Here is a 113,460-nt window from a genome sequence, read left to right as displayed (position 1 = left end):
GAAAGTCTTACTGTCATATTTGCCCTAACAATGAAACTGGGAGAATGGAATTGAGTCGATACAGTATTTAAGGTGGGAGAATGTATAGAAGAGAGATCTGTAGGGATTTGTGTGCTTATTATATTGGAGGATTGTTGGATGACAATCCAGAAAGAGGAGGCAAGAGTCAGATGGACCATGTGAAGGTTGAGCCTTGTTAACCACCCTATCAAACTGTGTAGTCACTTACTGGGAATTAGGAACTTCGACTCCAAGATCCCTCTGCTCATCAACACTGTTAAGGGTTTACTGTCTCTACATATGACCTACGAAGGTGCAACACTTCACATTTGTCTTGGTTAAAGTCATTCTTTCATTTCTGTGCCCATATCTGCAACTAATCTATATCCTGTTGTATTATTTGCCAGTCATCTATGCTATCCACAACACCACCAATCTTCATATCATCTGCAAATTTACTAACCCATCCATCTCAGTACATTTTAATCCAGGTCATTTATATGCATAACAAACAGCAGAGGTCCCAGTGCAGATCTCTGCAGAACATCACTAATCACAACCTTCCATAGAATAAGACCCTTAGACCACTTACCGTCTGTCTTCCATGGCAAGACAGTTCTAAATTTTGCTGTGGAATCCCATGCATCTTGATCTTCTGGATGAGCCTCCCATGAGGGACCTTGTCAAATGTCTTAATAAAATCCATGTAGACAACACCCATAGCTCTACCTTCATCACAAAACTCTTATCAATTTACAAAGATAAGACTTGCCCTGGACAAAGTCATGCTAGCTCTTCCAAATTAGGTAATGGTTAATATTAAAGAGGATACAAAAGCTTCTTCAAATATAAAAAGTGAAAGAGGTGAAAGTGGATATCGGACTGCTGAAAAATGATGCTGGAGAGGTAGTAACGAGTGACAAAGAAATGGTGAATGAACGGAATAAAGATAAATAAAGACCTTAGCAGTATGTCACTCATCCAAGAGGATCAGGGGCAGAAATGAGTGAAGCTGCTGTTACTAGGGAGAAGGTCCTTGGGAAACTGAAAGATCTGAGGATAGACAAATCACCTGAACCTAGAGTTCTGAAAGAGGTGACTGAAGAGATTGTGGAGGCATTAGTAATATTTCAACAATCGATAAATTCTGACATGATTCCAAAGGACTAGAAAATTGCAAATTTCACTCCACTCTACAAGAAGTGAAAGGCAAAAAAAAAGGAAATTGTAGGCCGGCTGGTTAGGAAGATGTTGGAGTCGATTGTTAAGGATATGGTTTTGGAGCACTTGGTGGCTCATGATAAAATTGGCCGAAGTCGGCATGGTTTCCTTAAGGGTAAATCTTGCCTGACAAATCTGTTGGAATTCTTTGAAGAAATAACAAGCAGAATAGACAAAGGAAAATCAGTGGACGTTGTGCACTTGGATTTTTAGAAGGCCTTTGACAAAGTGCCACACATAATCTGCTGAACAAGTTAAGAACCCACAGTATTACAGGAAAGATACGAACATGGAGAGATCATTGGCTAATTGGCAGGAGGCAAAGACTGGGAACAAAGGGAGCCTTTTCTGGTTGGCTGCCAGTGGTTTGTGGTCCACAGGGGTTTATGTTGGGTCACTTCTTTTTACATCATATGTCAATGATTGGGGGGAGGGGTATTCTTCGTGGCCATGTTTGCTGATGATAGGTGGAGGGGCAGGTAGTATTGAGGGAGTCCTTGTGCAGAATTCCCTAAAGATTAATTTGCAGGTTGAGTCTGAGGTGAGGAAGGCAAATGCAATGTTAGCATTATTTTTCAAGCAGACTAGAATATAAAAGGAAGGATGTAATTTTGAGGCTTTATAAGGCAATGGTGAGGCCTCATTTTGAGTATTGTGAACAGTTTTGGGCCCCTTATCCAAGAAAAAGTGTGCTGGCATCGGAGAAGGTTCAAAGGAAGTTGACAAAAATTTCAGGATTGAAAAGCTTATGTGAGGAGTGTTTGATGGCTCAAGGCCAGTACCCACTGGAGTCCAGAAGAATGAGGGATGATCTAATTGAAATCTATTGAAACTTGAAAAGCCTTGACAGAGTGGATGTGGAGGGGATGTTTCCACAGGTGTGGGAGTTCAAGACCAGAGGACACAACCTCAGAAAAGTCCATTTGGAACAGAGTTGAGGAATTTCTGTAGCCAGAGAGCAGTGAATCTGTGGAATTTGTTGTCACGGGCAGCTGTGGAAGCTCAGTCACTGAGTATATTTAAAGCAGAGGTTGACAGATTCTTGATTAGTCAGGACAGGAAGGGTTATGAAGATAAGGCAGGAGATTTGGGCAGAGAGGGAAATGGATCAGCCATGATGAAATGCTATGTTGGCGCCGGAATGTGTGGTGACGCTTGTAGGCTGCCCCCACACATCTCTGGGTGTGCTGGTTGTTAATGCAAACAAGTCATTTCACTGTATCATTCATTGTACATGTGGCCAATAAATGTGAAATTAAATGATTTAGTTAAAAGAAACTGGATAAACTGAGTTTGCTTTCCTTGGAGCAGAGGTGGTGTGTGTGTGTGAAGACAACCAACTAAGTGGTGTTTAAAACTGAAGAATAGATTAAAATAGAGACAAGAAAAGATTTGTATTTTTTTCCACAGGTTGTTGGAATCGAACATACTGCTTGGGAAAGCAGTGAAGTTGGGTTTACACATCATTTAATATTCTGGATGACTATTTGAATCCCTAAACAGGCTATGGACTAAATGTTGGTAAATGGGATTATTATAGATCGATAGATACCCAACGGTCAGCTGGAGGGCTTGAACGTTTAGGTTTGTGAATCAGGTGCAAATCAAAATCCGTTTTGTCTTGGATAATGGTGAGCTTCTAAGGCAAGATGAGGGTGTAATTACGTGAACAGCCTATTGGTGAAAAAGTGTAGCTCGACACACAGTTAACAAAACTGTCCATCACTTTGCTATAGCTGAAGACTGATGGTGTGCTAATTAGCTGGATTAGATTTATTTTGCTTTTGAGGGCAGAACTAATCAATGTTACACATTTATGAATGAAAACTATTAACATTAGGGCTAGAGACAAGGCAAGTTTTGAAGTATGTCTCCAGTACTGCAATTTAAGGTAAATGACAGCAGAATTATTGACCTAACATTGGTCCCTCCTTAATCATGTCTGATTTCAAAGGTCATTGCTGTTTTGACATCTCATCATAAACTGATATTTCTTTGCCTCTAATCTGCTCCAGACCTGAAACAGTTGGAAATACCTGTGCTTCTCAGATTCTCCCTATCCCTAGATTTAATTGCTCCATAACTGGTAGTCACGGTAATCAGATGTCAAGTCCCTAAGTTCTGGAATTTCCTGCTAAACGTCTGCATTTTTATCTTTACTCCCTTTGGGTGCTCCTGAAAAGTCATTCCTCTGGAACAATACTATAACATCTTTGTGTTTCTTGAATAGCACCTGGTAATAATTTTCTGTTAAATTCAATGAAAGATGTTTTATGCATTTTTATCCCCCACTCCCCACCTTCTTACACTGACTTCTCATCTTTTTCCCCCCAGTTTTGATAGTCTCAGCCCAAAACATCAACTGATAACTCTTTTCTATAGATGCCCCCGGCCTGAAGAGTGGCTCCAGCAGTCTGTCTTATGTTTTATGCACTTAAGTGTCTAAGGAACTGTCTGAGAAAGACTTGCATTAATACAATTGATCTTGCGCTGAGTGTCCGTTACGGTTGATTCTGAAGTTGACGTGAAATGACTTATTTTTCACATTTCCTTCAAAATAAAATTGAATTATGGATTAAGTAGTATTGTGGTTTAAACAGATGGTTTGCTTAAATTTAACATGGATCTCAGATTTTGGACCTTAGTTCCTCTGGTCTTTTGTCATTACAGCCCAGGGAAATAGCCAAATTCCTGCAGGAAAATTGTACGGTATGTGGATTTTCCATACCTAGCGCTCAATAATGTGAACTGTAACAAGGGTCTTGTAACTATAACAATGGCCCGATGTTCTTCTTTACCCTCAGTATTGTGTACCTGTCTATTTCCTTCATCATGATTGAATAAGCTTCAAGATTGTGGCATCAGTACCTCCTAGTACAACTGGATCTTCAAGTTTCTCATTTAAAGACCATAGTCAGTTTGGATTGGCAACATCTCCTTCATGATATCCATTAGCACAGCTTCAATGCCATATTCAACTTTGCTGATGGCACCTTTGACGTAGGCTGATTCAAAAGTGGTGACAAATCAGCATATACAGTAGTAGGGAGATTGAAAATCTAGCTTAGTGCCCTAATAACAATAACCTCTTAGTCATCAAGACCAAGGAGCTAATTATTGACCTCAGGAGGAGGAAACCAGAGGTTCATGAGCCAGTTCTCATCAGAGGATCAGAAGTGGAGAGGGTTACCAACTTTAAATTCCTCAGTGTTATTATTTCAGAGAGCCTGTCCTGGTACCAGCACGTAAGTACAATTATGAAGAATTATTCTCTCACCATTCAAAGTAGTTCTAAAACACATAGCTAGTTTTAACATCTCATTGAAAAGGTGTTACTATCAACAATGCAGTTCTCCTTCAATCCTACATTGGGATTTTGAACTAGATTTTACAAATCTCTACTGGTTCTTCAATTCATATCCTCTGATACTTGACCCTTAAAAGGTTGAAAAAAATCATCCTACGAGTTAAGGCTAGAATTAACTAAAAAGGGGGACCATGTGACACTTGACTCTTCATTGTTAGATAACACTAAAATTGGCCTAAGAAAATCTACCAGGGTGTACCAAAACTACCCTGGTCTACTTTGGTACTTTCTGGTAAAGGACTGGCTCCATGCGTCAAGATCATTGAGGATCTAACAGCCCCAGCACATCAATGCAGGTATAAATGTAAAGAGGGTTTCTTCTTTTTGTTAACTAGCAGGAATGCTAATTTACTGATAACGAGAATGGTATTCCTTTGTAAACCAAATGGGGATTAATGTTCTTTCTTCTGAGTCTGTAAGCTTTTGTTGACGGGCTTTTGGGCAGATCGGCGCGAGGGGGTTGAGAGAGAGGACGCAATGCTCTAAGCTGGGCGAGGATCGGACCCCAAAGGGGGGTCCGAGGCCGGGAGATTCTCCGAGGAGGGGGGGGGATGAAGCTAGATGTGCTTGGTTGACCACTCGGAGGGTCCTGAGCTGTTTGGAGAGTCGAGGAGTTCGGAGGGTCCTGAGCTGTTTGGAGAGTCGAGGAGTTTGGAGGGTCCTGAGCTGCGAGTCGAGGAGTTCGGAGGGGATCGAATGGTGGCCAGAAGACTTCAGAAATTGAGCTCCAACGGTTGTGCACGAAGTGGTTTGGACTTTGATAAGTTTGGCGCCTTTTCTTTAATTTTCTCTTCATATATACTGTATCGTTATTAATCACTTAGTTATAGTAACCTTTATAAATTGTACTCATTTAATCGCATATGGTGTACTGTCTGTTTTTGGGCGAGGCGGGGACATCACACAGCATCCACACCAGCTGATTACCCAGTTTGGCGGGGCCGAAGGCTGCTCCCCCTAGACGAAACGAGCTGAGCGGGCCTGAGGCGACCCAGGGGGTTACATTGTGGGGTGCTCGTCCGGGATTGATTTCTGTGGAAGCTGTGTGATCACCCTCTTTAAATTGTGTCTGCGGCGAAGAGCTGGTGTGCCTTTGTGGGTGTGCGATTGCTGGTTATCGCTGCGTGTGTGTTGGGTGGGGTGGCTGCTGTTGGCTGACGAAATGGTGGTGGGACCATGGGCTGTCCGTACTGTTTGGAGAATGAGGAGTGACAGGTTGGGATGTTTCAGCAGTGGTGAGCTCCGCCCAGTAATTGGAATAATGTCCAGCCCTAAAGGGGCGGAGCGGACCCCTCAGTTGTTGGGTGAGTGGCAGTGCTTGGCTGAGGGAAAGCGACAGGGACGGGTTGAAAGTTTGAGTAGGCGGGCTGGTGACTTTGTTAGAACTGTCAGGCGCAATTACCTCGAAGTGACCGCTACCAGTTCTGGGAAAGTGTGGGAAGATGCGTGTGGTTCGACTGGAAGTCAAATGCCGCAGCTGGGGGGCTTATCATATCCGTGGCAGGAGATTGGTGGGAAGTTTTTAGGGTATCCCTTTTTGCCTAGGGGGGCAGATAAATTGCTTGTGGTGCCAAGGGGATCTGTCAAGGGGATCGGTTGTTCCGTTGATTCGAGAGGTGTCGGGAAACTTAGAGGAGGCCCAGTGGGGGAACGGCTTGGGGTCTCTGGGGGAGCACGTTCCCAGCAATGTACCAACGAACTCCCAAAAGGAGCAGACCCTATTCCTGAAGGATTAGAGGGGCCACGCGCACAGGTGTTGTTACGGATGGATGGAAGTCAAGTTAAAGCCATCCTCGGCACTGGGGCGCCGGTGAAGTTGCTGTACAGTTTGTTTCATAACCGTTATTGGAAGCATTTACCCTTGACAACATTGAGGACACTGGAGATTCGGGGTACCAGTGCCGGTGATTATCCAGACGACGGTTGTTGGTCAGTGAAAATGGAGTTCTTAGAGGCAAATGTGGAGGAGACTGAGGTTCAGGAATCGTTAATGCTGATGTGTCCGGACCCTGTTGAGACGGGCAGCGTTTCTGTTCTAGAGAGAACCAATATCCTGTTGATGCGCTTGGGAGCCTGCCCGGAGGAGGCGGGTGAGCGCTGTTTGGAGGCATTGTCGATGCACCCAGGGTTTCGAGCTGCTTGTGTGGACGTGTGTAGCAGCATTGGGCTGATACCGAATTCAAACAAGAGCCAGTGGTGGTACGGCCTGGGGGAAGTATCTGATGGTGAGACCCTCTTCGTGGACGCTGTGAAATACCACAAGGGAGGGGAGTTGACTGCTGAAGACACCTCGGAGAGAGAGAGAGGTTGCGGCGACTGGCCCCTACAGCCGTGGAAGATGTAGGCAGCGTGTGTATGGATTATATTGCGTTGAAGAGGCGCACTGTCAGTGACCAGAATATGACCCTGAGGGCCAGAGAGGCGATGGCCTGTCTGAGTGGTGTGAAGTGGTTTAAGGTGCTGGATCTGAGGAGTGGATGTTGCCAGATCCCGATGAGTGGGGCCAACAAGGAGAAGACGGCCGTTATAAATTCCCTAGGAGTCTTCAGGTCCGAAAAGATGCCACAGGGCATATCTGGAGCCCTTGCAACCTTCCTGTGGGGCAGGTGGAAGACCATAGGGGATGTGGAGGCGTTTGGAGTTTTGGTGTATGTGGATGATCTATTGGTATTTGGATTTGCCTCAGGAGAATATGAAGTGAGGTCGTTGCAGGAGCAGCTGAGAACTACCGAGTTAAAGTGTTTTCGGGACACGTGCCAGGGCTGACGAAGGTCGCAGCTGGTGAGAGACTGTCTCTACGGAATCCAGTTTGAAATGAAGACGGAGAGACTGGAGAAAGTGATCTGGAACCATTCGGAAGACTTACAAGTTGGAGAGAATGAAGAAAGTTGTCTGACTGAGGGTAATAGCAAACTGAGAACCAGGAGAGGGGAGTTTGCGGAGGTGAAGAAATTACAGATGAATCTCAGAAGAGAGAAGCGGAAGCTTGAAGGGAACCTGAAGATGACCATTGACAGTTCAAATGAAGTGCAAAACCTGAAAGTTGATCTGGAAGAAGTCATGAGGAAGAAAAAGCTGGAGAGAAGTGCAGTGAATACTGAACAGGAGGCTGAAGAGACTGAGGGAGCAGTGCAGGCCACATGTTTCCGTTTGGAGAAGATCAAACAGCAGCTACCGATCACAGGAATGAGGAAGAATACAGATTCGATGGATGATGTGCTGGATGTGTGGTACATGCTGCCTTTTGCTGACTTTCCCTCGATTGAGGAAGAGACCTTTGGCCCTTCTCCCATTGAGTCAGGTGTAGCGGGGAGGGTTAGCTGTGTGCAGTGTGGGGCATGAGTGAGAGGTTGAGAGAGGAGTTGGTAGTGGGCCCAAGGTATCCCCAGTTGTGTCCGAGCCTGAAGGGTTTAGGTGAGGGGGTATGGAGGCCTCAGAAGGGTTAGGGAACTCCCAGATAGTTGGCCTAAGTAGCGCCTGAAAAACAGGGCGTGAGGGTTACTGTGTGGGGAGGAGATGTCACTGTTTGTGCTTGGGTTACGGTGTGTTGGCAGGAAAGGTGGCGAGTTATTTAGTAGTCATGAGGACATGACTTTTATTTGGTGGAGGGAGAGTGTAAAGAGGGTTTCTTCTTTTTGTTAACTAGCAGGAATGCTAATTTACTGATAACGAGAATGGTATTCCTTTGTAAACCAAATGGGGATTAATGTTCTTTCTTCTGAGTCTGTAAGCTTTTGTTGACGGGCTTTTGGGCAGATCGGCGCGAGGGGGTCGAGAGAGAGGACGCAATGCTCTAAGCTGGGCGAGGATCGGACCCCAAAGGGGGGTCCGAGGCCGGGAGATTCTCCGAGGAGGGGGGGGGGATGAAGCTAGATGTGCTTGGTTGACCACTCGGAGGGTCCTGAGCTGTTTGGAGAGTCGAAGAGTTTGGAGGGTCCTGAGCTGCGAGTCGAGGAGTTCGGAGGGGATCGAATGGTGGCCAGAAGACTTCAGAAATTGAGCTCCAACGGCTGTGCACGAAGTGGTTTGGACTTTGATAAGTTTGGCGCCTTTTCTTTAATTTTCTCTTCATATATACTGTATCGTTATTAATCACTTAGTTATAGTAACCTTTATAAATTGTACTCATTTAATCGCATATGGTGTACTGTCTGTTTTTGGGCGAGGCGGGGACATCACACAGCATCCACACCAGCTGATTACCCAGTTTGGTGGGGCCGAAGGCTGTTCCCCCTAGACGAAACGAGCTGAGCGAGCCTGAGGTGACCGAGGGGGTTACATAAAGAAGGCAAGAATGCAGCTATATTTCATTTGGAGTTTGAGGAGACCTGATTTGTCACCCAAGACACTCAAAAACTTCTGCAGATGTACTGTGGAGAGCATTCTAACAGCCTGCATCACTGTCTCCTATGGACGGGGGAGGGGGGGGGGCTGCTACTGCACAAGATTGAAAGAAGCTACAGGAAGTTGCAAAATTAGTCAGCTCCTACTTGGGCACTAGCTTCCATAGTATTCAAAACATCTTCAAGGAGCAGTGCCTCAGAAAGGCAGCATCCATCATTAAGGATCCCCTTAGCCCAAACATGCCCTCTTCTCATTATCAGGAAGGATGTACAGAAGAATGAAGGCACACACTCAGTGATTCAGGAACAGTTTTTTCTCCTCTGCCATTCGATTCCTAAATGGATATTGAACCCATGAACACTACCTTATATTATTTGTTTTTGCACCATTTTTAATTTAACTATTTAATATACATATATACTCACTGTAATTGATTTATTTTTTACATGGTCATGTATTGCATTTTTGTGCTGCTGCCAACAAATTTCACTACATATGTCAGTGATATTAAACATAATTCTGAAGAAAACCGGAACAAGTATAGACAGGGACAGAACCTTTCTGGAGAGAACCTTGATACAATATCAATTTTGGTACATTTTAAAAAAAAAATCTGAATTTTTACTACCATACTTAAGTGAACACCTAGTCCTTCCTTTATTAGCTAAAGAACTGAATTCATTTTCAAATCTGTATATATTAGATCCTTTAAGAAAAAATATCTAATAAACAAATAATCTCTCTCTAAAATAGTACTTAAATATAACTGAATTATTTCAATATGGCCAGTACAAAGGCTTTTCAAACTCTGTCTCAAAGGGTAGAGGTATTGACCTTACAAGATCTGAAATTCAGGGTGCAGAAGTCCGCCATCATCAATTAGAAGAAACTTATTTTAGAGCTAGAGTTCTCAAGGCTCATCTTGAAGCCCATCTATAGATTTTAATTGTGTTATGGAGCACTAAAAATAGAGCACAAGTTTAGCACTGGTTCTCTTCTACAGGATGAACGAATACATTTGGATTGGCTTAGACAACAAGGATCATATAAGGAAATGGAATAAAGTTTAGTCCACAGCAAGTTTAAGTTTAATTTACAAACATCAAGAATTCAGGAGTTATTTGTTGTAACAGTATAAATACCATTTTTATTTCTTACAAATAAATGCTAAATTACAATTGGCAAAAACCATGCTCTGTAGTAAAAATAAAACAATAAACATATTTAAAATAGTCATAAAATTACTATCCTGAAGATACTTTAGGGATAACATTTTCAAATATCAAATAAGAGATTTTTCCTCAAAGAAAAGGGCACAATCATCATTCATGTTAGTTGATAATGACATTAAACAGATGTACCAGATCTGAAGCAATCAAGGTATTATGGTATATCAAGTTACACTGGAATATCAAATTTGTAACAGAGAAAAAAAAATCCCTTTAAAATATTCAAACTACCAGTGACACCCACTTAAATCATTTAATTCAACAATGATTTTTATGGTACATGGACTTAATCAAGCAAATTTATGCTCATGAATTAGTCTGCGGAATTCACTGTTAACTTTCCACAAATTTATGCTGATTTATTAGTTATATATAGCCTCCTGTGCCTTAATTAAAAGCTGAAAATCTCTTTCACTATTATTACATGAGTAAAGAACTTGTAATGGCAAAACTGGTTTTACATTGACAAAGCAAAGATAGTTATTAATAAAAAGGCAACTTGCCCACTGGTAGCAAAAAGTTGATTTAGTTGCTGTGAGGAGATTTTTCAATAAATAAATTACTGGAAACACTGAAAACCTAATTCAGTATAAAAATATCTTTACAAATAAAAATTTCTTCAGCCATTCACAATAGAATACAGATATTTACAGTACAGTATGGGCACATCAGCTCTGAAAATCACAGTAGCCCATTTTAAACGAACAATTAAGTACTTGGCACCATTTTCAGATTATACAATTTGAATCTCCAGTTTAAAAGGGAATGTTCTTATTTTCCTTGAGTTTCTTTCTTGCATCTTTAGCAAAGCAAAAACCTTTGGTAATGTGGTTCACTTGTCACTCTAGTATACTCTATTTGATCCATTAAATTTAGCTTTATGGATAAATAATATTTAAAAAAATTAATATATTATTATAATGCTTTAATTATGGCAATGTTTTGAAAGATCATACAATCTTTTTTTTGTTTTTGAGCCATGTAATAATATACAGGTATGGAGTGTAAAAACTCTACTTTATAAAATATAGAAAGGCAAGCCAGAGTACTGAGTGATATTTTTTGAAATATTGGAGAAATGCTGACCTTTTTAATAAACTAAAACAGCAACATTGACAAATGTGTTGTGTGGAATGTTAGATCAGCCAATTAATTAATTTACAATAGCCCATACAATCTAATACAGAATTGTTTCCTGAAATTAAGTTTACTTTATTTCAAAGTTACACAAAAATTGATGAAATAAATATTGTAAAAGATTAGGCGTGCAACTTCTGAAAAATTCCTTTGGAGAGACCTGTAGCTCCATTTGTGAAATATTCAACTGTTCTGCTTGAAGTCTACTCCTTTAAATAAACTAAAACTGGGAAGAGAAGCAAAGTACTTATTATTAATAATACTAATTTTAAATTAAGAATGAGCCAATTATTTTATTTAACATCAAATCTGCTTGTGTTAGAAAAGGTATAATATTAGCTATTATGTTTAATTGCTTTAATTCTCTGAATAAAAACCCTTCTTTGGATTTTCAATTAACATATTCCCCTAACTGTATCGCCCCATTCTCCAATTCAGTTTCTTTTTAAAGCTGGAACTGGTGATCAGAAAGACAATCTTCTGCATAGGTTGAACTTAAAACAATATTAATAACCAAAAAACTGCAGATGCTGGAAATATGAAATAAAAACATAAAATAGGGAAATTTTTTGGACAGCATCTGTAGAAAGGGAAACAATTAATCTTTCAGTTTGAAGATTCTTGGTCTTATTTCTAAAACAAAGTATGGAAGACATCTGAAAAACTGCTGGCCAGAAAAAGGCTAATAGAACAAAGTTATCTTGTCCTATCTGCACAACCTCAAAGATCTGAGCTAAGGAGTAAATGAGCAACCTGAGCATCACTGAATGACACAGAAATGTGAGCACTTCTTTCAAGTACACTTATTGTCATACTGGAATCCTCAAGATTGAAACTGATAGATCTAAGCATATGGAGCAAAGGAATCAGATTTTACCAAAATGGGTGACAAAGTGGGCATAGGGTTTTGAAATAAAGCTTCATTTTATTTTGACTGGATCTGTCCTCAATTCTTTAGGTAGTAATCTTTGTACTGGATGGGGAGTAAAACCGTGCTGGGCGTGAACATTGTGAACTACATCCAGAGAGAGAGATTGTAGAAGTTAATGTGAAAGTAAAAGAGACAGACTATTGTTACACAAGTTTCCCCAAGATCAAGAGGTAAGATTTAACATGTAAATTCAAGGAGTGGAGATCCCTGGAGGACCAGGTAGCATGTTCACAGGATTATAATTGAATTGAATGAGTATGGTCAGAAAATGAATGCCTTCCCTTAATGTGGGGAAGCATCATTATTCAAAATTGTGGCAAAACTTATGTTGATACTGTTCATATATAAACATTTAGGCTAAATTGGAACATGTGTTTTAAAGAAAAGGGACATTTAAACATTTCATTCCTTCAGATTTTATTAAGTACCGTAAGTTACTCACTTGCAATTAATAGTCTGCAGAACATTCTGATACTCATTTAGGGGAGCATGCATCACGGGAATGACAAAGAGGGCTCCCTGATGTTCTAAGCGGGGACAAAGAACTGACAGTGGTAGAAAGGCCATGGTGACGCATTTCCTGAATTGCACGTTCTCTGTACAATCAACAATTAAAAAGAGAGCATTTTTGTCTGGAAACATGAGACTACCAATGACTTTTGATGTATAATCAAAACTATAAGCTCAATGAATAATTACATTAAAAATGTTTTTTCAACATGACATAAACAGTTAAATATTTCTAGTCACTCAAACCAAACTATATTCCAAATATTAAGTATTATAGAAAGGCAGATTTCACCAAACAATTAAGGTAAGCTAAAAGGTTTAAATCATGAATGGCCTCAAAATTTTAAATATAAAGAATGCATACATTTTTCACACTATACTAGAAGAGATGTTACCTTTCAAAACGTTCTGTTGTGATTTGCCGTTTCATAAGATCAAGCTCAGTTTGAAGTTGTGAAGATTTAGAACGAAGCTGAACTAAATCATGATTCTGACTTGATCTGTAAAGAATTAACATTTGAGATGAGAAACAGCAGAACATCAAAATGTAAGTTACTGTTTTAAGGGAAGTAGATACCAATAGGAAACATGTGAGGTACCAACAACACAGAATACTTTAAATGTTGAAAGTCTGAAATGAAGGAATTAACTAGTAGACCAAGAGAAAAAAAAACTAAATATTCTTCCATTAGAACTTAGTTCTGACACAATAATGTAAGGCCAAACATCTGAAATTGCTGAAATGAAGCCCGAGTCAGCTACTTGTCATTTTAATTCTCCATCCACTCCTACTTTGACCTCTTACACTGTTGACATTTCAGATAGAGGAACAGGAATTTATTTTAATAGCCATATGTAAACTGAATAAATAGTAAATATATCACTTTCTTGGTGTCTGTTATTTGTATTATTTATCCCCCAATGGGTACCATTTCTCATATAAAAGACTGTGTTACTCATCCAATTAAAAAGTTTGCATATTTGCAGGCAGTTTTGATCAAAATACATTTGTTGTTATTTAGAATAAGTTTTTAAAGAACTTGCAATTACTGTTCTTAGAATGTAAAATTAACAACTATAAGCAGAAACTAGCTTCTTTGGAAGCAGAACAACAATTTTCTGTTGAACAAACTGCACTAATTGAGAGTACAAGAATGTATACTTGTGCTTCAGATCATTCTCTCTGGCGACACATCTTGTATCCAAACAGCAAAACTGAGATTAATAAATCACTATTCTCGCACTTGATATACGTGGAATGTTACAGTGACATCATTAATTGGCTCTAATGTAGCTTTAGTAATGAAAGGTACAGCCATTCAAGTTTTCCATCCTCTACCTAAAATTAAGATGCCACAAAAGGGTTATGAAGTTACAAGGAAATCACCATGGGTTCAGAAGATCAGTACAGGTTTATAACAATTAAACTCAATCTTTCCATTACTCGCAAAGAGAAAATCTGCAGATACTGGAAATCAAAGCAATATACACAGAATGTATTCATTTGTATTTATGTATTTTGATGATTGTATTTTTTGAAATGGATACAATCCATTGTAAATTATAGCATGTCTATAGAAAAAAAACTGAGATACTTAAACATACATTTGTCAGTAGACCTGCAACTTCTCTCCTACCTGCCGATAAAAAACTTCCACTAACAAGTAAAGAGTGGCCTCTCTTGTGAAGAGAGGTCAAGAATTAACAGAAAAAATCCAAATGAATTTTGTTAGTTTGGAAAAATAGTATATGACAAGTGTTTTTCTGAGTTTTCTCATAATTCTGCTCTCCTTTTAGGAACTTTGTATTATTGATGAGGCTAGATTTTCTGAATTATGGCTTGCCACTCAAATCTAGGTCCTTCCAAGGCGCGAACTTGCCTTTCTTCAGCAGCCTAAGTTCAAGAGGATTCCTGACACTCAGCAGTCAAGCTGGATGAAGAGTCAATTACTTTGAGAATTCTTACAGACAGCACGCTAACCAATTGTTCTGGCTATTGTTTTCAGTATTCCACATTGTGCTAAATAAAGGAAGACATGCACATAAGATTAAGGCACAAGTTGAAAGATTAAAAGAAAATTAAACCTAATAGCCCAACTCTGCTGTCACTGGCAAGGTGCCCATGCTCTTTGAAAGCAAACAAAAAAAAGTTTATGCCTCTCCGGTGGAAATTTGAAGAGAACCTGTCAACAATGTCTCCCACAATGCAAGCAACTCATGATAGGAGGCCAGAGCACAATGAACGTAAAATCTTTACAGCTAGCCGCATCCTTTGGCTTAGCCAGTTGTCAAAAATTCTCAAAAGTTCCTGTTCTTCAAAATTTTTCACAAGTTATTAAAAATTAAAATATTTTGAAAACCTACAAAGTAAAAAAAAACAAACTGATTAGAAATACTTTATTGTAGTTCCTTGTAGCTGTTTATTTCACTTTTGGAAAAAAGTGCTGACCTTGGAGATGTATATAAAATCATGAGGGGCAAAGTTAAGGCTGGAAGCATCTAAAAGGAGAAAGCATTCATTCAGATGAAAGGGGAATGATTTAAAGAGGACTGAGGCGCAACTTTTTTTTTTAAACAGAAGGTGGTGAGTGTATTGGAAAAAGCTGCCAGTGAAAGTGGAGATAACAATGTCTTAAAAGACAGTTGAACAGGTACATTGATGGGGATGACTTAGAGGGATTTCAGCAAAATGCACCAAAAAGGACTAGCACAGCACAGACAGGCAGCTTGTTTAGTATGAAGAGTTGGGCTAAAGGACTTTCAACAAACGCTCAGGCCAATGTGTTCACTAGATTCACTACTTTCATCAGCAGCCTACTTTCTCCTGGTATGACAAAAGAAGTTTGTTTAATAAAGGCTCTAAGAATAAACCAGGAAATTACAGACCAGTGTCAGTGATAGGTAAAGTCTTCCAAGGAACAAGATATATAGATATTTGAACAGACAGGGCCCAAATAGGGATAGTCAACATAGGTTTGTGCATGGTATGGCCCCCCCACCACCAAAGGAGATTACCAAGTTGATTGATAAAGACATGGCAATAAACATAGTCTACATTGACATTCTCAGAGTCATTCATAAAGTTGGGTATGTGAGACTGGTCAGCCGGCTTGGCATTCAGGACGAAGTATTCAATTGCATTCAATGTTGGCTTAGTGAGAAAAGAGTGTTAGTAGATAGATAGTTGTCTCTCTGATTGGAGGTCTGTGACAAATGGTGTATCACAAGGACCTGCGCTAGTTTCATTGTTATTTACTTCTTTATTAATGATTTCAATCTTAATGTTTGAAATCCAGATCAGAAAATTTGTAAACACCAAGATTGCAGTGAGGCAGTGGACAGTGAGGAAGGTTTGCAGCTGAATCTTAATCAACTGTGAAAATAGGCTAAGAAATGGCAGATGGAATTAAATGGAAACACGGGTGAGGTATGCTTTGGGAGGACAAACCAGAGCAAGACTTACACAGAGAATGGTAGGGCTTTGAAATGCGAGGTAGATTCTTAATTCATAAAGTTAACAAATTTCACATAAACCTCATTCTGATCCCTACAAAGTCCTTAAAGGGAGCTTTTGGCACGTTGGCCCTCATAAATCAAGGCATTGAGTAAAGGAGTGGGATGTTATGTTGACGATACAGTATACATGACATTGGAGAGTCTGAATTTGGTGTATTGTGTGCAGTTCTGGTCACCTAACTGCAGGAAAGATGTCAATGAGCTTGATATCAAGATATCAATGATATCAAGGAATTGAGGACTTGAGTTATGGGGAAAACTTGAATAGGTTAGGACTTTATTCCCTGGAGTGCAAGAGATAGAGGGGATGAGAGTATACAAAATCATGAGGGGTACAGATAGGGTTAATGTATGCAAGCTTACCCCCTCAGGTTGAGGGAAACTAGATAGAACAAGAGGTTAAGGTGAAATATTTAAGAGACATCTGAGGGAAAACTTCACTTAGAGGGTGGTGCAAGTGTGGAATGAATCTGTAAGTGGACGTAGCAGATGCAGGTTCAATTGTAATATTAAAGAAAAGCTTGGTTAGGCACATGGATGGAGGGTTTTGAAGGATAAAGTTGTGGTGCAGGTAGATGGGACTAGGTAGATGAGATTGACAAGATGGATCAGAGGTCCTATTTCTGTGTTGTAGTGCTCAATGACAAGAATAAGTTCTATTTTTAAATGACATTTTAAACTTTTATGTGTTTTAATAGTCAGAGCATCTAATGTTTTCCAAACAATGAAATTCGACTGAACCATTAAGTAAGAATCACTCACACTTTGCTTTCTGCGAGAGAAAGCTTGTCTGCAAGAAGCTGTATCTCTGACTCTTTTTCATGCATTATGAGGTGACACTGAAGCTCCTTTTCACGTGTTGATGTTAACAATGTCTCAAGGTTCTTTATGGTGACCCTTTCACTACTCAGTTGTTTCTTTATAAGTTCATTTTCAGCCTTTACATCTTCTAGTTCACTTACAGCCTGTAAAGATGTTAAGATGTATTGAGAGAACAAAAAATACATAACCCAGCAGTTTAATCAGAACAAGGGAAGATAAAGAAAATTAATCAAGATCTTCACTAAATTATCTAGTAAATTTTAAATAGCAGTGAAACTCAGAAGGTACAGAAAATGCTAGGAAGTTTAATGTTATACTTGGGTAACTCAAGGATATGATTAACTTGATTAGAAGATCTCAAACCTAATCAGAAATCAGGAATCCAATGCCAATTTAGCTTGTAATTTGCTTGGGCTATTGGTTAAAATTATAGTAAGTACTATAGGGTGTGAAAATATTATTGTGAAAGATACCATTATATAGCAAATGCTAACTGAATTTGCCTCAAAGTTGGAGGAACAGTTTACTTCAGCAAATGGTGTTTCAGTTTCTTTACCCAGTTGGATGTATGGTATAGGCAGAATATGTGAGAAGGGAAGAGGAAAAATGAGCAATAATATTCTGTAAGCCATCTATTTAGCTGATGTACATTTTTGTTATAAAGGCAGCCCCCCCCCCCCCCCAAAGTTATAACCACTCAGGTAACGAAAATTCACCCTCAGAGAATTCACAACTAAAAACTGAGATACAGAATAGAATTTCCTCTCAGAATTTATGTGAAAAAAGTAAATAAATGAACAACTTTTTTTTCAACTCATGCTTCTTTACATATAATACTCAGTGGCCATTTTATTAGGTACACTTGCTAATTAGTCGATTTGTAGCAGCAACACAATGCATAAAGACATGCAGGCATAGTTATGAGGTTCAGACCAAACATTAGAATGGGGAAGAAATGTGATCTAAGTGACTCTGACCATGCAGTGATTGTTGATGCCAGATGGGGTAGTTTGAATATCTCAGAAACTCCTGATCTCCTGGGATTTTCAGACACACCAGTCTCTGGAGTTTACACAGATTGGTGCGAAAAACAATTCAGAAAAACCCAATGGGCAATTGTCCAATTCTGTAGGTGAAAACACATTTTTATGAGAGAGGTCAGAGGAGAATGGCCAGTATGGTTCAAGTTGACAGGAAGGCAACAGTAATGCATTGCAATGGTGGTGTGCAGAAGAGCATCTCTGAATCCACAAAAACAGCAAACTTTGAAGAAGATGAGCTGCAACAGCAGAACACCACACCGGGTTCCACTCGTGTACCTAACAAAGTGTCCACTGCGTGTATGTCCAAATATATATATTGAGAAGGAGGGTCACTTGCATTCTATTTGATCAAAATGAAAACAAATTAAAACAAGGACATGTCCTAATTCTTAACATTTCCCATTTTGTAAGCTGCTTTGACTTTGAACCATCTGGACTAAAATTACAGAAGGAACTCTAATGGGAGATAAAATATGACATCTAAAGACACATCTGTAATATTACTGTTAATATTATCAAACCATACCCTTTCATGTTCCATGTTTTTAGAAGTAAGCTGCCGTGACAGGGTGTCCTTATTAGAATCCAGTTGGGCACAAAGATCCCTGATTGCAGACAAATCTCCTAACACACGAGACTTTTCAGCTTGTGTCTGTCGTAGCTCTTCCTCCAATTTGGACATGCTTTTAGCAGAATTTGTTACCTCTTTCTCATAAGCTTGTTGGGCAGACATGTGCTAGTTTAAAGAATTTGCAGTTACATACACAAAACAAGCATATAGTTAACATGTTAATCTTGAAACAGAAATAACCTTTACAATGTAGGTTAAGAATCAGCAAATTAAAGTAAAAATAAAGCATTTTATAAACTATTTTCAGTACAGCCTTCCACTGAGTAGCTCCTGGAACAGCATTTGATTTCAAAGTGCAGACATTTTACATGCCAGAAAACAATAGAGAAATGTAGCCAAGAACAGAAGAAATGTATTGCATGAACAAATAATGAGAACAGATAATAGGAAGAAAAAACATCAGGACAATACAAACTTAAAAGGAAGCGTGCTTGAAAACATATACTACTGAAGCTAGAGAACACGACTAGTTGAATCAACATGTAAGTGAACACCCACTGCAATAAGGCACAATAAAAAAAGTTTTTCAATAAACATCAGTTAACTAATAGCAATTCTTAAAGTTTAAGTCAGAACATGATTTGTTTTATCAAGTCAATCAGATTTCATGACCATGCTCTACTCTGTAAGTCAAGTCTTGTTAAAGCAATGTTTATGAACTTTCTGCTTGACTTTGCAGTAATGATTTAAGAAGAAAGATGCTGGTTTTAAAAAGTTCACAGCATGAAATATATGCTAGCTTGTGGATACCTTCTTGAGGATTCTGTCAATACCCATTTCTAAATCACAGGCAGGAATCCTAAATTTAATTATTTTTTAAAATTTAGAGATACAGCACGGTGACAGGCCCTTTCCAGCCCAATGTGCCTGTGCAACCCAATTACACCCATGTGACCAATTAACCTACTAACCCGTACATCTTTTGGAATACCTCTTGTATTTCCCTTTCGAGTCTGACCACTTTCTCCTCAAGATGTCGTCTTTCAGTATCTACAGACAGGAGCTCCAAACGAATTGAACTGCTCTCTCCCTCTGCCTGATGGGCCTTATGCTCCCAGTTTTCAGCCTGGTTAGTCGCCAGTCGGAACTGCTCCAGCATGTGATGAAGCTCTTGTTCCTATTATTTAAAAAAAACTTAAGCATAGACATCTCAAGATTGAACATAAAACATAGAACAGTACAGCCCATGATGTTGTGCTTATCTACATAAGCCTACTGACAATCAATCTAACCCTTCCCTCCTACACAGTCCATAACCCTGCATTCTTCTTATAACCATCTACCTATCTAAGAGGCTCTTCAATGCAAATATTGTATAAACCTTTTTCATCACTCCTGGCAGTGCATTCCAATCACAGACCACTGTCTGTAAAAACCTGCCTCTGATATCTCATGTAAACTGGATATCCTTTGGTATTTGTCAACATTGGTTGTCCACTTTGTCTGCGCCTCTTATAATCTTATAAACCTCTATTAAATCACCTCTCATCCTCCTTCACTCCAAAGAGAGACGACCTAGCTTGCTCAGAATTTCTCATAAGGCATGTTCTCTAATCCAGGTAACATCCTGGTAAATCTCCTCTGCACTTTCTCTAAAGCTTCCACATCTTTCCTATAATGAAGCAACCAGGACTGAACACAACACTCCAAGTATGGCTTGACCAAAATTTTACAGAGTTGCAATATTACCTTGCAGCTCATGAAAACAATCCTGTCTAATGAAGGCCACCATACCACTGGCCTTCTTCACCACCCTATAAACTTCTGTGGAAGCTCTGAGGGTTTTATGGACTTAGACCCCTAGACACCTTTGCTCCTTCACTCTGCTAAACATCCTGCCATTAGCCTTGTACTTCTCCTTCCAGTTTGACCTTACAAAGTGTATCACCACTTTTCCAGATTAAACTACATCTGCTATCTCTCTACCCAGCTCTGCATCCTGTCTATAATCTCGTTGTAGCCTATGTCATTCGTCCATACTATGCACAAAGTCACCAGTCAATTCTTGTCATCTGCAAAATAAGTATAGACTAATCTTAATTCATATTCATTTTTTAACAATTTGACAGATCTACTTTTTTCCACTCATAACAATCACTGGCCAATTCAGTGGTTTCCAATTTCCAATTTAAAAATATAGAAAATATTGATAAAACTTCCATAAACATTTTTTTCTTAATAAAGGAGTAATTTTTTTAAAAAATGGAACGCCACGAATTTGCGTGTCATCCTTGCGCAGGGGCCATGCTAATCTTCTCTGTTTCGTTCCAATTTTAGTATATGTGCTGCTGAAGCGAGCACAATAAAGGAGTAATTTAAGAGAAAACAAAGAATTATCCCTCCTCTTCAAGAGCTGTCTGTCAACAATTGTTCAAGGCTACATTGTGAGGCTCAGGAACTGAATACCTATGATCTATCATTTCAATTTGGATGGAACTACATGAAGAGGAACAACTTTTATATAGTCAGATATAAAGTGGTATCCTCAATAAGGGCACCAATATATTAGAAAGCACAGAAAATGAAACACAAATTCCTAATTTCTGGAACAACACACTTTCAGTATTATATGTGTGTGAGCTCTGTAATAAATTTACTTTAATAAAAAGATTCATTGTTATAGTTTCTGTATTAAAACAAAACTTCTGTGCTGCTGAGCCTATAGTGGGATTGAGTAGCTGTTCACTGAGTTGGGACTTAAGTAACAATGAAGCAGAGTTTGAATTGTGGCCAGTGAATGGGATTCAATAGCAAGAAGAAAGCTCCGAGTGGAGTCATCGTGACACCGTCTTTTTTTTAAGCAGACTTTGTTTTTATGAGGCCAAGTTGCTAGCTCGACACTCAACCCAGCATGGATGGAAAGCGTGCAAGGGAGCCGGCTGAACTCGAGAGCCTTCGCTCCGAAGACCAGCGCTGATGCCACTATGCCACCAGATGGCCATTAAATAGTAAGGTAGAATAAAATTAAGGCAGCAAAAAGCATAGCTGGCCATTGTGTGAAAGGTCCAATGTTAGAGTGGGGAGGTTTTGGCTTCGGCTCATCAGGCAAGCGAGGAAGTATCTGGCAAGCATGTTTTTTTTTACTCTTCATTCCCCATCTGGTAGGGCATAGTTAGAGTAGAGAGAATGACACCAAGGACAGTATTATGTTCTTTGTATAAGATATGGGCATTCTGGAAGAGCTACAGCCTCCCAGGTAACTACATTTGTACCAGGAGCACCAAGCTGCAGCTCAATGTAGACTGAGAAAATGATAGACAGGAGTCACCCGCAAGTTGCAGGAGACAATTAGCTGGTGGCTGTCAGGAAAAGGAAGAGGAATGGGCAGGCAGGACAGAGTACCCCTGTGGCCGATCCCCTGAAAAATAAGTATAGTGCTTTGGAAATCATTACGAGGGATGGCCAACCAGGAGGAGCCGCAGCAACTGTGTCTCTGGCACTGTGGCTCAGAAGAGAAGTGCAGAGGACTGCAGTAGTGATAGGAGATTCCATAGTTAGAGGAATTGAGGTGAGATTCTGTGGATTTGAAAGAGACTCCCAGATGGTATGTTGCCTCCCAGGTGCCAGGTAGTTTGGTGCCTTGAGCAGTGGCCAATCACCATTTGGGATTGATTGAGGCTTGAGCTCTTCAAGACTTCAGAGAAGAGAGGCTTGAGTGAGAGAAGGAAAAAGAGCTATAGGTTGTTTTTTTTCCTTGCCCTTCCAGTTTATTTTTTTCTTATAGTTGCTCAGTTATGAACAGTAGAGATGCCAGGCAGGATACTGAATGCTCCTCTTGCAAGATGTGGGAATGCAGGGAGACCTCCAGCGTCCCTGACAACTACACCTGCGAGAAGTGCATCCAACTGCAGCTGCTAACACTCTGTGATAAGGAGTTGAAGCCGGAACTGGATGAACTCCAGATCATATGGGAGGTGATATGTAAGACCTTAAGACATAGGCGCAGAACTAGGCCATTCAGCCCCCTGAATCTCCTCCGCCATTCCAACATGGCCGATCGCAGATCCCACTCAACCCCATACACCTGCCCTCATGCCATACCCTTTTGATATCTTGATCGATCAGCTTCCGCCTTAAATATACCCACAGACTTGGCCTCCACCACAGTCTGTGGCAGAGCATTCCACAGATTCACTACTTCCTGGCTACAAAAATTCCTCCGTGGCTCTTTTCTGAAACAACGGCCTTCAATTTCTAGATACCCTCACCACAGGAAACATTCTCTCCACATCCACCTTAACTAGTCCTTTCAACATTCAGTAGGTTTCAGTAAGATCCCCACGCATACTCCTAAATTCCAGTTGAGTACAAGCCTAAAGGTGCCAAACGCTCCTCATATGTTAACCCCTTCATTCCCAGAATTATCCTCATGAACCTCCTCTGGACTGTCTCCAATGACAACATATCCTTTCTGAGATATGGGGCCCAAAACTGTTGAAAATACTTCAAGTGCTGACTAAGATCTTATAAAGCCTCAGCATTATTTCCTTGTGTAGGGTTCTCAGATTATTAATTATAACATTAACTGTTAACTGCTTATATAAAATGGCTTCTCTGTACAGTTATAATGAAATGGCTTCTTTGTGGGTAACTGATGAGGTAATGCTGTTTAGTTGGAATGTCTGGGTTATAATTATTAATAACGGAGGAACTAACCAATGGTAGCAATGTTGTTCTATCTGTACGTGTGGGAGCCTGGAGTAGTGTGCGGGATTTCCGGGAGGAGAACTGAAGAGGAAGGACGTGCTAGATGCGCTCTGGTCGATCACCGAGGTTGGTCCCAGGTGGTGAGTTGAGGAGGTCGGAGAAGATCAGATGGTGAACAGACAGCTTCGCAAATTGAGCTCCAATGGGTGTGCACGAATTGATTGAACTCTTATAAGTTTTGGCGCCTTTTTTTCTTTTCTTTTTATATTGTATCGCTACTAACTACCTAGTTCCAGTAAGATTTATAAAGTATACTCTGTAAACGTACATTGTGTGCTGTCTGGTATTGTGTGTGCAAGTTTGTATCAGTGTGTATTTCATAGCATCCAGGCAAATGGGAGACACGGCTTGGTGGGTGGATGGATTTTTCCCTAGACAAACACAAGCCGATAGCCCTGGTCGTTACACTTGTTTTTATATTCTATTCCAATTGAAATAAATGTCAACATTATATTTGTCTTCCTTACCACAGACTCAACGTGTAAATTAATCTTCAGTCTTGCACAAGGACACTTAAGTCCCTCTGCACCTCTGATGTTTGAACCTTCTCTCCATTTAGATGACATTCCACACTGTTCCTTATAGCAAAATGCATTATCATACATTTCCCAGTACTGTATTCCATCTGCCACTTTTTACCCATTCTTCCAGTTTGTCCAAGTCCTGCTGCAATTGCATTGCTTCTTCAGCACTACCTACCCCTCCCTCCCTATCTTTGTATCATCCACAAACTTTGTCACAGAGCCATCAATTCCATTATCTAAATCACTGACAAACAACGTGAAAATTAGCGGTCCCAATACTGACCCCTGAGGAACACCACTAGTCACTGGCAGCCAACCAGGAAAAGTCCCCTTTCATTCCCACTCGCTGCCTCCTGCCTGTCAGCCATTCTTCTAACCTTGCCAGTATCTTTCCTGCAACACCATAGGATTTTATCCTGTTAAGCAACCTCAGGTGGCACCTTATCAAATGCCTTCTGAAAATCCAAGTAAATGACATCCACTACCTCTCCTTTGTCCACCCTCCTTGTTAGTTTTTTTGAAGAAAAACAGATTTGTTGGGCAAGATTTCCTTTCACAGAAACCATGCTGACTTTGACTTATTTTATCACTAGTTTCCAGGTACCCCAAAACCTCATCCTTAATAATGGACTCCATCATTTTCCCAACCACTGAGGTTAGGCTAACTGGCCTATGATTTCCTTCATTTTGCCTTCCTCCTTTCTTAAACCGTGGAGTGATATTTGCAATCATACAGTCCTCTGGGCCCATGCCAGAATCAAGTGATTCATGAAAGATCATGACAATGCAACCGCTTTCTCTTCAGCAACCTCTCTCAGGATTTTGGGATGCAGTCCATCTGGTCCAGGTGACTTATCCACCTTAAGATCTTTGAGTTTGTCTAGCACTTTTTCCTTTGTTATAGCAATGCCATTCACTCCTGCTCCTTGACACTCACGGGCCTCTGGTACACTGCTAGTGTCTTCCACAGTGAAGTACCCATCAAGTTCATCTGCCATTTCTTTGTCCTTCATTACTACCTCATCAGCATCATTTTCCACTGGTCCACTATCAGCTCCCCCCCTTTTACTCTTCATGCAATTGATAAAACTTTTGGTATCTTGTTTTATATTATTGGCTAGTTTGCCCCCATATTTCATCTTATCCCTTTTCATAGCCCTTTTTAGTTGCCTTTTCTTTTAGTTTAAAAAGCTTCCTAATTATCCAAGTTCCCACTCACTTTTGCTACCTTATATGCCCAGTCCTCAGCTTTTATGCAGTCCTCAACTTCCCTTGTCAGCCACGGTTGCCTACCCCTGCCATTTTGATCACTGCCTCCTAAGGGTTCCTTTACATTAAACTCCCTAATAAGATCTGGGTTATTACACAACATCCAATCTAAGGTAGCCTTTCCCTAAATAGGCTCAAGTTCAAGCTGCTCTAAAAAGCCATCTCGTAGACATTAAACAAATTCCTTCTCTTGCGATCCTACACCAACCTGACTTTCCCAATCCCCTTGCACACTGAAGTGCCCCATTACAATTGTGAAATTGCCCTTATTACATTCCTTTTCCAGCTCCCTTTGCAATCTCAACTCCACATCTTGGCTACTATTTAGAGGCCTATGTATGATTCCTATATATCTTTTTCTTACCCTTGCAGTTTCTTAACTCAATCCACAAAGATTCAACGTTCTCTGAACCTATGTCACCTCTTTCGAAAGACGTAATTCTATCTCTTACTAGCAGAGCCACACCATCGCCTATGCCTTCCTGCCTGTCCTTTCAATACAAAGTATATAGTTTGATGTTAAGCTCCCAACTATGGCCTTTCAGCCACAACTCAGTGATACCACAATGTCATACCGACCCATCTCTAATTGCGCTTGAGATCATCCTTCTTCCGAATACTATGCATATTTAAATACAGCACCTTCAGTCCTGCATTCTCCGCCCTTTTGAAGTTTGCTTGTGGTGCAAAGTAACTCATTGCTCTGTCTGCATTTGTACCAGTCATTGGCTTGCCCTTTCATACATTCATGGTACATCCATCATCTACTTGTAAACCTGCTGCCTCATCCTCAGTTCTATCATACATGGAGAGAGCTAGTTACACAGGAAACTGGATGACACTCAGGAAAGGGAAAGGGGTTAAACAGCCAGTGCAGAGTGCCCTTGTGCCCCCTCCCCAAAAACAGGTATACCACTTTGGATACTGTTTGTGGGGACGAGTGACCTAGCAGAGGAAATTCACAGCAGTCAGGTCAATGACACTGAGTCTGGCTCTGTGACTCAGAAGAGAAAGGGCTGGACTATGGTGATAGGGGTACATTAGTTAGGAGACTGGAAAGGAGGTTCTGTGCATGAGAACAAGATTCCCAGATCGTATGTTGCCTCCTGGGTGCCAGGATCCAGGACATCTCAGTTTGAGTCCTCAGCATTCTTAAGAGAGAGCGTAAACAGCCAGAGGTTGTGGGCTATGTAGGTACCAGTGGCATAGGTAGGAAGGGTGCCTAGGTTCTGCAAAGTGAGTTCAGGGAGTTAGATACTGTTAAATACAGGGTGATGATTGCAGAATTGATAACTGTGCCATGTGTTAGTGAGGCCAGAAATAGTAAGATTATACAGCTTAACATGTGACTAAGGAGTTGGTATAGGAGGGAGGGCATAAGATTTTTAGATCATTGGGCTCTATTCCAGGGAAGGTGGGGGTAGAAAATAAGGACGCAGGGGGATCAGAACCAGAGTGCCAGAACAGATAGTAGAGAGAGGTTGTGAAGACAGAGGTTGATAAGACCACATACGTCAGGAATCACAAGGCTGAGCATGGTGTGACTAATGTCCTGAGCTGCATATATTTCAATGCAAGAAGTATCAAAGGAAAGGCAGGTGAGTCCAGATGATCAACACAACAATTATGATATTGTAGCCATTAATGAAACTTGGCAACACAGTATTCTGGTGTTCTGTTGTTTTAGATGCAATAGAACAAGAGAGATTAAAGGAGGCACTACCAGTCAAGAAAAATGTCATGGCAGTGCTCAGTCAGGCAGACTGGAGAACTTGCCTAGTGAGGTATTATGGGTGGAAATGAGTAATAAGAAAGATAGACCACATTAATGGGGCTAGTTACAGACCACCAACAGTCTAAGGGACAGAGGAACAAACTTGTAAAGAGATCACAGACTGTGGCTAGAAACACAAGGTTGTTATAGGAGGTGATTTTAACTTTCCACATATTAACTGGGACTCCCATACTGTAAAAGGTCTAGGATATGATTAAGCATTTTTCAAATATGTTTAGGAAAGTTTTCCAAATGAGTACGTAAAAGTCCCAATTAGAGTGTGCGATACTTGATCTGCTATTAGGGAATAAAATAGGGTAGGCGGGAGAAGTTTGTGGAGGTGAACACTTTGCATCTAGTGATCACAATGCCATTAGTTTCAAAGTAAATATACAGAAAGATAGGTCAGGTGCATGGGTTGAGATTCTGATTTGGAGAAAGACCTATTTTGATAGTATCAGAAAGGATCCGGCAAGTGTGAATCGGTACAGGCTGTTTTCTTGCAAATGTGTACTTAGAAAGTGGGAGGCCTTCAAAAGTGAAATTTTGGAGAGAACAAAGCTTGGATGTGCCTGTCAGAATAAAAGGTAAAGATAGGTGTAGACAACCTTGGTTTTCAAAAGATATTGTGGCCCCAGTTAAGGAAAAAAAGGAGGTGCATTGTAGGTTTTGGCAGGTAGGTGCTTATGGAGTGCAAGAGAACACTTAGGGGGCTAAAAGGCTGTCATAACAGACAAGGTGAAGGAGAATCCTTAGGGATCTACAGATATGTTAAGACCAAAAGGATAGCAAGGTACAAAATTAGTCCTCTGTGAGATCAGAATGGTAACCTATGCATGGAGCCAAAAGAGATTGAGGGAAATCTTAAATATAATCTTTGCAACTTTATTTACTTGGGCGATAGACTCAAGAGTCTATTGAGATAAGGCAAAGCAGCAGCAAGATCATGGATCTGATATGGATTACTGAGGAGGTGGTGGTTGCTGTCTTAAGGCAACTTAGAGTGAACTAATTCCCTGGGCCTTATAAGGTGTTCCCTCAGACCCTGTGGGTGGCAAGTGCAGAAATTACAGGGGCCCTGGCAGAGATATTTAAATCATACTTAGTGACAGGTGGGGTACCGGAGAATTGGAGGACAGCTAATTTTGTTCTGCTGCTTAAGAAAAGCTCTAAAAATAAACCAGGAAAGTGAGGCCTGTATAGGCCAGTGAGCCTGACATGAGGCACGGAGAAGTTACTGGAAGGTATTCTAAGGGACCATATATACAGTACGAGTATTTGGATAGATATGAACTGATTAAGGATAGTCAGCATGGTTTGTGTGTGGTAGGTCATGTTATAGAGTTTTTCAAGGAAGTTACCAGGAAAGTTGATGAAGGCAAAGCAGTGGATGTTGTCCACATGGTCTTTAGCATGGCATTTGACAAAGTCCTGAATGAAAGGTTGGTCAAGAATGTTCAGTTGCTCGGCATTCAAGTTGAGGTAGTAAATTGGATTAGGCATTGGCTTTGAGGTAAAAGCCAGAGAGTGGTAGTAGATGGTAACCTCTCTGACTGGAGGCCCGTGACCAGTGGTGTGCTGCAAGAATCGGTGCTGGGTCCATTGGTTTATCATCTATATCAACTATCTAGATGAAAATATGATTAACGGGATCAGCAAATCTGCAGATGACACCAAGACTGTGGGTGTAGTGGACGGTGAGGAAGACTATCATGGCTTGCAACGGGATCCGCACCAGCTGGAAAAATGGCAGATGGAAATTGATGGAGAAACGTAATGAAGCTTTTGGCAGACTGGCCTTCATAAATCAAAGTACCGAGTACAGGAGAGGGGATGTTATGTTGAAGTGGCATAAGATATTGGTGAGACCTAATTGGGAGTATTCTGTGCAGTTTTGGTCACCTACCTAGAGGAAAGATGTAAACAAGGTTGACAGAGTACACAGAAAACTTACAAGGATATTATTGGGTCTGGAGGAGCTGAGTCATATGGGATGAGTGAATAGGTTAGGACGTTATTCCTCGGAATGTAGACAATTGAGGGATTTGAAAGTGGTATACAAAATTATGAGGGGTATAGATAGGGTAAATGCAAGTAGGCTTTTTCCACGGACATTGGGTAGAACTACAACTCGAGGTCATGGGTTAAGATCGAAAGTTAAAACATTTAGGCGAACACAAGGGGAAACTTCTTCACTCAGAGGGTCGTGAGACTGAGCTGCCAGCACAATGTGCGAGTTCAATTTCAACATTTAAGAAAATTTTGGATTAGGTACGTGGATAGCAGCGGTATGGAAGGGTATTGTCCCAGTGCAGGTTAATGGGAGTAGGCAGATTAAATAGTTTGGCACAGACTAGATGGGCTAAAGAGCCTCTTTCTGTGCTGTATTTTTCTATGATTCTATGACCAGAGGGCACAGTCTCAGAATAGAGGGGCATCCATTTAGAATGGAGATAGCAAGGAATTTCTTTAGTCAGAGAGTGGTGAATCTGTGGAATTCATTGCCACAGGCAGCTGTGAAGGCCAATTCATTAGGTATATTTAAGACAGAGTTTCTTCATTACTCAGGGGATGAAGGATTAAGGGGAGAGGTTGGTGTAGAGAGGAAAATGGATCAGCCATGATGAAGCAGACTCAATGGGACAAATGGCATAATTCTGCTCCTATACCTTGTGGTCTTCGAGAAGTCTACATCAGACAGAGCGGTTTAAAAAGTCATATTAGGTGAAAGAACAGAAAAAGTGTGAGTTAGAAAGTACAGAAACCTAAGGTGGCTGCTGGTTGGAATTTTAAATTAATAACTGACCTAGCAATAAATGCTACCTACAGAAAAGCATTCCAAACTTTTATCACCCTACGTCTTAAAGTCTCTTCTAGAAAGACCTGATTCGACCATAAGACATAGGAGCAGTATTAGGGTATTCAGCCCATCAAGTCTGCTACATTATTCAATCACAGCTGATGTATTATCCCTCTGGTGTAACATTTGATGCCTTTACTAATAATGAACTTATCAACTTTTGCTTTAAATATACAAAATGAGTTGGGCTCTAGTCATCTGTGGCAATGAATTTCACAGATTCATCAAGTTTAGACTAAGAAATGTCTCCTGAACTCTGTCTTAATGGGATGTTCCTGTATTCTGAGGCTGTGTCCTTTGGTTCTAGACTCTCCCATTATTGAAAATATCCTCTCAACTGCCTTTCAATATTCAGTCAGTTTCTATGAGATCAGCCCTCTTTCTTCTAAACTTGAGAAAATACAGGCCCAGAACCATCAAATGCTCCTCGTACATTACGTTTATATTCCCAGCACTATCATGAACCTCCTCCAGACCAGACAGACAGACATACTTTATTGATCCCGAGGGAAATTGGGTTTCATTACAGCCATGCCAACCAAGAATAGTGTAGAAATATAGCAATATAAAACCATAAATAATTAAATAATAATAAGTTAATCATTCCAAGTGGAAATAAGTCCAGGACCAGCCTATTGGCTCAGGGTGTCTGACACTCCGAGGGAGGAGTTGTAAAGTTTGATGGCCACAAGCAGGAATGACTTCCTATGACGCTCAGTGTTACATCTCGGTAGAATGAGTCTCTGGCTGAACATATTCCCGTGCCTAACCAGTACATTATGGAGTGGATGGGAGTCATTGTCCAAGATGGCATGCAACTTGGACAGCATCCTCTTTTCAGACACCAGCGTCAGAGAGTCCAGTTCCACCCCCCATCACTGGCCTTACGAATGAGTTTGTTGATTCTGTTGGTGTCTGCTACCCTCAGCCTGCTACCCCAGCACACAACAGCAAACATGATAGCACTGGCCACCACAGCCTTCCCAATGCTAACGAATTCTAACTTAAATGAGGTCATCATGCTCCAAATGTGGTCTGACCAATGACTTCCAAAGCCTCAGCACTTCATCCTTGCTTTTATCTTCTAGTCCTCTCAAAATAAAGGTTAACCTTGTACTTGCCTTCCTTACGTCCAACTCAACCTGAAAAATTCCTTTCCACCTCAAATTTCTGAAGTCACTTCCTGCTTGGAAAATAGACTACACCTTTATTCATTCTACTAAAGTGCATGACCATACACTTCCTTTTACAGTGTTTCCTCCGTCACTTCTTGCCCATTCGCCTAATCTGTCCAAGTCCTTCTGCAGTCTCCCTGCTTCCTCAATGCTGCCTGCCCTCTAATCTTAAGAGTCCTTACACTGGAAATATTTTCTCTTATTACATGAAAAACTTCAATGAAAATACTCATTAACCTTCTAAATTTCACTGATTACAGCTCTGGAAGAAATTTAGCTGCACAAATTTCACCTGGGTAAATCTATGCCGAATATAGGACTTTCCCCCATTTCTTTGTATTTCTTACCTTGGCAACCATTAAGCTTTCTATTCTCGCCACTTCATTGATGTAGTTATGTACTCTTGATTTGAAATCATCCTTTTCATGCAAAGCTTGTTCGAGTTCACTGCTGATTGCCTAAGATGAAGGTGAAGATTATTAACGAGATATAAACTGTTCAATGCAGAGACAAATTGTGCAAAACTACCAGTTATTCACTATTCCTAAAATCAGAACAAATATGTTTGAAGTATTTTGAGAAACCTAGTTACCAGCTGTTTCAAGTTTGAAGTTGCACCGATTAAAATATTGCTTCCAACAAGACATTTCAAATGAAATTTTGAGTACCCTGGATCTGTGCAAGTGCAAATACAAAACCAGTTGCTGCTATTGTATTTAAATTGTCAGTGAAAATCCAAAAAGCTCAGCATTGCAATGGCACCTCCCAGGCCTTGTGTTTGTGAGTGATCTCCAATATGGTACATTACCCAGGCTGGACTGCAATGAAACAGCATACATTCTGATGGGTCAAATTTAGCACACTCCGTTTCCTCTCACTCACGAACACAATCCAATGTGCTGCTGAGTATAATGACAGCATCACCACACTAAAGTCCACTTATTTATTTTATTACTATAGTTTCCTGTTTCCACCCCACTATCCAGACATTGATAGCCTCCATCATAACAGGTTACTAAAAGGATGCTATTTTGATTTGAAGTTAAAAGCAGCACAAATGCTTTGCACGTAACTGTGCTGAGTTAGGAGAAAGTTTCAAAAAAATATTGGAGAGGAAATTAGAAGTTCAACACACCACTTCCCTCTAGAGAGACCAGTTTATTTCAACATCTCAAGCTGGGGAAGGGGGCATTTCGGACTTTAAAGGTAACTTGAAGCTAACACAATCAACTCATCATACAGTACTGTGCAAAGGTCTTTGGCACCTGATATTTTATAATATAAATTTTGTTTTAGATATTTATATTTTGACTTTTGTATTAGTATGTCAGTAGAAAAGCACAAGCTTTTGATTTCCAAACATTAACTTTCTGAAATATTAAATGTTACAGAGAAATGTTTGTATTCATTAAAGAAAGTAACATTATTAAGTAATAGCCCTGTGCATGATTAAACTAAGATACCAAATAGAATGCTAATGACCAATAACATGAGCTGAATGATCTAAACTGATTAACTGATACAGAAATGGACAAAGAAGGAATCAAACTGGGCAAAGGACAACCGAACTAAACGGTGACCATGTGGAAGATGTGAGTTTAACCTTCAAATCATAGAGCTTTGACCAACGACCATCAGCATTTGGGATTAATTATTAAGAGCAAATTAAAGGAAGGTGGGGCAAATGCAGTGGCTATTGACTGAGTTGACATAGAGTGGTGATCAATGGTGATCTATGGCTTTAGCTCTTTAAGCTTCATCAAAATAGTGCTTCACTCAGAGAAAGCAAAGGAAAGAAAAGCTCAGCTTTTTTCTTTCTCTGTTATCTGCTCAGTTAGAGATAACAGGCAGGATAGTGCAATGTTCCCCTTGTGGGATGTGGGAAGACAGGGAGACCTCCAGTAACCCTGACCACAACTGCAAGAAATGCATCCAGCTGCAGCTTCTAACAAACAGTATTAAGGAATTAAGAGTTGGAACTGGATGAACTTTGGATCATTCAGAGGCTGAAGGGGTGACAGACAGGAAGGGAAAAGGGGTTAAGAAGCCAATGCAGAGCATCCCTGAGGCCATCCCCCAGAACAAAAGTTCTATCACTTTGGATACTGTAGGGGAGGAATGACCTAACAGAGGAAATTCATAGTGGTCTGGTCTCTGGTACTGTCTGCATCTGTGACTCAAGACAGGAAGGAGGAAGAAAAGGCACACTGTGGTGGTAGGGAATTCATTAGTGAGGGGAACAGAGAGGAAGTTCCGTGGGTGAGAACAAAATTCCTAGATGTATGTACCCTCCCAACTGCCAGGGTCCGAGATACCTTGGATCAAGTCCTCAGCATTTTTAAGTGGGAGGGTGAACAGCCAGAAATTGTAGTCCACGTCGATACCAATGATATGGGAAGGCTGAGTGATGAGATTTTGCACAGGGAGTTCAGGGAGCTAGGTGCTAAGTTGAAGGGCAGGATCTGCAGGTGGTTGTGATCTCAGGATTGTTACTGTGCCATCTGCTAGTGAAGCTAGAACTAGGAAGACTATAGAGTTTAATACGTGGCTAAGGAGTTGCTGTAGCAGGGACAGCATAAGACTTTTGGATCATTGGTCTCTGTTCCAAGGAAGGTGGAACCTGTACAGAAGGGTTGGTTTGCACCTCAACTGGAGGGGTAACTAATATCCCAGTGGGAAGGTTTGTTAATGCTGCACAGTGGGGTTTAAACTACAGTTGCAGAAGGATGGGAACCAGAGTGCCAGAACAGTTGGTGGAGAGATTGTGGAGGCAGATGCTGGTAAGACTTCAGACAATTAGGAATCAAAAGGTTGAATGAACATGGTGTGACAAAATTGATAAGGGTGAATACAGGACTGAAGGTGTTGTAGCTGAATATGCACAGTATACGGAATAAGATAGATGAATTTGCCGCACAGTTGCAGCTTTGATGTTGAAGGCATCACAAAGTCATGGCTGAAAGATACAGCTGGGAGCTTAACGCCTAAGGATGCACACAGTATTGAAAGGGCAGGCAGGAAGGCAGGGGGCGGCGTTGTTCTGTTGGTAAAATAATGAAATCAAATCATTAGAAAGAGGTGACATAGGGTCGGATGGTGTTGAATCATTGTGGATACAGCTAAGGAACTGCAATGGTAAAAAGATCCTGATGGACGTTGTATACAGACCCCAAAACTGTAGGGAGGATGTGGTCTACAAGTTACAAAGGGAGATAGAAAATGCATGTCAAAAGGGCAATGTTACAATAGTCATAGAGGTTTTCAATATGCAGGTAGATTGGGAAAACCAGGTTGGTGTTGGATTACAACAGGGGCACTGAGAACTGTTCTAGGTGTCAGGGGACATGAAGTGTGTGAAGGTACTATAATCAGAGAGGAGGTTCTTGGGAAACTGAAAGGTCTGAAGGTAGATAAGTCATCTGGACCAGATGGTGTACACTCCAGAATTCTGAAAGAGGTGACTGAAGAGATCATGGAGGCATTAGTGATTATCCTTCAAGAATCGCTAGATTCTGGAATGGTTTCGGAAGACTGGAAAATTGCAAATGTCACTCCAATCTTCAAGAAGGGAGAGAGGCAGAGGAAAGTAAACTATAGGTCAGTTAGTCTGACCTCAGTGGTTGGGAAGGAGTCGACTATTAAGGATGAGGTCTCAGGGTACTTGGAGACCCAAGATAAAATAGACTTTAGTCAACATGGTTTCCTCAAGGGAAAACCTTGCCTGACAAATCTGCTGGAATTCTTTGAAGTAGTAACAAGCAAGACAAAGAAAAATCGGTGGATATTGTGTACTTGAATTTTCAGAAATCCTTTGACAAGGTGCCACATGAGGCTGCTTAACAAGCTATGAACCCAAGGTATTGCAGGAAAGATTCTAGCATAGATAAAGCAGTGGAAGATTGAGAATAAAAGGGAGCCTTTGCTGACTGGCTGACGGAGGCTAGTGGTGTTCCACAGGGGTCTGTATTGGGACCATTCCTTTTACGTTACATGTCAACAACTTAGATGATGGAATTGATGGCTTTGTTGTAAGTTTGCCAACAATATGAAGATAGGTGGAAGGGCAGACACTTTTGAGGATGTAGAGGCTACAGGAGGACTACCAATTAGAACGGGCAAAGAAATGGCAGATGGAATACACTGTCAGCAAATGTAAGGTCATGCACTTTGATAAATGAAAGGGTTGCCTACTATCTAACTGGAGAGAAAATACAGAACACTGAGACACAAAAGGGACCTGGGAGTACTTGTGCAGGATTCCCTAAAGGTTAATTTGTAGGTTGAGTCTGCAGTGAGCAAGGCAAATGCAAAGTTAGCATTCATTTCAAGAGGACTAGAATATAAAAGCAAGGATATAATATTAAAACTTTACAAAATTTCTGGTGAGTTGTCACTTTGGAGTACTGTGAGCAGGCTTAGCCCAATATCTTAGATGTTTCAAAGCAGGTTCACGAAAATGATTCCAGGATTGAATAGCTTGTCATATAAATAGTGTCTGATGGATCTAGGCTTGTATTAACTAGAATTCAGAAGAATGACGGGTGACCTCATTGAAACCTATCGAATGGTGAAAGGCCTTGATAGAGTGGATGTTGAGAGGATGTTTCATTTGGTGGGAGAGTCTAAGAAGAGAGGACAATGCCTCAAAATAGAGAGGTGTCCGTTAGAATGGAGATGAAAAGGAACTTCTTTAGCTAAAGGGTGGTGAATCTATGGAATTCTTTGAAACAGGCAGCTGTGGAGGCCAAGTCTTTATGTATACCGTCGTCCCTCCTTATCCGCGAGTTCCGCCTGCAAATTCAACCAACCGCGAATCGAGAAAATCTTGGAAGTGCTCTTCCAGCACTTGTTGTTTGAGTATTGTTCGCCTCGCATCTCGTTCGTTCGCTACCTTGTTCCTGTGAAAAAATGGTTCCTAAAAAGCAATTACGTGGTCAAAGCAATTGCTCAAAGGCTAAGAGGGAGCATAAAGTACTATCTCTTGCTGAGAAAGTAGAAATATTAGATCTTTTGAAAAGTGGCATGTCACCTTCCGAAGTGGGCCATAAGGTTGGCAAGAACGAATCGGGCATTCGCACAAAAAAGCAGAAAGAAGCTGAAATTCATGTTAAGTGTTAGTACTGCCTCTTCAACGGCAAAAATGGTCTCTCTGGTTCGTGATAAAGTGCTTGCAAAGACTGCGAAAGCATTAAGTGTGTGGTTAGTGGACACATCACAGAAGAATATCCCTGTCGAGAGCCAAATTATATGTGAAAAAGCACTTAGTCTCTATGAGCACTACTATGACGGGGTTGATGAGAGCAAGAGAAAAGAGTTTAAGGCTAGTAAGGGATGGCTGGCTGGCGATGTAAAGCGCTACAGCCTCAAGAATGTAAAGATCACGGGAGAATCAGCATTGGCTAATGCTGAAGCCGCTGCAGCATTCCCAGAGCTCAAGAAACTCATAGAAGAGAAAGCTACTTTCCAGAGCAAATTCAACTGTGATGAAACGGGCTTGTTCTGGAAGAAGATGCCCAATCGTACCTACATCCATAAGAATGCCCAGCAGGCCCTGGGGTTCAAAGCCTGGAAAGATCGCCTTACTCTGGTGCTGTGCGGCAACGCAGCTGGTCACATGATCAAGCCAGGACTCATCTACCGAGCAAACAATCCCTGGGGCCCTTAAGAGCAAAAACAAAAATTCCCTACCCGTGTTCTGGCAACACAACAAAAAGGCTTGGGTGACAGTGATCTTGTTCTTGGAACAGTTCCACCAGCGCTTCATTCCTGAAGTCAAGAAATACCTCAAAGAGAAGGGGCCGCCATTCAAGGCCCTCATAATTGACAATGCTCCCGGCCATCCCTAATCTCTGCTTCACCATTGATAATGTGGAAGTGATGTTCCTGCCTCCTAACACTACGTCACTGTTGTAGCCACTTGATCAAGGCATCATCAAGTGCACTAAGGCGACTTATACCTGCTTCACCTTTGGGAGGATTTGTGCTGTCTTTGATGCTAATCCTGACTGCAGCATCATGGATTTATGGAAGCAGATGCAATTGTGCTTATTGTAGAGCCTGTAGACACTGTAAAACCCGAGACAGTCAATGCATGTTGGAACCCACTGTGGAGTGAGACAATGATTTCAGGGGCTTCCCCACTATTGGTGCAGATGTCAGGGATATCGTGAATGTTACAAGGGAAGTTGGTGGGAAGGCTTCTCTGACATGATCAAGGATGACGTCGAGGGACAAATAGAAGAGCACAGAGAAACTCTTACCAATGAGGAACTCGAAGATCTGCTGAAATCCTCTGCAGAAAATGATGATGCAGAAGATTTAGAGGCAGAGCCATCAATTTGGACACTTGAAAAATTTTCAGCAGTTTTTCAACAGGCGCAAGTGTTGAAGGATATGATCTTTCAATGGAACGAAGCCTCCGTGTCACTCGAGGGATAACAACATGCCCACAACCACTGCAAGATTTGTTTGATGATGCAAAAAAAAGGGACAGCTTCCTATAACAATGTTTCTAACTGAAGCATCTGTAATTCTGTAGTCTCGATATTCAACGCTTGAAGATCCTCAGCTCGCAACCTCCACAGTTCGACTTTAGTATTATTGAGCCTCCTCCAAAGCATCCTTATTCCCTAAATAAAACAGTGTAACGATTACTGTACTTTACTCCTTTTACTTGTTATTTTACTCATTGTTTGATCATTGTTCGCCTTGCATCTTTCATTCGCTCCTTGTGTTGTGAGCGAGAGGAACATGTACAAATCTTACACCATGGCAAGAGTGCCCATAGCAACAAGACACAAGGTGGTCATCCTACATCAGCAAGTTCTCTCCCAAGCAGAAACTTTGCGGCAAATAGAAATTTTAACATGTACTATCCAAGCTCTGCTGAAGAAGCACAAAGAAATGGGCAAAGTTGAGGACCAGAAATACAGTGATCAGACATGGAAATATAGTGCAGCAGACAAGAGATACATCAAACTGATATCCCTTCTAAATTGGAAGAAATCCAGCACTGCTGTCAGCTCTGAACTCACAGAAACCAGTGGAACCCAAGTACAACCTTCTACAGTCCAGAGAAATCTTGTCAGAAGTGATCTTCGTGGAATAGTTGCTCCCAAAAGCGATGCCTCTGAAGCGGAAACAAAGTCTAGAGACTCACCTATGCAGAAAATAACAAGGACTGGGGGTGCTCAACAATGGCAGCAAGTGCCCTGAACTGATAAGTCAAAAATGTGAATTTTTGGCTGAACCAGGAGATAGTTTCTCTGTAGAAGAGCTGGAGAGCACTCTGGATGAGTGCAGCCAGCTGTGAAGCACAGCAGAGGTTCCCTGCAGATTTAGGGCTGTATTTCTGCAAATGGAGTTGGTGATCTGGTCAGAATTAATGGACTCCTCAATGCTGAGAAGAACAAGCAGATTCTCATCCATCACACAATACCATCAGTGAAGCATCTGATCGGTTCCAAATTCATTCTGAAGCAGGACAATGACCTCAAACACACGGCCAAGGTCATAAAGAAATATCTTCAGTGAAAAGAACAAGGAATTCTGCAACAGATGATATGGCCTCCACAGAAATCACAACATCCTCGAGGCTGTGTGGGATTACCTGGAGAGACAGAAGCAAGCGAGACAGCCAAAGTTTGTAGAAAAACTGTGGCAAGTTCTCCAAGATACTTGGAACAACCCACCTGCTGATTTTCTTAGAAAACTGCATGACAGTTTACCTCACAGAATTGATGCAGTTTTGAAAGTAAAGGGTGGTCACATCAAATATTGATTTGATTTAGTATTCTTTTACTGTTCACTGCTCTTTATAGTAATTCATTTGATATTTATAAACCTTTCATTATTTTTGGAAGTATTTTCACTTTACACTTTTTTTACATGCACCCAAGACCTTTGCATAGTACTATACATATGTGAACAAACTTTTGGTATCTTCTTTTATATTTTTGGCTATTTAATCTCACCACCCTTATTGCTTTTTTAGTTGCATTCTTGCATGAGCCCCAGCTTTCCTTGCCCTTCACGATCTCATGAAACAATCCATGTTCTATGCTTACAATGATAATGCTCCCCAACTCTTTCTTTGCTACACTGACATCTCTCATAAGGGCACCAGGCTTTCTTGCATTTTTGTTGGCTATGTTCAAGGCTAAGCTTTCCAATTCTTTCTGTGCTACAATGAACTGAATTGGTGTTGCTTCTTGCACAAGCTGAGGCTGCCAATTTTGCCTCCAACTTCCACCCTGTCTGCAAAATTATTTGATCCATCTGTTGCACTTTTGTTCTCCCTCTCTTTTCTCCTTCTCCCCTGCCCCTCACCTCCCTCCCTTTCTTCCATGGTGCCCCATCTCTCCTATTAGATTTCTTTTTCTTCAATCCTTTATCCCTTCCACCGATCACATTTCAGCTTTTTACACCATTCCCCCTCTCCTCCCATCTAGCCTCTCCCATCCCCCGCCAGCTTGTACTCTCGAACCTTATTCTGGCTACTGCACCCTTCATTTCGAGTCCTGATGAAGGGTCTTGGCCAAAATGTCGACTGTTTATTTCCCTCCATAGATGCTGCCAAGTCTGCTGAGTTCCTCCAGCATTCCATGCTTTAGTTGACTTGTCGATTTTTAAAAGCTCCCACCCGTCTAGCCTCCCACTAAATTCTGCAAAATTGTCTGCCCCCTCTTTTCCTTTTATGCTGTTGCTGACCTTGAATCTAGAACAACAAATCTAGAATTGCCTTCTCCTTTGACCACAAGCTGCTCTAAAAAAATCTGTTCTGTATTCTACAAATTTCTTAGGTTCCAGCACCAACCTGATATTTCCGGTCTACCAGCATACTAAAGTCCCATATGACTACTATTATATTGCCATTCTTACATGACACTTTTAAATCTCAGTTGTAGTTTGTACCCCATATCTATTTAGTTCTCCAAATATGCTGCTAAATCTATTGAGTGTTTTCAATTTCAATTCAGTTTACCTGATTTTCTCTTGTCATTTGAGCCAAGTCATCTTGTAAGCAACGATTCTCTTTGAAAGCATTATCTCGAGATTGTTCAACTTGCTCTAGTTCCTTACGAGTGGAATCAAGTTGACGACGTAAGGAATTTATTTCCCGATCTCGGTTACTCAGAGTGTTGTTCAAAAGACTATTAAAAAATGAAGATTTTTTTTGGAAAGGAAATACATTGTATACAGAGGAAGAAGAACAAGTCTATGTAGCAATTCTATTGTTTTAATTGTTGCACTTACTCTAGTGCAGATTCTAGTTCAGTGACAGTAATCTTCATATTAGTTAAGGCCTTTTCCTGTAAAAGAGAAAAAAGTAGATATATGATTTCCATAGCAATGGAAGCCAAGATGACCTATTACTATATCAGTACTGTTCAAATTCACTTGACCTTTGGACTGCATAAAAGCACAAAATTTTGTTTCTTTATTCAATTCTTATAACTTCACTATTGGGGTTATTAATGGATTATATATAACTTCACTATTAGCTTTTACTTCTCTTATAGCTAGGAGGACGCTCTTGCTTAAATGGAAGGATGCTGTTCCACCTACTCATGCTCAATTGTTAAAGGATGTTATGTCATGCTTAAATTTAGAGAAGATCCGATGTTCAGTTCTTTAATCTAGCCAAGACTTTTATACATTGTGGGGATCATTTTTGAGTTATTTTCAAAACCTATATTTCAATATTACATAGAAACACAGAAAACCAAAAGCACAATACAGGCCCTTGGGCCGACAAAGTTGTGTACCTTAGAAATTACTAGGCTTACCTATAGCCCTCTATTTTACTAAGCTCCAAGTACTTATCCAAAAGCCTCTTAAAAGACCCTATCGTATCCGCCTCCACCACCGTTGCCGGCAGCCCATTCCACGCACTCACCAATCTCGAGTAAAAAACTTACCCCTGACATCTCCTTTGTACCTACTCCCCAGTACCTTAAATCTGTGTCCTCTTGTGGCAACTACTTCAGCCCTGGGAAAAAGCCTCTGATTATCCACACGATCAATACATCTCATCATCTTGGACACCTCTATCAGATCACCTCTCATCCTCTGTCGCTCCAAGGAGAAAAGGCCGAGTTCACTCAACCTATTCTCATAAGGCATGCTCCTCAATCCAGGCAACATCCTTGTAAATCTCCTCTGCACCCTTTCTATGGCTTCCACATCTTTCCTGTAGTGAGGCGACCAGAACTGAGCACAGTACTCCAAGAGGGGTCTGACCAGGGCCCTATATAGCTGCAACATTACCTCTCGGCTCCAAAATTTAATTCCACGATTGATGAAGGCCGATACACCATATGCCTTCTTAACCACAGAGTCAACCTTTGCAGCTGCTTTGAGCATCCTAAATACAATTTAATTTAATTTTTATGAATACAGGGTTTTGTGATTGTAACTGTATTTTTAATACAATGTATTTGGTACTATTTTATTTTTTTCTTTTGACTTGTATATCTTCTTGTACTCTGTATTCCTCTATGCAGAAACTAATAAAAATATTGAAAGAAAAAAATATATTATTAAAACACATATGGATTTACCAAAGCAGTATTAATGATTATTTCAATTTACTTTCCCTTGAGAATTGTCTAAAGTGGCAATAGATTATGTACTTTTGGGAGTGGCAGTATAGGGAAAATAGATTTGTAAATTAGAACACTGAGGTATGATTGGAGTTGTGGATGTGCACATAACTCTTGTTTTAATCATTTCTGTAAGTACACAGCTCAGGAAATTCTACAAAGTTACAAGCAGGAATGGGCAAGTTTCAGATTTCTGGAGCCTATTGGCAAACCTATCACACCACCATTCACCTGAATGGTTGAGTAACTGCTCAGATCACATCTCTCCTCTACTTCACTAATTACTTGACCAGAATTTTTATTTCATCTACTAATATGGTTTTATAGTAACAGCATGGAAGGGGACATTGTACTCTAATAAAGATTAAACTCCCTTGTTACACACACAAAATGCTGGAGGAACTCAGCAGCATCTACGGAAAAGAGTAAACAGTCGAATTTTTGGGCTGTTTACTCTTTTTCACAGATGCTGCCTGGCTGGCTGATTTTCTCCAGCATTTTTGTGTATTGCTTGGATTTCCAGCCACCTGCAGATTTCCTCTTGTTTGTGATTAAACTCTCTTGTTCAGAAATACTTCACTTTGTTTTATCAGATATCTGCAACTTTCTCTTCCAATGGGTCGTTATTCATCAGAGACTAAGAATGCATTTGTAAGCGACAAAGGAGGACATCATGGATATTTTCAAAATGTCTTCAAGGAAAGACAGATGTAGAATCCTGTACCACTGTTCATAGATGTGTGTTGCCCAGGAACATCTTACAGTAAATGATGTAATCTTAAAGTTTAGTCATAATTGTAATGTGGAAAAATGTGACAACCAATATGTATTCAGCAGACTTCCAAATATATATATATGATAATGAACTGAATGAACTTTTTTCTTTAAATGTTGCTAATCCAGAGATAAATTTTCAGGGTGCTATTAATAGCTCGCCCTTCTTTAAAATAGTACGAGGAAAAATTTTATAGGGCAGTATGGATCTCAGAATAACATTGTTTTCAAAAAATAGTGCTGTGAATAGAGTATTCTCTCAATTTTCCAATGGGAACATTGACTGAGACTTTTGTGTTCTATACAACTTGAGCAAAAGTGTTATCACCAACTCTGAAGTTTCAGTCACAAAATCATTGCCCACATCAAGGAAGAGGGATACCACAGGGGATGTGTGACCACGAACATTTTTCAAGGAAGGAGAGAATTCTGACTGGCACCTATAAACGGGTCATGACTCAAGTAATGCTGGGTCAGGATTGTGTTCAACCATGGCCACCCAGTGGCCAAAGATGGCCAAAATTCTATTCATCTAGAGGCAGAGTGAACAAGACTGTCACTTCATGGCAACTCCAAGAAAAATGGAGAAAAAAGCTCTGCCCTCCATAAATAGCCTTTGACTTTATAACTCAGAGAGACTGTGGAATACCCTTAAATTCAATAGCTTATTTCAAGAGCCATCTCTTGGCACAGGCAGACACTGATGATGAAATTCACCAGTGCCTTCGCACACCAGCATAGCCTCTGGTTAACTGAAGAAAACAGGATCTGAAGATCAAGATCTCATTACAAAACTTATGCCTTACAGGTCTGCATCCTTTGAGACATGATATCCCTACAACAGGCATCTCAAAATACAGGAAAAATATCACCCATGCTGGCTCGCTTATCCTTCCAGAGACAATGTCAATGTCCTCTGCCAGGCCAAAATTCCCAGCAGTAATTCCTGTTATTCTCAGCTGGCTACAGCTAAGACGCATTGGTTGTATGCTTGATATCAGCCACCTGAAACATACACTATTTCAGGCTCTATCATGGGAGATTAACAGATGATCAGTGGAAAAGATTGAAAGATGTATTCAGAACTTTTTGAAGTGCAACAATCCCATTGATTCCTGGAAATCCCTGGACAACAATCATTCAAAGTGGAGAGGGAACATTTGGAGTGGTACTGAGGGCCTCAAGGCTATGCATCTGGAGGATACAGAGCCCTGCATAAGTGGCAGAAAGAGCTCACCACCTCACAAATTACCCAGCTGCCCACCCCATCAGCCAAGTCACGCTCCACCAGAGCAAGAGTTTGTTGTTCCAACACTGGCCTAATTAGGCACTTTGGAAGCCACAGCACCTAAGTGGAAGCAAGGCATCCTCAATCCCAAAGGATTGCCTAAAATGACCAAAGCACTGCTGGCCACTAAACCAGTTAGGTGAAGGGACAGCTTATTTTGCAAATGAGATTTTTATGAAAGTTTCAGCAGTAAGTTGCAATTCTGCTAGTTATTATGTTTAATTAATATCCAACAGAATCCTGTTCCAAATGAAGACTCACATAAAAATAAAATGTACATTTACCCTGTTAGCAAGATTATCTTCTAAAGTTGCTATTTTCTCAGTTTTGTCATCCACAGCTTCCTGCAGGCAATCTTTTTCTTGATCCAGAGCAGATACCGTACTTTTTAATGCACTGACTTCTTCTCGTTGAGCAGTAGTTTGCCTACTGAATTCGCCTACACAATAAAATGCAGAAATTATCAAAGATCCTTATGTGACTGTTGAATGAAAACAGAAAAATCCTGCGAATACCCAGCAGGTCCTGCAACATCTATGAAGAGAGAAATGTAATGCCATACATCCTGGTTGAAACATTTGCCAAAGCTGTTAAATTGCTTGTGAGTATCCCTGATGTATGGTTTTTTAAGGAAGTCTCAGAAATACTCAGATGATTAAAAATGTAAAATTTATAAGAAAATTAGAAGCACGCAAATAGCATTAAACACATGTAATGACCTGGGAAAGGTTTCCCTGTTGATGTAATGGCTTCTCTGTAGCACAGTGTTTGGGTTATGACTAGAGATAATGGGGACTTTGGAATGTGCGCTGGGCAACGAGGAGAGATGTTTTTCTTTCTTGTGGGCCCGAAAGAAGTTTTCACGGTCTCTTCTTTGGCAGAAGATGGAAAGAGAAGATGTCAGAATGGGGAAGTTGCAGACTGCAGGATGGAGTGGACTTGGAATAGGGTTGGGAGTCGATGCCCAGGGCAAAAATCGTTGGAGAACGAACAGACAGGAAAACATTGAACTCCAACATTGCACATTAGACTGTTTTATGAGAATGGCCCTTTTTCTTTTCTGCTTTCTTTACTAAACCTATAGTCAAATTAAGAATTATAAAGCTCAATCGTTTAATTGCATATGTGTACTGTTTGTTATTTGTGGTATCAATGCTGCATAAAATTTTCCTGGACAAAATGACAAGATAATAGCCTGGATTTCCTTGAGAAAGTCAAACTTTTCTGTCCTTATTCTCTAAGAACAACTGGGACTACTAAGGAAACATGTTCAAAAGTGGTAGAGCGTACCACCATAACATTGAGAAACCTAATTTGGACAGGAGGCCTGAATATTTCATTAATATGATTCATAACATATTATTTTTATCACTTTTACCTAGTCTTTCCTCATGTCTGGCAACCCGATCTTGAAAGGCCTGGAGCTCCTTGGTTTTCATTGACAATCGATGCTGCGCATCTGTAAGCGATTTCTCCAGGTGTTCATTCTGTAACCTAAGCATTAATACAAAGTAACATTCATTAGCGAGGATCATTATTGATTACAGGTAGTGCCCGAGTTACGAACGTCCGACTTACAGACAACTCTTACTTATGAACCGAGGAAGGAGAATGCCGTCTGCCATTTTAATCGTTGCCGTTGACACTGTGTTGAGTGTGTAACTTTGTATTTGGCTTAAATTTTTCTTAGCAAGATTCACCCTGACACCCCCCCCCCCCCCCCCCGTTCCGGTCAGCTGGTGGCGCAGTCAGATCAGCGCCGGGCTCGAGAACGGAGGTTCCCGAGGTCAATCCACCGATAGACTGCTCTCGTGCCGGGTTGATGTTGAGCTCGCAACTCGACCTCGTAAAAAAAATACACTGCCACCTCCAGTTTAGATTCCCACGTGGAATATTGTGGAGGATCAAATATCCAAACGCAGCACAGCCCCCTCTTGTCCTATTTAACCTGTCTCAGTGTTCTGGACTTTAGGACCTGGGGAATTCAGTGCGGTGGTCCTTAGGACCCAGTGAACCTTGGGAGCCGGCGGAGGTCAGGACCCACCGCCCGCAGTGTTTCTGTTCCGTTGATATGAAGCGATCGCGATTGAAAATAAAGTGGAAATAATAAAGCGTTTGGAAAGAGGTGAAATGCCATCGGTCATTGGAAAAGCGTTAGGCTACAGTTGGTCAACGATCAGAACAATTTTAAAGGATAAAGTGAGAATAATGGAGCATGAGAAAGGCCCTGCCGCGATGAAAGCTACAATTAATACTAAGCAACGCAGTGGTTTAATTAATGGAATACATATGTTTCTTAAGTGCTTTATATGCATAGAAAGGTAAAATATATACTATATAGTAGGACAAACGTTTGACTAACTGACACTAAATAATACCGGATGTACTTGTTCTGACTTACATACAAATCCGACTTAAAGTCGGACTCAAGAACGGATCTCGTTCGTAACCTGGGAACTGCCTGTACTCATACATTTTGTCTCTGAACTTGGGAAACATCCTATACAGTAGTAACATCTTCTGACTAAATGATTAACTTTTCACGTTCTTTAGATCAATGTAACATTTTGCATACAGATAGTATCTTTAACAAAGTGAAATACTATGGCATTTCATCAGTGTTTGATAAAGACAAGAAAAAAATAGAGAAAATGATTAAAGTGAAAACCTTAAAGGCAAAAGGAGAAGGTTTAAAGAGGGAGTTCTAGTCATTTCTAGAACTACTTACATTTAAGGAGCATTTTGGGAATGGAAGAGATTACAGAGAAAGGCAGGATTAAGGACATGATCAGCAAACTGATCGTTAAGATTTGTTTCAGTTCATCATATAAACAACAGCATTCAAGGAGCATAGAAGAAAGGAACCACCTAGGAACATATTGAAATAGTAAAGTCTTGAAGTAACAAAAAAGTATAAATGAAGATTTCATTAAATGAGCCAGGGCAAAGCAGCAGGCGTTGCTCAAACCTTGGTTTTCTTTCCATCCTTCCTCTCTTTGTCCCATCAACAGCCATCTAGACCCTACTCTCTATACTGTAAAGCTAATCCCTTTAGATCTATCCTCATTCTAAAGCTGTGACCACCATTGTTTTACAGCATTAAATTTTCTGACTTTATGGCAATGTATTTTGAGCTGTTTCACTAAGTTGAATAAACAGCAAAAACAGAATTTAAATTGACTTCATTCTTACATCCTTCACATACACACAAGGAGCAAAAATCTTTACGTTACGTCTCCTTCTAAATGTGCAGTTTATAGTACTTCGTAATAAATAGTATATATAACAGGACAGTCAATTTCAAGTCTAGTTAATTCAAGCATATTTCATATTTATTTATACAACAGTCCAAATCTTTCATTCAATTGATTCAGATTATTTTAGTAACCTAGTATCATGCTATTACTATGTTATTTTAGTAACCTAATAAATTATGTATTACAAAATGACACTAACTCTGAACTTATGCACAGATACAGATTAATGTAGATATCCTAAAGTTGCTGCTGACAATTTGTTGGGCGCTCATAGACGGCTGTTTGCAAGCTTCTCCAGGGCAAATAAATGCAAAGAAGTGACTTACATTTAAGCTACATGTAAAAGAAAATCTTGCTTATATTTAAGAACACTTTGAAAATCTTACACTTTTTTACACAATATTCAAGCATTTATACTCAAATCAAGCCAAAAAAATCAGCATAACACAATATGAGGCCCTAAAACATACTGCTGCATATTTAACTACTTCTTTGAAAACTGTTTAATAACATTTTGGCTTTTCTAACTTCATGTGTACTGTATATTCCAATACTCATTTAGCAATGGATAAAATATTTCTTGCTTCCTAATAAATGGAGATTTCCTTAAACCGACTGGATGCCCAGTCAATGTGCTGAACCTCTCAAAATAATGACCTGACACAAGCAAGCATCAAAAAGAGTTCTTCACAAAAATGTCTAGATCCATCATTTTCTTCAAAGTTAGCACTGTTTTGGATTCAGCAACAATAAATATAAGTGAGGCAGGGTTTTTTTTTTATAACAAATAAAACATTTATTAAACACTGAAAAACAAACCCCCAAAAGTAAACAAACAACTAACGTAACTGGAAATCAGCTGCTGTGCGGCAGCTTAAACAGTTTTTAAAGGAATAAAGCGAAAACAGTTCTTAAAGCGATGTTGCAAAAACTTCTTTAGAGTAGTACTGCAAAAATTCAAAATGCTTACAGTGTAGCACACCGTGTCTCCGCAACCTGGGCGGCCGCTGTGTCCTGGTTGAGGGAGCTCACCACGTAGTAGTAACGGGTGTCCTCTGAGGTTATCTGCCGAACGTGGAATTGGGCTTCTGCTTGCTGGAACCATAGGTGAGGTCGTAGCATCCAGAAGCTTGGCAGTTTCAATGAAATCGCATAAATAGATGCAGCGTTGGTCATCTCCGGTCCAAAATTGTTTGGACCGTCAGAATCACCAATTGTAGCGGTGTGCTACACGCAGCGCTAAAATAACGACACGGAGTCGGTAAACTGCAGTCAAAAGATAATTTTATTCGAACTTCACAGCCTTGCTTTAAAGCCTCCCTCATCCCGCCCTTCCCAGGTGCAAATGCTCCAAGAGACACGTACTCACAAACCCCCGCAGGCTTTTCTCCCTTTGTTGCGGACCTTGCCTTTGTGCCTGCACGCTGGCTATTTGTGAGCCGGTTCGAGTGTGCTAGGAAGTGGGTCGCCACAACAGTCCATTAAAGGAGAGACTTTTTAAGACGATTTAAATTCTTTCACGTCATGTTGTTGCAGTTCCCAGTCGAACTATACTTTTCCTGGAGAATTTACGAAGATGAAACTGAAACGACTTAAAGGCACTGACCTTTCCTTTACAGAACTGTACCCAACCCTTTCTGCTATTATTTGCAGGGGTTAACACGAGCATAGCCAATGAATTCCTTCCAAATAAGGATCAAACAAAGTCGAACCTGTTACACCGTCGAAATCGACTTTCCTCAATCTTTTAGCTCCCGAACTCCGATCTTCACTCTCCACTGATTTTTAACTGGCAGTATTATAAAGAAACTGCCAGCAATGACCTTTTAAACTTTAGGCATTAAATAAAACTCCACCTTTCAACCAAACTGCATCATAATATTGGACCATGTAGAGGCATGGAGTCAAAATGGCAAATCCAGCCATGAACTGCCCCTCCTCACAGGGAGGGGTCCTCCTTTTATACCCTGTAAAAAAAAACCTGTCACATGACCTCTACTGGCAGGAAAATGACATCACTCCACCATCACAAGACCACTACCTTAGGTCCAGCATCTCTTCAACACCACTGTCACGTGACAAGTACAAGGTACCCACGGGTACATAACAGCACACTCTTCTTTTGCAACTTATTCTCATTTCTAGGGCAAGGTTGCATGCTTAGCTACCATCTTTTTTCCCTCATTGATTCCAAAGTCCTTAGTCATCATGGCAGCAAGAATTTAATGATTTATTGAGAATAAATAGAAACATAAAAACACAACACAATAGAGGACCTCTGACCCACAAAGCTGTGTTGAACATGTCCTTACCTTAGAAATTACCTAGGTTTACCCATAGCCCTCTATTTTTCTGAGCTCCATGTACCTGTCCAGGAGTCTCTAAAAAAGACCCTATCGTACCCGCCTCCATCACCATCGCTGGCAACCCATTCCACACACTCACCACTCTCAGCGTAAAAACATATGCCGGACATCTCCTCTGTACCTACTTCCAAGCTCCTTAAAACTGTGTCTTCCTGTGCTTGCCAGTTCAGCCATGGGGAAAAGTCTCTGACTATCCACATGATCAATGTCTCTCATCATCTGTATCAATGTCTCTCATCATCTGTCAGGTCACCTCTCATCCTCTGTCACTCCAAGGAGAAAAGGCCAAGTTCACTCAACCTATTCTCATAAGGCATGCTCCCCAAACCAGGCAACATCCTTGTAAATCTGCCCTGCACCCTTTCTATGGTTTTCACGTCCTTCCTGTAGTGAGGCGACCAGAAATACTCAAGTGGGGTCTGACCAGGGTCCTATATAGCTGGAACATTACCCCTCGACCCCTAAACACAATCCCACAACTGATGAAGGCTAATGGATTGTATGCTTTCTTAACCACAGTTAACCTGTGCAGCAGCTTTGAGCGTCCTATGGACTCGGACCCCAAGATCCCTCTGATCCTCCACACTGCCAAGAGTCTTACCATTAATACTATATTCTGCCATCATATTTGACCTACCAAAATGAACCACTTCACACTTAACTGGGTTGAAATCCACCTGCCACTTTCAGCCCAGTTTTGCATCCTATCAATGCCCCGTTGTAACCTCTGACAGCCCTCCACACACTATCCACAACATCTCCAACCTTTGTGTCATCAGCAAACTTACTAACCCATCCCTCCACTTCCTCATTTAGGTCATTTAAAAAAAAATCATGAAGAGTAGGAGTCCCAGAACAGATGCCTGATGCACACCACTGGTCACCGACCTTCAAACAGAATATGACCCATCTACAACCACTCTTTGCCTTCTGTGGGCAAGCCAGTTCTGAATCCACAAAGCAATGTCCCCTTGGATCCCATGGCTCCTTACTTTCTCAATAAGCCTCGCATGTGGTACCTTTATCAAATGCCTCGCTGAAATCCATATAAACTATGTCTACTGCTCTACCTTCATCAATGTGTTTAGTCACATCCTCAAAAAATTCAATCAGGCTCATAAGACACAACCTGCCTTTGACAAAGCCACGCTGACTATTCCTAATCATATTATGCCTCTCTAAATGTTCATAAACCCTGCCTCTCAGGATCTTCTCCATCAACCATTGAAGTAAGACACACTGGTCTATAATTTCCTGGGCTATCTCTACTCCCCTTCTTGAATACTGGAACAACATCCGCAACCCTCCAATCCTCCGGAACCTCTTCTGTCCCTATTGATGATGCAAGGATCATTGCTAGAGGCTCAGCAATCTCCTCCCTCACCTCCCACAGTAGCCTGAGGTACATCTTGTCCGGTCCCAGTGACTTATCCAATAATGCTTTCCAAAAGCTCCAACACCTACTCTTTCATAATATCTACATGCTCAAGCTTTTCAGTCTGCTGTAAGCCATCTCTACAATTGCCAAGATCCTTTTGTGTAGTGAATACTAAAGCAAAGGACTCATTAAATACCTCTGCTATCTCTTTCGGTTCCATACACACTTTTCCACTGTCACACTTGATTGGTCCTATTCCTTCACGTCTTATCCTCTTGCTCTTCACATACTTATGCACAAATCCTATCACAGCACCTCTACTCTAATAAAATCTGTTAAAATACTGAACAACATTACACGTTGTCATTTCAATCATCATGACATTTTCTACTTATTTGTTTTTCATCACATTTACAGGTCCACCAATCACATAAAATTTCAGTATCCACCATCATCAGTTCTGCACAAACAGTATACACACCTAAAGTGCGAAATATACATAAGGTTTTCTCATACTGTCTAGCGCTCGTCAATCATTGAGTCCAGCCAGCAGAATGACAAGAGATTTGTTCCACTTCATGTTATGAAATTTTGGATTTTAATTTTTCTTCATAGATATTTATAGCTTGCCAGTATTGTAGTTAATATAAATTATTAATAACATTATAGCAAGTATCTGATGAAGCACACAAATATGGACTAGGGCTTCTGCCATATATGTCCCAAATTTATAGAGACAGCTTTATTTTCAAATCCGATGTCATTAATTGCATTGAGAATTTGACTGTGCTTGGATCTAGAAAATGGATGTTCCCTCACCTCACCTGGTTTATTGACATGATACACAAATAATGGACCATTAAGTCATGAACTTCACATTTAAGTTTTTCAAAATGAATTCTGATGTCTTACCAAGAATTAAGCTATTTTGCACAGTTTAAGTACTGAAAGGTCTAAGTAACCTTAAACTATTTTTTGATTCTGATATTAAGAGCGCAAAACTGCTATGGAATTGTACAAAACTACATTTACTAAATAGTAGCTCATAAGATGCCATTGATGATATCGTATTATCTAAAATCCATCATAAACAAAATCCAAATCAGAAGTGTTACTTCTTGTGCAAGATAGATTGTAGTTTTTAAAAACAAGAAATACAAGTTCAAGTAAAATACAGACCTGCTTGACCTTGTTTTAATTTTAAATATTATTGTGGATCAAAGGTAGCACTTTTGCCTAAATCAGATGCTAGCATGTTAGAAGCTGCGCACCAGCAAAGAAGATACTTCAATGCACTACAATGTCTTCCAGAACTTTCTAGGTGAATAAAGGAGATTCTACAACTATATTCAATGATGAACAGGAGGTATCTTCCTTTTTGATATACACAAAAAAAAAATCAAAGTAAATAAGTTTGCTAATTACGATAAAAAAAACCATGGGAAAATATAAGTATTAGTCTCGGTAAAAAAGCAAAGACAGAAGGAAAATCAAATATGGAAAATCAATAAGTAAAACAACATATACTCGCTTGTGCAAAAAAAAGAGTAAAGAAACAAATAGAAGATAATTAAAAAGGGAAGCGGTTTAGATAGCTTCCTACATAACACAGAGAATATAACGTATTGTTTAAAAAGAGCTGCGAAAAGCAGCCAAAGAGAAAATGGATGCTGTCTGCCTGCATATTTTGAAAGATAAAAAGGCACAGGTTACTTAGTCAAACAAATGATTAAGGCTTCATAAAACCAAGAAACCTTGTTATCAACAAAACGCCAATTACTTGATTGAACACCTGAAATTAAAACATTTAACATAAAACAACTCAAAGTTGAATATAAGGATGGAGACTTTGTAAAAGTTTCTTAGCTTCTTCAGGCTTCGTAAACCAAGAGACCTTATTATCAGAAGTAGTAACCTTGAGTTTACACGGATTTCTGAGAGAAAGGCGACAGCCAAGCTTAAAAAGATCAGACATAACCTCTTTAAAAGCCTGTTCAGCTCTTAGAACTTCCGGTGGATAATCTTGAACGATCTGAAACTGTTGCTTCACGAAGGATCTGTTCTTTAATCTGATAGTCATAAAAGCGAATGATAATAGAGCGAGGTTTGGCAGGGTCCCAATTAGGGGGGTAACTCGGTAAATGTGCTCAAATTTTGGTAGTTCCGATAATATATCAGGGAATAAATCTTTCAGTATTTGAGCACAAAAATCGATAGGTTAATTACCCTCCAGTTTTTCAGGAAGTCCAAGAATTCTGATATTGCACCTTCGGTTCCTGGTCTCCAAGTCTGTAAGTTTCTTCAGTAACGCGTCGTATTTTTAAAGTTTTTCCTTACAAATTCTCTTGAAACCTTCTGTCACACCAGCAGAGAATCTTCTTGTAGCTTAATACGAATTTTGTGGTCATTCACAGTCTGCTGTATACTTCCAAGTTTCCGATTAAGCATTTTCAGTTCAGATTTAACCAGGTCGAAGGAATTCTGTAACAAATCAAACTTGGATTCCAAGTCATCCAGTTTATCCAATTTTTCGAGTTTCTCTGACATTTGTTGAATCATTTCAGTCAAAGTCTCTAAAGTAGTCTCTTTTCTTGACAGCTTTCTACTCATGGTGCTCTCACCGAGATAGGTTTAAACAGCAAAGTAAGCAAATAATTTCGGAGCAAGTAGCTAGTGCAACCTACTCCATTACAGCCACCAGAAGTCTCCCATTCCTGGGTGTCAAGATCTCTGAGGATCTAACCTGGTCCCAACATATTGATGTAGTTATAAAGAAGGCAGTACTTTATTAGGAGTTTCAAGAGATTTGGCATGTCAACAAATACTCAAAAACTTCTATAGATGTATCATGGAGAGCATTCTGACAGGCTGCTTCACTGTCTGGTATGGAGGGGCTACTGCACAGAACCGAAAGAAGCTGCAGGGGGGTTGTAAATCTAGTCAGCTGCATCTTGGGTATTAGCCCACAAAGTACCCAAGACATCTTCAGGGAGGCAGCGCCCAGAGCATGCCCTTTTCTCACTGTTATCATCAGGTAGGAGGTACAGAAGCCTGAAGGCACACTCTCAGCGATTCAGGTACAGCTTCTTTCCCTCTACCATCCAATTCTTAAATGGACATTGAACCCTTGGACACTACCTCACTTTTTAAAAACATACAATATCTCTGGTTTTTTTGCGTGTTTTTATTCAGTATATTTACACTGTAATTGATTGATATGTTTATTTATTGTTACTATTTTAATTTTATTTATTTATTTTTACCCTTCTATATTATCTATTGCATTGAACTACTGCTGCTAAGTTAACAAATTTCACGTCACATGCTGGTAATAATAAACCTGATTCTGATTCAATTGGTTTGAGATTTGGTAAATCACTACAGACACTGACATATCTCTACAGGTGAACCATGGAGAGCACTGGGATTAGTTGCATTACAGTCTAGTACAAGGGACCAATGCATAGGATCAATAAAAGCTGCATAGGGTCCCCAACACTGAGGACATCTTCAAAAGACAATGCCTTATGAGGACAGCAGCCATCATGAAGGGACTCTCATCCAGGACATGCCCTGTTCTCATTATCACCATCAATGAGGAGGTACAGGACAGGAGCCTGAAGATGCACACACAATGTTTTAGGAACAGCTTCTTCCTCTCCATCATCAGATTTCCCAACAACATGAATAATGCTCATTATTTTGCTCTCTTTTTGCACTAGTTTTTTCCCATATATTCTTCTTGAAATTTATAGCAATTTTCATGCATTTATAATTATGTCAGTGATTATAAACATGATTCTGATTCAATCATAGAGCAGAAACTAGATCAAGAAACTAGGACTAGCAATTTCAAACCAAAATATGAACGCTACATCACAAAAATAACACTCACCTAACTGAATTCAGCTCTGCCTTTAGGTAAGAGGTATCATCACTTGTCTGCAAGAGTTTTTGTGATTGAAGCTTGTTTTTTTCTTCAAGTGCTGCTATATCTTCCATTTGTGATGCAACCTTCTTCTTGAAACTGAAGCATTCATTATCAAGCTGTAAAAAAAAACACTATAATGACTATCTGTATTTATAGACCATTCAACATTTAAAAGTAAAATAAGGTATCACAGAAAGTACAAAGAACTTTGACCCAAAGGAAAGGTTGGGTTAATTTTCCTGACAAGTTTAGTTGCTCCATCAGGAATAGCTGCATTTCTCCCCAAAACTCTCAGGAAGCTAAGGACTACTACAAAGCATAGGAAAAATCAGCTAAGTGAAGCTAAAGGTTAAAAAAAAAGAGAAAATAATTAATATCTCAAATACTGATCATCAATGCACCATAAGCATGTATCCAAGGACAATGCCTAGAAATTTTTTCATAATTAATCCTACATAGCAAACAAACAAAAACACTTGATGAAGCTCTTAAAATTAAGAATTGATCTTATCTACATAATTCAATGCAACTGTATTTGCAACTTCCACAAAAATGCAAATGTGTTTACATAATGAGGCAGCTTTAACAGTAAAAGAACAGCCAATGCATTGCACGTTAAATAACATTTGGATCCACACCATGGACAATTACCGAACTGACAGCATTTTGAAAATGCTATTTAAAGTTCAAGAGACCTGAAGTTCTTTAAGCTTCCTCCAGCACACCTGCTTTTGAAAACACTCCACATGGCTTGATTGCTTGAGAAACACTTGTCTGCTTTTAAATACAGTACTGGATACAATTGTACCTGTGGCAGGTGGTTTATTGACATCAATGGGAAGAAACAGCTTTGGACAGAAGTCATAGTAAAAGATAATTTCTTTTTAATATAAGTTAAATTGAGTTACTGAAATGTGCTCAACTGAATGGACACTGAAAGTCTAAGTCAGGTACCCCATAGAATACAGATTCATTACGCCTCCGGAGTGTGAATCTCCTCGAATGTGGAAAACAAAAGACAACCAAGAACAGCAGCACTGAAAACACATCATCACATGGCTTTGTATGAAATGAACCATTAAGGGAATGTGCAGATACTGCTTGTGAGGCAGGGGTGGAGATTCAATAGTGCAGCTGCTCAGCAATGTACCTGAGCAGGCTGACATGTTTGCAGGTTCTTGTTGGGGACTAGCTAGCTCCTACTCTGGTAATAGATCATCCAGATTTTAGGGCCTCCTTCATTGTCTCCTGCTGCATATGATGGAAATTAGTATCTTCCCATTTCTTAGCTTAGTTTCATAGCTCTCTCTTATCTAAAGACCCTTAATGACAGTGGCAACTGCGCATATGATCCTCATGATAAGGCTGAATTATACCTCTAAACAGAGAAGGAAAGAAGCAACTTAAATCACATCTGACAGATCATGACGAGAGTCTAAAACCCCAGCAATACATCAACTCAAGGAGCAGGTGCTGCCAGCCTCTGGCACTGGCAGCAACAACCATGCTGGTTAGCATACAGACCCTAGCCTTTAATATCTGCGTTGAAACTACACCACTTGCCCCAGACCACCAAGCACCAGCAGTCTTAAGAAGCCATTGTGCATTGCCTTAGTGGCTCACTCCACTGTGCAGGAATGAGATTACTTTAACCACTTCATTGTTGCAGGAGTACACAAGTTTACCACAAGTTAACCGTGATGGCAGTGTGTAACAGTAGAAGGTAATATTAAATGTAATTTATGTCATTCCAAAGTTAAGCATTCAGGATATGTTTTCAGAAATAAAAAGGGATCATTATTGTAATGAATGTAGAGATTTGTTGACAGAGCTGGAACATTCCAGAATATCAACTGTTGCATTCCAAATCAGTTTCATTTGTCATTCTCAGCCACTCACGACTTCATATACAACAGATGATCTTTTAAGGGGTATTACAGTGTAAATTCTGTGCTTAAGTAGTTCGGCTATAAAATGTATTTTAGTTCATAAAACTACCATTAACATTGTTTGCCTTAGGATACTTACTTCATACACTTTATTTCCCAGCTGTAATATTTGCTGCTCCATCTGCTGTGTGTTAAAATCAGATGTTTCAAGGATACCCTAATACAAAAAAGATATGTACAATTCAAACTGAGCCTTTAGTTTTTCATTTTTGAATAAAATTTATGTTATTTAAGTATATATAGATTTATTTTGCTTCAAAACTTACATATCTTACCAGATTTTCCAAGTACTTGCAGCCTTTAAAGGTAGCATATAAAATTAAGCCCCTTGATTACAATATAAACTGATACCTAGAAATTCTGCTATGTAGGACTGCAAGGCAAAACTCCCTCATGCATTGCCCCAACTTAATTAATTTGTATGTTTTTTTTTACTGGTAATCCTCTTGTTATGGTCTTTACTAATACAAATATTCACCCTTATGGAATCACAATTCACCATCCAAAATAGGGATTATACAAAATTTGCTCTAATGGAATTTCTTATGTGAAAATAAGAAGTAAAGAAAAATAAACACAAAATGCAAAATATAAAAATGCTGTATTATATGTTTTCCAAATTGCAGTTCTTGAAGTGTGCGGATAAAGTGGCTTTTTCTTCCCACTGCAGTGGGTTCATTTTGCTGACTAGCAGCAGCCCCTGATAGTTTCTATACAACTTACCCAAAACATTTAAATGCAATTTGTAAATTTAATTAACCACAAAAAGAAATTTCACTAAATAGAAAAACTGATATTTTTGTAGGGCTTTTGAGGTACAAAGCCCCTCTGTAACATGGGGGTCTTCATTCACAGGATTAAAATTTAATTCCCATCCTTAATCATGGAGATTTTTTTATAACAATTCAGCAGTTTTATAGTCATCATTGCTGACAGCAGCAATTTTTTTTATTATGCAAAATTTATTCATATTACTGGAATTAAATTCCCCGTTTGTCCAGCAATGATAGAAACTTGTGTCTCTGGATCCGTATGCCAGTTTCACAAAGCTATTATTAGATTTACTTCATTTAATACCTTCATTCTCTCTCTCAGATCATCTCTCTCAGCTGTTATTCTCTTCAATTCTGCTTTAGCTTCAACTTTTTCTTCTTCAATACGCATTTTACATATTGGTGATATTAGCATCTCCTTTTTCAATTTGTTCAATTCATCTTGATTCTGGAACCAATTCCAATTTAAGGAAATTCTTTAATCAGTAATTTTCAACAAATTAGTTATATTGATAATTTCTGCACAAGTTAAAATTGCCAGCATCTTAGCATGCAAAATGGTAGAAAGTATTGCTGAAGTACAATGGATACACTAAGGAGTTGAGGCATGAGGCATATATTACACCCACTATGTACTGCAGTCATTTGAAGTGTTGAATGTATTGATATCTGCACAACAGACATGGCTGGATTTATTAAGAAATTCAACACTTAAAAAATTATGACACGTCCCCACTGCCAAAATTCCTTACAAATGATGTGCTGTGCTCCTGAAATTATGACGGTTTAACCAAAAAGCATCCATGTTATAGCTTATTCACAGAAAGTAAGCAGTGTGTCAAACACAAAAACGAATCTACCATTCTCTCTACATCCTCCCACTGAGCCATTTTGGATTTTATTAGTCATATGCCTTTAAATTTCATGGCATTTAACTTTCATAACTAAACCTAGGGCATGATATCTACTCAATAACTATCTGTGGATGAACACATTTATGAGATCTGCAGTGTACTACTTGGTGCTTTGTTAAAGATATCACATTCCTCAGGACCATCCCTGTAGTGTCCAGAAAATCCAAAATTCTCCATGCATTGGCAAACACTCATTAGTTGATTCATAGCCAGGGTCATGGGGGTGACACAGGGGATGGGGGGGTTAACAGCTCATGGGAATGGAAGAGGAGTGCACTGAGAGGAATTTCCAGGCCAAGTGATTGTACACTGTTTTACCATTCATGACATTACTTCAGTCATTAATGTAATGGTAAATTGAGAAATTGTCTTGCTGCAAGTCTATGGCCCATTGATAAGATAACATCTAGTCTACTGTGTACTGCTTTGATCTCTGTACATTTCTAAGAAGACAGTGGCCAGAGTAAAATATGACTCTTTACAACTGAACAGTAATATCGTTATGGACCCCAAAAAAAAGCCAAAAATTACCATAAGAGTTTGATGGCTAATCAAAAGCTTTTCACAAAGACCTTAATTTCCTTAACCATGACGTCTAATCAGCCTCATGAACAAGTTCCAAGCATCTATCAGCTATTCTGCATTGAGTGTTGTGCAATGAACCAGAATTGATTAGAGAACTTCAGGAAAAGGAGTCCTTAAAGGCCAGTGATGACAATATGATAGACTTCACCCTGAAATTTGAAAAGGAGAAGCTAAAGTCAATAGACAATAGGTGCAGGAGTAGGCCATTTGGCCCTTCTAGCCAGCACCGCCATTCATTGTGATCATGGCTGATCATACACAATCAGTACCCCGTTCTTGCCCTCTCCCCATATCCCCTGACACTGCTATCTATAAGAGCTCTATCTAACTCTCTCTTGAATGCATCCAGAGACTTGGCCTCCACTGCCTTCTGTGGCAGAGCATTCCACATATCCACCACCCTCTGGGTGAAAAAGTTTTTCCACATCTCAGTTCTAAATGGCCTACCCCTTATTCTTAAACTGTGGCCTCTAGTTCTGGACTCACCCATCAGCAGGAACATGCTTCCTGCCTCCAACGTGTCCTATCCCTTAATAATCTATGTCTCAATCAGATCCCCTCTCATCCTTCTAAATTCCAGTGTATACAAGCCCAGTCGCTCCAATCTTTCAACATATGACAGTCCCGCCATTCCAGGAATTAACCTTGTGAACCTACGCTGCACTCCCTCAATAGCAAGAATGTCCTTCCTCAAATTTGGAGACCAAAACTGCACACAATACTCCAAGTGGGGTCTCACCAGGGCCCTGTACAGCTGCAGAAGGACCAATACTCAATTCCTCTTGTTATAAAGGTCAGCATGCCATTAGCTTCCTTCACTGCCTGCTGTACCTGCATGCTTGCTTTCATTGACTGATGTACAAAAACACCTAGATCTCGATGTACTTCCCCCCCTTTTCCTAACTTGACTCCATTTAGATAGTAATCTGCCTTTCTGTTCTTGCCACCAAAGTGGATAACCTCACATCTATCCACATTAAACTGCATCTGCCCACTCACCCAACTTGTCCAAGTCACCCTGCAGTCTCCTAACATTCTCCTCACATTTCACACTGCCACCCAGCTTTGTGTCATCAGCAAATTTGCTAATGTTACTTTTAATCCCTTCATCTAAATCATTACTGTATATTGTAAACAGCTGCGGTCCCAGCACCGAACCTTGCGGTTCCCCACTGGTCACAGCCTGCCATTCCGAAAGGGACCCGTTAATCACTACTCTTTGTTTCCTGTCAGCCAGCCAATTTTCAATCCATGTCAGTACTCTGCCCCCAATACCATGTGCCCTAATTTTGCCCACTAGTCTCCTATGTGGGACTTTATCAAAAGCTTTCTGGAAGTCCAAGTACACTACATCCACTGGCTCTCCCTTGTCCATTTTCATAGTTACATCCTCAAAAAACTCCAGAAGAATAATCAAGCATGCTTTTCCCTTCATAAATCCATGCTGACTCGGACTGATCCTTCTACACCTATCCAAATGGGTCATAATTTCATCTTTTATAATTGACTCCAGCATCTTTCCTGACATCAGGCTAACCGGTCTATAATGTCCCTTACTGACATCAGGCTAACCGGTCTATAATTCCCTGTTTTCTCTCTCCCTCCTTTCTTGAAAAGTGGGACAACATTAGCCACCCTCCAGTCAGCAGGAACTGTTCCTGAATCTATAGAACATTGGAAAATGATTACCGATGCGTCCACGATTTCTAGAGCCACCTCTTTAAGTACCCTGGGATGCAGACCATCAGGTCCCGGGGACTTATCAGCCTTCAGACTCAACAGTCTATCCAACACCTTTTCTTGCCTAATATAAATTTCCTTCATTTCATCCTTTACCCTAGTTCCTTTGACCACTATTACATCTGGGAGATTGTTTGTGTCTTCCCTAGTGAAGACAGATCCAAAGTACTTGTTCAACTCATCTGCCATTTCCTTGTTTCCCATAATAAATTCACCCTTTTCCATCTTCAATGGTCCAATTTTGGTCTTAACTATTTTTTTGCTATTCACATACCTAAAAAAGCATTTACTATCTTCCTTTATATTCTTGGCTAGTTTACCTTCGTACCTCATTTTTTCTTGGCTTATAGCCTTTTTTGTTATCTTCTGTTGCTCTTTAAAAGCTTTTCAGTCCTCCAGTTTCCTGGTCATCTTTGCTATGTTATGCTTCTCTTTTATTTTTATACTGCCCTTTACTTCCCTCGTCAGCCACGGCCGCCTTTTACTCCCCTTAGGATCTTTCTTCCTCTTTGGAATGAACCGATCCTGCACCTTCTGTATTATTCCCAGAAATACCTGCCATTGTTGTTCCACTGTCTTCCCTGCTAGGGTATTGTTCCATTGAACTTTGGCCAGCTCCTCCCTCATAGCTCCATAGTTCCCTTTGTTCAATTGTAATACTGACACATCTGATTTTCCATTCTCCTTCTCAAATTGTAGGTTAAAACATATCATATTATGGTCACTATCTCCTAATGGTTCCTTTACCTCGAGGTCCCTGATAAACTCTGGTTCATTGCACAACACTAAATCTAGAATTGCCCTCTTCCTGGTAGGCTCCAGTAGAAGCTGTTCTAAGAATCCATCTCGGAGGCACTCCACAAACTCCCTTTCTTGGGGTCTAGTACCATTCTGATTCTCCCAGTCTACCTGCATGTTGAAATCCCCCATGACAACCGTATCATTACCTTTGCCACATGCCAATTTTAACTCTTCATTCAACTTACACCCTACATCCAGACTGCTGTTTGGGGGCCTGTAGATAACTCCCATTAAGGTCTTTCTACCTTTAGAATTTCTCAGTTCTATTCATACTGACTCTATATCCCCTGATTCTATGTTCCCCCTCGCAAGGGACTGAATATCATTTCTCACCAACAGAGCCACCCCACCCCCTCTGCCAGTCAGTCTGTCCTTTTGATAAGATGTATATCCTTGAACATTCATTTCCCAGGCCCTGTCCACTTGAAGCCATGTCTCTGTTATTCCCACACCATCATACTTGCCAATTTCCAACTGAGCCTCAAGCTCATCTACTTTATTCCTTATACTTCATGCATTCATATATAATACTTTTAATTCGTTACTCCCCTCTCCTTTCATATCAATTCCTATTTCACTTGGCCACACTGTATGATCTCTTCTTGAGCTTTCTACTCCATTGATTCTGTTGTCCTTTTTAACATTTCTTATTTTCACTTTCCCTTTAACTCCATCCTTATATTTCCAGTTCATCCCCTCCCCCCCACTACTTAGTTTAAACACATCCATGTTGCAGTGGCAAACCTGTCTGCCACAATGTTGGTCCCCTGCCTATTAAGGTCCAACCCGTCCCTTTTGTAAAATTCATCCCTACCCCAAAACAGATCCCAGTGGTCCAAGAATGTAAATCCTTGCTTTCTGCACCAGTTCCTCAGCCACACATTCAGATCCATTATCTCCCTGTTCCTGCCCTCTCCAGCATGAGGAACTGGAAGCAAACCGGAGATAAGCACCCTGGAGGTCCTGCTTTTCAGCTTTCTTCCGAGTTCTCTGAAGTCCCGCTGCAGAATGTCCTTCCTCTTCTTCCCGATGTCATTTGTGCTGACATGCACTACCACTTCCGGCTGTTCACCTTCACCCTTGAGGATTCCCTGCAATTGGTCTATGATGTCCTGGATCCTAGCACCAGGGAGGCAAATACCATCCTTAAATCTCGCCTGTTGCCGCAGAAACCTCTTTCCATACCTCTCACTATGGAGACCCCTACTACCACGGTTCTTCCTGATGTCTGACTCCTTGGCTCTGCTTCTGCACCAATTTTCGGCTCGCAGATCTGTCCGCCTCTCAGACTGGCAGTATCTTCTGTCCTGACAGCTTCCAAGAGGGTGAACTTGTTTACGAGAGGTACATCTCCTGGGGTCTCCTGTATTTCAAGTATCTTTTTCGTCCTCATCGTCGATCCCTTTCTCTCTTCCGGTATCCTCGGTGTAACAACCTCACTGTAGGTCCTGTCCAGAAAGCTCTCGTTTTCGCGGATGAACCTGAGGTCATCCAGTTCTTTCTTCAGTGCTGCAACATGCTCCTTCAGAAGCTGAATCTGGACGCATTTTCCACAGCTGTAGCAGCCGGGGGCACCATCAGTGTCCCTGACCTCCCACATCATGCACGTAGCACACTGAATCAGCTTAGCGGTCATGTCTTCACCCTCTCCAATTGTGCCTGACTTAGTCTCCTCCCTCAGCCTCCTCGCCGAAGACTCTCGAGCCAAAGACTAGCACTTCTCACACCAGGCACTTCCCTCAACCAGGCCGCTTTCAGACTTATATGTATAAGTCATATGTATCAGTATTACAGTGGAGTAAAAAGAATTAGAGGCATGAGAGAGGAGATGATCAAAGCCGATTGGAAGGGAACACTAGCAGGGATGACATCAGAGCAGCTATAGGAGCAATTTGGAAGGCAAAGGAGAGATACATTCCAAAGTAGTAGTCGTATTCTCAAGGCAGGATGACGCAAGCACTATGCTGGAAGTCAAGAGTGTCAAAGGGCAGAAGTGAATGAAGTTGCCACAAGTGCCTGTTGGGCCTGCTTCTTTTTTTTATTACGTCAATGAATTGGATGACTGAATTGATGGTGATGTGACCAAATTTGCAGACAATACGAAGATAGGTAAAAGGTACTGTTGTGGAAGCAGAGGCTAGAAAAGAACCTAGACTAATTAGGAGAATGGTCAAAAGTGGCAGATGGAACAGTGTTCTGGAAATGTACAGCAATGCACTTTGGTAGAAGAAATAAAAGTGCAGAATATTTTCTAAATGGAAAGAAAATTCAAATATAAAGGGACTTGAAACTCCTTGTGCAAGATTTCCTAAAGGTTAATTTGCAGGTTGAGGTGGTAGTGAGGAAGGCAAATGCAATGTTGCGGCTTTAAAAGGCACCGGTGAGGCCCTACTTGGAATATTGTGTGCAGTTTTGGGCCCCTTATCTAGGAAACAATGTGCTGACTTTGGAAAGGGTTCAAAGGAGGCTCACAAAATTGACTGCGGGATTGAAAAGCTTATCACAAGAGCGTTTGATGGCTCTAGGCTTGTACTCACGAGTTCAGAAGAATGAGGGGGGATCTCATTGAAACCAGTTGAATCTTAAAAGGTCTCAATGGAGTGGATGTTCAATAAATATCAGAGAACGTATATAAAATGCAAACAGAAATTCTTAGTTTTCGTAGACATCCACAAAACAGGAGAAAATCTTCACAGAATGAGAGAAAAACATCAGAACCCCAAAAGCCCTAACCCCTTCCTACACACAAGCAGCAGCAAAGCATCACCTCCTCCCCTTGTTCTAGCAGGAAACATCAACTTCACCCACCAACAAGCAAAGCCCAAAAGAGCCCATGATCTGCAGTCCCACATAAACTATAATGCATAAGCCAGCACTTCCAAACGCCACAGGCTGCCTCTTACTAACAAGGGACAGAGAAATGTCCATTCAAAATGGAGTTGAGGAATTTCTTTAACCAGAGTGTTGAATCTGTGGAATTAATTGTTACTGGTGGCTGTGGAGGCCAAGTCATTGGGTATATTTAAGGCAGAGATTGATAGATTCTTAGAGTCATCAGGGAGAAGACAGGAGGATGGGGCCAAGAGAGAAACGGATCAGCCATGATGAAATGGCAGAGCAGACTTGATGGGCCAAATGGCCTAATTCTGCTCCTATATCTTATTGTCTTTAAAGATTGAGAAACAATATAATTTGTACCAGCCTTATTGTAAATTCTGAGCTATACAAGCTGAATGGATTTCTTACCACATACAAATGAAAAATTCACACATTCATTCTTATTCCATCAATACCTGCTCATGTATCATAAGCAATTTGTCTCGCTCTGCTGTCAGAACCTTGACATTTGATTGGATTTCTGCCATGTGTTGCTCGAATTTGTCAAGCACTGATTGCAACTCATCACGCTCTCTGATAACCTGCAACAATTCTGAGCTGAGGCTACCACTCTGCAGAAAGAAAGAAATTACACTTTAATGTCACTTTCTCAATATGCTATTAAAAGGTATAGGTTCTAAGGAGTCATGGCCTGATCTCTGATAGCATGTGACAGCCTGCCATTGTCAGAGGCTTTGAACCGTCTTGTAAACTTCCCCCCATAATTTGAGAAATTAAAGATTTATTCAAATAGACTTTAGTAATTAAAAAAAACTTAAAACATTTATAAATTTCTTAAATAAAATTGGATTGAATTAATTCTTTTGTATCTTTCGGAATGAAGAAATCACATTGTTTTGACTCTGTTATTTCCATTAATAATAAATAAACAACTTGTCACACTCAGTTATCAGCACCCTGACATTTGTTTGGCTGTTTGACACATTGTCCAATTGTGTCCTTGATCAAATTGGGTTAAAACTCTTATCTTTGTCCAATTAAAGAATATTGATGTGAAACGTCAACTTCGGTTCTCTCACCACCGAGAATTGCTGGCATTTTGTATTTTCATATCAAATTTTCAGCATCTGCAGAATTTTGCTTTTAAGTTCGTATTTAACTTGTTTTCATTACTTGGAATACCCACCATGAAGTGGTGTCCTCACCAAAAGATTCTGATTCTTTTACTTTACCTTCATTGCTTTTTGTTACCTTTTCCCCATTTGATCAAATATTTAACAAAGCTTGCTTCCATAACTATATCTTCTTTCTGAACAACCATTTCCAACACCTGACTCACTCCATATAGATACCATGTTCCACCTTTTGTAATTCAAAACCACCGACGATGAAAGATTATGTTTTAATATATGAATTAGGAGCAGGTGTGGAGCATTTCATTACTCAAGTGTTCTCTACTATTTAAAAGACAACTTCAAACCCACATTTTCATCTACTGGCTGTAACCTTTCATCACTTGCTTATGTCTTAAAAATATTCAAAGACTCTGCTTCCTTCACCCTTTCCAGAGCTTCAAAGACTCAATCCTCTGAAAGAAAACAAATTCACCTCAATTCCAACTTAAATATGTGACCCCCTTATTTTTAAAGTGACCTCTTCTCTTATTTTTCCCTCAAAAATAAGCATCTTATGAACCATTTGCAAGACTGCTTCTGAACCCTTTGCAATTACATGATTTTCTGCATTAACTACTCATGTAGTTGGATCTTCATCTAAGTCACAATAACAAACAAATCTGCTTAAACGAATAACACACAAACAATTGTACTTTCCATGTTTTTATTAAACACATTGTTTAATCATTCACAGTATTCACATTCAAAGTATGTGAATCCTTGTATTTAATAACTGCTAGAACCTCCTTCAGCTGCAATAACTTCCACCAAACGTTTCCTGTAGCTGCTGATCAGATTTGCACAATGTTGAGGAGGAATTTTTGACCATTCTTCCATACAAAACTGATTTAGTTCATCAGTATTTCTGTGATACCTTGCAGGAACGGCCCTCTTCAGCTCATGCCACAGCATCTCAATTGGGTTAAGACCTGGACTCTGACTTGGCCATTCCAAAACATGAATTTTCTTCTTTATAAACCATTATGTTGTTGATTTAATCATGTTTCAGATGAGTGTCTTGTTGCACCATCCAACTTTTATTAAGCTTCAGGCGACAGAATACTACCCTGACATTCTCCTGTAAAATGTTGATATAATTTTGAATTCATAGTTCTCTCAACAATTGCCAGCTGTCCAGGCCCTGAGGAGATGCTCCTTCCACCATGCTTCACAGTTGGGATGAGGTTTTGGGTGTGTCGTGCCCTTTTCCCTCCAAACATAGCAAAGTGCATTTCTGCCAAAGAGTTCAACTTTCATCTCATCTGTCCACAGAACACTATGGAATATGCAGGTGGTCTTTTGCACACTTGAGACGTGGAGCAATGTTCCTTTTGGACGGCAGTGATTTCCTCTGTGATGTCCTTACACAAACACCATTCTGGTTAAGTGTTTTTCTTATAGTGGACACATAAACAGAGACTTTTAGCAAGTTCTGAAGATTTCTGCAGATATTCTGCTGTTACCCTTGGGTTCTTTTTCATCTTTTTCAGCACTGCACGTTGTGTACTTGGTGTGATCTTTGCAGGATGGAGAGTAGCAATATAGTACTGAACTTTTTTTGATTTGTAGACAATTTCTCTTACAGTGGACTGATTAACACTGAGGCCTTTAGAAATGCTTTGTAGCCTTTTCCTGCTTCATACATCTCTACAATTCTTCGTTAAAGGTCCTCTGAATGTTGTTTTGATCGATGCATAGTGTACATAAACAGACCTTTCTTGAGAAGAACAGACTCTATCAGCAAACCTGACTTTGTGACTCTTTTTCATAGGGCAGGACATCTCTACAACACACATCTCCTATCTCATCTCACTGACTGGAACACCCGTCTCCAAATAGTAGAAGGTACTACCCCAGAGGTTTACATACATTTTTTGAATCTAGACTGCAATTGTTTAAACAGTATACTCAGAATTGATGAGAAGTACATTTGTTTGTGTGTTATTAGCTTAGGCAGATTGTGTTTGTCTATTATTGTGACTTAGACAAAGATCAGACCACATTTTATAAGTAATTAATGCAGAAAACCAGGTAATTGCAAAGGGTTCATGAACTTTTTCTTGCAAATGTATTTTATTTAAGGAGACTAATAAAGTATACTGGGTGGAGTTTCAAGACTTCCTCAGCTAACTGCCACCACTCTAACTCCACTTGAATTCAATTCCTCCAGCAATAAATTCAATTTGCCTTCCTATTTACTAGCATCGTGTTCATATTCTTTGATCTGCAGCATCTGCAGTTGTATTTTTGTATTTACTAGCATTCACTTCCCTTACTCATTACTAGCCGTTTGAAAATTACACAATCAGGCCACCCAAAACTTTGCCTCTCAGGGCTCTGCAATCTTTTACACTTAAGTAATATGCTCCTTTATTCCGCCCTCATTTTCCCCTCTGGCAGAATGGAATATTTCAATTTTTCACCATAATACTCTTTTTGCTGGATCTTTGCCCTCTCTTTAAATCTATATCTTTGTAAAGCTTCTTTAGATTCTCTTCACAATATGCTTTCCTACTCATCTCCAAGATATCCAGAGCTCCTCGGAGTGTAGCACTATTGCTCCCCAAGATCTAAGCACAGTAAGTACCACGCACTACTATATGTACATTCTCAAACCATTACCTTAAACCAGCATTTATTAGCAGAGTTGTGCTAGTCTGTAAATCCATTTCCTACTTAAGTATATACACAACTCAACATTTTTTGATGTCAAGGATTCTAAGCTTACATACTGATGTCATTCAGAATATCCAAGATAATTCATCCCCTCCACTTTTCTTTGATTTTACCCAGTCTTCCATTTCATTCCTGATTGAAAACCCAACTAGAACTACTCACTAATAAGTTCTTATATAGCAAGTTGCCTGCCCCAAACACCCATTCCTGTAATCTGGATGAGTATGTGGTTGCTGAGGTAAGGTGGAGTGGTTCCCAATGGAATTCTTTACTCAATATATCTAAAAATAGTATCCTACAATTGATGGGAGATTCATTTGTGATAAGGTGGCTTTCAAAAAGCATGCTCTCAGCTGATAGCAAACTCAAGTAATTTTTGTGTTGTACATTATTTATTACATCTGTAATACATTATCATGCTTTTCAATTACTTCATTTTTATCATTCGCAGCTGATTCTCTCCAATTCTGGATTTATCCAGTTAGCTGCACTTTCAAGATAAGGTATCTCTAAAGTTCTTTCACTAATCCCATGCCTGTTACTCTCCCCGTAATTCAAAAATAAAGGCTAAATTCCCACCATCCTTTATTCCTTAGGATGAATGTACAATCCCATCTGCAACTATTTGTCATAATTTCTCTACCACTTCCTGGAATTCTGGGATTTAAATGAATTTAGTACAAAGATAATTTATTTACAAGTTAATTCTATGATTCATTGGAATTAGAATTAGAATTTATTTAAATCTTACACCCATCCCACAAGGTCAGGGAGTAAAAATCTTTGCATAATAACTCCATTGCAATGTACAGACATGTGAATTTAAAAGTCTAATGGCTTGCAGAAAGAAGCTGTCCCACAGCCTGCCTTTGGTATTATCAAGTTTGAATTGCAGAACACTGCCAGAATACTATAAAGTAGTAAGTTCAATTATTGCAGAACAGTGGCCTTGACAAATATCCTTAGGTGCACTGAGAACATAACTTTTATACAAAAAACATACATATCCAAATTTATTGGTGGAAACTAAAACCATCACACTATCACCAACATCCATTAAGCACTTTGGTACCTTAACAGGTGAAGTCCACGTTGGACTCCGCCCACGTCTTGGAGAGCAGATTGGGCTTTTTCTTCCGGATACCAAATCCTGCAGGTATTCTACTTCAGATTTGTAATGATCCCTTTCTTCCTCTAAAGTCTTTACAAATTTGTCTAGACGAGACGTTGACGTGTCTCCTTTTAGAATACCATGCTGTGTTCTCATTCTTTCCAATTCTAACACTATTTCTCGCTCTGATTATTGTTGAAAACATAAAAAGATCAGGTTAACCTAAACAGTAATTTAGAAAACATGTATGTTTTCATGATTAAATTTTATTTTACAAAAGTAGATGATTTGTTTCAAATCTGCACATCTCTTAAAAGATCTTTTATTCACCTAGGTGAAATGGTTAAAATAAATCAACAGTATAAATACCATCTAACACAAATGACACAAAGCATTTTAACAAATTCTCAACTTCCCTTCCTCCTGCTCCAAACTTCATACAGATTTACGAGGGGGAAGAGCAATAATTGTCCTTAGTTAGGTTAGGGTTAATTGGGTTTGTTCGGGGTTACTTTGGCAGTGCGGCTAGAATGGCCTAGTTGGCGCTGTATAACTAAAGAAATAAAATATAATTGTTGCCCATAGGCTTCTCACAGTTTTCAATAAATGGAACAAATATGATATTGCCACCATCCATTCCTTAACACTGTACATTTTCCTCATTAAGAATTTTCAGGTTCTGAGAGGGTATTCACTGGTACTCTAAGTCTTTAATTAGATTAAATTCAAAGTTTAAAGCTCTAAATATATATTTTTGGATTTTCTCCATCTTACACAGAATTGTTAATAAGTTCTTCATTCTTCACCTTTGTGATTCCTATTATTCCTAGTTATAAAACAACCCTCATCCTAACCCTAGAAACCCAAATGGATCTTCTCTAAGTCACAACTTTCCGCACATTGCAAAGCTAACACTGAAATGTCAAAATTCACGCTTCGAGTTACAACATCCTCCATGATCAACAAGGGATCTCACTTGAGCCAGTACAAGTTTTATATATTTATTAACTTGTCGTTCGCAAAGTAACTTAATTACTTTATATCTGTATGCTATTCTTTCCATCAGTACTTCAAAAGGAAATTACATTTTGAAAAAGATAATTTGATTTTTCTAGATTCTATTTTATGCGAAGGTTTATTTATTATCAATGTGTACAACTCTGGAATTCCTCATCGCAAGATAGCCACAAAGCCAAGAAAAAGAACGGCAGCACAGCCATCGTGCCTATTCCCCATATTTAGCACTTTTAAACAGTGAAGTTAAAAATGTGAATTTTGCTTCCGAGTCTTTAAGTTTGTAAAGACATCTTTATTACAAAATTACAGCCATCTGTCACCAGGAATCCTCAGAAATGTGGAGACTTCCACTGGAGGTAATATTTATTTATTTAGTATTACAGCTCAGAGTAGACTCTTACAGCACATGCCGTGCAATCCCTGACAAACCTGACTCCTTTCTAATCATGGGACAATTTATAATGACTAATTAGCCTATCTGGTACATCTTTGGACTGTGGGAGGAATCCAGAGCACTCATGAAAAACCCACTCATTCCACAGGAAGTTCTTACAGAATGGGACCGGAATTGAGACCCGAACTCCAGAATGTTGAGAGTTGCAATAGCGTCCCACTACCTGTCGTGCACTTATGGGGATCTTTATTCAGTGGAAACAAATTTCATGTGAAATTTTCCTTAATAAGTCTCATTAAAAGCTTTTGGATGTTTTGTTGTATTAAAATTGTACTATGATTATAAGTTTCATTTGATCTAGACTTTTCAGTAATTTTGCACAATTTGTTGAACTGTAATTTTATACAATTTGCTATACATTACTTAGGAGATTTAAATAGAAATTACTGAAATATTGCCAGGAAGCATCAAAAGAGAGAAGGAAGACTGAGTTATGATTTTCTGGTCAATTACCATTCACTAGGGGAGACTGCTAAACTGCTTAGGTTTTCCATCACTTTCTGTTTCACTTCAGATTTTGATCATCTGCTTTATTTTATGTTTGAATGATTCTTCCCCTACAAGGCTGTCTTGCTAATTTGCAATGATATGCACAGGATTAGGACTTGATAAGTAGTAATACTGAATGTACTTTATGTTGTACACTTCCTAAATTATTCAAGCTCATAGCAACTCTTAAGACAAATAAATAATCGGATCCATTTCATTATAACAAAGATTATTTTCAGCTGTTATACATACTTAAAGCACATCAACAAGGCAACTTCGTGAGAAGTTTCGAAGGAATGCTAAATAAATAAAATGATAAAAAATCTGCATTTATCATTTCTGACACCTCTGAAATTAATACTTCATTTTTCAGATGTAAAGGCAGAGTTTGGAAAGTGTTTCCTCAATGTTTGTTTTAGATCTGTTACCTGTTGATATTTGTTTATCAACTCGCTCTAGCAGCCTTTGCTTTTCTTTCTTTAGTTGAGTTAACAAATCATGAAGTGTTTGATTTTCTTTGGATTTACACTGTAGCTCTTCTTGAACTTTACAGTAATTATTACGTGTTGCAGTTAATTCCTGGAATGACACATAATTAAACATTTTGAGAAAGAGTTAAGTGCTTTTGGTAGTAATTAGGTAGGATTTCATCATGGTTTTCATTTAAAATTTTAAACACATTCACTATTACCTTCATTGGAGAAAACAAATGAATGGAGAAATGTTTAATAATTTGTTGTGCTATTACTTTTATAGAGGAAATTCTTTCTTGTTATGTTGAGGCAAGAGTATTGGGTTGGTAGTGCCAGTTTCAGACCTTAAAACTGTAAAAAATTTGGTCACAGACATTTTAGTGGAAACAAAGTTTGACTTGATTAAATGATAACCTTGTGGCGCCCCATTTCCTAGCGTATCCGAACCGACTCACAATTAGATAGCCTACGGGGGTTTGCGAGCACAGAGCTTTGGAGCCTCTGCGCCATGGGGGGGCCGATTGACAGAGGCTTAAAAGTGAGGCTGAAGTTTTCGAATAAAGTTTTTTCCTTCGACTGCAGTTACCGACTCCGTGTCGTAATTTTAGCGCTGCGTGTAGCACACCGCTACAATTGGTGACCCCGACGGTCCAAACGATTTTTGGACCAGAAATGACCGACGCCGCCTCTGTTCATGTGGTTTCATTGAAACTGCCAGGTTTCTGGACACAGCGCCCGGACCTATGGTTCCAGCAAGCTGAAGCCCAATTCCACGTTCGCCAGATCACCTCAGAAGACACCCGCTACTACTCCGTGGTGAGCTCCCTCGACCAGGACACAGCGGCCCAGGTCGCGGAGTTCGTACAGTCGCCCCCGGCAGACAGCAACTTACCTTAGTACTAAGAAAACTGCAGTTCTGTCATTAGCAGATTACCAATGTGATGGTGACAGCGGTTACAGCTATCTTTTGTAACTACAATTAAAACAATGAACACACCACAGATGCAAGCTCAGATCTTTCCTTCATCAGGAATCAATGAATTATACTGCTGAGCAGCAAAATGATCATATCAATGTAAGAAATGAAGATTTTAAAATATGGCAGCCAAGTCTGTTCTAACATGTCACTAAGAAAATAGCCGATGGGGCAAAGTCAAGATGGTGCTAAACTGCGACTCCTTTGCTTGCATTTTTGGAAACAGCTCTACTTCTATCTTTGATATCTCGTTTATTTCCTTTTCAGGATGTGGGGGTTCTTTTGAAGACCCTGACCTGGTGTTACACTCTGACTTTGGTTCTTCGTTGACGGTAATTATTCAGAGTCTTTTTCAAGCTGGCCTGGTTAAAATCCTCCAAAATGATGGTGAAGGAATCAGGGTGTGCTGTTTTGTGCATGTTGATAACATTGTTCAGATCATCTAGAGCCTGTCTGACATTGGCCTGAGGTGGAATGTACACCAATTCCAAAATCATCGCTGATATCTCCTATCAAAGGTAAAATGGCCGACACTTCACTGCAAGATATTCCAGGTTTGGAGAGCAGAATTGTGACATCACTGACACATTTGTACACCAAGAAGATTTGATCATGAGGCATACACCTTGAACTGTTTTTGAGAGATTTGACAGTCCTATCTTTATGGTGTATAGTGAACCCGTCAATATGAATTGCTGCGCCGGGTATGGAAGTGGTTAACCAGGATTCCGTGAAGCAGAGGATGTACGTTGTCCTAAATCCCTCTGATGCAGCGAACTAGCTCTGAGATCGTCAATTTTACTTGCTAGAGACTATACATTTGTCAGCAATATAGTCGGTATAATAAAAAGATGGATGCTTTACAAAGCAACTTTCAGTTTGGTTAGAATTGCTCCCACTGAATGTGTTACGTCTCTTCAGGAAAATAAGATAGAAAATCAATGTTTATAGACTATAACATGAAATTAAGCACAGGCATTATTTAAAAAGAACTAATATGAGTAACTTGGCTTAACAGTTTGCATTCTATGCTTAGAATCCATGAATGCTACCTTTCAGAAGACTGAGTCAAATAAGTATTGAAAATATGATAAAGTATTTGACAATCCCATACGGAAACATCTTTAAAGAAACCTTTCTGATCATACAAATGTAGTATTCAGCTATTTAGAACTACATCTACTTAACAAATACATGATATGCGATCTCCCACAACTCCAAATCTTAGGACTTCAAAACAGCATTGGCTTATATTAGAAAACTAACTTACTCTGGTCAGTCTAGCAATTGTTTCTTCAAACCCTTCCAATTCTTGATGCTGTTTCTTGATTTCATCCTGCAAATATAAAAGCAGACTACTTTTTATAAATGGCTATAGACAATCAATTAGTAAAGATGGAGTTCAAGAAGCTGGTTGGGAAAGCACTGAAAAAATGCAGCAAAAACCAAACTGCTGGAGGAACCCAATGCATTATGTTGCATCTGCAGATTTAGGACAGTCAATGCTCTGAGTTGAGACCTGTATCAGGAATGAGATTATAGAGGGCAGACAGCCAGTATTACAATGAGAGTGAAAAGGTGAGGCAGGAGGTGGAACCAGGTGAAGAAGGAAATGATGAATAGATGGAAAAGGAGGGGAGATGGAAAGGAAAGAAATACAGAGGCTGATGTTACCCACCAAGCTTCTCTCACTCTTCTTTTCAACCACTCCTCCATACCGTGTTATCCAGTTTCTTTTGCCTTCCCCATCTGGCTCCTTTGCCCTACATCCACATACTAAACCCATTCAGTCTCCTATTCCCACCCAGAGATTCCATCTGCTCATCATCCCTCCCTTATCCTGACTCATTTATCACCTACCTTCCTTATGGGATTCCAGAATCTGCAGCCCTTTTTCATGTCCAATCATCATGTTCCAGTCACTGTTTCTACTCTCATTCCCCACCACCTCGATCCATCTACCTACCATCCTCCTGCTCACCTGATTCAACCTATCTTTGCTAGCTCTTGCTTCACCTATTTCCCCCTCACCTCTTTATACTGCCACCTCTAGTCTACACTCAGCGGTCATGCAAAACCTTGACCGGAAACGTCGACTATATCTCTATTTTCACAGATGTTGCTTGACCTGCTGAGTTCCTCTGGCAGTTTGTTACTTGACTCCAGATTCTAACGTCTCCAATCTCTTATGTTTCGAAGATGCAGCAGAAGTTTTAATAAATGGTTCAGTAGTGATAAGAACAAGGAAAATTCAGTCTGAAAATATGATGGGGATAATTATATATACGAAAATAACAAGTATCCATCAAACTCATAACTTGTCCCATATATATGAGGGTAAAAGCTCAGGAGTCATGGTATTTGAACTGCTCTGGAAGCCACTGCATTGCGTTTAAGTAATTTGAAGTTTCTGCCCAATGATGATCCAAGATAGTGATTTGGGAGAATTCAACAATGGTAATGTCAAGAGAAGATGATTAGACTCTCTTGTTGAAGTTAATTATTGCCTTTTACTTGTGGCATGAATATTTCTTTTCATGCCCTATGAACTATCTTGATTGTTTACAGTGACTCCAAGCGATTTCCACTGACTTCAATATTAAATGCTTAATTTAATGCCACACACTGTAAAATAGTTTCCTGGTTTCAAGAGCAATTACTTTCACTTCACCTTTCTAATTCTTTCATACATGTCCTTGAAAACAAGTCAGGAACACAATCTTACTAGAACTCAAAATATGCATCAATAGGATATAAGTAAATATACACTAAGTAGATCATGAACAGATATGAATACTTAATCAAATATTACAGGAGGTCTCTCCTGTCAGCATAGCCTGACTTGCTTGTGTACCCTATAGTTCTGCATTTTGCAACCTTTACATGTTTGTTGATATTCTCACTTTCTAATTATTCTCATTTTAGTTTTTTTATGTCCCCTGGCTCACATTCTAATTGCCTCAATTAACTCATTGTTTAGATAACCTTGCAGCATATCTCCAAAACAACCCAGAACTCACCTTATCATATAGATTCCTTTTATCCTATTCATTCCTTCACCACCCTCTCTATAACTTAATGCCAATGACTTTTGTCTCTTTCCCAGCATTTGACAAGTCTTCAGTTTGCAACATCAGTTCTGTTTCCACAAGTGCTGCTGGTTGTTCCCCAAATTAGCAATTTTTATTTACTCTTACCTATTTTAATGGACTCCTCTAGCTCTAACATCATTAGGCATCTGTGCAACTCCAATTCCATCCTCATGAATTTAAACACTGAATTTAATTTTTTCACAAATGGCAATGACACCTTCCATTATTGAGGTTTCAAGGATTGGAACTCCCTCCCTAAACTTCTCAACCCAAATTTTCTCTTTTAAAAACTTCCCTACATCTGACAGAAAGTTTTAGTCATTAGCCTTAATATGTTAATATAATTGAAACAATAACCTTAAATATATTTAAGTAGTTAGTACTTTCTTTTTTTCAAAGAAAACCTTCTTATAATACAGAGGATACTGACTTACAGCCCTGAATTGAGCTAATTTTTTTTGAAGTTCTTCTATTTCTCTACACTGCCTCTTGGTTTCTTCCTGAAAATAGTAAATAAAAAATATCTATGAATTTCTCTGTGCACAATTAAAATACCAATAGGTTTTCTTCAATAAAAAACAATAAAATTAGTTGCAAAATAACTTTAGTGACCATCTTAAACTTTTATCCTCCAACTTCCATACACTGATTGCTCATCTCTTCAGCCAAAGTGATGTCACCCAGTCTATAATATGGATAAACGACAGCACATTTTTATACTGTAGTCTTTGCCAACGTGTGATCCCAATTTGAAGTCTTCCCTTTCTTAACGTCACCATTTCTGGAATTCGCCTCCCAACTAGTATCTACTCTCAGCTAGCAGCTAGTATGTGCTGCATATGAGGCTGTTTACAAGATAAGAGCCCATGGAATTACAGGGAAGTTACTTGCATGGGTGGAGCATTGGCTGATCGGCAGAAAACAGAGACTGCAAATAACGGGATCCTGTTCCGGCTCGCCGCCGGTTACCAGGGGTTGGTGGTGTGACTGCTGCTTTTTATGATTTCTGTCAATGATTTGGACTATGGGATTAATGGATTTGTGGATAAATTTGCCGATGATACAAATGAAACACAACTTTGGAAAGTGTATGGTCATGCACTTTGGTGGAAGAAATAAACAGGCAGACTATTATTTAGATGGGGAGAGAATTCAAAATGCAGAGATGCAAAAGGACTTGGGAGTCCTTGTGCAGGATATCCCAAAGGTTAACCTCCAGGTTAAGTCGGTGGTGAATGCAATGTTGGCATTTATTTCTAAAGGCATAGCATATAAGAGCAGGGATGTGATGTTGGGGTCAAGGCACTCGTGAGACCACACCGAGTATTGTGTGCAGTTTTGGGCTCCTTATTTTAGGAAGGACATACTGACATTGGAGAGGGTTCTGAGAAGATTCGCGAGAATGATTCTAGGAATGAAAGGGTTACCGTATGAAGAACGTTTGGCAGCCCCTAGACTGTATTCCCTGGAATTCAGGAGAATGAGGGGAGGGGGAAATCTCATAAAAACATTCCGAATGTTAAAAGGCCTGAACAAATTAGATATGGCAAAGTTATATTCCATGGTAAGGGGGACCAGGACAAGAGGGCACAACTTCAGGACTGAAGGACGTCCATTTAGAACAGGAATGCAGAGAAGTTATTTTAGTCAGGAGGTGGTAAATCTGAGGAATTTGTTGCCATGGGAGGCTGTGGAGGCCAAATCATGGGGTTTATTTAAGGCAGAGATAGATAGGTTCTTGATTATCCAGGGCATCAGAGGGTATGGGGAGAAGGCAGGGGAGTGGGAATGACTGGAAGAATTGGATCAGCCCATGATTCAATGGCTGAGCTTGTATTCTGCTGTAGGTTTTCTATGTTTCTATTAAAGACAGCTTTTGCTTTGCAATGTCAGAAAACATTTTCTCAAGAGCAGCAATGAAAATGGACTCAAATTCATAATCCTAAACTTGATTTTATAAATAATGAACAGAATTCACCACCCAAGCCTAAAAGAAAAAAATACATTTGAGTACATAGCTTTGAGATTTTGAAAGTAATTAAAAATTTTCATAAGACTTAAGTGCATTAATGGATGCACAAAATGTTAAGAGCTTGATTTTGAGTACAGAGACAACACTCTAATATACACAGTATATACATATGTTAGTACCTTTGCTTCTTGAATTTCTTTATCAGCAATTTCTAGGGCAATTTCTTTATCCCGTTGCAACTGTTGTGCCAAATGGTCAATCTCATTCAATTCATTACACAAGTGCTCATTTTTAGTACTCAGGTTTACAACCTCATTTGTTGCCTCACTTTTTTTCTCCAGAAGTTCCTTCATCTGCTTCTCCAAATCACAGTTAGTTCTCTGAAGGTATTCAACCTGCAATTATCATTTGAAAATAAATTAATCTCAAGGATACTCTCTATATCAATGTGAGTGTGTTTGAATTAACAGAAGTCATTCTTTTCATAAATCTTTCCATCTCCCCTCAGCAGAATCCTATTCTTGTATCTCTTTTCTCAGATAAGTAGTGCAGAAGTGTTAGAGAACAAAAAGTGAAAATGAAAACACAGTCACTTGACTTAATTACTAAAATACTATGAGGCAGAGATTAGTTTAGAAATGTGATCTACACATAGCGAGTTACAAGGCATGAATGGTCTGTAGTGAGAAAGAGGTGGTCCTCTCAAGCTTTGTTGGCTCTCTGCAAAAGGTTAAAGCAGCAGAAACATTACCAAGGTCATTGTGAAGTTGGCCCACAGATACCCAATAGGGACATGGACACCAACAGCACTCCAGAAAATGGATCTGATGTAGAAAGAAAGTCCTTAACATTAGAGCAGAACAAACAAGCATGTGCAACACAAAATGCTGGAGGAACTCAAGCCAGGCAGCACCTACGGAACAGAGTAAACAGTTGATGTTTTCAGCAAAGACCCTTCATCAGGACTGAAGCATAGCTCTTCGCCTCTTATCAGCAAATGACAACATCCTAATCATTTCCACCACTCTCATATTACCATATCCTTCAATCTTTTTCATTTCAAACATTATACCTTTTTGGTTTTCATCAGACCACAGACAAATACTGTTTTCTTCACATATAGTCATACAGCACAGTCAAAGTCCCTTTGGCCCACTGAGTCCATGTCAATCATTTATTACCAATTTATGCCAATCCTACATTAGTTCTGTTATATATTCTCTTTCACTCAACAACACACAAGAAGTGTTTCTATGTCTTTGAATTGTGGGAGGAGACCTGGGCACCTGCAAGAAACCCACACAATCACAGAAGACTGCAAATTTCGGACAGAAACTAGGTGGACCCTACAAGCTGCACCACTGTCCTGCCAAAGTGCATAAAGAAACATAGAAAACCAACAGCACAATACAGGCGGGCCTTCAGCCCACAATGTTGTGCCGAACATGTCTCTAACTTAGAAATTACTAGGCTTACATATAGCCCTCTATTTTACTAAGCTCCATGTACCTATCTAAATATCTCTTAAAAGACCCTATCGTATCCGCCTCCACCACCGTTGCAGGTAGCCCATTCCACGCACTCACCACTCTCGAGTAAAAAACTTACCCCTGACATCTCCTCTGTACCTACTCCCCAGCACCTTAAACCTGTGTCCTCTTGTGGCAACCATTTCAGCCCTGGGGAAAAAGCCTCTGACTATCCACATGATCAATGCCTCTCATCATCTTATACACCTCTATCAGGTCACCTCTCATCCTCCGTCACTCCAAGGAGAAAAGGCCTAGTTTACTCAACCTATTCTCATAAGGCATGCTCCCCAATCCAGGCAACATCCTTGTAAATCTCCTCTGCACCCTTTCTATGGCTTCCACATCCTTCCTGTAGTGAGGCGACCAGAACTGAGCACAGTACTCCAAATGGGGTCTGACCAAGTTCCTATATAGCTGCAACATTACCTCTCAGCTTCTAAATTCAATTCCATGATTGATGAAGGCCAATACACCATACATCTTCTTAGCCACAGAGTCAACCTGTGCAGTTGCTTTGAGCGTCCTATGGACCCCAAGATCCCTCTGATCCTCTACACTGCCAAGAGTCTTACCATTAATACTGTATTCTGCCATCATATTTGACACACCAAAATGAACCACTTCACACTTATCTTGGCTGAACTCCATCTGCCACTTCTCAGCCCAATCAATGTCCCGCAGTAAATTCCGACAGCTCTCCACACTATCCACAACATCTCCAACCGTTGTGTCATCAGCAAACTTACCAACCCATTCCTCCACTTCCTTATCCAGGTCATTTATAAAAATCACGAAGAGTAAGGGTCCCAGAACAGATCCCTGAGGCACCCAACTGGTGACTGACCTCCATGCAGAATATGACCCGTCTACAACCACTCCTTGCTTTCTGTGGGCAAGCCAGTTCTGGGTCCACAAAGCAATGTCCCCTTGGATCTCATGCCTCTTTACCTTCTCAATAAGCCTTGCATTTGGGTATCTTATATGAAATTCATATACACTACATTTACTGCTCCTCCTTCATTAATGTGTTTAGTCACATCCTCAAAAAACTCAATTAGGCTTGTAAGGCACGACCTGCCCTTGACAAAGCCATGCTGACTTCTCCTAATCATATTATACCTCTCTAAATGTTCATAAATCCTGTCTCTCAGGATCTTTTCCTTCAACTTACCAACCACTGAGGTAAGACTCACTGGTCTATAATTTCCTGGGCTATCTCTACTCTCTTTCAGGAATAAAGGAACAACATCCGCAACCCTCAAATCCTCCGGAACCTCTCCCGTCCCCATTGATGATGCAAAGATCATCACCAGCGGCTCAGCAATCCCTTCCCTCGCCTCCCACAGTAGCCTGTGGTACATCTCATTCGGTCCCGGCAACTTATCCAACTTGATGCTTTCCAAAAGCTCCAACACATCCTCTTCCTTAATATCTACATGCTCAAGGTTTTCAGTCTGCTGCAAGCCATCACTAAAATCACTAAGATCCTTTTCCATAGTGAATACTGAAGTATTCATTAAGTACTTCTGCTATTTCCTCTGGTTCCACACACACTTTCCCAGTCACACTTGATAGGTCCTATTCTTTCATGTCTTATCCTGTTGCTCTTTCCTTAATCCTGCCCGTCAAGGCCTTCTCATGGCCCCTTCTGGCCCTCCTAATTTCCTTCTTAAGCGCCTTCCTATTAGCCTTATAATCTTCTAGATCTCTAACATCACCTAGCTCTCTGAATCTTTTGTAAGCTTTTCTTTTCGCCTTGATTAGATTTATTTAAGCCTTTGTACATCACGGTTCCTGTACCCTACCATAACTTCCCTGTCTCATTGGGACCTATGCAGAACTCCACACAAATATCCCCTGAATATTTGCCACATTTCTTCTGTACTTTTCCCTGAGAACATCTGTTTCCAATTTAAGCCTCCAATTTTCTGCCTGATAGCCTAAGTCCCCTTACTCCAAATAAACGCTTTTCTAACTTGTCTGTTCCTATCTCTCTCCAATGCTATTGTAAAGGAGACAAAATTATGAGCACCATCTCCAAAATGCTCTTTCACTGAGAGATCTGACACCTGGCCAGGTTCATTTGCAATAACAAATTACGTACAGCCTCTCCTCTTGTAGGCTTAGCTGCATATTGTGTCAAGAAACCTTCCTGAACCCACCTAATAAACTCCACCCCATCTAAACCCCTTGTTCTAGGGAGATACCAATCAATATTTGGGAAATTAAAATCTCCCATCACGACAACTCTATTATTATTACACCTTTCCAGGATCTGTTTCCCTATCTGCTCCTTGATATCTCTGTTACTATTAGACGGACTATTAAAAAACACCCAGTAAAGTTATTGACCCCTTCCTGTTCCTAACCTCCACCCACAGAGACTCCATAGACAATCCCTCCATGGCTTCCACCTTTTCTGCAGCCGTGACACTATCTCTGATCAACACTGACACACCCCCACATCTTTTGTCTCCCTTCTTGTCCTTTCTGAAACGTCTGAAACCCAGCACTTGAAGTAACCGCTCCTGTCCCTGAGCCATCCAAATTTCTGTAATGGCCACTACATCATATCTCCAAGTACTGATCCACGCTCTAAGCTCATCCGCTTTGTTCACAACACTCCTTGCGTTAAAATAGACACATCTCAAACCTTCAGTCTGAACGCATCCCTTCTCTATCACCTGCCTATCCTCCCTCTGCAAGCTTTCTCTACTTGTGAGCCAACCTCCTCTTCCACAGTCTCTTCAGTTTGGTTCCGACCCCCAAACAATTCTTGTTCAAACTCTCCCCAGTACCCTTATCAAACCTCCCCGCCAGGATATTGGTGCCCCTGGGATTCGTGCAACCCGCCCTTTTTTGTACAGGTCACACCTGCTCCAAAAGAGGTCCCAATGATTCAGAAATTTGAATCCCTGACCCCTGCTCCAATCCCTGAGCCATGCATTTATCCTCCACCTCATTCTATTCTTATTCTCACTGTCACGTGGCACAGGCAGTAATCCTGAGATTACTATCTTTGCGGTCCTGCTTCTCAACTTCTTTCCTAACTCCATGTTTACTTTTTTTCAGGACCTCTTCCCTTTTCCTACCTATATCATTGATACCAATATGTACCACGACCTCTGGCTGTTCTCTCTCTCACCACAGGATATTTTGGACTCGATCCGAAACATCCCATACTCTGGCACCTGGGAGGCAAACTACCATCCGAGTTTCTTTCCTGCGTCCACAGAATAGCCTGTCTGACCCCCTAACTATAGGGTCCCCTATCACTACTGCCGCCTTCCTCTTCCTTTCCCTACCCTTCTGAGAAACAGGGCTAGACTCTGTGCCAGAGGCACGGTCATTGACACTTCCCCCAGGTAGGCTGTCTCTCCCCCCCCCCCCCAACCAACAGTACTTATCAAAGGGTACAGCCACAGGGGTACTCTCTAGTACCTGATTCTTCCCCTTCCCCCTCCTGACTGTGACCCACCTGTCTGTTTCCTGTGGCCCCAGTGTGACCACCTGCCTATAACTCCTCTCTATCACCTCCTCGCTCTCCCTGACCAGGTGAAGGTCATCAAGCTGCAGCTCCAGTTCCCTAACTCGTTTCCTCAAGAGCTGCAGCTCGACACATCGGGTGGAGATATGGCTGTCTGGGAGGCTGGGAGACTCAAAGAACTAACACTAAATGCAAAGGCTTTAAGATACCTACTAACATTTTAAGTACTGCACTTGTCTGCAATCCAAATTGTAAAGCTAAAATGTAGATATAAATGTAAAAATATATTTTGACCAGTTGGTTGCCTGTTTCTGTCAGGCAGTCAGTATTAAAATTAAGTCTTTAACAATCGGGTAACCCATCATGTTGTGCTTAACTAGCCTTCAGATATATCCCGATGCTATATAAAAAAACACCAATATTGCAAATTTATCAAAGCAGGAAATAATACTTCCTTGTCACATAAAACATGAAAACAAAATATTTACAATCATGGGGAAGATCTGAATACTTTAATAAGTAAAGACTTTTAAAACTTAGAAGCAGACTACTTTTTCCTTAAACTTGGCAAACTAAAGATTTTAATCCACACCTGTAAGTTTAAGTGTGCTATAAGACGTTCATTACTTTTACTTTTAGCTTCAAGGGAGATGACATCATGAGGCCGACCACCTTCCAGTGTTCGGTTCAGGCGCTCTATTTCCTCGTCTCTTGCTTCAACCTATAAAATAATTTGATACATTAGGATATAAATTACTCTTTTCAAAATTTAAAATAGAGTTGAACAAGAGCTCCATGTTTTATCTTATCAACAGTCAAGTTAGATCAACTTTAGGAAGAGTTAGGATACATTGTAAAGGGAAAAAGGATGAGCTAACAAAAGCCAAATATGATGTGGAAGGAAGTCAGAAAAATGACTTTAAAATGAAGGTGAAAATAACAAAGAAAACCACTGTAAGCAGAAAGCTCAAAAGAGGACAAAAAAAGCAAAGAGATCCTTTTAAGATGATCAAACAAAATGAAACAGAAGTTAACAGCAATGAGGACTGTGAAAAGCCAGATAAATATACAGGAGGACGAGGAGGTCAAAAGAAGCTGAAGATGGTGCATCCAGTTGTAGTGGCCACCCCAGCTCCAACTAATGATGTAATTGTTCATCCTTTACATCTTCTCTTATGATCGCAAAAACACCAAGTACTGCAAGTCTACCTCACTAGTGAGTTGTTGCACAGCAGATAAGCTCTGTAGCATGGGCTTATTGCATACTGTGTTGTTACCTTATACCCAGGGGAGACAATATCAGAAGCAAGGGAACAGAAACGCAGAAAGTGCACCACTACAAAACTAAAGGCAAGAACCTGCAGGCCAGCTTTCCAGTCATTTCTGCTTACAAACGTTCCAAGTGCCAAAAAACAAACGACATTACCTGCACCTGAATGAATTAGTGTGAGATGAAGGATAGCTGCGCACTCATCTTGACGGAAACCTGACTCCAGGATGCCAACCTGAAGCAGCAATCCAGGTAGAGGGCTTCCTCTCTTTTTGGGCCAGCAGAATTCCTGCGATATCTGGCAGCGGTGAAGGTGTACATATCCAGGATATGAACCATGAGTGAATGATCCAGTAGTGACAACTCACTGCTCGCATCTGGTACAGTTCTTAATGGTGTGAAGTGCAGACCCTTCTGCTTACCAAGGGAGTTCACTGCTATTGTGATTGTGGCTGTATACTGTACATCCCGCCGCACCACCTCTCTCCCCTCACCCCATCCCATGCTAATGCTAGGAAAGCACTTTGTGAGATGTACAATGCCATCAGTGACCTACAAACCACACATTCAGAATCAGTATCAGGTTTATTATCACCGACATGTGACATGAAATTTGTTAACTTAGCAGCAGTAGCAATTCAATGCAATATATAATCCAGCAGACAAAAAAAAATAATAAATAAACAAGTAAATCAATTACATATATTGGATAGATTAAAAAAATGTGCAAAAACAGGCATACTGTATATTAAAAAGTGAGGTAGTGTCCAAAGCTTTGAAGTCCATTTAGGAATCGGGTGGCAGAGGGGAAGAAGCTGTTCCTGAATCGCTGAGAGTGTGCCTTCAGGCTTCTGTACCTCCTACCTGAAGGTAACAGTGAGAAAAAGGGATGCCCTGGGTGCTGGAGGTCTTTAATAACAGACACTGCCTTTCTGCGACACCACTCCCTAAAGATGTCCTGGGTACTTTGTAGGCTAGTGCTCAAGATAGAGCTAAATAGATTTACAATCTTCTGCAGCTTCTTTCGGTCCTGTGCAGTAGCCCCTCCAGCCTGTCAGAATGCTCTCCACGGTACAACTATAGAAGTTTTTGAGTGTATTTGTTGACATGTCAAATCCCTTCAAACCCCTAATAAAGTATATTTGCTGTCTTGCCTTCTTTGTAACTACATTGATATGTTGGGATCAGGTTAGATCCTCAGAGATCTTGACACCCAGGAACTTGAAGCTGCTCACTCTCTCCAATTCTGATCCCTCTATGAGGATCGGTATGTGTTCCTTTGTCTTATCCTTCCTGAAGTTCACAATCAGCTCTTTTGGCTTACTGACACTGAGTGCCAGGTTTTGCTGCGGCATCATTCCTCCTGTTGGCATATCTCATTCCTGTACACCCACCTGAGATTCTACGAACAATGGTTGTATCGTCAGCAAATTTGTAGATGGCATTTGAGCTATACCTAGCCACACACTCATGTGTATATAGAGAGTAGAGCAGTGGGCTAAGTACATACCCCTGAGGTGCACCAGTGTTGAAGGTCAGCGAAGAGGATATGTTATCACCAATCTGCACAGACTGTGGTCTTCTGGTTAGGAAATTGAGGATCCAATTACAGAGGGAGGTACACAGGCTCTGGTGGTTTCTTTATTGTTGCAACTAACTGAAATCATGCTAACTTAAAAAGAGTCCTGCCTAATTCCATCAGCATGTTAACTTTGCTACCAGAGGTGAGAACACATTAGATCTGGTTAATACCAACATCCCTGGTGCATTCAAAGCTGCTCGCCACTTGCCCCTCAGGTCGACTGACCACTTAACTGTTATGCTAATTCATGCATACCAACCACTGTCATAAGTACAAAACAGGAAAGAGTCTGCAGATACTGGAAGTCCAAAGCAACACACACACACACAAATGCTGGAGGAACTCAGCAGGTCAGGCAGCATCTTTGGTAAAGAGCAAAACAGTCGACGTTTCTGGCCAAGACCCTTCATCAGGAAAAGATTAAAAAGATGAGAAGTGAGAGGAAGAAACTGGGGGAGGGGGAAGGAGCAACCTCAGCTTTGTGGGACTGTTTTGACGACGTGGACTGGAACATGCTCAGGGAGGTGGCTACCTTCAACTATCACATTAACATTGATGTATATGCAAGATGTGCAACTGGCTACACAGAGAACTGCACTGAGGACATTGCTGTTATTAAGCATAGCTATGTGAAGGCAAATCAAAAGCCATGGCTGACTGCAGAGGTCCAAGCACAGCTGAGAAATTGGGATGCTGCCTTGAGATTAGGGGATAAGACAGCTCTCAGGTCAGCTAGGGCTGTGCTTTCCCACATTATCAGGAAGCAAACCAGATCACTCGCAAAAAATATACAGCCACTTACGTGACACCAGAGACCTCAAGACACATATCACACTACAACTTTCATAGGATAAAGGAAGGCAGTTGTATGAGTGGATTAGAAAGAAATTTAAAATGAACTGAGGAAAATAACTGATTTTCCTTCTTATGAGTATCTAACTCAAGCAATCAACTAGAAAGTACAGGTGGTGCAAGCAGAATGATTCAATATTGACAAATCAGTGTCAGGATGTGCCTCATCACCCATGAGCACTTTATGATAATACCTAATCTGGAAAGGGTTCAAGTTGGAATCAAGACAAGATAATCTAAGACATTACAATGATACTTTAACAGCAGTAAAAGGTGGTGAATCAAGGAAATGAAATTGAAGGGTGAGAGCTGGTCTCTCACTGAGTATCAAACAGACAAAAGGTTAAATCCTGCAGAATATTTTAAAAATTCAAAGCAGGCAAAGATAAAATGGAGCAGAACACACAAAATGCTGGAGGGACTCAACAATTCAGGTGGGGGGGGGGGTAACAACTACGGAAATAAACAGTCGATGTTTTGGGCTGAGACGCTTCTTCAGGACTGGTAAAACATTGACAATTTATTCATTTCATAGTTGCTCCCTGACCTGCTGAGTTCCTCCAGCATTTTGTGTGTGCTGCTTTGGATTTCTAGCATCTGCAGATTTTCTAGCATTAAAGATTAAGTGGAGATAGTAATATGTTTCAATGTTTCAAGAAGGCAGAAAAGACAGAATAGGGAGATGTGCATAAAGCAGAAGGTTAAATGACAGGCTTCATCAAAAGTAAACATACAGACAACACACTATAACATCATTTCTGAATAGCACTGCATAGGTAGGAAAGCTGTACTGAACAAAGAACCAAATGGAGATTACCTCTTCTCTTGAGCAAAAAGATTCATGAAATTTGTGTATTTTAGACATGATGTAGACAAGCAATGGTAAAGACTAGGCAAAATGGAAAACAGAAGAGAATATAAAGAAGAGATAAAAGAATCTATCAGCTTTTCTCTGAGCAGCTGAGGATTCTCATTGTAAAAGGCAGTTTTCACAATGCTACATACTAAAGTAACATTCGTGTCAGAAAACCTTGGTGCTTCAAATTAAGGAAATTCAAAAGAAGCTGCATGGTTCTCATATGAATGAAAATTCAGGTGTAAACTTGCATGTGATTTACAGTAAAAAGTAAGTACCTTTAAAAATATTGGCTTTGGATGTGTTAATTTATAAATTAAATACCTTTATTATTTTGATCCAAATTGAAATTTTATTCACTTTGATAATCAACTACATCATTCTGCAAGGTTATTCTTATATGACTATTACATAAAGTTTAATAGTTTGCCAGAAGTAGGTGAAATTCCATGCATACAAGGTTAACCATCTCATGAATTACCAAGTTTAAAATATGCCTAAATTTAATTTTTAGTATATGAAAATACTAGCTTTAGGAGCCTGAATTAATTTTTTGAGGGGACTAAACACATTGATGAAGGTACAGCAGTAGATTTAGCGTATATGGATTTCAGCAAGGCATTTGATAAGGGACCCTGTGCAAGGCTTATTGAGAGAGTAAGGAGGCATGGGATCCAAGAGGAAGGACATTGTTTTGTGGATCCAGAACTGGCTTGCCCACAGAAGGCAAAGAGTGGTTGCAGATGGGTCATATTCTGCATGGAGGTCAGCGACCAGTGGTGTGCCTCAGGGATTTGTTCTGGGACTCCTACTCTTCGTGGTTTTTATAAATGATCTGGATGAGGAAGTGGAGGGATGGGTTAGTAAATTTTCCGATGACACAAAGGTTGCGGGTGTTGTGGATAGTGTGGAAGACAGTCAGAGGTTACAGAAGGACATTGATAGAATGCAAAACTGGGCTGAGAAGTGGCAGATGGAGTTCAACCCAGATAAGTGAGAGGTGGTTCATTTTGGTAGGTCAAATATGATGGCAGAATATAGTATTAATGGTAAGACTCTTGACAGTGTGAAGGATCAGAGGGATCCTGAGGTCCGAGTCCATAGGACTCTCAAAGCTGTTGTGCAGGTTGACTCTGTGGTGAAGAAGGCATATGGTGCATTGGCCTTCATCAATTGTGGGATTGAGCTTAGGAGTCGAGAGGTAATGTTGCAGCTACATAGGGCCCTGGTCAGACTCCACTTGGAGTACTGTGCTCAGTTCTGGTCACCTCACTACAGGAAGGATATGGAAACCATAGAAAGGGGGCAGAGGAGATTTACAAGGATATTGCCTGGATTAGGAAGAATGCCTTATGAGAATAGGTTGACTGAACTTGGCCTTTTCTCCTTGGAGTGATGGAGGATGAAAGGTGACCTGACAGAGGTGTATAAAATGATGGGAGGCATTGATCATGTGGATAGTCAGAGGATTTTCCCCAAGGCTGAAATGGCTAGCACACGAGGGCACAGTTTTAAGGTGCTTGGAAGTAGATACAGAGGAGATGTCGGGGTAAGTAATTTTTTTCTTTTTTTATGCAGAGAGTGGTGAGTGCATGGAATGGGCTGCTAGCAGATATAATTAGGTCTTTTAAGAGGCTCCTGGATAGGTATACGGAACTCAAAAATAGAGGGCTATAGGTAACCCTAGATAATGTCTCAGGTAAGGACATGTTTGGCACAGCTTTGTAGGCCAAAGAGCCTGTATTATGCTGTAGGTTTTCTTTGAAACAAAGCATTGCTAGTCGATCTCATACTCCACAAAATTAATTCCTAGAGTAAAGGAAGTAAATTAAAATATTTGCTTGCACCTAATATAATAGGTTAAGGAGCTGGCTTTTAAGGATTTTTCTATCATGTTTGGAAATCTCCTTTTCAAATGGTTCCGCAGTGCACTGTCCAATTCTGACATTAGATCAGCAGATAATGACTCTATAAAATTCAGTTTTAGTCACATTGAAGTTACAGAAAGCATAAGTGGATGTGGAATACTGGAATGAATCCAGCCACAACTGCCTTTTCATAGAGAGACTTCCCTGGCACCTAAAAAGGTTTCCTTCAAAACACAGATTAGAAAGAAAGTAAAAATCAATATCAGAGCTGTATTTTGAAGTGAACCAGCTGAGAATATTATAAAATGTACATGCAGAACAGCTTAAATAGGAATTAACCTGGCTAGGGTACAATAGGGTGAAACTAGATCAGGGAAAATAGATCATTGCTGTGCTGTGGGAAAGACTTGGGAGATCATAAAGAATAATATAATAATTGCCTTATATTTCATTTATAGCCATGAAGGCATTACTCTACAGCATTCACTTAAAGCCTTTTGTGAATGAAGTATTCTCATTTTTAAGGAATGTCAGAATTATGTTAGCTATCAGTTAAATGGAAAATCAAGATAAGTTTGTCAAGGAGTAAATAAGTCTGTTTTCTGTAGAACAAAAATAGTTACAACATAAACTTGCATGCACAGATGATCATCTCACCTGCCTCTGAAATTTTCTCATCTCACGATCTGATTTATCCAGTTCAGCCTTGAGATTATTAACTGTGTCTTGAAGACCCATTATTCTGATAAATCGTAAAAATAAGTCAAAAAGTAAATATCATGCAAGAAATATCTGCATCAAAATACTAGAAAAAAAGTTAAAGGAAAATATCTGTACCAAAAACAACTAAAATTAAATCAATCACTGAAATACTAGCTCATGACTGTCTTTTTAGATCTTTACTGCAGATCAGATAATGAAATATAGAATCACTGAACAGAAAGGGTCTTTTGGCCCACCATGTCCAAATACAAATCCAAATTGACAGAAAAGAATTAAGACATAGCTTGATAAAAACACAATTTTAAAATGTATGTGAATTTCTGACATGTAACAGAATCTTGATGCTTAATTGCACCAATAATTGTATCATATTTGATTACTGTTGAAGTACTTCCGAGTCTCCCAAAGTACTTCTGAAACAGTCAGGTGCTCAGGTTCCCAATATACATAATATGTTATCATCACCTCAGCTTGTCAGCATCGCCAGCCAGGTTTGATTATCTGACAAAAGGAATATTTGAAGATCACAGCCTTAAACATAGTACAAAGCTCAATGTCTACAAGCTAACAGTTCAAATGCCACCATGATGTTTCTGCAAATGCAGTAGCAGGATAAACCAAACAACATGAAGAGTGCCCCATCCCAAGGCCCTAATACACCTAGCAAGTTCTGCTGAGCAGCCCATGTCATCCTTACACCTATTAAAGGATTGTTGAAACAAGCACCCCTTCTGAGTTTGAGTCAAGGCAAGAAATCACAAGGAGAATAAAAAAAGATTCAAAGACATTCTCAAAGCATCCTTGGGAATGACAAACCCTTGATACTCAAACTCTGAGAAGGCATTCAGAATCTAGAATTCCTTGTTCAGGCATGTGCAAGATCTCAACAAGAATGGCAGAGGAAATTTATCACTTCCCATACTACACAATGAACCAAGTGTCCAAACCCCCTGCCCCATCAAGGACTTCTTGCTCACCTATGGCAGAGACTATATTAGCTTCATCAGCTATTCCAAACCGATTCAAAACCTTGAGGAGCTGCCTAAGGAAATATGATGTGGCATTATATTCTCCACCTTTCTGCTATTTTTTGTGCAAGCAGGCACAGTTCCTTAATCCTGTGTTATTTTTTCCAAAATGCCTTTCCAACTGTCACCTCCTTCTTTCTACAATTTACTTGAAGCACAATTATAGGTTTCCCCTACTATTCGGAAGTAGAGCGTTCCTATGAAACCTTTCGTAAGCCGAAATGGCATAAAGCGAGAAAGCAATTACCATTGATTTATATGGGAAAATTTTTTGAGCATTCCCAGACCCAAAAAAAACCTACCAAATTATACCAAATAGCACATAAAATGTAAAATAACTCTTACATATAGTAAAAGCAGGAATGATATGATAAATACACAGCCTATATAAAGTAGAAATAATCTATGTACAGTGTAGTTTCACTTATCAGAATCTGGAAGATTTAGCCAAAACAGATTTGTAGAAAAAAAGTCAGCACATACACACATGCGCACACACCTGCCTGCACCAGGCTTCACGGTCATGGTAGTCTTTCTCGGGGTAAACACAAGTTTAAAGCGGGCGCCTTTTTTTGTAAAAGTGAAAATCCTCTTCGCATTTCTTTCAGTTAGCGAAAACAAATACTAATGTAGGTCTTCCGTAAAAGCAAAGTGCCGAAAAGCAAACTTTTGTATGGGGACACCTGTATGTGTTTTCAGTCCTGTCATCAAAGACATTATGTATATGCTATCTTTAACATTATGAAATACTGCAAGATAATTCATATCAGCATCATCTGACAGGAAACCACATATGCAGATGAAAGAAACAAGATGGCTAGTTTAGTATTTAAAAAATTAATGAAGTTTGTTTTGCCTTTGCTGTAGCCGATGAACAACCACAGTGACAAGAACACTTAAATTATGTTGTACATTCTCTATTTGAACTTAGGCTAGTATAAAACAAATTGACCTATGAATCTATGAATTGATCTATGAATTAGTTATGTCAGCTTATTGCCATATGATAGGAAATGTTAAAGCAGCTAAAATGAAAATATGAGAAGGGGAAGTCATAATACACAAAAAAATTAAAATGTTGTAATAGGAATACTAAGCTTTTGAAATGTATTCTTTTAAAAGAAGTTTTCACATTTTATCAAATTATCTTCATTTTCATTCAATCTCAATTTTGTCTTTATTTTCTGTAGAGAAAGAGATGAGAGTTGGCTTTTGTGCAGAGTCCAGGAACTTGCTCACTAAAATTGGCCTAGTCATTAGTGATCACAACCTATGACAAATATAAACCAGGAGAATTACTTTTCTCTCAGAAAAGTTTGTTGCCACTGAAAAATGTTGCTGCCATAAGGCCAATGTGACTGAATACAGGTGTCCCCCGCTTTACGCCACTTCACTTTTACAAAAGACTTACATTAGAAACCTGTTCTCGTATTACCAACAGGATTTTCACTTCCAAGAAAATTTTTCCTGTATAAATTAATGGTTCTTCGCTTTACGCCATTTCGGCTAAAGGAAGGTTTCACAGGAACGCTCTACCTTTGTAAAGGCGGGGGACACCTGTATTTCCTTTCTCCAGTAAGATGTTCTCATTTATTGTACTGTGCTAGCCAAATCACACATCATGGCAATCAACTCAGTCCCACAGGGAACAAATCAAAAGAAGAGTCTGAACTCTCAACCTGATGTAAAACACTCCTTTATTTATAGTCTCAGAAACAAAGGCTGCTGACCACCCTCCTCATCTTGGATGATCACTGAATAGTTAGTGCATGGTGTCCAGTTCCATGGAGTACTAAACCAAGATTTAGACAAGTAGGGGACTTTGATGTACATTGAACATTACAGCGCAATATGAGCCCCATCAACCCACGATGTTGTGGAGACATTAATATAAAACAACTAAGTTCATGATCAATCTGACTCTTCCCTCCTACATAACCCTCCATTCTTCTTACATTCTCACGCCTATCTAAGTCTCTTAAATGCACCTACTGTATCAGGTTCTACCACCACCCCTGGCAGTGTGTGTGGGTATTTACCAATCTCTGTTTAATACCTGACATCTCCCTAAACTCTCCACCACTCACCTTAAATAGATATCCTCTGGTATTGACTCTGGGAAAAGATGTTGGCTGTCTACTCCATCTATAGCTGTCAATCTCAAACCTCTCCTCATTCTCTAATCCAAAGAGAAAAGCCCTAGTTCACTTAACTTTTCCTCATAGGAAATGCTCTCTGATTCAGGTAGTGTTATAGGATCATTGTCATAGAAAAGTACAGCATGGAGTCCTGATGAAGGGACTCGGCCCAAAACATCGAGTGAGTTTACTCTTTTCCGTGGATGCTACCTGGCCTGCTGAGTTCCTCCAGCATTTTTTGTGTTGTGCTTTTCAGCCCATCAAGTTTGTGCTGAACCATTTAAACTACCTACCCCCATCAATCTGCACCCAGAACATAACCCTCCAAAGCTCTACTACCCATGTACCTATCAAAACTTATCTTAAATGTTGAAATCAAGTTTGCATGCACCAATTCACTGGAAGATCATTCCTCACTCTCACAACCCTCTAAGTGAAGATGTTTCCCTTCATGTTCCTCTTATTTTCACCTTTCACCCTTAACCCATGACCTCTAGTTGTAGTCCCACCCAACCTCAGTAGAAAAGCCTGCTTGCACTTACCCTATCTATACCCCTCATAATGTTGTATATTGTGCCTCTATCAAATCTCCTCTCAATCTTCTGCCAAGGAATACAGTCCTAACATATTCAATCTTTTCTTATAATTCAGGTCCTGCAGACCTGGCAACATCCTTGTAAATTTTCTGCATTATCTTTCAAACTTAGTTACATTTTTCCTGTAGGTAGGTGATCAAAAGTGCACACAATACTCCAAATTAACATCTTATACAGGTTCAACATAACATCCCATCTCCTATACTCAATACTTGAATTTATGGAGACCAATGTGCCAAAAGCTTTCATCATGAACCTATCTATCTATGAACCTATCTATCAATGAATTATGGACCTGTATTCCCAGATGCCTTTGTTCCACAGCACTCCTCAGTACCCTACCGTTCACTGTGTAAGACCTACTCTGGTTGGTCTTACCGAAGTGCAACACCTCGCTCTTGTCTGCATTAAATTTCCACTGCAAGCTCTGATGATCTTCCTCACAGCCCACTACACCACCAATCCTGGAAAATTTCCTTTGCATTCACTCTCCCACTCCTACATCCTAGTGTGGGACTAGTGGTGTTCCACAGGAGTCAGAAGTCTGCAGAAGGACTCAGAGAGATCGTGAGAATGGTGAACTAGGTGGGAGATGGAATATAGTTTAGCGAAGTAGAAAGAATAAAAGCATAGATTATTTTCTGAACAGAGAAAAGTCAAAAATCAGAGGTGCATAGATATTTGGGAGTCCTTGTACAATATTCCTTAAAGGTTTACTTGCAGGTTGAGTTGGTGGTAAGGAAGGCAAATGCAATGTTAGCATTCATTTCAAGAGGACGAGAATATAAGAGCAAGGATATAATCCTGAGGCTTTATAAGGCACTGTTCAGACTGCACTTGGGGTATTGTAAGTAGTTTTATGGCCCTTACTTAAGTAATGATGTGCTGACATTGGAGAGGGTCCAGAGGAGGTTCATAAGAATGATTCCAGGAATGACAGGGTTAATGTGTGAGCAATGTTTGATGGCTCTGGGCCTGTACTTGCTGGAGTTTAGAAGAATGGCGGGGGTGGGGAGAGAGAATCTCTTGAAATTTATCAAATATTGAAAGATATGGATAGAATGGATGTAGGGAGGATGTTTCCTATAGTGGGTGAGACTACTACCAGAGTTCACTGCCTCAGTCTAAAGGGACATCCATTTAGAACATCAATGAGTAGGAATTTCTTTAGCCAGACAGCAGTGAATCTGTAGAATCTGCCCAGCTTTGTATGTTATTTATATCCTGTTGGAACTGAACAACTCTCTACACTATTAACAACACTACCAACTTCATTTCGTTCAAAAATTTACCTTCCCCAACCTTCCACTGCTCATCACAAAGAGCAGGGGACACACAAGAGATCCTTTTGGAATACCACCAGTCACTCATCTGCAGGAGGAATACACTCCATCTACTACCGTCCTCTGCCTTCCATGGGCAGGCCAATTACAAATCCATGCAGCCAAGTTTTCAATAAACCCATGCCTCATAACTTTCTGGATGAACCTACCATGGGGAACCTTGTCAAACACCTTACTAAAATCTATATACACCACAACCACCACTCTACTTCTATCAATTTGTTCTGGCACTTCCTCAAAATCCTCAAGCACAACCTGACCCTCGCAAAGCCATGCTGACTATCCCTAATAAGACTATGATTATACAAATGCTTGTAAATCCTATCCCCAAGAATCCCTCGATTGTTTTGCCTACACTGATGTAACTCAGTGGTCTATAATTCCCTGGATTGTCCCCAATTCCTTTTCTAAATGACTGAACAATATTTGCCATCCTCTAATCCCTTGGTATTACTCCAGGGGAGATGTGAAGATCAATGCCCCATTAATCTTTCCCTGCATTTCCTGGAGTAACCGGAGACACTCAACATGCTCCAGAACATTAGCCTGTTCTACGCTGACCTCTATTTGTCAAAGTTCCTCTGCCTGGTGAGCACTGAAGCAAAGTGCCCCCAGATGCATTTGCCCTCTTTATCCCTGAGTGAAAGATGTGCTTTTAGGGTTACTGTTTAGAGATACATTATGAAGAATTAGACATGACAGAGCATGACAAGCTAGATCACACATGTGGAAGATACAGTATATCCTTGTACCATGTGGGAACCTTACAATGGTTTCCAGTTTTGTAAACCATAAGTGTGGTCAGCTGGAGGAGTTTGAAACCTCTATTCCATCAGTGAGGCTCAGGTTTTGTAGATACAGTCATTTTTCAGCTCAAAGAGCATGCAGATAGTTCAAAAGACCAGCAGGCATCTTATCAAACAACTGATAATCTGTTCTGACTATGGTGCTCCCTACAATGTGCCACCAGAACCAAAAAACCACAACAGCATGCTACACAAGAGAGCGAAGTAAGCACAAAGGAAATAGCTATTGCAGTTTTTCCAATAAAACATTCATATTTCTGTAATCAGACATGATTCCAAGATAATTTTGTCTTACTGTTGTCAGGGGCAAGAATCTGCAGAGGAAACGATGCTTGAATGCAGACGGCTAAAGATCCCTTTCATTGCCTTGATGATGATTGGGAGTAGGCCAATAGATCACAAAAAATCATTATATTCTATCTGTCCTTTTCACATCAGGACTCTCGTATGGTCAAGTAGATAACTGTTGGTGTAATAGAATCAAGAAACATAGCTGATACTTCTAAACCACAACCAAATGTTGTCAGTATTTGTCCTGCATCAGAGTACTGACATCACATGGAAAGAAGTCAATTTATAGAAACAAGAACTAGTAGCATGTACAAATATTTACAATATTGTAAATATTTCAGCACTGTCCTTTTCACTCACATGAAGGCATGTTACCAGATGAACTACAGGTGATGGCAGGTTCTGTGTGCTTGACTAACCATACTCCTAAAAATTATGTAGCAACAAAACACTGCTACTAGTCCTTTCTTTTGATCTGAGCTATCACAAACTCTGTACCTCTGATTTTACAAATTGAATTAAGATCCTATTCATTTACCCAATTATATAAATTTTATCCATATTATCTTATGACAATCAAAGGTTCTAGCTTAAAACTGTAACTAAAATCAAAATCAAGTATCGTATTTCACTACCTTAATAATGGGTAAATAATTTATTAACTATAATAATTAAACAGATATGGCTTCACTAATTACAAATTATAAATACCTATCATCAGCTACATTCAATAGGTCCAGATGGTAAGGATCTTCAGTCTGAATTTGCGGTGCTGATGCAATCCCTGACGGAGGCACTGCCTGATCAATTTGCATTCGCTGTCGACGAAATGGTATGTTGCGCTTTTTGCCACCTGCAAAAGTAAAGTAAATTGTTCCACACTGAGAGTAAATTCCAATATTAAAATCTAACCTTATTTTCTTCAGACAGCATTATACATACATTCCATACTTGGTTGTAAACTAAAACTGGTTTGCCAGGCTTTGTTTCTCTGTTTCAAGTGTGCAGTTTGAAATAATTTTATTCAAATAAAATAAACTGCGCCAACACTGATTAATTTTGACATTTCTATTGTTTCATAGCATTTTGACCATGATTTCAATAGACTTCATCATTAAAGGAGTATTTTAAAGTTCCTGGTAACTGGCTTACATGGGTCCATTTGTCCTATGATGTCACTTTATGACCCAGCCTTCTGTGATGCAATAGTTTATCAACCATTGTTGATGCTTATGTTAATGTGTTATCGGCAGCTTGAAATTTCTTCAGAAATGCCAGCAATTCCACACAGAATAGTCATCATTTATTTCTGTAATAAACAATCACCATTGTTAAGTTCCAAACTTATGAAGAGCTAATGGCTGCAGAATTTCCAGTTGTGCTCTGACTTTAGGCACCTATAGAGTTCAGCTACGGAACGTTAATTTCCTAGGCTTCTCAAAGTTAGAATTACTCTGGCAGATATGGTGTTGTACTTATGTCAGCTTAGACATAGTTCAAGAGTTACAAACCTATTAATTTGGGAACAAAAATTGCCCCAAGAAAGCATGGTATAAGGTCCAATAAATGTTTATCATTTCATGAAGCTAATTCTGAAAATTAATTTTAATGTTTTTATTTTAGTTAATAAAAGAATGGCTACATTTTAATAGTACTTAGTGCTTTTGAATATCTAAGACCAACAAATAGAAGTCTTTAATAACCACTAAACTGGGAACTGGGTTTAACTGGATTTTAATCGGCTATTAAATTAAATCTGTGGGCTGAGCTTGCCACACATGAATAGTATCTTGGGTGAAATATGTGAGATTAAAACACCACTTTCAGAATCAGTAAGAGAAATAAACTGACTTTACACAAAATAAAATTTGCCAACAAAGAATTCTATTCCTGCACGAATTAAACAGGGGTACAAAAAGATCATTTGGCTATTAAGCGTACTCCCTTCCTACCTGCCTCAACAACTACAGCAAGGTTGTACTCACCCCCACAGCCACCAAATGCCTGGAGAAACAGGTTATGTCCCACATTAAGAATGTCATCCCTGCTCCTCTGGAGCAACACTAGTTTGCCCATTAAGAGATGGAGACTGGGTTGTTGGTGGTTCTGTTTGCTTATAAGGCAAACATATTGACCAAGGACGCCATCTCCATTGCTCTCCACATTGTATTGGACAACTAGAGCACAAGGACAGCTGCACCAGAATACTTCTTTATTGACTACATTTCTGCCTTCAACACCATACTCCCCACCATGTTGCTCATTAAACTACACAATTTGGGACGCTACATCAGTTTGCAGCTGGATTCTGGACTTGCTTACCAATAACACCCAGACGGTCAGACTAGACAAATAGGCATGAACTTCCCTGACCAGTGCACCACAGGGATGTATAATGAGCCCAGTCCTTTACACCCATGACTGTGCCCCTGCTTCTGCTACCAACTCCATCATGAAATTTGCAGATGACACCATTGTGATTGGACTAATTACAAATAACAAAGAAACAGCACACAGAGAGAAGGTGCAGAAACTGCCTGACTATAGCCTTTCACTCAACATCAAACAGAGCAAAGAAATGATTATCAAGCTCCACTATCCATAAACAATGAAGTAGTGGAAAGGGTCTCCAGCTTTAAGTTCTTGGGACTGAACATCACAGTGGAGCTCTCTTGGGCCACCTACACTTCCTTGACAGTAGGGAAGGCTCAGCAGCCCTTATACTATTGTCGGAGTTTAAAGAAAGCAAACCTTTCCCAAAAGCTACTGGTAAATCTTTACTGATGTGTAACTGAGAGCATACTGACCTACTGGATAATAGTATGGTCAACTAGCTGCAACAAGATCAACCAAATTGCACTTCAACGAGTGACCAGGACTGTACAGAACATCTCTGGAACACAACTACCAGATATGGAAACCAGCTGCAACTCATGAATGACATCTACGACAGGCTCACAAAATTGTAATGGACTCATTCCACCCCAGTAATCACCTGTTTAATCTCCTACCATCCATCAGGACATACAGCAACATCTTTGCATGGACATCCAGACTGAAAAACAGCTTTGTTCCCAGGGCTGTCGTGCAACTGAACAATGCGCCATTTTAGAGTTGTTTGTTTTTAATTCAGTTGTAACTTCCATGTCATTCTAAATTTAGTTACTATGTTTTTATGCTAATTTGCACTGGGTGAAGTAGCACTGCAATATCATTGTCCTCAACAATGACAATAAAGCATATCTACGACATCAACCAGTCAACAGCAAAATACTGGTAAAGCAGCATCTAAGAACAAGGAATATTTCCAATATTTTCAGTTGTTATTTCCAAATCAATTTCTCCTTATCACGAAATTCACCGGTGAAGATAATCAACCACTCCTCATCTAAGGCAGTCAGTTATGAACTATTTCCTATATGGCTCTGTCACATGAATCAACAAATGAGGGATGCATTAGCCCAAAATGAAAGTCTAAAGGTTTGCAGAGGGCTCTCTATGGCTGTATGGATAATGCATATATATTTTAAAAGATGGGACGCACAAGAACTTAATGACAATGACAGCTGTATAACTATAATCTATAAATCACATTATATTTTGCAATAGCCATTACTCTAATCCATATGATCTGCTATAGCCTAACACATTATTCCACACTGAATTACAACAAAATCATTACACATGCTTTAAAAATGAAAACAAAATTGCAAATAGCAGCAATGTTACCTGGAGTTTGTACCACCGCCTGCAGGTTTTTCTCTTGTAGATGCAGGATCTTTTCAGTCTTTGCTTTACTTTCCTTCTCTAGAGATCGTACTTTATGTACATACTGGTTATTTAGGAACTTCAGATCTGCAGTGTCATGTTCCAATTTTCTAATGCTATATTTTAAATCTTTAACATAGAAGGAAATAAAATAAATATGCATCTTACAGTACAGTTACCAGTTTATGTCAGAAAAAGCCAAGAAACAGTGGAGAAATTACATGGCAATTTGCAATCTTCTTATTGAGCAGTTTAAATTTACTTACAATTCAGGTCTTAAATACAAAGTTATCATAGGTTGATAATACAAGAGTGTTAAACGGGCTAAAAGGTTAATACAGGCAGTCCCCGGGTTACGAACAAGTTCTATTCCTGAGTCTGTCTTTAGGTCGGATTTGTACGTAAGTCAGAACAAGTATATAGACAATAGACAGTAGGTGCAGGAGCAGGCCATTCGGTCCTTTGAGCCAGCACCACCATTCAATGTGATCATGGCTTATCATCCACAATTAGTACCCCATTCCTGCCTTCTCCCCATATCCCTTGACTCTGGTATCTTTAAGAGCTCTATCTAACTCTTTCTTAAAAGCAACGAGAGAATTAGCCTCCACTGCCGTCTGAGGCAGAGCATTCCATAGATCCACAACTCTCTGGGTGAAAAAGTTTTTCCTGAACTCCATTCTAAATGGACTACCCCTTATTCTTAAACTGTGGCCTCTGGTCCTGGACTCCCCAACATCGGGAACATGTTTCCTGCCTCTCGCGGGTCCAATCCCTTAATAGTCTTATATGTTTCAATCAGATCCCCTCTCATCCTTCTAAATTCCAGTGCATACAAGCCCAGTGGCTCCAATTTTTCAACATATGACAGTCCTGCCATCCCAGGAATCAACCTCGTGAACCTACGCTGCACTCCCTCAATAGCAAGGATGTCCTTCCTCAAATTTGGAGACAAAAACTGAACACAATACTCTAGGTGTGGTCTCACCAGGGCCCTGTACAACTGCAGAAGGACCTCTTTGCTCCTATACTCAACTCCCCTTGTTATGAAGGCCAACGTGCCATTAGCTTTCTTCACTGCCTGCTGTACCTGCATGCTTACTTTCAGTGACTGATGAACAAGGACACCTAGATCTCGTTGTACTTCCCCTTTTCCTAACTTGACACCATATATCCGGTATTTAGCATCAGTCAAACATTTGTCTTAGTATATATTTTACCTTTCTATGTATATAAAACACTTAAGAAACATATGTATTCCAATAATTAAACCATTGCATTGCTTAGTAATAATTGTAGCTTTCATCAGGGCAGGACCTTTCACATGCTCCATTATTCTCACTTTATCCTTTAAAATTGTTCCAATCGTTGACCGACTGTAGCCCAATGCCTTTCCAATTATCGATGACATTTCACTTCTTTCCAAACGCTTTATTATTTGCACTTTGTTTTCAATTGTGATCGCTTCCTATCAACAGAACAGAAACACTGCGGGCAGTGGATCCTGAGCTCCGCTAGGTCGTAAGGACCACTGCACTGAATTCCCCGGGTCCTAAAGTCCACCGCACTGAGACAGGTTAAATGGGACAAGTGGGGGTTGTGCTAGGTTTGGATATTTGATCCTCCATAATATTCCGCGTGGGAATTTAAACTGGAGGTGGTAGTTTTTTTACGAGATCAAGTTGTGAGCTTGACCTCAACCCGGCATGGATTGAAGAGCGCGCTCTGCAGTGGTCTGTCACTGGATCGAACTCCAAACGTCCGTTCTTGAGCCCAGTGCTGATCTCACTTCACCACCAGCTGACCGGGGTGGGGGGGGGGGGGGGGTGGCAGTGTGCAAGATCTGGTGAATCTTGCTAAGAGAAATTTAAGCCAAATACAAAGTTACACACTCAACAGTGTCAATGGTAACAACTTAAAATGGCGGACAGTGTTCTCCTTTCTTGATTCATAAGTACCAGTTGTCCGTAAGTCGGACGTTCGTAACTCGGGGGCTACCTATACACTACGACATCTTTTTGGCCGTGTAACTTAATAGATTCTTCCTTCACAAATTACAGCTAATCTGTAAAGGGAAGTCTGAAATAGAACTCCAAAAATCTCGATCTAGGACGTTCCATATTTTGTGGGTGGGATCACATGCTTATATTTTCATAGCCCAAGAAACAAAGGAATTATTTGCATGCTACTTTCTATTCAATGTGAAACTGCAGAACCATTTGACAGTGCATAAAAGCTTATTATAAACACCACTCAGGTGCAAATCAGAATTACTGTCAATTAATCAACTATACTTGGATAGTAACACAGCAAAATCTCTTTAAATTATGTTAAATATCGTTGCTCCTTTTCACACCTTGTGACACATCAGGTGGGATTTGTGCCTTTTCCATAGCTTTTTACTGTTTTTTTTTATGAGGCCGAGTTGCTAGCTCGACGCTCAACCTAGCACAGAATCAAAATGTGCAAGGGGCTGGCCGGATTTGATTTTGGGATCATTTGTCTCGAAATTCAGTACCAATGTCACCACACCACTGGACGGACTATGTTAAATATACTTCTAAAAATATATATTCATGGTGCATACACAAGGAAATCTACAAATGCTGGAAATTCAAGCAACACACACAAAATGCTGGTGGAACGCAGCAGGTCAGGCATACATCTATAGGGAGAAGCACTGTCGACGTTTCAGGCTGAGACCCTTCGTCAGGACTAAAGGAAAGAAGAGATAGTAAGAGATTTGAAAGTGGGAGGGGGAGGGGAGATCCAAAATGATAGGAGAAGACTCACTATAGGAAGGATGTGGAAGCACTGGAAGGGTACAGAGGGGATTTACCAGGATGCTGCCTGGTTTAGAGAGTATGCATTATGATCAGAGATTAAGGGAGCTAGGGCTTTACTCTTTGGAGAGAAGAATGAGAGGAGACATGATAGAGGTATACAAGTTATTAAGAGGAATAGATAAGAGTGGACAGCCAGCGCCTCTTCCCCAGGGCACCCCTGCTCAGTACAAGAGGACATGGCTTTAAGGTAAGGTGTTGGAAGTTCAAGGGGGATATTAGAGGAAGGTTTTTTACTCAGAGAGTGGTTGGTGTGTTGAATGCACTGCCTGAGTCTGTGGTGGAGGCAGATACACTAGTGAAATTTACGAGACTATTAGACAGTATATGGAGGAATTTAAGGTGGGGGGGTATATATGGGAGGCAGGGTTTTAAGGGTCAGCACAACATTGTGGCCAAAAGGCCTGTACTGTGCTGTACTATTCTATTCTAAGGCAGGAGGGGGAGGGATGGATCTAACAGCTGGAAAGTTGATTTGCAAAATGGATACACAGCTAGAGAAGGGAAAGGATCATGGGATGGGAGGCCCAGGGAGAAATCCATGATGCATCTTTTCTTTTGATATTCCCATGGGTACTTGGAGTCAAAATACATGACCAGACCATGCTAGTGTCTGAACAGGCAGCACAGAATATTTTTAAAAGTTGGTAAAGAGACCAATCATCTGTAGCATAGCACTTAGTATGAAGTTTTTACAGCCTGGGGTGTTCCGGAGTTTAATTCCAGTGCCTTTCTGTAAGGGGTCAGCATGTTCTCCCCATGGAATGCATGGGTTTTCCCTGAGTCCAAAGATGTACTGGCTAAGTTAATTGGTCATTACAAATAGTCCCGTGATTAGGTCAGGGTTAATCAGGTTTGTTGGGGGTTGCTGGGATAGTGTGGCTCGAAGGGCCGTAAGAGCCTACACTACTGTGCCTAATTGCTAAATAAATAAATATACTTACGACAAAATTAACTCCATTTCAGTATAAATAAAACAGTAATATTGCTACATAAATACTTGCAGAACGTATGCAAGCTCTGCATGCAGGCTCTGCATGCAGATGAATACCTTTGATCTGCTGATCTGATTCCTCTTTTAATCTCAGTAATTCCTGGTGAAGCTTGTTGTTCTCCTGGACAAGACGCGCATTCTCAGTTCTATATGGCTCAAGCACAGAATCCACGTTCTTGCTCTCTTTTTCTGTTTTTCCAGATGACAGTTTGGCATTGCGAAGGCTTTCTGTAGTGTGTACTAAATCACTGTAACATAATAGCACATTGTTTAGAAAGGTACCTATGCCCTAATATTTTCCAATTTAATCCACTAGCTTCCACGTTTACTAAGAGCCAGGATGCAATTTTTAAGATTTGCATTTCATCAAGGCACAGATTTAAATGTTAATAAATTAAAATTATCGATAAGCGAGTACCAACAAGTAGACAGTGTTAGCTGATCTATCAATGCAGGATACCAGTAGATTAAATATAAAAAGTGTTTTAAAATTTTGTGTGGTTTGCGAAGATAATATTGTCTCTGGCGACATACACTTTTAGAAATGTCTCGCCTATATTATTATTAGAAATTGTATGATGGCATTCAACAGTAAACAGAAGCCATATGTACCCTAGAACATGCTCTTAGAGTAATACCTTGTTCAGATCTTGGCCTGCCCTCGTTTCCTAATATTCTCTAAGCAACCACGCTCAGTAATAAGTTTTCATTCCATTCAACCTTGATTGCAAAGATTCACAATTGCAGCAAACGTTTCTTACTACAATACTAAATGACTGTCCACTAACCAAGAAAAAAGATTTCTAAATCTTTCACTTTGATATTATTATTATTATTCTTCCACCACACTCCAGTGAAAACCAAAGGTTCAAAGATTCAACCTTTTGATCCTTTGAAAACTAAAATAGATATTTTACAGTAAAGGTCAAAAAAGGTTCATAGCCAGAATATCTACAGAAGCAAACTTCTTGATACAAGCAAAAATATAAGAAAATAATCCACAATTTGAGATCATGAGTCGTCATTAATGCTGACTAAAGCATGGGATTTAGAAAGGCAGAAGCCAGAGAGTAGTAGTAGATGGTTGCTTTTCCTGACGGGTGGCATAGGGATCAATGCTGGGTCTGTTGCTGTTTGTCATCTACATTAATGATTTGGATTTTCAACTATATCAGCAAATTTGAAGATGACACCATGACTGGAGGCATAGTGGACAGTGAGGGAGGCTAGCAAAGCCGGCAGTGGGATCTGGATTAGCTGGAGGGAAAAAAGGACTTAAAAATGGCAGATGGAATTTAATGCAAATATGAGGTGTTGCACTTTGGGAGGATAAACCAGGGTAGGATTTACACAGTGAATACTAGGGCACTGAGGACCGCAGCAAAGCAAAGGGATCTGGAATGTGGTGTCATAGGTAGATGGGGTCACAAAGAGAGCTTTTGGCACATTGCCTGTCATAAATCAAAATATTGAGTATAGGACTTAATATACTTCAGATGTTATGCTGAAGTTTTATACGATGTTGCTGAGGTCGAATCTGAAGTATTGTGTGCAGTTCTGGTCACCCACCTACAGGAAAGACATCAAACTGAAAGAATACAGTGAAAACATACAGGCAACATCTATGGAAAAGATCCAACAGTTGATGTTTTGGGCTGAGACCCTTATCAGGACAGAATGAAGTGTCCTAATGAAGAGACCCAGCCTGAAACGTTGACTGTTTACACTTTTCCATAGATGCTGCCTGGTCTACTGACTTCCTCCAACATTTTGTGAGTGTGTTAAGTAGGTAAGGTCTTTATTCTCTGGAGCATAGGGGAATGAGTGGAGATTTCAAAGAGGTATACAGAAGTATGAGGGGTATTTTTTTTTAGATCAAATAGAAGCAGGTTTTTTCCATGGAGAACAGGTGAGCTTAGAACTAGCATTCTTACATTAAGGGTGAAGGGTGAAATATTTAAGAGAACCTGTGGGAGAACTTCTTCACTCAGCTGAAGTGGCGAACGTGGGTTTGATTGCAAAATTTAAGATAAGCTTGGATAAGTACATGGAAGGAAGGAGTATGGAGAGCTAAGGTCCAGGTGTGGGCCAATGAGACACATACTAGGTGGGCCAAAGGGCCTGTTTCTGTGTGGTAGTGCTACATGACTCTAACTCAATAAAGTTGCAAGATTCAGTCAGAATGACAAAAACCATAAGAAATATGGGGCTAATCAAAAAGATGGTATTATTGCACAGAAAACCATTCCAGAAAATCTTGCAAGCCCAAATTCAGTCACGTCCCGAACAAGGACCCATAAATTACTCTGCTAACCTTTATTCACAATTCAGGAACACAATCCCATCTTCATAAGATGGATACTCATCTACTTCCCTAGCTCCTTAATGCGGAAAATGAAAAGATCTATGTCCTGACACAATAACTCCAATTTTGCTGCCCTGTTCCTCCTAATGAGACAAGATACCCCAGCTATACACTTTAACTCTCACTTTTTCTACTTCTTCCTGTTTCATCCACCTTCTTCTCCCCTCTGTTTTCTCATGCTTTTATTTGTTACAATCCATGCCACTGTCTCTGCATCTCCCAACACTTCTTAACCCTATTCCAACCTTCTTTAATTTTCCTTGAACTAAAATGTTTTAATTCTTATACTTATTGTAACATTTTTCTGGGTAGAATAAAATTGTGAAATATATAGAGCAGCAAAAAACAAAGAGCTATTTACAAATACCTGAAAAGTTTTTCCACCAGTGGGAGTGTCTCTATCCCAAGGGGCTGCCTATAGCCAAGTTGATCCAAACGCTTCCGCAGGTTTACAAACTTTCTCTCTGAAGAGGTGGTCATGTCAAGAAATGCTTCACTGCAAATTCAGGTGAATTTCCTGGACATTGAAACAATTAGGAGATATAATGCTATGTTCTAGCATTTCCAAATCAGAAGATGAACAACATTGCAGGAATATAAACCTTAAGGAAGAATACAATATTGAAATCCAATGCAACAAGGAAAGAAACCACACTTCCCAGGTTTGAGCTTAACTACTATAGAGAGAATTAACAAATTACAGTAAGGACATGACATCAAACTTACAACAATTAGAAGTGTCTACAGAACAAAGGGGGACAATTACTCTAGAACACTGGCACACAAAACAAAAATAATAGTCCAGGAAAACTAAACCCATTTAATTTAAATGCTCGGTGGCTAGGAGCACTCAATCAACTTGTAGACAGATTAATTACAAGAGACTCTGTATAACAGGAGCTAGTTTTTACAATAATACTAGACATGTTTACTCATTTCCATAGAGGCTTCCTGGCCTGCTGAGCTCCTTCAACATTTTGCGTGTGACAATGCCCAGGATGTCATAGTGACTAAGAGATTACAATTAAACAAAGAATTTGATATTTAGTTTTCTCTCTACAGTAGCAGAAAAAGTGGTGTGATACCAAGTTATGGTAATTCACAACAGTTTTGTGCAGAGGCCTTGTCAGTACAGGAGTCTGAAGACTCACAAAACAATTCAGAAACAGCTTCTTCCCATCTACCACTATGTTTCTAACTAAACAGTTAATCTCTTTTTTGCACTGTTTCTAGAATTTGTAATTTGTGTTATTTTCCTTCTCCCCTAACCAGTCCAATTTGTTTCCTTGTTTACAGTTCTTATCCTAGTACCCACATTAACTTCATTAATTCTATCCTTGCACAAGGGGATAGAACCACATACAGTCATCCCTCCTTATCCAAGTTCCACATGAGCAAATTCAACCAACCGCGAATCGAGAAAACCCGGAAGAGCTCCTTCAGCCCTTGTTGTTCAAGCATGTACAGACTTTATTCCCTTGACATTATTCCCTAAACAATGCAGTATAACATCTATTTATATAGCATTTACATTGTATTAGGTATTATAAGTATAATCTAGAGATGATTTAAAGTACTGTATATGGGTGGATGTGTGTAGGTTATCGTGGATTGGGATTTAAAAACAAACAGAAGTTCTTACTAAGTAAGTTGGAACAGGTACATCCGGTATTATTTAGCGTCAGTCAAACGTTTGTCTTAGTATATAGCATATATTTTACCTTTCTATGCATATAAAACACTTAAGAAACCTATGTATTTCAGTAATTAGACTACTGCATTGCTTAGTAATAATTGTAGCTTTCATCGGGGCAGGGCCCTTCACATGCTCCATTAAAATTGTTCCAATCGTTGACCGATTGTAGCCTAACCCTTTTCCAATGACAGACAGCGTTTCACCTCTTTCCCATCGCTTTATTATTTCCACTTTATTTTCAATCATGATCGTGATTATTTTCACGAACAGAAACACTGCAGATTCAGAGCTCCTCCGGGTCCTAAAGACCACTGCAATGAGACAGGTTACATAAGGTCCGGGGTACCACTGGGTCCTAAAGTCCACCACACTGAGACAGGTTAAATAAGGGACTTGAGCATCCGTGTTTTTTGGTATCGACGAGGGGTCCTGGAACCAATCCCTCGCAGATAAGGATGGCCTACTGTACCTAGGTTTACCAAGATCTCAAATATAAGCAGCACAAACAAAAAAAATGAAGTAATATTGATAGATTAATAATTCAAAGCTAACAAATGGAATTCAAAACAAGCAAAAATTAGCTTATTGATTTAAGAGCTTTAAAGGGACTTTAAAAACTAACCACAGTTGGTGATGGAGGTGATTAAAGTTGAACATAGAGGTTACTAAAATATGGACTAGAATATAAAGAGGTACATGTTATACAGTGCAGCTTAGACCACACCCGGAACACTATATGCATCTGGCTTAGATATTTAATACAAAGGCTTTGGAGGACATGCAACATACAATTACACGCAGGAGCAAGAAGGTTAAAAAGCGATTTTGCCTGAAAATTTAAAGATATAAACGCCGCAAAGAGGATGCAGAGAGCAAGATTTGTTTTTTTTTACAGTTACATGAAATCTGAGCAATGGCTTTAAATGAAGGCTCCAAGTGCTTGCAAACTTTTTGCAGATCATTGATAATTTCTTAGCTTTTGAACAACACTACACTTCTTCATGGCATGTCCATTTAAAAACAAAATGCTCTTTCAACTCAGCATTGATACTGAGTATTGAATGGTCATTGATATTCAACTTTAATTGATTTTCTCTCCACAGGTGCTGCCAGACTTGCATTGCAAAACTCCAGCACTTTCAGCATCTCTCTGCTTTTCAATGATGGCAAGCTACCCTGGGGACACAATGGTGACAGTGTTCCTTCAACTGCCTCAGCAAACCACTTCAGACAACTCTGGGAGCAGACTCAATTTTCAAATGTTGAGTCACTGCTGTGCATGCATTTTTATATCACATTTTATACTGCTGAAGCAATTTCCATAACATCTTCTCAGAAGAAAACAAAGCAGCTGATAGACAAAGACCTGTTCTGTTCTTCTGCAGCTGCCCTAAATGGCATTTGGTTTGTATCAAATAGTCTTACTTATACGTTATGGAAACAATACAGCTTCTGTTTGCTGAAATCTTGTTTGGCTGTATCATACAATAGGAATACGAGTATGAAAACAACAATAAAAATACTCATAGATCTGTAACAGTGGTTTAGTTAATTTACAAGGTAACAAAAGCAACGCATGATATAAGGCTTGCTTCCAATCAGTTGGTCCAGAATTTGCACACATTCACTGATGAATTACACATTGAAACCTCAATATGCTGTGACATAGCTTTACCCTATTTAATGCAGACACAGTAACCTAAACAATCAAACACAAGGAAATCTGCAGATGCTGGAAATTCAAGCAACACACACAAAATGCTGGTGGAACGCAGCAGGCCAGGCAGCATTCACCCTATAGATGCTGTCTGGCCTGCTGCATTCCACCAGCATTTTGTGTGTGTAACCTAAACCATCAAACTGCTTGATGTTCACTGCATCAACTCCAATGTACAAATTGAAAAGTCAATGATTAATGTGTTAAATATTATCATTTCATAAAAACTGAAAAAGCTAAATCTACTCAACAGCTAGGTTGAGACAGTATGGTTTTCAGTAATGAGACTATATTGAGGCAAATAACGGTTTTCACATGAATGAGGACTAACTTAAAACATTAACAGTTCCTTTTTCATAAATGTGACCTTACTAATTGCAGCATGGTTTATATTTTAGGATTTTAGCATCTGTTAAGTTCTATTAAGTTCCATTATTTCTATAAGTGATGTTTTGTATTTTCAAAATACCACATGAAAATCTTCACACTGAACATCTTCCACTGTCACAAATTTCATTATCCACTTGACACCATGGACCAATACGGCCCTAACATTTGTTCATGATACCATGCATTAACAGTGAGCAAGCAAGCGTGTGGTGAAGCAGACACTGAACCACATACGGATATGCCAGAGGCATGTGTGACAAATTATTGGGAACCCTAGAGGAATGTTAGCCTTTGTGGCAAATTGCAAAGAGTATAAAAGTAGGAAGGTTTTGTTACAACTTTACAGGGAGCTAATGAAACCCCGTGCGAAGTTTGGTCTTCATATTTAAGGCAAAGTGAATTCAGTAGGTTGGTTTCTACTAAACCTTTATCAAGTCACTTTTATTGTCATTTCAACCATAACTGCTAGTACAGTACATAGTAAAAATGAGACACTTTTCAGGACCACGGTGTTACGTGACACAGTACAAAAACTAGACTGAAATACGTAAAAAAAGAGAAAGCTACACGAGACTACAGACCTACACAGGACTGCATAAAGTGCACAAAAACAGTACAGGCATTACAATAAACAGGACAATAGGGCAAGGTGTCAGTTGAAACAGTTCATTCCTCGGGATCAAGAAAAGGTTTATTCTGCTTTCACCAAGAATACAGATTGTGAATTTAATTAAATACGTAAGATTCTAAAGGGAATTGACAGAATGGTTGCTGAAAGGATAATTCATGGCAGACTTTCCAAATCTGAGGTCGCCTGGAGTTGAGTGGGGACGGGTTGGCTATTCCCCTCCAGTGACAGGCCGTCTCCTTTCCTGCCTCCGTACACTCCCCGTCCGCGGCCACCGCCCAACTTCAGCTCACAGCCAGTCTCGCCAACGTTACCAAATGAAGACACCCGGCTCCTGCTCGCTTCCTACTTACCGTCGACTCCCGGTCTTCAACCCGCAGCACCGATCACGATCGTTATCCCTTTCCGAGGCAGGGCCCGAGTCCCGGCGGTAAGACGTTTGAAAATGGCGCGCACCCCATCCGGATGACCCCTGAACCACGCCATGACGTCATCCAGGGGAGGGACAGGAGGGTGGGGGGTTCTATGGCACTTGTAGGTGATGCACCCGGCAGGCGGCGCCACCCGACGGTGGGAACGGGGACGGCAGCTGGCGAACGTCACGTCAAGAAGTGCGGTCGGCCGCCACCGAGTGGTGGAACGGGGGAACGGTACTTGGCAGAATGATGCCACCTTGTGGGACGGTAGGGAAAAGCACCCGGCGGAAACGTTTTCTCGAGAGCCAGTTCAGAATCCTAATTAGGTTTAATGTCACTAGCATATGTCATGAAATTCGTTTTGCGGCAACAGTAGATTGCAATACATAATAATAGAAAAATGTTATAAATTACATTAAGTATGTATGTTAAAAAAATTAAAAGGTAGTGCTAAAAGAAAGAAAAATGTGAGGCAGTATTCATGGATTTTTTGTCCATTCGGAAATCTGATGGCAGAGTGGAAGTTGCTCCTGAAGCATTGAATCTATATCTTCAGGCTCCTGTATATCCTCCTTGATGGTAGCAATGACAAGAGAGCATGTCCTGGGAGATGGAGGTCCTCAATGATGTATGCTGCCTTTTTGATGCAGTCTTTTGAAGGTGCCCTCTTATGATGTGGAAGCTGGTGCCTATGATGGAGTTGGCAACTTTTTCCAATCACGTGCAGTGACCCCTACATACCAGACAGCGATGCAACCAGTTAGAATGCTCCCTATGGTACACCTGTAGAAATTTGCTAGTGTCTTTAGTGACATACAAAGCCTCAAATTCCTAATGCAATATAGCCACTGTTGTGTCTTCCTTGTAATTGCACCAGTATCTCTGATAGATCTTCAAAGATGTTGGCACTCAGAAACTTGAAACTGCACACCCTTTCCATTTCTGATCCCTCGACTTCCCCTTCCCAAAGTTCACAATCAATTCCTTGGTTTTATTGACCTTAAGTGCAAAGTTGTTGCTATGGCTCTACTCGACCAGCTGATCTATCTCGCTCCTGTTTGTCTCATCATCATCATCCAAAACTCTGCCAACATTAGTTGTATCGTCAGAAAATTTTATAGATGCTGTTTAAACAATGCCCAGCCACACAGTCATAGGAGTAGAGTCGAGTAGTGGGTTAAGCTCGCTTTTGACATTGTACTTTACAAACTTCATTACTTAGGATGGTTTGCTTCAACCCAAGTTCTGTTGAGGCAGATGGTACTCATAAGACAGATGATGCCTGATGATGCAGGTAGATGAATTTGTTTGTTTGTTGCTGTTTTTTTTACACAAGACTATAAAAGTTTATTCAAAAATACACAAAATACAAGCATCAATTATATACAACTATGAACAAATTCAAATTAAAATATAATTATTACTGTCCAGATAGGTGATTTTGTAATGCAGTGTGGTCATTCCACTGAATTTAAAGTCTAGCTGAAGTGACTGAATGCATTTCAGAGTCCATGGTTCCCAGCTTGTTGGTAAATTCTGACAAAGGTTTTTCAGTCTAAAATATGAACATTTTTCTTTCCAGAAATGCTACCTGACCCAGCATTTTATGGTTAGGGCTAAACGTTGTGTTGCGGATTGAGAGTAGACTGACTGAACAGTCAGTAATTAGTCAGGCAGGTTGATCCGGCTTATTGTTGGAACATCTGGCCATTTCCCCCACATTTATGTAGATACTAGTGTTGCTGTGGCTTAGCTCACAGTTAGTTCTGGTGTGTAGGTCTTCAGTACTGTAACTAGTGCATGGTCTGTGTAGTCCCATAAACTTTGTTCCTGTTCTCATCCAGTTCCAGATATCACGAGGGAGTGGAACTATTTGACAGTGGAGGAGATCACACAAGAAAGCATTTACTCTAGCGTATCTGGCTGAACATAGCTGCAAATGTGTACTTCAAACTTGTCTTTAGCACCTGTCCTGATGAAGGGTCTTGGCCTGAAATGTCAACGGTTTATTCCTCTCTTTTGTGTTGAGTGACCTGCTGAGTTCCTCCAGCAGTTTCTGTTTCATTAATTGCCGGCTTATTTTTAAGACACACCTGGTACTGTTCCTGGTATGTCCATCTCCACTTCTCACGGAACCAAGTTTGATGCTCTGACATTAAATCTGGTAGACTAATTAGACTCTGGTAAATACTAGTAGACTTTTTTTACTGTGACTGTTTTTCTACGATTGTAACTATCTGTGCTATATGTGCCTACGTTAATAGGAATAAGGCTTAAGGAAACAGAGACAGGTGTCATGGATCAAATTCACCTGGAATAAGAAACAATGTGAAAGGTAACAATAATTAGCTCAGAAAGAAATGTTTGGGGAGGTTTGGCACAGGAGGCACGAGCTGAAAAAGTAGCAAAGAGAGTTGAAAGAATAGTCTTAGTATATCTAAGTTTAGAAACCCACAAGTTTCTCACATTATTTGTCAGTAAGAGTAGAAGTGGCTCAATTAGATGGTTTAAAATGGTATGACTATACAACAAAAACGCGGTAAACATTTTTTCCAGAAATAAAGCCTAAATCCTCACT

The 113,460-nt window shown here is 40.0% G+C and overlaps 1 protein-coding gene and 1 non-coding gene across 8 annotated transcripts; both read right to left on the bottom strand.

The window, feature by feature from the left end:
• Positions 1-9,752: 9,752 nt before the first annotated feature.
• cep135 (centrosomal protein 135) lies at positions 9,753-110,938 on the bottom strand. Of its 7 annotated transcripts, XM_059989236.1 has the most exons (26): positions 110,820-110,938; positions 106,403-106,552; positions 103,728-103,918; positions 99,795-99,962; positions 96,777-96,918; positions 89,798-89,882; positions 83,305-83,433; positions 77,873-78,088; positions 73,900-73,965; positions 71,609-71,759; positions 69,182-69,405; positions 64,714-64,869; positions 57,685-57,828; positions 56,687-56,764; positions 54,623-54,774; positions 45,105-45,220; positions 44,011-44,165; positions 40,316-40,371; positions 40,044-40,212; positions 31,408-31,518; positions 19,683-19,868; positions 18,647-18,856; positions 17,018-17,220; positions 13,135-13,239; positions 12,672-12,825; positions 9,755-11,524 (listed from the first exon to the last, which is right to left on the bottom strand). In XM_059989236.1, exons 2-25 carry the CDS (start codon positions 106,513-106,515, stop codon positions 12,705-12,707), a joined length of 3,447 nt encoding a protein of 1,148 aa, XP_059845219.1. In that variant the 5' UTR covers positions 106,516-106,552; positions 110,820-110,938; the 3' UTR covers positions 9,755-11,524; positions 12,672-12,704. The 7 variants fall into 7 exon arrangements, 6 of the variants coding, with proteins under 6 accessions (XP_059845221.1, XP_059845219.1, XP_059845220.1 ...); XM_059989238.1 differs by lacking the exon at positions 110,820-110,938 and having other exon boundaries at positions 9,753-11,524; positions 106,403-106,534; XM_059989237.1 differs by lacking the exons at positions 69,182-69,405; positions 71,609-71,759 and having other exon boundaries at positions 9,759-11,524.
• Positions 20,948-21,052, bottom strand: LOC132405096 (U6 spliceosomal RNA). Its single transcript, XR_009515748.1, has one exon. It is a non-coding gene; the product is annotated as a U6 spliceosomal RNA (small nuclear RNA).
• Positions 110,939-113,460: the final 2,522 nt, after the last annotated feature.

The sequence above is a fragment of the Hypanus sabinus genome, chromosome 14 (assembly GCF_030144855.1).
Source record: "Hypanus sabinus isolate sHypSab1 chromosome 14, sHypSab1.hap1, whole genome shotgun sequence".
In the NCBI taxonomy this organism is placed as follows: Eukaryota; Metazoa; Chordata; class Chondrichthyes; order Myliobatiformes; family Dasyatidae; genus Hypanus; species Hypanus sabinus.
This window is presented reverse-complemented; position numbering and strand designations above follow the sequence as displayed.

What these genes read in the sequence shown, in the direction of transcription:
- cep135 (XM_059989236.1), bottom strand. Translation starts at nt 106,515, where the DNA reads ATGACCACCTCTTCAGAGAGAAAGTTTGTAAACCTGCGGAAGCGTTTG. An exon ending in TGATAAACAAATATCAACAG is followed by an intron (nt 69,406 to 71,608) that starts GTAACAGATCTA and finishes AACAATAATCAG; the next exon opens with AGCGAGAAATAGTGTTAGAA. An exon ending in CGTGGACTTCACCTGTTAAG is followed by an intron (nt 64,870 to 69,181) that starts GTACCAAAGTGC and finishes TTCTTTCTGCAG; the next exon opens with AGTGGTAGCCTCAGCTCAGA.